This window comes from Bombina bombina, chromosome 1, assembly GCF_027579735.1.
Source record: "Bombina bombina isolate aBomBom1 chromosome 1, aBomBom1.pri, whole genome shotgun sequence".
Classification (NCBI taxonomy): Eukaryota; Metazoa; Chordata; class Amphibia; order Anura; family Bombinatoridae; genus Bombina; species Bombina bombina.
In genome coordinates, this window is record NC_069499.1 from 1,495,381,850 (window position 1) to 1,495,526,028 (window position 144,179).

The 144,179-nt window shown below is 40.1% G+C and overlaps 1 protein-coding gene across 1 annotated transcript; it reads right to left on the minus strand.

The window, feature by feature from the left end:
• Positions 1 to 6,427: 6,427 nt before the first annotated feature.
• PRKAR1A (protein kinase cAMP-dependent type I regulatory subunit alpha) lies at positions 6,428 to 112,258 on the minus strand. The gene is made up of 11 exons (XM_053707650.1): positions 112,120 to 112,258; positions 92,276 to 92,458; positions 89,631 to 89,804; positions 88,847 to 88,938; positions 85,533 to 85,594; positions 68,414 to 68,460; positions 62,375 to 62,533; positions 61,947 to 62,007; positions 35,133 to 35,254; positions 34,747 to 34,828; positions 6,428 to 9,873 (listed from the first exon to the last, which is right to left on the minus strand). Exons 2-11 carry the CDS (start codon positions 92,447 to 92,449, stop codon positions 9,701 to 9,703), a joined length of 1,146 nt encoding a protein of 381 aa, XP_053563625.1. The 5' UTR covers positions 92,450 to 92,458; positions 112,120 to 112,258; the 3' UTR covers positions 6,428 to 9,700.
• Positions 112,259 to 144,179: the final 31,921 nt, after the last annotated feature.

Sequence of the window (144,179 nt, forward strand, 5' to 3'; positions counted from 1 at the left end):
TGATGTAAGCCACAGTCGTGATGTTGTCCGACTGAAATCTGATGAACCTCATTGTCGTTAGCTGAGGCCAAGCTTGAAGAGCATTAATATCGCTCTTAGTTCCAGAATGTTTATTGGGAGGAGGGTCTCCTCCTGAGTCCACGATCCCTGAGCCTTCAGGGAGTTCCAGACTGCCCCCCAGCCCAGAAGGCTGGCATCTGTCATTACTATTGTCCAATCTGGCCTGCGAAAGGTCATACCTTTGGACAGATGGACCCGAGATAGCCACCAGAAAAGAGAATCCCTGGTCTCTTGATCCAGATTTAGTAGAGGGGACAAATCTGTGTAATCCCCATTCCACTGACTGAGCATGCAGAGTTGCAGCGGTCTGAGATGTAGACGGGCAAACGGCACTATGTCCATTGCCGCTACCATTAAGCCGATTACTTCCATACACTGAGCTACCAAAGGGCGAGAAGTGGAATAAAGAACGCGGCAGGAATTTAGAAGTTTTGATAACCTGGTCTCTGTCAGGTAAATCCTCATTTCTACAGAATCTATTAGAGTTCCCAGAAAGGAGACTCTTGTGAGAGGGGATAGAGAACTCTTTTCTTCGTTCACTTTCCACCCATGCGACCTCAGAAATGCCAGAACTATGTCCGTATGAGACTTGGCAATTTGGAAATTTGATGCCTGTATCAGAATGTCGTCTAAATAAGGGGCTACTGCTATGCCCCGAGGCCTTAGGACCGCCAGAAGTGACCCCAGAACCTTCGTAAAAATTATTGGGGCTGTAGCTAACCCAAAGGGAAGAGCTACAAACTGGTAATGCCTGTCTAGAAAGGCAAACCTAAGAAACCGATGATGATCTTTGTGTATCGGAATGTGAAGATAAGCATCCTTTAAATCCACTGTAGTCATGTATTGACCCTCCTGGATCATAGGTAGGATGGTACGAATAGTCTCCATCTTGAATGATGGGACCCTGAGAAATTTGTTTAAGATCTTGAGATCTAAGATTGGTCTGAAGGTTCCCTCTTTTTTGGGAACCACAAACAGATTTGAATAGAATCCTTGTCCCTGTTCCTCCTTTGGAACTGGGTGGATCACTCCCATAACTAGGAGGTCTTGAACACAGTGTAAAAATGCCTCTCTCTTTATCTGGTTTGCAGATAATTGTGAAAGGTCAAATCTCCCTTTTGGAGGAGAAGCTCTGAAGTCCAGAAGATATCCCTGGGATACAATTTCCAACGCCCAGGGATCCTGGACATCTCTTGCCCAAGCCTGGGCGAAGAGCGTAATTCTGCCCCCTACTAGATCCATTACTGGATCAGGGGCCAATCCTTCATGCTGTCTTAGAGGCAGCAGCAGGCTTTTTGGCCTGCTTACCTTTGTTCCAAGTCTGGTTAGGTCTCCAGACCGACTTGGACTGGGCAAAAGTTCCCTCTTGCTTTGTATTAGAGGAAGTTGATGCCGCACTTGCCTTGAATATTCGAAAGGCACGAAAATTAGACTGTTTGGCCCTTGATTTGGACCTATCCTGAGGAAGGGCATGACCTTTTCCTCCAGTGATATCAGAAATGATCTCCTTCAAACCAGGCCCGAATAGGGTCTGCCCCTTGAAGGGAATATTAAGCAGCTTAGACTTTGAAGTAACGTCAGCTGACCATGATTTAAGCCATAGCGCCCTACGCGCCTGAATAGCAAAACCAGAATTCTTAGACGTTAGTTGAGTCAAATGAACAATGGCATCAGAAACAAAAGAATTGGCTAGCTTAAGTGCTCTAAGCTTGTCAAGTATATCATCCAATGGGGTCTCTACCTGTAAAGCCTCTTCCAGAGACTCAAACCAGAAGGCCGCAGCAGCAGTGACTGGGGCAATGCATGCAAGGGGCTGTAGAATAAAACCTTGTTGAATAAACATTTTCTTAAGGTAACCCTCTAACTTTTTATCCATTGGATCTAATAAAGCACAACTGTCCTCGACAGGGATAGTAGTACGCTTAGCTAGTGTAGAAACTGCTCCCTCCACCTTAGGGAACGTTTGCCATAAGTCCCGTGTGGCGGCATCTATTGGAAACATTTTCCTAAAAATAGGAGGGGGAGAGAACGGCAAACCTGGTCTATCCCATTCCTTAGTAATAATTTATGTAAACCTTTTAGGTATTGGAAAAACATCAGTGTAAACAGGTACTGCATAGTATTTATCCAATCTACACAATTTCTCTGGCACTGCAATTGTATCACAGTCATTCAGAGCAGCTAAAACCTCCCTGAGCAACACGCGGAGGTGTTCAAGCTTAAATTTAAATGTTGATACTTCAGAATCAGGTTGAATCCTCTTCCCTGAGTCAGAAAAATCACCCACAGAAAGAAGCTCTCCTTCCTCAGCTTCTGCATATTGTGAGGGGGTATCAGACATAGCTAGTAAAGCGTCAGTATGCTCTGTATTTCTTTTAACTCCAGAGCTGTCTCGCTTTCCTCAAAACCCAGGTAGTCTGGATAATACCGCTGACAGTGTATTATCCATGACTGCCGCCATGTCTTGTAAAGTAAACGCCATGGGCGCGCTAGATGTACTTGGCGCCTCTTGAGCGTGAGTCCCTTGAGCGGGATTTAAAGGTTCTGACACGTGGGGCGAGTTAGTCGGCATAACTTCCCCCTCGTCAGATTCCTCTGGTGATAAATTTTTTAAAGACAGAATATGGTCTTTATTACTTAAAGTGAAATCAGTACATTTGGTACACATTCTAAGAGGGGGTTCCACCATGGCTTCTAAACATAATGAACAAGGAGTTTCCTCTATGTCAGACATGTTTAAACAGACTAGCAATGAGACCAGCAAGCTTGGAAAACACTTTAAAGCAAGTTAAACAAAAAATAAACGGTACTGTGCCTTTAAGAAAAATAAAAAAGGTCAGAATTTGAAAAACAGTGAAAAAAAGCAGTAAATCAAACGAAATTTTTAGTGTGTATAATAAGCTAACAGAGCATTGCACCCACTTGCAAATGGATGATTAACCCCTTAGTTTAAAAAACGGATCAAAAAAACGATAGACTTTTTTTTAACAGTCACAACAAACTGCCACAGCTCTGCTGTGGCCCTACCTTTCCATACAAACGACTTTGGAAAGCCTAAAAGCCCTTTTGAGAGGTCCTATAACATTCAGGATACTCCTTAAGGAAAGCTGGATGTCTCAGTCTGCAAAAGTTACTGCGCAATTAAGCGCTAAATTAGGCCCCTCCCACCCATGTCTACACAGTGGGAGGCCTAAGAAAACTGTTTCTAGGCAAATTTAAGCCAGCCATGTGGAAAAAAACTAGGCCCCAATAAAGTTTTATCACCAAAACATATATAAAAACGTTTAAACACTCCCAGCAAACGTTTTATATGACAGGAATTGAAAAAGAATAAGAGTATTACCTCTGACAGTAAGCATGATACCAGTCGCTATTAAATCACTGTAATCAGGCTTACCTTAAATAAATCTGGTATCAGCAGCATTTTCTAGCATTTACATTCCTCTAGAAAAAATGTAATCTGCACATACCTCATGGCAGGATAACCTGCACGCCATTCCCCAGCTGAAGTTACCTCTCTATTCAGTTCTTCTTCTATTTTCTGCCTGGGACAAAAATAGTACAACTCCGGTACCATTTAAAAATAACAAACTTTTGAATTGAAGAAAAAAACAACTACATTTCACCACATCTCTCTTACTGCTTCCATGCTTGTCGAGAGTTGCAAGAGAATGACTGGAAGTGGCAGTTAGGGGAGGAGCTATATAGACAGCTCTGCTGTGGGTGATCCTCTTGCAACTTCTTGTTGGGAAGGAGAATATCCCACAAGTAATGGATGATCCGTGGACTGGATACACCTTACAAGAGAAATTATGTTTTATGTCTCATTGGCAGACTTTCACAGACAATAGCAAGTTTTGATTTCTGCCATTTTTAGTTTTAAGATCTGATTCACCCAATGTTTTATTTATTTATGTTTTATTTGGCAAGCCTGCATTCATGGTTAGAAACAGCATCCATTACTCCAAATATATCCCTCCAACAATCGCTGTGCTCTGAGGGGAAATGGCCTCAACTCGGTCTGAGAACCTCTCACTGAGGACTGGAGTTGAGAAACACTGATATAACAAAGTGTGAGGATAATTACCTATGCAAGCAAGGTGGTGGTGGTGGTGGGGGGGGGGTTGAGGATGGACATCAGGTACTGCTGTTTGTTGCCAAGAGGCTTGGTCATTTTCATGGGGATAATCTCACAATGCTTCAGCATTAAACTGTGCACTGATCTAGTCAGGTGTCGTGTGACTCTGCTCCCTACCGAGCATGTGCACGAGTGCATTCTGCAGAAGCTATGGCCTGTATAGCACCTTCCATACATGGAAATGCCCAGGGGGAGGCTTGCTGCAAACAAAACTATGCCTGAATTAAAGAGGTTAATGGGGGTTAAAACACAAACTATTTTGCAGGTAAGCCTTGGCTGCATTATATATTAAGAAAATTGTTAGTTAATTCTGTTTTATGTCCCTTTAAACATTTTCATTCCATTGCTTTCAATGTTACTGTGCCCTCATGCTTCCTCTGCCAGTGTTTCTTGCTTCACATTTACTTGGTATACATGTTAATGGTAAAAGAAAATGACACTCAAACACCTTGTGACCATAGTTTTACATGAAATCACATTATCATTGTAGCATTTAGCACTCCGAAAATTAACTAGAGGTCAGACCTCTGGTTCATTTTCTAATTGTCACCCAACTTTTAGTGTATTAATCTTTATTAAAAAATAAAAATATCTGCATAAGGCGGTTATAAGGGGTTAAAGTTGGCGGGAGTGGAGTGTTTAAAAACAAAACAAAAACAACACACTGAAAAGTGCATTTGGAGCCTATGGAAGCGTGCTCTTGTGAGCGCAATGCATACCTGAGGTCACGTTCGCATTGCACCTAATTTGTAATACCAGTGCACATTTGCGTGCGCTGGTATTAAAGTAGAGTGCAAATATCGCTGGCCCTTAAAAGGTACAGTCTACACTTTAGTAATCTTAAAGTCTTACCTTAGATTAAGCTCCAAATAGCCTCCTGCACCTTGTCTATATCATGCAGCAGGAACAGTAAAAAAAAGTTATTTTAAAATGAGTATTGTTTCTGGCCACTTTGAAATGGTTGCCAAGCTCAGCCCACTGATGATATCACAATCTGGGCTACATATGGTGTCCGATCACAAAAGGTTCACTAGTTGGATTCAACAGAATGTCAATGCTATTCACCAGATTGCCTAGATGCAGCCCAGATTGTGATGTCATCAGTGGGTGGAGCTTGGCAGACATTTTAAAATATTTTTTTTTTACCATTCCTGCTGCATGATATAGACATGGTGCAGGAGGCTATTTGCAGCTTAATCTATGGTAAGACTTTAAGATGACTAAGGTGTAGACAGTCCCTTTTAATGGGTGCAACAACCGGCTGATTTGACTGCCCACCCGGCTAAATTTATAGCCAAAAATAAGCTAAATTCAGCTAATATTAAAGTTCTTCTAAGTTTATTGCTTAAATTATCATTAAATAAATGTATGTTAAATTATGCAATTTGTGCTTTGGATAGCATAAATACACTGCTCCCACCCTGCTATTTTATAATGTCACCCAGCTATGTTGAAAAGCATTCCTAGGCAGTGCACTTCTTGGAGCTAGCTACTGATTGGTGGCATGTGTATACATGCCTCTTGTCATTTGCTCACTTGATGTTTTCAGCTAGCTCTCAGTACTGCATTGCTGTTCCTTCAACAAAGGATACTAAGAGAATGAAGCAAATTTGAAATTAGAAGGTCAATTTGAAAGTTGCTGTTCTTTTTTAATCATTTGGGGTTTCATGTTCCTTTAAGGTTGACATTTTAACTTATATTCTTGTGGCTAAGGGAAGCCAGCAGTGAGATGAGTTTGGCAGAGGCATTTTATGATGGTTAACAGTGAGGACTGGTAGTAAGCTTGGGAGAACAGAGTAAATAGAGTTCCAGGAGTCGAGGTCTGAAATTAAGTGAATTACAACATTAATTGTGTCTTTAAGGTGGAAGCACTAGAAGTCCACTAATAACTTAAAGGGATATTAAACTATTTTTTTCTTACATGCATCAAATAGAGCATGCAATTTTAAGCAACTTTCTAATGAACTCTTGTTAAAAGTTGTTCTTCGTTCTCTTTGAATCTTTATTTGAAAAGCAGGAATGTAAGCTTAGGAGCCGAGCCATTTTTGGTTCAGCACCTGGGTAGTGCTTGCTGATTGGTGTCTAAACATTAGGCCTTGAGATCTTGGAAATAGAAATCAACAGGAAAAAAAGGTTTAACCCCCAGCGTAAGTTTAACCCCCAGCATATTTAAAGAGAAACACGAGTTGTAGTTTTCTAATAGAATCAAATGAAAAAACAGACAAAACGTAAGAATTAAAATCATTTTATTGCTCGACCTGCTTTTAGGATAATCTATAACAAAAGGAATATATATTTATATATATATATTTTAGCACATACAGGAAATGATAATTATATAGTCGGTAACGATACAAAAATGGTCCTCTTTTTGACTATACTTTAATCCTCTAGGACACAAACTTGAAATATCTGATAAGGGTGGTCTAGCAAATAATTACTTCTACCGCCCTGAATATGTCAGCTAAGGCAAAAAACTATACAAATTGTGGTTTCAAACATATGTAGATTGCACACAAAAATGTGGAGCTGTATGTGTGATTATATTGAATTTTAAAGTGGCTTCAGCACAATTAAAATGTTTTTCAAAGCTTTAAAAAAAAAAAAAAAATAGGAAAAAAAAAAAAAGTTGAGAAAAAAATAAATTGTAGGCAGGTTATTTAAAAAACAAAATTGGACCATCCAGCAGGAAAGCCGTTATACAACAGCATGTTATATACTGCATTATTGACAGTATAAACAGTTCCTATGGTTTGAAAATATTTAGGGAAGAAAATAAATCTTTATTTATTTGGTTAATAGCATTTAAAAAAAGAAATATTTTCAGTAGGGGAGAAATAAAAATCTCAGGTTTTTGCCTTCCAAAAAAACAGGGCTCGACAAACGCAGGAGCCACCGGCTCCTAAAAATTTGCCCCTGGCTCCTAACTTTGTGGGTTATTCTTCATTTATCTATATACAAATATCCCTATCTGGCTCCTAAAAGTATGTATAACTTAAATATTCTTACTCGCTCCTAAATTTTGAAACAGATTTGTCGACCCCTGTGAATAAAATCTGAAAAAATTCTCAATGTGAAATAAAGTTTAGATTTTCAATCAATTTGAGTTGACAAAGGCTGCTGCAATAGCTAAAGCACAAACCTATGTTTACATATATTTTTTGCTATAAGCAGTGCTACGTACAAACTTTAAAAATACAACCTGCACAATAATGTAAAAGTATTTTTGGATTCTGTGGTTTATCCAACCATAAACTCCATATAAAGTAAAACTGTGCTATAAGAACATTTTCCCTTTACTTGGGAGAGTTATGTCCTTCTAGGGATATAAAACTCTTTTTTAAATTGAATTTCTCCGATAGACATTAGAAATCACAAATGGCAACATGTCTTACGTACACAATCATAGGTGCAGTGATTTCTACACATATTAAATGTGAGAGGAATATTTTCAACAAATACACTGAATTTTATTGTTTAATCTCACAATAGTGTAGCTTACAAAACAAAAGAAAAATTAGTTTTATGTCCCTGTTAAAGTACATTTGGTGACCATGTGGGTCCCCTTTGCCAGCTGCTCTCATTTTATTCATGGCAAATCTAACACACAAAGGGAAACAGACAAAGAATGATTACAGTGTCTGTAAAATTTAAAGAGAAAAAAAAAATGCTGCCTACTATAATGAAATCCTATTGTACCGCATGATTTCACATGGATGAAGCGACAGACAGCTGAAAAATAGAGTTAAATTTAAACTGTGTCTTCACTATATGCATTGTACAATATTCTATCATTTATACCATGAAAACAAACTGTCAGTGTATTTGAAAGCTCCTGAGAAATAAAACACTAAGGAGAAAGACTAAGAGTTGGATAATTTAAAGGGATACTAAACCCAATTTTTTTCTTTCATGATTTGGATAAAGCATGCAGTTTAATCAACTTTCTAATTTACTACTACTATCAATGTTTCTTCGTTCTCTTGGTATCTTTATTTGGAAAAGCAGGCATAAAAAGCTTTGGAGCTGGCCCATTTTAGATTTATCACCTGGGTTGTGCTTGCTGATTGAATGGCTAAATGTAGCCACCAATCAGGCAAGCGCTATCCAGGGTGCTGAACCAAAAATGGACAGGCTCCAAAGCTTTCATTCCTGCTTTTTCAAATAAAGATACAAAGAGAATGAGAAAAATGGATAATAGGAGTAGATGAGAAAGTTTATCAAAATTGCATGCTCTATACGAATCATGAAAGAAAAAAATTGGGTTTAGTATCCCTTTAAGAGGTTGCTTTAACTTGATCTTTTGAAAATGTAAAAAAAAAAACCAAAAAAAAAAAAACCCACACATTTATATATATTATATATAAAAACTGGTTCAGATACATTTAGTTACTCAATTTGGCTAAATTTTATAAATGAAAATAGTTAAAATATCTAAAAACCTGATTGAAAGATGTTGATCAGAACAGAGTCTCAAATCATTAACAAGCACTCATAGAATTTTATACTTATATATATATAAAAAAAGCCACAAAATCAAAAAAAGCTCATTAACAACCAGCTATAAGAACCAGCCATTTTAAAACATCTTGGTGCTGCACTGGAGATAATATATTCATAGTACCTGTGAAATATTACAAAAAAAAATAAAATAAAATTGGAATACAGCAGTGTGAATGAAGGCTTAAATAATTGGAGAGAAGAAAAAAAAAAAAAAAAAAGAAAAAAAAAAAAAAAAAACAAACAATTTCTAAATCTCGACAACTCATTTTGGTGCCAGAAAACAAGCAATGCCAACTCCCTTGAGAAAAATAGAAATGCACTTACATTCACGGAAAGAAGCAGCTATAGCTATAAATGTTTCATAAACCTAAAGTGAACTAAAGACATTGTGGTGATCGAACTTAAACTAATTTATCTTCAGCTCAAAGGTCTCATACCATATACAGTAGATCTGTGCCATAGTTACTATTCTAGCTGTTTTTCCCCCGTCAGATAGCATTTATTGATTTGTTGATTTTCTTTTTATTTTTTATTAATATAAACTAACCCCATTCAAGGGGTTAATATCAAAAAACGTATTCATACAGAAATATTTATCAAACCAAGTTAAATCTGTTTTTATTTGAATGAAATGATCCAACAATATTTCACCCTAAATTATTTATAAATCAAATAAATACTCCCTGCGTCTAAAATGAACTACAAAATTTGTGAAAATATGTTAATAATCACCATAAGGTAACCTATTTACACCACTGTATTAGCTCAGTTTGGGTCTACGGGTGAACATGTATTTCTGCGGTCAGAAAGGACTCTGGCAGCAAAATAGTTTATAGGAAACGGTATATAGCTCTTAAACACAAAAAAGGATGGGGAGGCTTCATTTGTCATTTTTAAATCAGACAGGAGCTGTGATGACGTGGAAAAGCTATTTGCAGAGGTGATATGGTGTGGCAGAGGGTGAGAGGGTTCCAAAAGATTTTGGGAGGGAGAGGTTATTCAGACAGACAGTGAAACAAAACTGTTGTACTGCTGGATGTTTCTTTTCAGGATGTCTGAGCAAGGCCCTAGGACCCGTTCAAAGCGTGGGCGGTCGAGTTTCACACACTTCAGGGGGCCACGGGCTACCACTGTGGCTGCACGAGGTCGGTTCATTAAAAGAGCTATTTCACCTGTGGAAAAAATCAAAAACGAGGTTTTATACAAAGGGTATATTATACAAAGAATATATATCTGATGATGTTAATTAATTCAAGGGAACCAACTACTCTTCACAATATGCATAAAGTTACTCTGAGAGCCGTTTTATCTACTGATATACCCCCTTATCAGTATACGTTACATTTTATACACATGATAGAAAGCCGGAAATAAACAGCATTTCAAATCCACTGATTCTCATATTATGTTTGAAAATAGATCTTTACCAGCTCCATTCGATATGCTTATGACCTGCTGCTTGTTCTTTCCCAGAAGTCAGACAATATATATGCTCCTTTTAAAAGTATGCATTATATGGCAATATGTCACATTAAAGGGACACTACACACTAAATACATTATAAAAGCATAGTACTAAAGTTACTCCTTGCCTTCCTCTAATCATGGGTGCCGCCATGTTGAAATCTATCTTTCACTACATTCCAGTGCTGACGTGTTTGCACATGTGCAGTAACTCTCTTTCAGATACTTGCAGTGTAACCTAGGTTCCATAATGGCAGCACCCATGATTAGAGGGATGTGCATGAAATGTATTTAGTGTCCTTTATATAGGACACAAGTCAAAATTAAACTTTTATGCAGACAGAACATGCAATTTTATACAACTTTCCAATATACTTCCATTAAAAAAATGTGACTTTTTATATTTACATTTTGATTTACCAGCTTCTACCAAGCATGAGCAAGAAACCACAGAATATACATATATGCATTTGCGATTGGCTGATGGCTGTCACATGAGACATAACTGAAATGTGTCAGAAAAAATACACTCATTTTTTATCATGCATTTGCCAATTAGGCAAATATATTGTATTTACTGGTCCTTTAAAGTATATGTACTTCATTAAAGTCCCTTTTATTTTTTATGGTAATATAGGTTATGGAAAACGATTCATTGACAGTAGTTTACATTTTGCTTTTAATGGAGAAGAGGAGCTCACTAGAAGCAACCTGCCTTTCAAAAAAGCCCCATATCTTAGTCAGGGGTGTTTTAAATGCACTCTGAAACCAAAGGTTTATTTTATAGCAGATATCAGGATCCTCATTTATATATAATAAAAATAGCTTTACATGCCTAACATGACACCTCATACACCTTGCCCACGTAGCCCTCTAAACCTCATTAACTGCACCTCTGTTAGTACACTCCAATTCTCTTGTGCCCTTTGGAATGCACGCTCTGTCTGCAATAAGCTTATATCTATTCACTTAACCTGTTAGCCCTCACTGAAACTTGGCTTTCCTCCTCAAACACAACTGCTGTAGCCTCTCTGTCCTATGGCGGCCTGCACACTCCCAGACCAGGAGACAACCAAGGAGGGGGGGGAATAGGAATTCTGTCTCCACACAGTACCTTTCACTGCATTCCTTCACCCCCCTCATCTTTTGAAGTTCATGCTATTAGCATCTTCTCCCCTGTAGCTCTTCGTGTTGCCGTTATCGGCTCCCTGGCCAAGCATCACAATTTCTGGACCACTTTGAAGCCTGGCTTCCACATTTTCTCTCTTGTAATGTACCTTCTCTCATCTTAGGGGACTTCAACATACCCGTTGATAATCGTAACATGCCTGCTGCCTCTAAACTTCTATCCCTTACCACCTCTTTTGGCCTGTTCCAGTGGACAACATCTCCAACCCACTGTGAAGGCAACTCCATAGACATAGTCTTCACTAATCTCTGTGCCATTTCCAAATTCCTTAACTTCTCCATTCCTCTCTGACCACCATCTACTAACTCTCTCTTACGCTAGCTACTACATTTTTGCAAGCCCTTAAAAAACTGCTACCTTGCAGGAATTTAAATGACTTGGATCTCACAGATGTTTCCACTCAACTGAATCCACTCTTCTCCAACATTTCATCCCTCTCTTGCCCAAAACTTGTGGCTTTACAGTATAATTCAGCACTAAAATCAACACTTGAAAAAGCTGCACCCTCCATTCTGCGACGTACATCAATCACTCAACGGCAACCGTGGCACACCAAACAGACCAGATATCTTCAGCGATGTTCATGGGCTGCTGAACGGTAGTTGAGGAAATCATGCACCTGTGCTGATTTCCGGCATTATAAATTCATCCTTAAGTCCTACAACTCTGCGCTCCGCCTGGCCAAACAAGTCTATTTCTCCTCCCTTGTATCGGCTCATGCATCCAACCGCAGAAAGCTGTTCTCAACCTTTAACTCCCTTCTACGTCCACCTGCACCCCGCCCACTACCAACCTCACTGCTCAGATCATTGCTGATCACTTCAAAAATAAAATTGACACCATTAGAAAAGATATCTGCACTTTACACCCTTCACATCCAGCAATCCTACCCACCCCTTCTATTAACCAAACTTTATGCTACTTCCCTCCTGTAACAGAGGAAGAAGTCTCTGTAATCCTATCTTTGGCTCATCTCACAACCTGCCCATTTGACCCTATTCCTTCACAACTTCTTCCCTCTCTCTCTGCTTCACTAACCCCTACCTTAACTCATCTCTTTAACCAATCTCTCACTGCTGGAACATTCCCTGATACATTCAAGCATGTGTAAATCATACCAATCCTAAAAAAGCCCTCGCTTTGACCCCTCCACCCCTTCTAACTATCGACCTGTCTCCTTACTTCCCTTTGCTTCAAAATTATTGGAACGACTGGTCTATAATCGGCTAACTCAATTTAATAGCCTCCTTTGGTTTCCAGGACCACTTATATGCTGATGATACCCAAATCTCTTTTTCCTCTCCTGATATCTCTCCCTCTTTACTCAACCAGATTTCCAACTGCCTCTCTGCAATTTCCTCTTGGATTTCTTCACACTACCTCCAACTGAATTTGTCCAAAACTGAGCTGCTTCTTATTCCCTCCTCTTCGAGACATACAACACTTGACATTTCTCTGATGGTTGGAGACTATTCTCAACACCTCACCCCAGGTCCGCTGTCTTGGGGTCACACTTGACTCAGAACTAACATTCAACCCAAATATACAAGCACTTACCAAATCCTGCCTTTTGCACCTACGAAACATTTCCATAATTTGTCCCTTCCTTACAAAAAAAAAATACAAAAAAACTAAAATGTATGCTTGCCTGATAAATTTATTTTTTTCTTGACACGGTGAGTACACGGAATCGTCAATTACTGTTGGGAATATCACTCCTGGCCAGCAGGAGGCGGCAACGAGCACCACAGAAAAGCTGTTAAGTATCACTTCCCTTCCCACAACCCCCAGTCATTCAACCAAAGGAAAAGGAGAGAAAAGAAATAACACAAGGTGCAGAGGTGCCTGAAGTTTATATAAAAAAAAAAACTGTCTGAGAAAACAGGGAGGGCCGTGGACTCACCATGTCAAGAAATAAATAAATTTATCAGGTAAGCATAAATTTAGTTTTCTTTAAGACACGGTGAGTCCATGGAATTATTAATTACTGTTGGAATCAATACCCCAGCTAAAGGACACAGATGATTAGGGTGGGACAATACAGGAAAGCTAAACAGAAGGCACCACTGCTTGCAGAACCTTTATCCCAAAAGAAGCCTCAGCCGAGGCAAAGTATCAATTTTATAGAATTTATAAAAAGTGTTCAAACAAGACCAAGTCGCAGCCTTACAAATCTGATCTACAGAGGCCTCACTCTTGAAGGCCCAAGAAGAAGACACCGCCCTAGTGGAGTGGGCTGTAATACTCTCAGGAGGCTGCTGTCCAGCAGTCTCATAAGTCATACGAAAAACACTTCTCATCCCGAGAGAAAGAGAAGTGTCAGTAGCTTTCTAGCACTTATGTTTACCAGAAAAGCAAACAATGCAGAGGACTGACGAAAGTCCTTTGTAGTCTGCAGATAGAATTTAAAAGCCTGCACAAGGTGTAAGTTGTGCAACAAAACGTTCTTTATGAGAAGAAGTATTAAGACAGAGAAAAGGAACAACTATTCCCTGATTAATATTTCTGTCCAAAACCAACTGAGGAAAAAAAACAAAAACATGGTACGGAGCACTGCCTTATCTGCATGAAAAATGAGATAAGGAGAATCACACTGCAATGCTGATAGTTCAGAGACCCTCTGAAGAGAAGAAATAGCAGGAAGAAACAAAACCTTCCAAGATACAACTTAATATCTATGGAATGCATAGGCTCAAATGGAGCCTGCTGTAAAACTTTAAGAACAAGGTTAATACTCCAAGGAGCGTATGTGGTTGTATAGAACTGTGCATATATATATATGCTACACTATAAAAGTCCCCCTAACTGGATCTTGGATTCAAAGCGCCGAAAAAAGGGAATAGGGATGCCAAAGTTGGCTAAAGTATATATAAAACAGGATAAATCAGGAACAAAAGCTGACTGAAAAGGAGGGTGATATTGTCAATGGTATATCTAATAATGTATCATATATAACACCTACAGTTGGTCTTTCTATATAGATAAATAAGTAAATAAACTGGTAGTTTCAAAATGCTTAAAACAATTTATTTATATTAAAAACTTATATAAAAAAAGAGTGACTCAGGATTGGTCGCTCTCACATACAGTGGATATAAAGTCTACACACCCCTGTTAAAATGTCAGGTTTCTGTGATGTAAAAATATGAGACAAAGATAAATCATTTCAGAACTTTTTCCACCTTTAATATGACCTATAAACTGTACAACTCAATTGAAAAACAAACTGAAATCTTTTAGGTGGAGGGAAGAAAACAAAAAAAACTAAAATAATGTGGTTGCATAAGTGTGCACACCCTCATATAACTGGGGATGTAGCTGTGTTCAGAATTAAGAAATTGCATTCAAAATCATGTTAAATAGGAGTCAGCATACACCTGCCATTATTTAAAGTGCCTCTGATTAACCCTAAATAAAGTTCAGCTGCTCTAATTGGTCTTTCCTGAAATTTTCTTAGTCGCAACCCACAGCAAAAGCCATGGTCCACAGAGAGCTTCCAAAGCATCAGAGGGATCTCATTGTTAAAAGGTATCAGTCAGGAGAAGGGTGCAAAATAATTTTCAAGGCATTAGATATACCATGGAACACAGTGAAGACAGTCATCATCAAGTGGAGAAAATGTGGCACAACAGTGACATTACCAAGAACTGGACGTCCCTCCAAAATTGATGAAAAGACTAGAAGAACTCTGGTCTGGGAGGCTACCAAGAGGCCTACAGCAAAATTAAAGGAGCTGCAGAAATATCTGGCAAGTACTGGCTGTGTAGTACATGTGACAACAATCTCACGTATTCTTCAAATGTCTGGGCTATGGGGTAGAGTGGCAAGACGAAAGCCTTTTCTTAAGAAGAAAAACATCCAAGCCAGGCTACATTTTGCAAACACACATCTGAAGTCTTCCAAAAGCATGTGGGAAAAGGTGTTATGGTCTGATGAAACCAAGGTTGAACTTTTTGGCCATAATTCCAAAAGATATGTTTGGCGCAAAAACACTGCACATCACCAAAAGAACACCATACCCACAGTGAAGCATGGTGGTTATAGTTCACTTTAAAGGTGGGAAAAGTTCTGAAATGATTTATCTTTGTCTCATTTTTTTACATCACAGAAGCCTGACATTTTAACAGGGGTGTGTAGACTTTTTATATCCACTGTATATATTACGTCAGGTCAAAAACTGTTCAGATAAAAATACATTCTGATTCAATATTATAGATACATATAATACAATTGGTATACAATTGGTATACAATGTAATAGATATAAAGTGCAAATAATGAATACACTAATCGAAGAGACAATCTCAGAAGATCAAAATAGTGCAATGTCTAGATAGATCTCCGGTAAGGATACCGGTTGGATACCCATGCAAACGTGTACATGTGCAATAAAAAGTGGTAAACTGTGGAAAATACAGTAAAAAACAAAATGGCCAAAATGCAAAAATATATAAAAATCAAAAATAAAAAATCATAATGTTATGATTTTTAAATTTTTAATTTTTGATTTTTCACAATTTTTGGCCATTTTTTTTTACTGTATTTTCCACAGTTTACCACTTTTTATTGCATGTGTACACGTTTGCATAGGTATCCAACCATCAGACCAATTCCTTTCATTCATTGAGACAGTGAAAAGAGAAGGTAAAAACAACTGCAGTTGAATTCAAACTCCCCACCTTCTGGTTGTCAAAAGGCTAGACTATTTACCAGACCATAAATAGCTGTTGGCTGGACAGTAGACTGCAGTGAAAAGAAAAAGGAATAATCTTTAATTATTTGACCTCTGTTAGAATCTTCTCTTAATAGAGAATCTATTAAGATCCCTAAATAAATCACCCTTGTAGAAGGGGCAAAGGAACTCTTCTCCAGATTCATTTCTCATCTGTGGGAAAGAAGAATGGACAAGATCTCTTGAAGAGAGAGAGAAAGAAAGAGCTATATGATAAGAGCACCCCATACCTCAAGACCTAAAAATCTTTCTAGGATGACAAGACTCAGAGAACTTGAGAAGATCCCGAATAATGGGAACAGTAAATACACATCCTGCAGGTCTATGTTCGTTCTGAACAGGTCCTCTTGAAAGAAAGGAGAATGGTACTACTTTGAAGGACAAAAACCTGAGAAACTTGAGGTAAATACCTATATTCCGTTCCCAGACTGGGACTGGAACTATCACTCCTGGAGAGGAAGGTTCTGAACTCAGTTAAAAAAAAACCTCTCATCATACCTGAATTGCAGATGCTCTAGAATGAAAATTCTGCCCCTGGGAGGAAATCTTAGACAGGACTCCAAAAAACAAGACTGACCTTGCTGAAGTAGGAAATGAAAAAACTTCCTTTAGTCTTATACTCTCCTGATGAGTTGAAGAAAAAATAAATTTCTCTTGTTAAGTGTGTTCAGTCCACGGGTCATCCATTACTTATGGGATATATTCTCCTTCCCAACAGGAAGTTGCAAGAGGATCACCCAAGCAGAGCTGCTATATAGCTCCTCCCCTCACATGTCATACCCAGTCATTCTCTTGCAACCCTCAACAAAGAAGGAGGTCGCGAGAGGAGCTGGAGTTTTTACTTAACTATTCTTCAATCAAAAGTTTGTTATTTTAAATGGCACTGGAGTGCGCTGTTTTTCTATCTCAGGCAGTATTTGGAAGAAGAAACTGCCTGCGTTTTTTTTCTATGATCTTAGCAGGCGTAACTAAGATCCACTGGCTGTTCTCGACATTCTGAGGAGTGGGGTAACTTCAGAAACTGGGAATAGCATGCGGGGTCCTTCGCAAATGAGGTATGTGCAGTACATTATTTTCTGGGAATGGAATTGACTAAGAAAATACTGCTGTTACCGTATGATGTAAGTACAGCCTTAAATGCAGTAGTGGCAACTGGTATCAGGCTGATAAATGTATGCGCAGTCAAGTTATTTTCTAGGGACTAGAATTTGACTGAGAAAATACTGTTAAAACTGAAATAATACTTAAGCCTTATCTGCAGTGGTAGCGACTGGTAGCAGGCTTAGTGATAACTTTGCATGACATTGGAAAATGTTATTTTTTAATAAAACGTTTACTGGCATGTTATTAGTTTTTGTGAGGTACTTTGGTGATAAATCTCTTTGGGCATGATTTTTTTCCAAATGGCTGACATATATTTTCTGCATGGAAACCGTTATATCAGGGCTCCCACTGTTGTGATAGGAGTGGGAGGGACCTTGTTTTAGCGCCTTGTTGCGCAGTTATAATTCTAGCACAGTCTTCCTGCTTCTTCCTCCTTGATCCAGGACGTCTCTAGAGAGCTCAGGGGTCTGCAAAATTCATTTTTGAGGGAGGTAATCAGTCACAGCAGATCTGTGACAGTGTGCTTGACTGTGATTAAAAGCGTTAAATCTTAATTGATATCCGTTTTATCCGTTTTGGGTATTGAGGGGTTAATCATCCTTTTGCTAATGGGTGCAATCCTCTGCTAATATTACACTTCTTGTTAAGAATTGTTTAGTTATATCTGTATTTTTGAAGCGCTGCAGCGTTTTTTATATTGCTTGTAAACTTATTGAAAGTGATTTCCAAGCTTGCTAGTTTCATTGCTACGTCTGTTTAAACATGTCTGATTCAGAGGAAACTGTTTGTTCATCATGTTCAAAAGCCAATGTGGAGCCCAATAGAACGATGTGTACCAATTGTATTGATATTGCTTTGAATAAAAGTCAATCTGTACCGATAGAGAAACTATCACCAGACAACGAGGGGGAAGTTATGCCGCCTAACTCTCCTCACGTGTCAGTACCTGCGTCTCCCGCTCGGGAGATGCGTAGGATTGAGACGCCAAGTACATCTAGGCCCTTACAAATCACTTTACATTATATGGCTAATGTTATGAAAGAAGTATTATATAATATGCCCGAATTAAGGGGCAAGCGCGATAGCTCTGGGTTAAGGACAGAGCGCGCTGATGACACGAGAGCCATGTCTGATACTGCGTCACAATTTGCAGAACATGAGGACGGTGAGCTTCATTCTGTCGGTGACGGTTCTGATCCGGGGAGACCGGATTCAGAAATTTCAAATTTTAAATTTAAGCTTGAGAACCTCCGTGTGTTACTAGGGGAGGTATTAGTGGCTCTGAATGATTGCGACACGGTGGCAATCCCAGAGAAATTGTGTAGGTTGGATAGATACTATGTGGTACCGGTGTGTACTGACGTCTTTCCTATACCAAAAAGACAAACAGAAATTATTAGTAAGGAGTGGGATAGACCCGGTGTGCCTTTTTCCCCTCCCCCGATATTCAGAAAAATGTTTCCTATAGACGCCACCACACGAGACTTATGGCAGACGGTCCCTAAGGTGGAGGGAGCAGTTTCTACTTTAGCCAAGCGTACCACTATCCCGGTGGAGGATAGCTGTGCTTTCTCAGATCCAATGGATAAAAAATTAGAGGGTTATCTTAAGAAAATGTTTGTTCAACAGGGTTTTATTTTGCAGCCTCTTGCATGCATTGCGCCTGTCACGGCTGCAGCGGCATTCTGGTTTGAGTCTCTGGAAGAGGCGATTCGCACAGAGCCATTGGATGAGGCTTTGAGCAAAGTTAGAACCCTTAAGCAAGCTAATGCGTTTGTTTCAGATGCCGTAGTACATCTAACCAAACATACGGCTAAAAATTCCGGATTCGCCATACAGGCGCGCAGAGCGCTCTGGCTCAAATCCTGGTCAGCGGATGTAACTTCCAAGTCTAAGCTACTTAACATTCCTTTCAAAGGGCAGACCTTATTCGGGCCCGGCTTGAAGGAAATTATTGCTGACATTACGGGAGGTAAGGGCCGCGCCCTTCCTCAGGACAGGGCCAAACCAAAGGCCAAACAGTCTAATTTTCGTGCCTTTCGTAACTTCAAGGCAGGAGCAGCATCAACTTCCTCCGCTCCAAAACAGGAAGGAACTACTGCTCGTTACAGACAGGGTTGGAAAGGCAACTAGTCATGGAACAAGGGCAAGCAGGCCAGAAAGCCTACTTCCGCCCCTAAGACAGCATGAAGACAGGGCCCCCTATCCGGAGACGGATTTAGTGGGGGGCAGACTTTCTCTCTTCGCCCAGGCTTGGGCAAGAGATGTGCAGGATCCCTGGACGTTGAAGATTATATCTCAGGGATACCTTCTGGATTTCAAAACCTCTCCTCCACAAGGGAGGTTCCATCTTTCGAGGTTATCAACAAACCTAGTAAAGAGAGAGGCATTTCTACAATGTGTACAAGACCTCTTAATCATGGGAGTGATCCACTCAGTTCCGCGATCGGAACAGGGACAAGGATTTTACTCAAATCTATTTGTGGTTCCCAAAAAAGAGGGAACCTTCAGACCAATCTTGGACTTAAAGATCTTAAACAAATTCCTAAGGGTACCATCGTTCAAGATGGAAACCATTCGAACCATCCTACCCATGATCCAAGAGGGTCAATATATGACCACAGTGGACTTAAAGGATGCTTACCTTCACATACCGATTCACAAAGATCATTATCGGTACCTAAGGTTTGCCTTTCTAGACAGGCATTACCAGTTTGTGGCTCTTCCCTTCGGGTTAGCCACGGCCCCGAGAATTTTTACGAAGGTTCTGGGCTCACTTCTGGCGGTACTAAGACCACGAGGCATAGCGGTGGCTCCGTACCTAGACGATATTCTGATACAAGCGTCAAGTTTTCAGAATGCAAAGTCTCATACAGAGATAGTTCTTGCATTTCTGAGGTTGCATGGGTGGAAAGTGAACGTGGAAAAGAGTTCTCTGTTACCACTCACAAGGGTTCCTTTTCTAGGGACTCTTATAGATTCTGTAGAGATGAAGATTTACCTGTCGGAGTCCAGGTTATCAAAGATTCTCAATGCTTGCCGTGTCCTTCATTCCATTCCAAGCCCATCAGTAGCTCAGTGCATGGAGGTAATCGGCTTAATGGTCGCGGCAATGGACATAGTGCCATTTGCGCGCCTGCATCTCAGACCGCTGCAACTATGCATGCTCAGTCAATGGAACGGGGATTACTCAGATCTGTCCCCTTTGCTAAATCTGGACCAGGAGACCAGAGATTCTCTTCTCTGGTGGTTGTCACCGGTTCATCTGTCCAAAGGAATGACCTTTCGCAGACCAGATTGGACGATTGTAACAACGGATGCCAGCCTTCTAGGCTGGGGAGCAGTCTGGAATTCCCTGAAGGCTCAGGGTTCGTGGACTCAGGAGGAGAAACTCCTTCCAATAAACATTCTAGAATTAAGAGCAATATTCAATGCTCTTCTAGCTTGGCCTCAGCTAGCAAGACTGAGGTTCATCAGATTTCAGTCGGACAATATCACGACTGTGGCTTACATCAATCATCAAGGGGGAACCAGGAGTTCCCTAGCGATGTTGGAAGTCTCGAAGATAATTCGCTGGGCAGAGTCTCACTCTTGCCACCTGTCAGCGATTTACATCCCAGGCGTAGAGAACTGGGAGGCGGATTTCCTAAGTCGCCAGACTTTTCATCCGGGAGAGTGGGAACTTCACCCGGAGGTATTTGCTCAACTGATTCGTCGTTGGGGCAAACCGGATCTGGATCTCATGGCATCTCGCCAGAACGCGAAGCTTCCTTGTTACGGATCCAGGTCCAGGGACCCGGGAGCGGTGCTGGTAGATGCATTAGCAGCCCCTTGGGTTTTCAACATAGCTTATGTGTTTCCACCATTTCCGTTGCTACCTCGACTGATTGCCAGGATCAAACAGGAGAGGGCATCGGTAATTCTGATAGCGCCTGCGTGGCCACGCAGGACCTGGTATGCAGACCTAGTGGACATGTCGTCCTGTCCACCATGGTCTCTTCCTCTGAGGCAGGACCTTCTAATTCAGGGTCCTTTCAACCATCCAAACCTAATTTCTCTGAGACTGACTGCCTGGAAATTGAACGCTTGATTCTATCTAAGTGGGGGTTTTCGGATTCGGTTATTGATACCTTAATACAGGCTCGGAAATCTGTGACCAGAAAAAATTACCATAAGATATGGCGTAAATATTTATATTGGTGCGAATCCAAGAGTTACTCATGGAGTAAGGTTAGGATTCCTAGGATATTGGCTTTTCTACAAGAGGGTTTAGAAAAAGGTTTGTCCGCTAGTTCGCTAAAGGGACAGATTTCAGCTCTGTCTATTCTTTTACACAAACGTCTGGCAGAGAATCCAGACGTCCAGGCCTTTTGTCAGGCTTTGGCTAGAATTAAGCCTGTGTTTAAAGCTGTTGCTCCTCCATGGAGCTTAAACTTGGTTCTTAAAGTTCTTCAGGGTGTTCCGTTTGAACCCCTTCATTCCATTGATATTAAACTTTTATCTTGGAAAGTTTTGTTTTTGATGGCTATTTCCTCGGCTCGAAGAGTCTGAGTTATCTGCCTTACATTGTGATTCTCCTTATCTGATCTTTCATTCAGACAAGGTAGTACTGCGTACTAAACCTGGGTTTTTACCTAAGGTTGTTTCTAACAGGAATATCAATCAAGAGATTGTTGTTCCATCATTATGTCCTAATCCTTCTTCAAAGAAGGAACGTCTTTTGCATAATCTGGACGTGGTCCGTGCTCTGAAGTTCTACTTACAATCAACTAAAGATTTTAGACAAACTTCTTCTCTGTTTGTCGTTTACTCTGGACAGAGGAGAGGTCAAAAGGCTTCGGCTACCTCTCTCTCTTTTTGGCTTCGTAGCATAATACGTTTAGACTATGAGACTGCTGGACAGCAGCCTCCTGAAAGAATTACAGCTCATTCCACTAGAGCTGTGGCTTCCACCTGGGCCTTTAAGAATGAGGCCTCTGTTGAACAGATTTGCAAGGCTGCAACTTGGTCTTCACTTCATACTTTTTCCAAATTTTCCAAATTTAACACTTTCGCTTCTTCGGAGGCTGGTTTTGGGAGAAAGGTTCTACAGGCAGTGGTTCCTTCTGTTTAATGTTCCTGCCTTGTCCCTCACTTCATCCGTGTACTTAGCTTTGGTATGGGTATCCCATAAGTAATGGATGACCCGTGGACTGAACACACTTAACAAGAGAAAACATAATTTATGCTTACCTGATAAATGTATTTCTCTTGTAGTGTGTTCAGTCCACGGCCCGCCCTGTCTTTTTAAGGCAGGTTCTAAATTTTAAAATTATAACTCCAGTCACCACTGCAGCTTATAGTTTCTCCTTTCTCGTCTTGTTTCGGTCGAATGACTGGATATGACATGTGAGGGGAGGAGCTATATAGCAGCTCTGCTTGGGTGATCCTCTTGCAACTTCCTGTTGGGAAGGAGAATATATCCCATAAGTAATGGATGACCTGTGGACTGAACACACTACAAGAGAAATAAATTTATCAGGTAAGCATAAATTATGTTTTTTCACCCAAAACGTCAGGAGACAATTCTGTCTAAACAAGGTCTCACCCCTGAAAGGAAACGCCCGAAGTGTGGAATTTGGAGGAAACCTAAAATATTGAACCAGCAAACTGCAGATCTATAAAGCCTAAACTGCACTGCTAAACCATAGGTAGGCTTCTTGTCTGAACAAGATTTCAGCTACCAGCACAGCAAGTCTAATGTCTAATAAGACAAGGCATTGTTCAAATGATCAGTTAAACCTCCAGCTTTTCATCCAAAGATCTGAAACGGAGCACCATAAGGATCGAAGTACTCTGAGCCGTAGTAGAAAAATACCTACTTAAGGCACCATGCATTTACTGGAGTCAGCTACAGGGAGACTCTTTGAGGGACGGAAGACAGGGAGAAAAGTATCCCTAACTTCTCCTAATCCTGAGAAAATTTAGCACTAACCAGGCTCGACCCTGCTTAGCTTCCAAGGTCAGATGAGATTGGGCGCATTCAGGGTGGAGTGACCGTAGGCCAAGGCACGCCTAGAAACACATCCTCATGGGAAAGAAACATTGTTGAAATTATAAAGTTCACAAAACTTCCAAAGGTTGACAACGAAAAGGGAATCAATGTCGTCCAAGTAGCCAAAACCTCCTTTAACATTACACAAGGTGATCAAGCATACATCTGAAGGATATGCCTTCAGCATCAGATGAAGGAATTAAACTGTCCAATCTGAGATTTCACCCTCAGAAACCTACCTGTGAAGTCTCCTCCCCAACTCGGAAGAGAGAGCAACCTGCGTAGTAGATGAGGCGCAGAAACCTTACAATCCGAAATAAAACAAATCCTCTTGCATATTTCCTGAAGGTAAGGAAAAACAGGCAAAGCCGCAGATATTGCAGAAGACACCTGAGCTGCAAAACCTGTAAGCAAAACATACTCCTCCTGGAGATTTAAAGGAACTGCAGGGCACTGCATGTGACACCAAAGAGGCTTGGGACATAAAGTGAGAAAGCTGTGGCATTGCCTGAACAGCATCATCCTGGGAGACATAAGGCTCAGATTGATCTGTACAATAATAGCTTAAACAACAAGGTAGACAGTGTAAGATGTCTCTTTTTCTGTACTAAGTCTATTCTTAGAGGGGATTTAAAAAATACATTCTAATTAAAAGGAACAGATAAGCTTATATAAAAAGAAATATGTTCCTCATCTAACAAGTATTAGTTTGTAGCAACAGAGCACTGTTCAGAACATAAGCCCCTTATTTACATAAATTAGGCTCTTTTATATGTCAAAGAAATTAACAATTTTATTTGTCAAAATGTTGTATACTGCAAACAAAAAACTCATGCTGCTAAGGTAAGGGGGAGAAAAATCCAATCTGACTAAAATCACTAAGTGTAAGCATACTGCTTTCACTGCCTGCTTTTCTATCACAGACTTCTAGACATTGGAACCTTACAATCCGTTCCAAGAGACATAGAAAAAACAACCTACCTAAGCATTAGTAATAAGAGGCAGACAAAACAACAACTCCATTCCGTTCTCATGCCGGAGAACGAGGCAGAGTTAGAAATAAGCACTTAGCCACCTCTAAAAATGGCACCACTCCGATAATGGAGGTGTGGCCAAAAATCGGCACGGAATGGGGCATCATTCCGTCGACTAATCTCCCTCTATTATGAGGGATTCCTGTAGGACCAAAGTTGTATGCATACAATTCCCATACAGTACACTGGCACCCTCGCACAGCTTCCTGAAGTGCTTCTAAAAGCAGAGCTGGGGAATTCAAAGGCTTAACCACACTGTGTACAAGTACATCTATGCAGCCCCTTAGAAATGGCGCCAATTGCGCTCTCCTAACAGTCCCTATGTCAATCTTCAGACGAACCCAGGAACTTAACAGGGTTGCCACTTTCACAAGCAGAAAGACAATAATAAAAAGTATTAAAATACTGCAAATTTAGATCTGAGTCATATAGTTAGCTAACCCCTTCCTTGTTGTGAAGGATGTTAACCTCTAAATCTTCAAGTCTCATTGCAAAAATGTGCCTGCCCACTTCCGCAATCATCCATAAAGGATTTGTCACATTTGAAAGCAGAGGGTCCTTAACCCCTTCAGTGGCAGCCTTCTAGCCCCAGAAGAACAAAGGGCACTTACCTGCATTCTAGTTGTCCTGCAGTCAGACGACTCACAAAGTATGAGAGGATGCCACTCCTCACAGAGACCTGTGTAAAAAGAAAGAGTAAACCTACTCAGGCTTTCTATACCAGGGCAGCAACATGTTAGGAAAGCACAGTTTACAAGTTCCTAACTGCTTAAAAGCTACCACAGCCCTACTGAAGAGACTAACGTGGAGTACAGCTAAACCCAGCTTGTGATGGAAGATCAGAGCATGCCTGCTCTGGCTTCAAAATAAAAAAAAATATTGATAGAAGAATCTTATACAGACACCTATAACTTCACCTCCTCCTTGCACTGAAAGCAAAGAGAATGACTGGGGTTGTGGGAAGGGAAGTGATACTTAACAGTTTTGCTGTGGTGCTCTTTGCCTCCTCCTGCTGGCCAGGAGTGATATTACCAATAGCAATTGATTATTCCGTGGACTCACTGTGTCTTAAAGGGACATGAAACCCACATTTTTTTCGTTCAGGATTAAGATAGAGCAGTGTTTTTCAACCAGTGTGCCGTGGCACACTAGTGTGCCGTGAGAGATCCTCAGGTGTGCCGCGGCAGACTGACAACAGTGCGGGGGTGTTTGTGAATGAATGTCAATATGTCATGTATAGTTTGTAGGAGGCATGGCATGAAAGCACAGTACAGTGTGTATATATATATATATATATATATATATATATATATATATATATATATATATATATATATATATATATATACTGTATATATATTCTGTATTAGGCTAGAATGTGTGATTTTGTAAAATTTTGGGATGGTGGTGTGCCACAGGATTTTTTAATGTAAAAAAAGTGTGCCACGGCAAAAAAAGGTTGCAAATCACTGAGATAGAGAATACAATTTTAAACAACTTTCTAATTTACTTCTATTATCTAATTTGTTCAATTCTCTTGGTATCATTTGTTAATAAAGCAGCAATGCACTACTAGTTTCTAACTGAACACATGGGTGAGCCAATGACAATCTGTATATAAATGCATCCACCAATTGGCAGCTAGAACCTAGGTACTGTGCTGCTCCTGAGCTTTCCAAGATAAACCTTTCAGCAAAGGATAACAAGAGAAGGAAACAAATTGAATAATGTAATTAAATTGAAAAGTTTTTTAAAATTATATTCTCTCTCTGAATCATGAAAGAAAAATTTTGGGGTTTCATGTCCCTTTAAGAAAGAAATACTAATTAATTTCCTTATTTTGTCACGCATTGATTATTGCAATCTACTTCTAAATGGCCTTCCAAAACACTGTCTCTCCTCCCTCCAATCTATTATGAATGCTTCTGCTAGACTCATCCACCTAAGTCGCCGATCTACATCAGCTGCTCAGCTCTGCCAGTCTCTACACTGGGTCCCCATACACTCTAGAATACAATTTTAAGTATTAACCCTAACTTACAAAGCACTCAGTCTAACTCTCAACTATATTTCCTCTCTCATCGTGAAATATTCCCCATCCCGTCCTCTTCGATCAACCTCTGACCTACGCATCTCTACTCTGTTATCTCTACGTCCCACTCCTGTCTCCAAGACTTCGCACATGCTGCGCCTGTCCTCTGGAACTCTCTACCCCGCTCCATAAGACTGTCTCCAACCTTGTATAGCTTCAGACGCTCCTCGAATACCCACCTATTCAGAGAGGCTTACCATCTCTCCTCCATCTCTTATCCTAACCAAACTAATACATGAACTGCCTGACTCACTGATGCAACTACAACCGATGTGACAAGCTACCCCAACCTTATGTCTCTGCAACCTAAACCTGTAGTCTGTGAGCTCTCTGGAGCAGGGCCCTCTTCCTCCTGTACTAGATTTATTTAATTTTGTTATGTTTTGTATTTTATCACAAATCCTTGTCCTTGTATACCCCCATCACTGTACCCAGCGCTACAGAATTTTGCGGCGCTAAACAAATAAATGATGATGATAATAATAATAAAATATTTTACTATTTGGGGGGGCGGAGCCGGCAGCTGCAGAGATGGCAGCATAACTCCGGAGCTCCGCTGTAAAGGCCCTTATATCATTATGAATCCTCATCATCCTTGCCCCTAAACTCTCTTACAACATTCCCCAGCACCTCTAAAACATGTGGCAACAACTCTGAGGGATAATCCTTTCATCTCCCCCTGGACCAGAGACACCCAGCACTCCGGGCCGAATTCAGGCCACATCTGACATCAGGCAACAAATATACCCCTTTGCTGGTCATCAGGGGCCACAACCAAGCTCCTAGGAAGGCCCACAATCTAAAACGAAGGGCCCCAAGACTGAAAAACAGCACCCGATTTTCGAGTCGGACCGGAAAATAAATTTAGCCCGGGGATTGGGCCTACTCCGGAACTCCGTTTTCTCCAGGGTAAGAACTTTTTATAAACCCTACTAAATCAGCCTACCCACACTGAGAGAAGCGCATTCCCTAACTGTAATCTGGCCACAATATATAATTAACAACTGCATGACCTCTGCAGGCCTCTGCAACACACTGAGCCTGGGGATTAGGCCTACTACAGGAACAGCTACAGACACAGACTAGCTGCGCACTCTAACCTAACTTTCATGCCTAATTACTGAAACAGGATCTGCAACTCAAATACTCCAAATACCCCTTTGTGCAAAAGAGGAAATAAATAACAGTTTTGCTGCTTTTAACCACTGACTCTGTTGACTCTGCAGCTCTTTTGAAACATAAATCCTCAGCAACATTCAATACCTGGCTTTCAAACTTAGCCTAGAGATAAAACCACTCTTTCCATGTTTTGTTGCCGTGATTCTAGTACAGACTTTAACCCTTCCAGCCGCAATACACCACCGCTGTGCATCTTTTATTTATTGGCAGTAATTATAAGATCATTTTGCCTGTTTTGAGGACTTGTTCTAACACCTCCATATACCTCTTAAGTGTTTCTTGACATAAGACAATCTTGGCGCAGGAGAACCACGAGTCACGCCACGTGTATCTCTGGCCCAACATGACGGCTAAACGCAATATCAAACATGACAAAATGTCAAAATCTCTTACAGGGAAATCAAGCCTTATGTCCTCTTTTTTACATAGTTCAGACACAATGAATACCTCTCCTGCTTCCCAAAAAACTGGCGACAAAACCCCTCAAACCCTGTCACAGGAATCTCAACCAAACAGAACTTTACCAGCTGAATGCCAACTCTCTCCTTCATTTTTGCAAAATTTACCATCGAAAAAGGACATTGCGGACATAGTCCGTTCCTGTATTAGAGAAGAGCTGGCCGAATTAAAGCAGGACATTCACACCTTAGGTTTCCAAGTTGAATCTCTTGAAAGTAACCAAGAAACCATTAAAGAGGATGTACAGCAACTAACTGACCAAGTAACCTCTCAACAGGAGACCATACTTTCTCTTCAAGATAAGCTCGACGACCTCGAGAATCGAAGCAGGCGCAAAAATATGCGTATCAGAGGAGTGCCAGAATCAGTCTTGCCCAGGGATTTCCCAGTTTATTTGCAAGATCTATTTCGACATCTGAAAGAATCTTCCTATACTGAGGATATCCTATGGGTCAGAGCTCATAGAACTTTGAGACCAAAACCTCCTGACTCAGCTCCGCCACGAGATATCTAAAGAACTTTCAAGAAAAAGAAATGCTCTTACGACAATCCCGCAAAACTCAGCCTGTAAGATTTAGAGGCAATGTCTTACAATTCTTCCAGGACTTATCAACCCGCACCTTACAACGCAGGAAAGAATTTTCACCTCTTACTACCATGTTAAGAAATAAGAGAATCCCCTACAGATGGGGCTTTCCAACACATCTTTGGACCATCAGCAATAACACCCGTGTCATCTGCAAAACTCCAGAGGACACTCAAACTTTTTGTACAGCACTTGGCCTTGAACCACCTATGGAATCACTACCTGAACCACAGAACTCACAAATCTCTAAGGGACGAATCAATCCAAATGAGTCCTGGCATACAGCCCTTCCTAAGAAAGCCAAAGCAAAAGAAGCCACCACAAGAAGGCAACCCACTACCGGCTTGACCTCCTCTGAAGACTCACCTTTGTGAACTCTTTTACACCTATCTCAGTAATACTAAAGAAATAGATGGACATTTTGGCGAATGTTGCCCCTTCGGGAAAGGCAAGTACAGGTCATCATCATTTAGTCTAGTCTTTTTGCAACTCAGCAATTTAGAACCTTCTGCTATTATCAGAATGAGAGCAAAGATAGATTCTGACAACTCCTTTCCCATCATGCCTACCTCATCCTCTCCCCCCTTCCCACCTATCCTTTCTCCTTCCTACCCACCCCTCCGACTTATCTACCTCACCTTCCCCACTCTAGGATTCCTATTCAATATAATTTAAAAAAAATGTCAACTTCTCAGGGCACTTTATGGTACAGCCCCCAACTTACTCTCAGTTATGACCTATGATAGGCAGAGAGATTTTTTGTTTTTGGTTAATATGTCAATGTTTTTTATGGTTAATAATGTTATTATGTTATGAGAAACTGTTTAAGTTATCACCTGTCAAATGAATGTTTTTCTCCTGCAGAGATGTGCCCACACATTTGTAAGATACATATACGTAAAGTGCTCTATGTGACCTCATCCACACAATTAAACAACATACCCCAACACACACACTATGTTGCCCAAAAATAAGAACGATGAAACTCGTAAACTAACCCTTCTCACACAAAATGCTAAGGGACTCAACTCACCCCACAAACGATCTAAAGCCCTTTCAGACCTTTCAAAAAGACAGGTAGACATCTTATTCCTACAAGAGACTCATTTTAAAAAAAACAAAGAGCCCAAATATTTTGGGAAAACATTCACCACTCACTATCACAGCTCCAACACCTCAAAAAGAGGTGGAGTCAGTATTCTACTGCATAAGTCTCTCCCCTTCACCCATACCCAAACCTCTAGAGACACTGAGGGCCGTTTTCTCGGCCTAGTAGGTCTACTTTATGGTAGACCTATTACCCTGGTAAATATTTACGCCCCAAATGTAAAACAAACCCCTTTCTTTAAACAAATATTTAACCGCATTATAGACATCGCAAAAGGACCCATCTTTGTTGCAGGGGATTTTAATGTTCCCATTCACCCTACTAAGGATAGCTCCAATCCTACAATAGCGATATCAAAAAAAGTCACTAATGTATTATGGACAGGTTTGAGAAACCTTAACCTCCACGACACTTGGCGTTTTATCCACCAGGACACCCGAGACTATACCTTTTTCTCCCATCCTAACAGAACATATAGTCGCATAGATTACATTTTCACCAATCAACCTGCCCTAGCCTTAGTCAACAGATGCGTTATTTCCCCCACATCATGGTCAGACCATTCAGCGGTAAAACTAACCATATCATGGACAAACCCCACTAACATCATATACGTGGAAACTAGACAACTCCCTTCTTAACAATACAGACACAATTAAGAAACTTACTAGTACCATTGAAGAATATTTTAGATTAAATATCCCCTCAACGGCCAACAAATACACAATATGGGAAGCACATAAGTGCGTGCTCAGGGGCGAATTAATTAAATTAAAGGCTCATTTCCAAAAATTACATCGACAGCAATATAATGAGCTATCAAACACCTTTGCCCGACTGGATCTGGCCCATAAACAATCCCCTACAAACCCTGATATACTGACTGACTTACAAAACTCTAAACAAGCATTAGACGGTTTCCTACAAATAGAATACCAGACACTTCGCGCAAAAACTAACAGCATGTTTTATTATGAAAGCAATAGGTCAGGCAAGTTATTAGCAAGAGCCTTGAAAAAAAAAAAAGATTGAAATCCTATATTAACGAATTACAAACACCTAATTGTCCCCACACCCTAAAAACTACTAAAGAAATTCTACAATCATTTCATGACTATTATTCCACCTTATATAATATTCAAAGAAATGCACCCTCTCAAGGCCCTACCCCAGCTCTGATCTCTTATATTTCCAGCGCACATCTACCCACTATAACAACTGATCAACTTAACACCCTTAACAAACCCATTACCCAAATTGAACTCACCACGGCCATAAAATCACTTAACAATGGGAAAAGCCCAGGGCCAGACGGTTTCACTGGAAAGTACTATCACACCTTCTCTTCTCAACTATCCCCTTATCTCACTCAATTATTCAACGAGGTAACGGACACTAACCCGTTCCCCCAATCCATGCTAGAAGCGCAAGTAGTAGTGATCCCAAAACCAGGTAAACCCCCTACAACGCCCGCTAACTTTCGCCCAATCTCCCTCCTTAACATAGACATCAAACTTTACGCTAAAATATTAGCCACCCGCATCAACTTAATACTCCCAACAATTGTACATATTAATCAGGCAGGTTTCACTCCTCTTAGAGAAGCTAAAGATAATACGACCAAAATTCTATTATTAATGGAACATGCAGTTCACAACCATATCCCCTCCGCGTTCATTTCTATGGACGCGGAGAAAGCCTTTGATAGGCTAAACTGGCAATTTCTGAAGGAGACACTTACCCAATTTGGCTTCGACTCTACCTTCACTGGAAAAATATTCTCCCTTTATAACAGTCCACAAGCCAAAATAAAGTTGAACAATACCTTGTCCCAACCATTTTCAATCACAAACGGAACGAGACAGGGATGCCCCCTCTCCCCTATATTATTTATCCTTGCAATGGAGGTCCTAGCATCACATATTAGACACAACACGGACATACAGGGGTTCAAAATTGCTCACCAGGAATATAAAGCTACCTTATACGCTGATGACCTCTTTCTCACACCAACACGACCTCAAAACTCACTTCCCCCCCTCATTCAAACAATACACCAATACGGCAATTTTTCAAACTTCAAAATAAATATTACCAAATCAGAATTGCTCCCACTTGGACTACAGACGGAGGAAATCACTGCAATACAAGCACTCGCTCACTTTCGCATACAAACGCGCGCTATAAAATACCTCGGTGTATATATCTCCCACCACACACAAGTCACACTGGACACCAATTATAAAGCCATAGCCGATTCAATCCAAAATATACTGCGCTCCTGGAACAATAAACCACTCTCATGGTTAGGCAGAATTAATTCAGTCAAAATGATTCTTCTCCCCAAATTACTATACCTCTTCCAAACACTACCGATCCCAATCCCCAAATCTGTGATACACAACCTTCAAAAATCCTTCATCTCCTATATATGGCAACACAAAAGACCTCGGATAGCTACTGCCACCCTTTATCGCTCCAAAGAACTGTGCGGCCTTGGGATCCCAAACCTTACCCAATATAGACTGGCTAGCTTCTACACCAGAATAATACATTGGTGCAGACATTCAGTTCAGAAAGAATGGGTTCTTCTAGAGCACTCGTTATCGAATACTTCACATCTTGGCAGCAAGTGCTGGCTACATCCCTCCAAAAGAAACTTACCTACATATCTACCAATAATCACTAGAGAAACTTTAAAACTATGGGATACATCCATAAAACAACATAACCATATCTCAACTGTACCCTCCCCACTAACACCCCTTTGTGAAAATCCAGATTCTCCAATACCATTCCCCACACAAACAACTCAAACACCTCACATTATAAACTCCTCTCCTTGCCTTACAGTCATTCAAAACGGGAAAATCAAACCCTTAACCGAACTGGCCCCCATCCTGGACAAAATACATATAGAATGTTTTAAATACCAGCAACTAACAGACTTCCTTGTCAAACATCCACATAAACTATTACTTTTTCGCCCCCATACGGGTTACGAAAGCAGCTGCATCTATGACACCCTACACAGGGGCTTTCTATCTTTTACATACCAATTACTTACGCAACCAAGCAGCACATCTCTCCCCTCGTACACGCAAAAGTGGGAAACAGAGATAGGCATTACACAAACCCCTAAGGAATGGCAAAAAATCTTCTCTTGCATGACAAAATCCTCCTCATCCATTTATGTAATGGAAATGAATGTTAAGTTACTATATAGATGGTACTATACACCTCACCGACTTCACACCATTTTCCCTACACACTCACCGGAGTGTTGGAGAGGTTGCCACAACATTGGCACTCCCACACACATCTGGTGGACGTGCCCAACAGCCCAAACATATTGGGAAGCTATCAGAGTTGAATTCGAAAAAGTTCTATCTCTAAGTCTCAGGCTCGACATCTGGTTTTTCATCTTTAATAAATTTACCAAAATAACTTGCAAAATCCGACTAGCCCTACTGACCATCATGACAAACTCAGCAAAACGACCAATTCCCAAAAACTGGAAATGCAATACACTTCCATCTATCCAGGTCTGGAGAGAAACAACCACCCAATCTCTTCAACTAGAAAAATATAGCTTTACTCGTAACAAACAAGTAGCCGACTATGACTCGATATATTTTTTGTGGGAGGAATATCTTAATAAGACAACCCCCACACCCAAAACCACCACCCGAACATCCACTTCTTAAATGCATATTCACTGACTACCCTTAGCTGACAAGCCAGATGCCTTCTCCTATTACTTTGACTTGAACAGAAGGTCATTTCAAGAGCCCGATAATCACTGACACAACAATTTACGTTTCTGCAGGAATCATGTACATATGAATATACATTTATACATCCATTTGAATAGTTCATTGTATTTTCTCATTCACTTAATTGAATTGTTTCCTTTTTTCTTACCTAGTTTAAATAACTTACCTATGCAATCTAAATTTGCCTATTGAACGATAAATATATCTACAACTCATATGTCGAAACACTGTGTCATGTATATGGAATCATTGTAACCACATTGTTGCATATGTAACTGTTTTAATTCTGCGTTGTACGCAGTAATTTTATGTTCAATAAAGCTTTTGAAAAAAAAAAAAAATATTTTACTATTTAAACTGTAATCACCTACATTAGATGGTTACATTGAATCTATTTGATGCTGTCTGCTCAATGCATACAACACAAAACTATTTACATATAAAAATAAAAGAAAAGTGAACAATATTTTAACCTTTTAACGTCGTTAGGACGTTTCATGCCGTCCTAACTGCGCTGTTAGGGCGGCATGGAACGTCCTAGTGTTTAGCTGTACTGAAGCCAACAATGCTTCCAGGATGCGACCGGGTCATGGTCGGAATGCCTAACATCATAGGGATACCCCCCCCTGACATGATCTCATCATTAAAATCTTGTGATCAAGTGCACGATTGCGGGATTTGAATTTGTTTAAATTAGAACGTTGTTCTGATGTAGACAAATTAAGCCTGTCATCAAAGGGTTAACAAGGCACGCCACATATACCCAAAGAATGAAAACAAAACATTGGAGTTATTCTAATAGAAAAAGATTTAAGGCCTAAAAGAAAGATTTTCCCCAACTTCATCTATCCACTTTAATCTGTATGTATTAGAGTGGGGTCATAGTCAGACAATGTACGGTAACATCAGTTAACATACTGCAAATTAATCAACATTCTATCACATTGAAAATTACTGCAAACCAGACAGGGACACACAAGCTCAGCAATGAGACCCATGCTCTGGGGTTGGACAACCCTGTTCTGTTTTCCTAAATGTCTCATTCACCCATCTGTTAAATCCTGCACCTTATGACAGGCACATACAGCAGTCTATACTCTCTCCATTGCACCACAATCCCCCCCCCCCCCCAAACCACCACCAATCTCAGCTTGTTCCCTTGCCGTTGCCCAATTCCTCCTCACCCACTTGCATTTTGTCTCCCCCCATCAAAAATGGCAAGTAATTGCAAAAGAGTACCTGCCTAAGAAAATCAGCAGATACAAAGGAGAATCAAAGTCAACAACTCACCAAAATAATCAGAAGGTCCCAGTCGCCCGACTTCCACAAACTCCTCGTTTTCTGAGCGACGCTGCAGAACAGCAGCAATACCCTGAGAAGAAAAGACATTTGTTTCTAACAGACCCTGGAAAGGAGATTTCACAAGCTCAGAAGACATTATGTTGCTATGTGGCACAAAGTAGCAAATGCTTGAGAAAATTTGTGATTTAAAAAAAAAAAAAAATATATCAGTATTTTTTTTTAATATATTTCCTGCAATTAAGTTAATAACCTTCTTTAAGTACACTATGTAGATACATTAGAAATCTTTTGGAGCAATAAGTCTCAAAATAGACTAACGGTGATAATGAAATTGTATATTTAAAAAAAATAATAATAATGTAGTGGATCTTGACCTCTAAAATAATGAAGAATTCATCTCCAGGTTCTCCTTGCACCACAATCTTCTGTCCATCCTCAAACTGCACTGGTTCAAGGGCATCCGCTACTGTGAAACGCTCCCACTTGTCAAGGGATTCTGGCAAGAAAACAAAAGATCTTTGGTCTTGGAGACTACGTAATGGTGATTATAAAAGGCATTCAAAACAAGTAAAAGCAATGCATTAGGACATCAGCAAACCTACTGCATAGTCTTCCCTTTGACAACCTATGAGATAGTATTAACAAATACCAAGATTGGAATAAAATCTAAAATATTTAAACCGTTTACTTAAAATTCTTCCTTCCCTCATAGGATTGTGTATAAAGATATTGGTGCCCCCAGTGACAAGTATAAAGGGCTGCAATGCCATGGAGTCTTTCCAGAACAATACTAAAGGTAACTATGTCCTGGAACAGAGGTACTGCTTACTTAAACCATTTTCTTAACCAGTAAAACTGCATGATAAGTTTTAACAAATGCTTTTAATACATTTTCTGAAGCCTCAAAAAAAAGCTTCTCTGTTCACACTTTTTTTTTCTCTTCGGAGGGCAATACAGTCAGTCATTCAAGTACATGCTCTTGTTATTGATTTGAATAGATGTGAACTAGTGTTATGGATGTAGTAGTGAAGTCTCTTTTGCGTACGTGATGGTTCACTACTTCATCCTGCTCAGCAAGAAGCAGCTATGCTGGAATTGGACTGCACCTTCGTTAAAGAAAAGTGCGCAAGCAATATGTCCAGTAATTTTATGTATCATCTTGTACAGAACAGAATAAATGAATGAATAAATGATGGAACAAATAGAGAGACTCACTTGGAAGCTTCAGAACAGATATGTAGAGTATTAGATTTTGCAAAAACATTCATGCAACTTTATCATTATATATAGTGCATTTGGAAAGTATTCAGGCCACTTCATTTTCACATTTTGTTATGTTGCAGCCTTATGCTAAAATTATTCCACCCCACCCATCAATCTACACTCCATACCACATAATGACATAATGAGAAAGCAAAAAGCAAATTTATTAAAAATATAAAACTTAAATATCCCATTGACCTACATATTTAAACCCTATGCTATAAAACTTGACATTTAGCTTAGGTGCGTTGAAGGTTTCCAAGAGCACAGTTGCCTCCATAATTCTTAAATGAAAGAAGTTTGGAACAACCAGGACTCCTAGAGCTGGCCGCATGGCCAAACTGTGCAATCTGGAGAAAGGCGTTGGTAAAAGGGGTGACCAAGAACCTGCTGACCACTCTGTTTGAGCTCCAGAGATGATGTGTGTAGATGGGAGAAACTTGCAGAATGACAACCAACACTGCAACACTCCATTAATCTAGGCTTTATGGCAGAGTGGCTAGACAGAAGCCTCTCCTCAGTGCAAGACATATGAAAGCCTGCTTGGGGGGAAAAAAAGCATCTAAAGGACTCTCGGACTGTGAGAAAACATAATTTATGCTTACCTGATAAATTTATTTCTCTTGTAGTGTATCCAGTCCACTAATCATCCATTACTTATGGGATATTAACTCCTCCCCAACAGGAAGTGCAAGAGGATTCACCCAGCAGAGCTGCTATATAGCTCCTCCCCTAACTGCCATTACCAGTCATTCGACCGAAAACATGCAGAGAAAGGAAAACCATAGGGTACAGTGGTGACTGTAGTTTAATGGAAAAATTACCTGCCTTAAAGTGACAGGGCGGGCCGTGGACTGGATACACTACAAGAGAAATAAATTTATCAGGTAAGCATAAATTATGTTTTCTCTTGTTAAGTGTATCCAGTCCACGGATCATCCATTACTTATGGGATACCAATACCAAAGCTAAAGTACACGGATGACGGGAGGGACAGGCAGGCTCTTTATACGGAAGGAACCACTGCCTGAAGAACCTTTCTCCCAAAAACAGCCTCCGAAGAAGCAAAAGTGTCAAATTTGTAAAATTTGGAAAAAGTATGAAGAGAAGACCAAGTTGCAGCCTTGCAAATCTGTTCAACAGAAGCCTCATTCTTAAAGGCCCAAGTGGAAGCCACAGCTCTAGTAGAATGTGCTGTAATTCTTTCAGGAGGCTGCTGTCCAGCAGTCTCATAGGCTAACCGTATTATGCTACGAAGCCAAAAGGAGAGAGAGGTAGCCGAAGCTTTTTGACCTCTCCTCTGACCAGAATAAACGACAAACAGGGAAGACGTTTGTCGAAAATCCTTAGTTGCCTGTAGATAAAATTTCAGGGCACGGACTACATCTAGATTGTGTAGCAGACGTTCCTTTTTCGAAGAAGGATTAGGACACAAAGATGTAACCACAATCTCTTGATTGATATTCCTGTTAGTGACCACCTTAGGTAGGAACCCAGGTTTAGTACGCAGAACTACCTTGTCTGAATGAAAAATCAGATAAGGAGAATCACAATGTAAGGCAGATAACTCAGAGACTCTTCGAGCCGAGGAAATCGCCATTAAAAACAGAACTTTCCAAGATAACAACTTGATATCAATGGAATGAAGGGGTTCAAACGGAACCCCCTGTAAAACATTAAGAACTAAGTTCAAACTCCATGGTGGAGCAACAGTTTTAAACACAGGCTTGATCCTAGCTAAAGCCTGACAAAAAGCTTGAACGTCCGGAACTTCTGACAGACGTTTGTGTAAAAGAATGGACAGAGCTGAAATCTGTCCCTTTAAGGAACTAGCGGATAAACCCTTTTCTAAACCTTCTTGTAGAAAAGACAATATCCTCGGAATCCTAACCTTACTCCATGAGTAACTCTTGGATTCGCACCAATATAAGTATTTGCGCCATATCTTATGGTAAATCTTTCTGGTAACAGGCTTCCTAGCCTGTATTAAGGTATCAATAACTGACTCAGAAAAACCACGTTTTGATAAAATCAAGCGTTCAATTTCCAAGCAGTCAGCTTCAGAGAAATTAGATTTTGATGTTTGAAGGGACCCTGGATCAGAAGGTCCTGTTTCAGAGGTAGCGACCAAGGTGGACAGGATGACATGTCCACTAGATCTGCATACCAAGTCCTGCGTGGCCATGCAGGCGCTATTAGAATCACTGATGCTCTCTCCTGTTTGATTCTGGCAATCAATCGAGGAAGCATCGGGAAGGGTGGAAACACATAAGCCATCCCGAAGGTCCAAGGTGCTGTCAAAGCATCTATCAGAACCGCTCCCGGATCCCTGGATCTGGACATGTAACGAGGAAGCTTGGCGTTCTGTCGAGACGCCATGAGATCTATCTCTGGTTTGCCCCAACGTCGAAGTATTTGGGCAAAGACCTCCGGATGAAGTTCCCACTCCCCCGGATGAAAAGTCTGACGACTTAAGAAATCCGCCTCCCAGTTCTCCACTCCCGGGATGTGGATTGCTGACAGGTGGCAAGAGTGAGACTCTGCCCAGCGAATTATCTTTGATACTTCCATCATTGCTAGGGAGCTTCTTGTCCCTCCCTGATGGTTGATGTAAGCTACAGTCGTGATGTTGTCCGACTGAAACCTGATGAACCCCGAGTTGTTAACTGGGGCCAAGCCAGAAGGGCATTGAGAACTGCTCTCAATTCCAGAATGTTTATTGGTAGGAGACTCTCCTCCTGATTCCATTGTCCCTGAGCCTTCAGAGAATTCCAGACAGCGCCCCAACCTAGTAGGCTGGCGTCTGTTGTTACAATTGTCCAGTCCGGCCTGCTGAATGGCATCCCCTGGACAGATGTGGCCGAGAAAGCCACCATAGAAGAGAATTTCTGGTCTCTTGATCCAGATTCAGAGTAGGGGACAAGTCTGAGTAATCCCCATTCCACTGACTTAGCATGCACAATTGCAGCGGTCTGAGATGTAGACGTGCAAAGGGTACTATGTCCATTGCTGCTACCATTAAGCCGATCACCTCCATGCATTGAGCTACTGACGGGTGTTGAATGGAATGAAGGACACGGCATGCATTTTGAAGCTTTGTTAACCTGTCTTCTGTCAGGTAAATCTTCATTTCTACAGAATCTATAAGAGTCCCCAAGAAGGGAACTCTTGTGAGTGGAAAGAGAGAACTCTTCTTTTCGTTCACCTTCCATCCATGCGACCTTAGAAATGCCAGTACTAACTCTGTATGAGACTTGGCAGTTTGAAAGCTTGAAGCTTGTATCAGAATGTCGTCTAGGTACGGAGCTACCGCAATTCCTCGCGGTCTTAGTACCGCCAGAAGAGCACCCAGAACCTTTGTGAAGATTCTCGGAGCCGTAGCCAATCCGAATGGAAGAGCTACAAACTGGTAATGCCTGTCTAGAAAGGCAAACCTTAGATACCGGTAATGATCTTTGTGAATCGGTATGTGAAGGTAAGCATCCTTTAAATCCACTGTGGTCATGTACTGACCCTTTTGGATCATGGGTAAAATTGTCCGAATAGTTTCCATTTTGAACGATGGAACTCTTAGGAATTTGTTTAGGATCTTTAAATCCAAGATTGGCCTGAAAGTTCCCTCTTTTTTGGGAACCACAAACAGATTTGAGTAAAACCCTTGTCCTTGTTCCGACCGCGGAACCGGATGGATCAATCCCATTAATAAAAGATCTTGTACGCAGCGTAGAAACGCCTCTTTCTTTATTTGGTTTGTTGACAACCTTGACAGATGAAATCTCCCTCTTGGGGGAGAGAATTTGAAGTCTAGAAGGTATCCCTGAGATATGATCTCTAACGCCCAGGGATCCTGGACATCTCTTGCCCAAGCCTGGGCGAAGAGAGAAAGTCTGCCCCCCACTAGATCCGTTCCCGGATCGGGGGCCCTCGATTCATGCTGTCTTAGGGGCAGCAGCAGGTTTCCTGGCCTGCTTGCCCTTGTTCCAGGACTGGTTAGGTCTCCAGCCTTGTCTGTAGCGAGCAACAGCTCCTTCCTGTTTTGGTGCAGAGGAAGTTGATGCTGCTCCTGCTTTGAAATTACGAAAGGAACGAAAATTAGACTGTCTAGCCTTAGGTTTGGCTCTGTCTTGAGGCAGGGCATGGCCTTTACCTCCTGTAATGTCAGCGATAATTTCTTTCAACCCGGGCCCGAATAAGGTCTGCCCTTTGAAAGGTATATTAAGCAATTTAGATTTAGAAGTAACGTCAGCTGACCAGGATTTTAGCCACAGTGCTCTGCGTGCCTGAATGGCGAATCCGGAATTCTTAGCCGTAAGTTTAGTTAAATGTACTACGGCATCTGAAATAAATGAGTTAGCTAACTTAAGGGCTTTAAGCTTGTGTGTAATCTCATCTAATGGAGCTGATTCAAGTGTCTCTTCCAGAGACTCAAACCAAAATGCTGCTGCAGCCGTGACAGGCGCAATGCATGCAAGAGGTTGCAATATAAAACCTTGTTGAACAAACATTTTCTTAAGGTAACCTCTAACTTTTTATCCATTGGATCTGAAAAGGCACAGCTATCCTCCACCGGGATAGTGGTACGCTTAGCTAAAGTAGAAACTGCTCCCTCCACCTTAGGGACCGTTTGCCATAAGTCCCGTGTGGTGGCGTCTATTGGAAACATCTTTCTAAATATCGGAGGGGGTGAGAACGGCACACCGGGTCTATCCCACTCCTTAGTAACAATTTCAGTAAGTCTCTTAGGTATAGGAAAAACGTCAGTACTTGCCGGTACCGCAAAATATTTATCCAACCTAAACATTTTCTCTGGTATTGCAACTGTGTTACAATCATTCAGAGCCGCTAACACCTCCCCTAGTAATACACGGAGGTTTTCCAGCTTAAATTTAAAATTTGAAATATCTGAATCCAGTTTGTTTGGATCAGAACCGTCACCCGCAGAATGAAGCTCTCCGTCCTCATGTTCTGCAAATTGTGACGCAGTGTCTGACATGGCCCTAATATTATCAGCGCACTCTGTTCTCACCCCAGAGTGATCACGCTTACCTCTTAGTTCTGGTAATTTAGCTAAAACTTCAGTCATAACAGTAGCCATATCCTGTAATGTGATTTGTAATGGCCGCCTAGATGTACTCGGCGCTACAATATCACGCACCTCCCGAGCGGGAGATGCAGGTACTGACACGTGAGGCGAGTTAGTCGGCATAACTCTCCCCTCGTTGTTTGGTGAAATATGTTCAATTTGTACAGATTGACTTTTATTTAAAGTAGCATCAATACAGTTAGTACATAAATTTCTATTGGGCTCCACTTTGGCTTTAGCACATATAGCACAGATATCTTCCTCTGAATCAGACATGTTTAACACACTAGCAAATAAACTAGCAACTTGGAAATACTTTTCAAGTAATTTACTATAATATGAAAACGTACTGTGCCTATAAGAAGCACAGAAAAAGTTATGACAGTTGAAAATTAATAAACTGAAAAGTTATAGCATCAAATATTTGTAAAAAACACAATTTTAGCAAAGGATTGCTCCCATTAGCAAAGGATAACTAACCCTGATAGCAGAAAAAAAAAAAAAAAAATACAGAAATAAACGTTTTTTTATCACAGTCAACTACAATCTCACAGCTCTGCTGTGAGCGATTACCTCCCTCAAAACAAGTTTTGAAGACCCCTGAGTTCTGTAGAGATGAACCGGATCATGCAGGGAAGACAATAAACTTCTGACTGAATTTTTTGATGCGTAGCAAAAGCACCAAAAAAGGCCCCTCCCCCTCACACATAACAGTGAGAGAGATCAGTAAACTGTCATAAATTAAATAAAACGACTGCCAAGTGGAAAAAATAGTGCCCAAAACATTTTTTCACCCAGTACCTCAGAAAATTAAACTATTTTACATGCCAGCAAAAAACGTTTAACATTAATAAATTGAGTGTTATTAAAAAGCCTGTTGCTAGTCCCTGCAAATTAGGCTAAAGTTTTATGCATACAGTATAATTCCAGTGAAGTGCCATTCCCCAGAATACTGAAGTGTAAAATATACATACATGACAGCCTGATACCAGTTGCTGCTACTGCATTTAAGGCTGAGCTTACATTATATCGGTATGGCAGAATTTTCTCATCAATTCCATTGTCAGAAAATAATAAGCTGCTGCATACCTCTTTGCAGATTAATCTGCCCGCTGTCCCCTGATCTGAAGTTTACCTCTCCTCAGATGGCCGAGAAACAGCAATATGATCTTAACTACTCCGGCTAAAATCATAGAAAAACTCAGGTAGATTCTTCTTCAAATTCTACCAGAGAAGGAATAACACACTCCGGTGCTATTATAAAATAACAAACTTTTGATTGAAGGTATGAAACTAAGTATAATCACCACAGTCCTCTCACACATCCTATCTATTCGTTGGGTGCAAGAGAATGACTGGTAATGGCAGTTAGGGGAGGAGCTATATAGCAGCTCTGCTGGGTGAATCCTCTTGCACTTCCTGTTGGGGAGGAGTTAATATCCCATAAGTAATGGATGATCCGTGGACTGGATACACTTAACAAGAGAAAGAGAATTCTCTGGTCTGATGATATAATGTGAGAAACAAGATTCTCTGGTCTGATGATACAATGTGAGAAACAAGATTCTCTGGTCTGATACGACAATTGAACTGTTCGGTCTCAATTCCCAGTGTCATGTCTGAAGGAAACCAGACACCGCTCATCACCTGTGCAATATCATCCCAACGATTTAACATGGTGGTGGTAGCATCCTGCTGTGGTGGTGTTATTCAGCAGCAGGGAGTGGGGGGCTGGTCAGGGCTGAGGGAAAGCTGAACACAGCAAATTACAGAGATACCCTTAATAAAAACCTAGTACAGAGTACTCAGTACCTTAGACTGGTCCGAAGGTTCACCTTCCAACCGGACAATGACCCTAAGCACACAGCCAAGATAACACAGGAGTGGCTTAGATTTTTTACTTTACTGTCCCTTTAATGCTACAGGATTGAAAGACATTTTGACTGTTGGGTGGCTGTTCCAGCATGACTGTGCCCTGGCCTGTACAGGGTAGAGATAGAGATCTTTCAAGTCTGTAGCAAATGTCTTTCAAGTCTGTAGCATTAAAGGGACAGTAAAGTCATAAATGTAACGTTCATGATACAGATAGAGCATGCAATTATACACAAACTTTTGAATTTACATCTTATCAAATTTGCTTAATTTTCTTGGTATCCTTTGTTGAAAAGTATAAGTAGATAGGCTCAGGATTAGCAATGCACTACTGGGAGCTAGCTGCTGATTGGAGGCTGCAGATATATGCCTCATGATTGGTTCACCCAGTGTGTTCAGTTAGGTCAAAATAGTGTATTGCTGGTCCTTCAACAAAAAATAGCTTGACAATAAAGCAAATTTAATAACCAAAATAAAATTAGAAAGCTGTTGCATGCTCTCCCTTAATCCGGAAAAAAAAAATGTTGGGGTTCATGTCCCTTAAAGATGACACTTCAGTGGAACTAAAGGGCCTACCTGAAAAATACCACCAGATGATTATCCCTCCTCCATCAAAATTTACAGTAGGCCTTATACATTCTAGTAGGATGCATTCTCCTGGCATCTGCACAGCTAGATTCTTCCATCAGACTGCTAGATAGTGACACGTGAATAATCACTCAAGAGAACAAGATTCCACTGCTCCAGAGTTCAGTGGATGTGTTCTTTTAACCATTCCAGCTGATGCTTGGCATTATACATACTGACGTGAGGCTTGTGCAAAGCTGTTCAGCCATGGAAACCCATTTCAAGTGCTGATGTTGCTCCCAGAGGCAGGATCTGAACGCAGAAGAAGGTGACCGCTCGTGGGATTCGGCTATTTGCAGAGCCGCATTTATTCTTATGAAAATTCAACACACTACCATCTGGATTTGCACAGACCCTAGTGTGTTGAACTTGCACAGGAATAAGTGTGGCAAATTGTTAACTTTTTCACAAACTTTAGGTTTCTTACTGAAATGATTTTAAAAGCTTTTTTTTTTCTTTTTAAGATCCTCTTTTTCAGCCACGTTATGGCAATGAGGTCCAGGGCCAATTTTGTATAGCATATTGGTATGATAATCTTAAAATTGACCCCTAAACCTATGTATATATATATTTTAATAGTAGACAAGCCAAGGCACCGATGTAGGCTCTTTTTTGTATATTTAATGCCACCATTTGGCAATCAGATGTATGCCAATTTCCATCATATAAAAAAAATGTACTTCCTCACAAACGTTGGGTTTCTCACTGAAATTATTTTACACACATCATGTTCAGTGATAAAAAAACTTTTAAAATCATTTGTATTATCATCCGCTTTGTTCAAAACAAGCAGACCTGTATGGGCTTGTCATTGGTTTTGGTAATTGGAAGGCCACAAATTGCAGCTTTTAGACATGTTCAAGCAAATGGTTAATAGTGACGTAGCACATACTTCCTATAGGCGTATGTGGTTAAAGTAAGATGACTTGGTCATTGAAGAATATTCTACTTCTTTGCCGTACAAAAGCTCTTTGGTTAAGTTTTCAGTAGGTTTTGGGTCATTGTACATATGTGCTGTAGAGCAGTTTTGCAACACTTGATTCAGATCAGACAGTATAGCCATGCTGATGCTTCTGTCAGCAGTCATATTGTGAATAAATATTAGCGACCCAGTTACATTGGCAGTCATACATGCCCATACCCTAACACTGCCTCCACCATGTTTCACAGATTATGTGGTATGCTTCGAATCATGAGCTGTTCCTTCGCTTCTCCATACTATTCTAATCATTCTGGTACATGTTATCTTCATTTCTTCTCCCCAGAGAATACAGTTCCAGGACTGGGCAGGCTTTTTTACATGTTTTCTGACAAAGTCACAATGGCCTTAATATTCTTGAGGCTTAATGGTGGTTTGTATCTTTAATTTCATGAAGTTTTCTCTTGATTGTAGACTTTGATAATGATATGCCTACCTCCTGGAGAATGTTCTTTATTTGGCTAGAAATTGTGAAGCGGTATTTCCTCACCAAGGAAAAAAATGTTGCAATCATCCACCACAGCTATCTTACGTGGTTGGCCAGGACTTTTGATGTAGCTGAGCACACCAGTGTGTTCTTTCTTCTTATGGATGAATCAAATTGCTGGGCATTCTAAAATGTTTCTGCTACCTGGCTGATGTTTTTTTTCTTTTCTGCCTAATAATCAACTGCTTTACTTGCATTGAGAGTCCTGTGGACCTCACATTGAGAAATCACAACAGTAGCTTCCAAATGCATTTTCCATATTTTATCAAGTCCAGATTTTCCAGAAGCCGATTTTAATGGCCATATTTGGACTGTTCCAGTGTTATTTCATTAAACAGTTAATTGTCAAATTTACTTTGGCCCCTTCAAAAGGATGGAACCACTAGTCATGGGATAAACTTCATATTCAGCATTCCTTTGCTAAACAATGCCAAATATGGATGCAGTAAACGGCATTTGACTATTTTCGGAAAAGGATAGATCAGTGTCAAAGTGCAACACACAAAGAGCTGTATAAAGTGCTGTAATTCCTAAATCATTCACCCAATATAGATGTAAATTCAACTCCTATACCTCCAATATTATTGTTTCTAAACAGCTTAAATAACTAACTTTGAACTTCCGGTTGGTGGGGCGTCTGGACTAGCGCGTTAAAGAGCAGCTCTGTAAAGCTTCTCTGCACAAACTATGATTTTCAGCAGATCCAGACCTCCACAAGCTTTCTCCTTGCTGGGTTGATATTCTGTGCGCCTCTCACAGCACGGCTCCAGCCGGACAAGCAGTGTGAAGTTAACTGGACTTACCCGTTAAGGTTTGGAGACATCGGCCACACTCATGCAGCAGTTGGATTGCACTTCACAGGGATATCACAGTGCAAAAATTTTAAATTGGCCATCAAACACCGGATAGCGCTCTGAACCAAGCACATCTAGAGGCCCACATATGTTATCTGGCTTCTGCAATACAGTCTTCCTTCTTTTTGCCAGTGAGGTTTATGACTCATAGCGGGAAGTGTTTGAGGCACTGAAGAACCGCTATACTCCGCCTAATCTGGTTTCTCTGTATGTTGTCCGGGAGTGGAGCGAAAGAAACAGACACCATTTTTTGTAGTCTGCACAAGTTCTGATTGTGTATATGTAACCTTGCAGCCCTGATTTGCTTACCGTTCTTTGAGGTACTCCTTTAAAAGCCCTAGTAATAATATATGTGGGACAATTACATTCCACTGTAACTTTCCAGGCTTGCTGGACATTTGATCTGTAAAGTGTTTGCGCACACTCCTGTACAATTTCCCTCAACAGCAAAGAGACAATCATAATACCCTCTGTAAATAAATTGTACACAACTTGAGACTCACCTGTCTGAATGTATTGCACTTTACTTTTTATATGATTCTACTATGTGTACAACAGCAGTGTTCTGTGACTGTGTCATCGGCTTCAGTAATATTGTGTATGACCTACACTGAGGATAAATTCCATTTATAATCATTTCTGCCGATCTCACAATAACCTGCACTTACTTTGATATTGTTCTTTCTTTCTGTTCCAAGGCTATTGAAGAGTCTTCATTGCGGAATACACAGTGTACTCTCTCACTACTTTATATTGTCTCATTGTGCCATCTTGTGGCCAACTACCGGAATTGCATCTGCTGTTTTGTTTCTGGCATAATCTTTACATTCCGTAAAGAGATGTTGCTATGTTGCGGGGTTTGTGATCTGAAGTATTTGGTTTTTATTTATTCATTACTCTGCACTGCAAGAGCACATGAAAGTAGATAAGTACTTAAAGAACCTCACTACCCCAGTGAATACTACCATGAGCTATAAATCAAAAGCAGCGGACAAAAGACAACACAACACTGCAGAAATATATGTGAAAAATCAACCGCAAGAGGATTCTAGTGTTGGAAATGCTATAGATCCAACTAGCCTGATGCAAGAACTTAAGATCAGTACACCATCTATTATTTCAAGATTTCTTGGCAGAGGTCACAAAGAGAAGGAAATAGTTTGCCCCTAATGTTCACTATTACATGAACAGGGCAGTCAATTTGCATTGATGTATGTGGCTAAACTCCTTTTGCAAACCCAATCAGGGACAAAGTTCTTCCAGTCACCTCAGGGTTTGCAGGCTTACCTAGACACGTAAAAGTGAGAGGAACTGGATAGACTCACTTACCCAAGTATCCAGAGCATGTTGCTTAAAGGGCAAATCAACCCAAAAAAAAAAGAAATCTAAATAGTGCAAACTGTAGCCCAATTTTGGAAAATAAATAGTGTGCAAGTAAAAAGACGTAACTAGTTGTCCCACGGCCATTTTGAAATGGCCGCCTGCCCCATCTCTTTATTTCGTCATCCCCATCTTGCAGTTATCTTCAAGTGAATGTAACTTTGCGATCCTACGCGTTCCTGTGCTTCGCGCATGCGCAGAATTTATTGAAGGGGGCCTTTTCAAGAAGGGACTAAAAACAAAACGCTCAGTATCAGCAGTAGGAACTGCTCTGGGACCGGTAGGCTGTCTGAGCGATGAAGAGAACGCACACTGGTCCGCCGCATATAGGAACCGCTATGATACAGAGCGGTTGTTTTTAGTTCCTTCTTGAAAAGGCCCCCTTCAGTAAAATTGGCGTATGTGCGAAGCACGGGAACGCTTAGGATCGCAAAGTTACATTCACTGGAAGAGGACTGCAAAAACATAAATTATGCTTACCAGATAATTTCATTTCCTTCTGTATCAGGAGAGTCCACGGCTTCATTCCTTACTTGTGGGAAATACTGAACCTGGCCACCAGGAGGAGGCAAAGACACCCCAGCCAAAGGCTTAAATACCTCCCCCACTTCCCTCATCCCCAAGTCATTCTGCTGAGGGAACGAGGAGCAGTAGGAGAAATATCAGGGTATAAATGGTGCCAGAACAACAAAACAAAAATTTTGATCCACCCAACGGAGAATACGGGCTGGAGCCATGGACTCTCCTCATACAGAAGGAAATTAAATTATCTGGTAAGCATAATTTATGTTTTCCTTCTTAATATGAGTCCACGGCTTCATTCCTTACTTGTGGGAAACACATACCCAAGCTCTAGAGGACACTGAATGAAACGGGAGGGTAAAAGTAAAGGCGGACCCTATTCTGAGGGTCTGCAAAACATTTCTCCCAAAAGCTGCTTCACCCGAAGCAAAAACATCAAACTTGTAAAAATTTTAAAAGGTATGCAAGGAAGACCAGGTAGCCGCCCTACAAATCTGATCCCTAGAGGCCTCATTCTTGAAGGCCCAAGAGGAAGCCACAGCTCTAGTAGAATGAGCCTTAATTATCTGAGGCAGCTTATGTCCCGCTGTCTCATAAGCTAAGCGAATAATGCTCCTCAGCCAAAAGGACAAGGAAGTGGACAAGGCTTTCTGCCCCCTGCACTTCCCAGAATAGACAACAAACAAGAAAGAAGTTTGTCTAAACTCCTTCATAGCCTGAAGATAGAACTTCAAGGCCCGAACCACATCCAAATTATGAAGTAACCGCTCCTTCGAAGGAGGATTTGGACACAAAGAAGGAACCACATCCTGATTGACGTTGCAATCTGAAACAACCTTAGGAAGAAAACCTAACCCAGTACGAAGAACAGCCTTATCAGCATGGAATACTAGGTAAGGAAGCTCACATTGCAAGGCAGCCATCTCAGATACTCTGCGCGCCGAGGCAATAGCCAATAGAAAAAGAACCTTCCAAGACAGTAATTTAAATGTCAACTCCATGCATAGGTTCAAACGGAGCCTTCTGCCAAACTTTAAGAACAAGATTTAAACTCCAAGGAGGAGCACTAGATCTAAACACAGGCCTGATTCTAGACAGAGCCTAAACAAAGGACTGGACATCAGGAAGCTCAGCGAGCCTCTTGTGCAGTAAAACAGATAGGGCCGAAATCTGTCCCTTAAGGGAACTAGCAGAAAGACCCTTCTCCTGACCATCCTGGAGAGAGTAAAGAATCCTAGAAACCCTAACTTTATGCCAGGGGAAACCCCTATCTTCACACCAGAATAAGTAGGTCCTCCACACCTTATGATAGATGCGACAAGTAACCAGCTTACAAGCTTGAATGAGAGTATCAATAACTCTTTCAGAGAAAACTCTCTTGGCTAGGACTAAGCGTTTAATCTCCACGCAGTCAGCCTCAGAGAATCTAGATTTTGATGAACAAAAGGACCCTGCTCCAGCAGATCCCTGCGACAAGGAAACCTCCATGGAGTAGATGAGGACATCCCTACCAGGTCTGCGTACCATATCCTCCGCGGCCACGATGAAGCTATTAGAATCACCGATGTTTGCTCCTGCTTGATGCAGGCCACTACACGAGGGAGGAGTGGTAACGGTGGAAAAATGTAGATCAGACTAAACTTCCAAGGCACTGCTAATGCATCTATTAGCTCCGCCTGAGGATATCTGGACCGCGACCCATATCTGGGTAGCTTGGAATTGAGCCGGGACGCCATGAGGTCTATTTCCGGCGTCCTCCATTTGTTGCAAATCTCTGCAAACACCTCGGGATGGAGAGACCATTTCCCCGGATGAAAGGATTGTCTGCTGAGGAAATCCATTTCCCAGTTGTCCGCACCCGGAATGTGGATCGCTGACAGCGAGCAGTTGTGGGCCTCCGCCCATTCCAGAATTTGAGATACTTCCCTCATTGCTAGGGAGCTCCTCGTTCCCCCCCTGATGGTTGATGTAAGCCACTGAAGTTATGTTGTCTGATTGGAATCTGATAAATTGGGCCGAACTCAGAAGAGGCCAAACCGTCAGAGCATTGAAGATTGCTCGAAGTTCCAAGATGTTGATCAGGAGGATGGATTCCTCTTGAGTCCACAGGCCCTGTGCCTTTCTTGCACCCCAAACAGCTTTCCATCCAGTGAGACTAGCATCAGTAGTCACAATCTCCCAGGATGGTCTCAAGAAGGATGTCCCTTGGAACAGGTGATCTGGACAGAGCCACCGGTTGTCCCGAGAAATCTGTTGAGACAGATATGAATGATTGCCGTTCCACTGTCTCAGCATGCATATTTGAAGAGGCCCGAGATGGAATCTGGCAAAAGGAACAATGTCCATGCAGAACACCATGACACCAATTACCTCCATACACCGAGCCACAGAGGGCCTCAAGGAGTTCTGGAGGGCAAGAAAATTGGAAGTTAGCTTGCAACGTCTCTTGTCTGTAAGAAATATCCTCATGGTAATGGAGTTTATTATCGTACCCAGGAATTCCACCCTGGTACTGGGAATAAGAGAACTCTTTTCTAAGTTTATCTTCCATCCATGAGATTGAAGAAGAGAAAGAAGGGCTTTCGAATGGTCTTCTGCTAGATGACAGGATGGTGCCTGAACCAAAATATCGTCCAAGTATGGCACCACTGCTATCTCTCTGGTTCTGGCTATTGCGAGCAGAGCCCCTAGAACCTTCGTAAAAATTCTTGGAGCAGTAGCTAGACCAAACGGAAGTGTAATAAACTGGAAGTGCTGGTCCAGGAACGCAAATCTTAGGAACTTGAAGTGTTCCTTGTGTATAGGGACATGGAGGTAGGCATCCTTCAGGTCTATCGTGGTCATGAATTGTCCTTCCTGGACTAAAGGAAGAATGGACCTTATTGTCTCCATCTTGAACGAGGGGACAGACAGAAATTTGTTTAAACACTTTAGGTCCAGAATCGGATGAAAAGTACCCTAATTCTTTGGGACCACAAACAAGTTTGAGTAGTATCCCAGACCTCTCTCTGCTGGCGGTACCAGTACAATGACCCCCAGGGCGGAGAGATCCCTCACACACCGTAGAAAAGCCTCTCTCTCTTTTCTGGCCTTGATAAGAGAAATCTGCCCTTGGGAGGATGAGGCTTGAAACCTATCCAGTATCCCTGAGCGATGACCTCCAGTATCCACGGGTCTTGCACGTCTCCAAACCAAGCTTCTGAAAAGAGCAACAGTCTGCCCCCTATCAGATCCAAGGCCGCATCGGGGGCTGCCCCTTCATGCCGACTGACTTCTTATTCTGCATGGATTTATTCCAGGACTAAGGAGGTTTCCAAGTTCCCTAGGACTGCTCCGGCTTTGCTGAGGGCTGCTGACGTTGGGATTTGTCAGAACGAAAGGAACGAAAATTAGGACCTTGTCCCTTAGGTTTGTTCTTCTTATCCTGCAGCAAAAAGGCACCTTTGCCTCCAGTAACCGTGGATATGATCGAGTCCAGACCTGGACCAAAAAGAATCTTTCCCTTAAATGGGAGGGAAAGAAGTCTAGACTTCGAAGTCATAACCGCAGACCAAGACTTCAGCCAGAGTGCCCTGCGGGCTAGCACAGAAAGACCTGAAGCCTTGGCTACCCTTAAGGCCTTAATTCTTTCCTGGATCGTTTCGAGGGGACTCTCCACCTCAATCAACTCAGATAAGGAGTTGCACCAATAGGTAGCCGCTCCCGCAACCGCAGCAACAGCCGCTGCTGGTTAAAATAAACATCCTGTACGCTGAAACTTCTTTCTTATTAGAGCTTCCAGTTCTTATACATGGGCTCCTTAACTGACAAACCTATCCTCAAGTGGGATAGTAGTGCGCTTAGCAAGTGTGGAGATAGCACCATTTACTTTATGGACAGAACCCCACAACTCCAAATGAGTGTCCAAAACCGGGAATCATTTCTTAAAGGAAGAAGAATGTTCTCCATCTTTACAGGAAAGTCTGTGGTACAACCCTGTCCTCGTAGACCTTATCTAATTTAGAAATACAAAGTTCCTCAGGTAATTTAGGTTCTGGAACCTCTAAAGTGGCCAAAACTTCCTTTAGCAGAAAGCGCAAGTGTTCAATCCTAAATCTAAAATCTGGTTCCTCCGCAACTGGAGGCTTAGAGGCCGCAGATTCCGACCCAGAAAGAGCATCCTCTGAAGTATCAGAGGCGTCTTCATCATCGGATAATCTTTTGTATTGGATAAATCCAATAAGCTAGTAGATGACCTCTGGGAAGAAAAGCAATATTTAAACCTTTCGCTTGCGCTTAGCAGGGCAAGGTAAAGCACTAAAGGTTGCAGACACTGCCGTCTGTAACTGTTCAGTAAAGTCTGGCGGTAAAAGGGCCCCTCCAGATGGAGGATTAGGAGTGCTACCGGAAGCTGCATGTGTATTAAGAGATGACTGTAGGGTGCGCACCTCACGGGACGGAGACTCCTCAGAGGCAGAATGCTCAGTAGTACTAAACATATTAGCTTTCTTTGATATAATTATTTTATCAAGGCATATGGAACATAATTGAGCAGGCGGGTATACCGTGGCCTCCTCACAATATAGACAGGCATTTGAGTTAGGTAAAGAGGGAGTACCCTCTAGCGTATCAGTAGTCCTCCATAGCTTGCGCTTATAAATAGGACAATAGACAAAGAAAAATGGCACCTATATATCCCCAATGGCTGGGGCACTCACCACCTCCTATGACCCAGGCCCAAGAGAGAAACTGCTTCGTCTCCAGACAACCGCACAGTCAAGAAGAAGAGAATCAATGTGACCACACCCGGTCACGTGGTGCACCATGCAGGACCGCCCCTGACTCACTAAAAGCGCGCTAAGCCTAACAGGCTGCGCAGCTCTCCAAAGTGAAAGAAAAAGCTGTACGTTCCAATGTCTAAACCTCATCTCACACATGTCACAGCATAAACACAATATTTAGAATATGTGATTAAACCCCCCTGTTCAATAACCCCCTTCCGGAAAGATTAACCCTTGATTCTATTCAGATAAACGGAGTCACACTGTGACCCTGTCTTCATGCATTATCATAAGTGTATAAAAAATGAAATGATCTTACCGGAATCTATGCCGTGGAACAGAAACACGGCCTCTCAAGTATGACAGTCTTGTAGCAGAGCTCCTGACATGGACTTGAGTGATAGAAGCAGGCAGTGAAACTCGTCAACACTGATTGCTTAGGAGCTGTTAATACAAGTCTGGATGGGTTCGCAGAAAGACTCTCCCTGCATCTCCAGACTCTAGCATTCGTCAATGCTCTCACTGAGAGGCTGACAGGACTACTTAAAACTCCAGTCCCATTCCGATGGATACTACCCTCCATAAGGAACTACTCCGTATCTTCTGACACTTCTCTGCCAACCTCCTGTGACGAAAGGCAAAGAATGACTGGGGGATGAGGGGAGTGGGGGAGGTATTTAAGACTTTGGCTGGGGTGTCTTTGCCTCCTCCTGGTGGCCAGGTTCAGTATTTCCCACAAGTAAGGAATGAAGCCGTGGACTCTCCTCATATTAAGAGGGAAATGAGGATGACTAAATCGAGAAGAGGGTGCAGGCGGCCATTTCAAAATAGCCGAGGGACAACTAGTAAGTCTTTTTACTTGCACACTATTTATTTCCCAAAATTGGGCTAGTTTGCACTATTAATCCTTAGAAAACTTTATCTAAATGAGTAAGAACATTTTTTTGGGTTGACTTGCCGTTTAAAGGAACATAACTGTACTGCAAGTTATATTTTTTATCAGTTATTATGGTTATTAAAAATACACCTGTTTAGATTAGAATTTTTGAAAAGTCCTTTTTTTTAGCCATTTCAGTCCTTATAGTCCTCCTACTATTGAAATGTCCACACAATTTTAACAATATCCACTATAAACAGTCTTACAGGACTGATTATTTAGTTAGATTCTTTTTGAGAGTTAATTTTGCTAAGTTTTTGGAGGATAGCCTCCCCCAGTTAAATACCAATCACCCTCAGTATTGTGGGTTGTTGTTATGGTGTTGCTTAATATTTGTTAACTACAGCACCATCCTCATCTATAAAATTACAGCGTGCTTAGAGGAACAGAAGCATAGTTTAGGTTTTACTACAAGTTTTAGTTTTTCTCAGTTATTACTGTTATTAAACTTACAACTTAATTAAAATTAGAATTTCATGGAAAGTCCTTTCGTTTAGCCATTTTAGTCCTTATGGTCCACATGCTATTGAAATGTCCACACTTTGTCATTTTTAGAAAATTCTTGGAGTGCCTGCAGACTCAATGGCGACTTATCGCCAGCCAAATTTTGGTATCCACACCATGTGCAACAGTGAGCTTTTATCAACTCACATTTGTACACCTCACTTACCTAATGCACTTAACATATTTGTTTGTTTGCTGGCAATTACCATTCATTATCTACTCTGATGTTTTGCATTATGACCTTTATGGCTTCAGTGTATAGTTTGATCTCCTGATATATTGGGGGGGGGAAATACTTCCGGAGCAAAATGGAGTATGATACTTTAACATCTCAACATACGTTGTGTAAACATTGCTTTACTCCAGGAAACTAGACTGACTGCAGAGGAACATGAGAAACTGAAGGTTTGCTGGGTAGGACATATTCTTTACACACCTACAGAGGATAGAAAGAGAGGGGTTGCTATTTTAATTAGGAAGGGCCTATCAGTGTATTTCTCAAATATAGAAGCAGACAAACTAGGTAGATACATCATTGCACACATGTACAATGAGTCTACTAATAAAAATGATATTTTTATTAACAGTCCTCCTTTTGGCAAGACATTTGATTTTACGATGTTGGGCATACCAGAGAAATATATATTTACAAATGCTGATTGAACAAGTTGATGTCTGAGGAGACTTTGAAAGACAAATCAAGTAATTTATTAGAAAGTGGGAGGTGTATCTGCTATACTCAGAAAATGTGAGTAATCTTCCCATTTAGAAATAATATACTTATTCTGGAGAAAAACTTGCAAGGTAGATGGTGTATCACAGAATAAGCTCCATAGATAAATTACCCTCCTCTTCTTCATGCTGTTCACCTACTCATTACATTAAGCATTTAAGAGTGAAGTTGGATAGGTGTTGGACCTTTATTGTGTTTACTTATTTATTTAGTTACAATGTAATGTTTTGTTATACTTAGTTATTTTATTTATTTTACTATGAATCTTAAACTGAACTTGGGTGCACAACACACTACTTGATGGGCACTTGAAGACCTTCCTTATGAGTAACACCTGCTACGACTACACTTAAAGGGATACTAAACCCAATTTTTTTTCTTTCATGATTCAGATAGAGCATGCGATTTTAAGCACCTTTGTACTTTACTCCTATTATCAATTTTTCTTTGTTCTCATGTTATCTTGATTTGAAAAAGCAGTACTGTAAGCTTTAGAGCAGGACCATTTTTTGTTCAGCACCTGGGTAGCACTTGCTGATTTGTGGCTAAATGTAGCAAACTAATCAGCAAGCGCTACCGAGGTGCTAACCTTTTATTACTGCTTTTTCAAATCACGATAACATGAGAACAAAGAAAAATTGATAATAGGAGTAAATTAGAAAGTTGCTTGAAATAGCATGCTCTGTCTGAATCATGAAAGAAAAGAATGTGGGGTTAGTATCCCTTTAAAGAGAAGGTCAATTTGGATGAATTAGTGCCCGGTTTTTAATAAACCTATTAAACACAAGGGCACTTTAATTCATCAAAATTGACATTTCACTCCTTTTCTTCAAAAACTTACCTTTTAATCCTGAATGACGCTCCAGCGATTCCCCCGGCCGCCGGAAGCCTCTTCTGACATCCGAAATGACTAATCCAGCTTCCTCCAATCACGGCTTTCCCCCCGGGAGGGGGGATCATGGCCTGATGCAACGTTGTGATTGGAGGAAGCCGGATTCATCATTTTGGACCCACAAAGAGGACTTGTGACGGGCGGAGGAAGCGCTGCAGTGGCTGACAGGATTAAAAAACAGAATTTATGCTTACCTGATAAATTACTTTCTCCAACGGTGTGTCCAGTCCACGGCGTCATCCTTACTTGTGGGAATATCTCTTCCCCAACAGGAAATGGCAAAGAGTCCCAGCAAAGCTGGCCATATAGTCCCTCCTAGGCTCCGCCCACCCCAGTCATTCGACCGACTGACAGGAGGAAAAATATAGGAGAAACCATATGGTACCGTGGTGACTGTAGTTAGAGAAAATAATTCATCAGACCTGATTAAAAAACCAGGGCGGGCCGTGGACCGGACACACCGTTGGAGAAAGTAATTTATCAGGTAAGCATAAATTCTGTTTTCTCCAACATTGGTGTGTCCGGTCCACGACGTCATCCTTACTTGTGGGAACCAATACCAAAGCTTTAGGACACGGATGAAGGGAGGGAGCAAATCAGGTCACCTAAACGGAAGGCACCACAGCTTGCAAAACCTTTCTCCCAAAAATAGCCTCCGAAGAAGCAAAAGTATCAAATTTGTAAAATTTGGCAAAAGTGTGCAGTGAAGACCAAGTCGCTGCCTTACATATCTGATCAACAGAAGCCTCGTTCTTGAAGGCCCATGTGGAAGCCACAGCCCTAGTGGAGTGAGCTGTGATTCTTTCAGGAGGCTGCCGTCCGGCAGTCTCGTAAGCCAATCGGATGATGCTTTTAAGCCAAAAGGAAAGAGAGGTAGAAGTCACTTTTTGACCTCTCCTTTTACCAGAATAGACGACAAACAGAGATGTTCGTCTGAAATCTTTTGTAGCTTCTAAATAGAATTTTAGAGCACGGACTACGTCCAAATTGTGTAATAAACGTTCCTTCTTTGAAACTGGATTCGGACACAAAGAAGGTACAACTATCTCCTGGTTAATATTTTTGTTAGAAACAACCTTTGGAAGAAAACCAGGCTTAGTACGCAAAACCACCTTATCTGCATGGAACACCAGATAGGGCGGAGAACACTGCAGAGCAGATAACTCTGAAACTCTTCTAGCAGAAGAAATAGCAACCAAAAAAAAAAAACTTTCCAAGATAACAACTTAATATCTATGGAATGTAGAGGTTCAAACGGAACCCCTTGAAGAACTGAAAGAACTAGATTTAAACTCCAGGGAAGAGTCAAAGGTCTGTAAACAGGCTTGATCCTAACCAGAGCCTGAACAAATGCTTGAACATCTGGCATAGCTGCCAGTCGTTTGTGTAGTAAGACAGATAAAGCAGAAATCTGTCCCTTTAGAGAACTAGCAGATAATCCTTTATCCAAACCTTCTTGCAGAAAGGAAAGAATCTTAGGAATTTTTACCTTATTCCAAGGAAATCCCTTGGATTCACACCAGCAGATATATCTTTTCCATATTTTATGGTAAATCTTTCTAGTTACCGGTTTTCTGGCCTGAACCAGAGTATCTATCACAGAATCTCAAAACCCACGCTTTGATAGAATCAAGCGTTCAATCTCCAAGCCGTCAGCTGGAGGGAGACCAGATTTGGATGTTCGAATGGACCCTGAACAAGAAGGTCCTGTCTCAAAGGTAGCTTCCATGGTGGAACCGATGACATATTCACCAGGTCTGCATACCAAGTCCTACGTGGCCACGCAGGAGCTATCAAGATCACAGAGACCCTCTCCTGTTTGATCCTGGCTACCAGCCTGGGAATGAGAGGAAACAGTGGGAACACATAAGCTAGGTTGAAGGTCCAAGGCGCTACTAGTGCATCCACTAGAGTCGCTTTGGGATCCCTGGATCTGGACCTGTAGCAAGGAACCTTGAAGTTCTGACGAGACGCCATCAGATCCATGTCTGGAATGCCCCATAATTGAGTCAACTGGGCAAAAATCTCCGGGTGGAGTTCCCACTCCCCCGGATGGAATGTCTGACGACTCAGATAATCCGCTTCCCAGTTTTCCACACCTGGGATGTGGATCGCAGATAGATGGCAGGAGTGATTCTCCGCCCATTGTATTATTTTGGTTACTTCTTTCATCGCCAGGGAACTCCTTGTTCCCCCCTGATGATTGATATACGCAACAGTCGTCATGTTGTCTGATTGGAATCTTATGAATCTGGCCTTTGCAAGCTGAGGCCAAGCCCTGAGAGCATTGAATATCGCTCTTAGTTCCAGAATGTTTATCGGGAGAAGAGACTCTTCCCGAGACCATAGTCCCTGAGCTTTCAGGGATTCCCAGACCACACCCCAGCCCACTAGACTGGCGTCGGTCGTGACCCACTCTGGTCTGCGGAAGCCCATTCCCTGGGATAGGTGGTCCAGGGATATCCACCAACGGAGTGAATCTCTGGTCTTCTGATCTACTTGAATCACTGGAGACAAGTCTGTATAGTCCCCATTCCACTGTTTCAGCATGCACAGTTGTAATGGTCTTAGATGAATTCGCGCAAAAGGAACTATGTCCATTGCTGCAACCATCAACCCTACTACTTCCATGCACTGATCTATGGAAGGACGTGGAACAGAATGAAGAACTTGACAAGCGCTTAGAAGTTTTGACTTTCTGACATCTGTCAGAAAGATCCTCATTTTTAAGGAATCTATTATTGTTCCCAGGAAGGGAACTCTTGTTGACGGAGACAGAGAACTTTTTTCTATGTTCACCTTCCATCCGTGAGATCTGAGAAAGGCCAGAACGATGTCTGTATGAGCCTTTGCTTTTGAAAGGGACGATGCTTGTATTAGAATGTCGTCCAAGTATGGTACTACTGCAATGCCCCTCGGTCTTAGAACCGCTAGAAGGGACCCGAGTACCTTTGTGAAAATCCGTGGAGCAGTGGCTAATCCGAATGGGAGGGCCACAAACTGGTAATGTTTGTCCAGAAAGGCGAACCTTAGGAACTGATGATGTTCTTTGTGGATAGGAATATGTAGGTACGCATCCTTTAGATCCACGGTAGTCATAAATTGATGGATAGTGGGTAGAATCGTTCGAATGGTTTCCATTTTGAACGATGGTATTTTGAGAAATTTGTTTAGGATCTTTAAATCCAGAATTGGTCTGAAGGTTCCCTCTTTTTTGGGAACTACGAACAGATTTGAGTAAAATCCCATTCCTTGTTCCGTCATTGGAACTGGGTGTATCACTCCCATCTTTAGCAGGTCTTCTACACAATGTAAGAACGCCTGTCTCTTTATTTGGTTTGAGGATAAGTGAGACATGTGGAACCTTCCCCTTGGGGGTAGTTCCTTGAATTCCAGAAGATAACCCTGAGAAACTATTTCTAGCGTCCAGGGATCCTGAACATCTCTTGCCCAAGCCTGAGCAAAGAGAGAGAGTCTGCCCCCCACTAGATCCGGTCCCGGATCAGGGGCTACTCCTTCATGCTGTTTTGTTAGCGGTAGCAGGCTTCTTGGTCTGCTTACCCTTGTTCCAGCCTTGCATCGGTTTCCAGGCTGGTTTGGACTGTGAGGCATTACCCTCTTGCTTAGAGGATGCAGAATTAGAGGCCGGTCCGTTCCTGAAATTACGAAAGGAACGAAAATTAGACTTATTCTTGGCCTTGAAAGGCCTATCTTGTGGGAGGGCGTGGCCCTTTCCCCCAGTGATGTCTGAGATAATCTCTTTCAATTCTGGTCCAAAGAGAGTTTTACCCTTGAAGGGGATGTTAAGCAATTTTGTCTTGGATGATACATCCGCTGACCAAGACTTTAGCCAAAGCGCTCTGCGCGCTACAATTGCAAACCCTGAATTTTTCACCGCTAATCTAGCTAATTGCAAAGCGGCATCTAAAATAAAAGAGTTAGCCAACTTAAGTGCGTGAACTCTGTCCATAACCTCCTCATATGGAGTCTCTCTACTGAGCGACTTTTCTAGTTCCTCGAACCAGAACCACGCTGCTGTAGTGACAGGAACAATGCACGAAATGGGTTGTAGAAGGTAACCTTGCTGTACAAAAATCTTTTTAAGCAAACCTTCCAATTTTTTATCCATAGGATCTTTGAAAACACAACTATCTTCGATAGGAATAGTAGTGCGCTTGTTTAGAGTAGAAACTGCCCCCTCGACCTTAGGAACTGTCTGCCATAAGTCCTTTCTGGGGTCGACCATAGGAAATAATTTCTTAAATATAGGAGGGGGAACAAAAAGGTATGCCGGGCTTCTCCCACTCCTTATTCACTATGTCCGCCACCCGCATGGGTATAGGAAAAGCGTCGGGGTGCACCGAAACCTCTAGGAACTTGTCCATCTTGCATAATTTTTCTGGAATGACCAAGTTGTCACAATCATCCAGAGTAGATAACACCTCCTTAAGCAGTGCGCAGAGATGTTCTAATTTAAATTTAAATGTCACAACATCAGGTTCAGCCTGTTGAGAAATTTTTCCTGAATCTGAAGTTTCCCCATCTGACAAAACCTCCCTCATGGCCCCTTCAGATTGGTGTGAGGGTATGACAGAACAATTATCATCAGCGACCTCCTGCTCTTCAGTGTTTAAAACAGAGCAATCGCGCTTTCTCTGATATGCAGGCATTTTGGATAAAATATTTGCTATGGAGTTATCCATCACAGCCGTCAATTGTTGCATGGTAATAAGCATTGGCGCGCTAGAAGTACTAGGGGCCTCCTGCGTGGGCAAAACTGGCGTAGACACAGAAGGAGATGATGTAGAACCATGTCTACTCCCTTCATCTGAGGAATCATCTTGTGCAATTTCATTATTTGTGGCAGTACTGTCCTTGCTTTGTTTGGACGCTATCGCACAATTATCACACAATTTTGAAGGGGGAGACACATTGGCTTTCATACATATAGAACATAGCTTATCTGAAGGCACAGACATGTTAAACAGGCTTAAACTTGTCAATAAAATACAAAAACCGTTTTAAAACAAAACCGTTACGGTCTCTTTAAATTTTAAACAGAGCACACTTTATTACTGAATATGTGAAAAAATATGAAGGAATTGTTCAAAATTTACCAAAATTTCACCACAGTGTCTTAAAGCATTAAAAGTATTGCACACCAATTTTCAGAGCTTTAACCCTTAAAATAACAAAACCGGAGCCTGTTACAGATTTAACCCCTATACAGTCCCAGCTACAGCCTTTGCTGTGACTTTACCAAGCCCAGAGGGGAATACGATACCAAATGACGCCTTCTAGGAACTTTTCCAACTACTTTCAGGTCCTCACACATGCATCTGCATGTCTTGCACTCAAAAACAACTGCGCAGTAATGGCGCGAAAATGAGGCTCAGCCTACAACTGGGAAGGCCCTTCCTGACTGGAAAAGGTGTCTAACATAGTGCCTGACGTTAAAAAACGTTCCCCAAGTTTATAAGTGTGAATTATCAGCATAAACATGTATAAAATGTCCAAATAAAGCAATCGATTTAGCCCATGAAAGTGTCTACCAGTTTTATAGCCCATATTAAGCCCTTTATTCTGTTTGAGACTAAGAAAATGGCTTACCGGTCCCCATGAGGGGAAATGACAGCCTTCCAGCATTACACAGTCTTGTTCGAAATATGGCTAGTCATACCTTAAGCAGAAAAGTCTGCTAACTGTTTCCCCCAACTGAAGTTACTTCATCTCAACAGTCCTATGTGGAAACAGCAATCGATTTTAGTTACTGTCTGCTAAAATCATCTTCCTCTCACAAACAGAAATCTTCATCTTTTTCTGTTTCAGAGTAAATAGTACATACCAGCACTATTTTAAAATAAACTCTTGATAGTAGAATGAAAAAACTACAACTAAACACCACATACTCTTAACCATCTCCGTGGAGATGTTGCCTGTGCAACGGCAAAGAGAATGACTGGGGTGGGCGGAGCCTAGGAGGGACTATATGGCCAGCTTTGCTGGGACTCTTTGCCATTTCCTGTTGGGGAAGAGATATTCCCACAAGTAAGGATGACGCTGTGGACCGGACACACCAATGTTGGAGAAAGGTAAGTTTTTGAAGAAAAGGAGTGAAATGCTAGATTCTGCTTTGTGTATATATATATATACACACATACACAGTGCCCACTTATGGGAATAAGTTTATGTGGATGTACATGCGTATAAATATGTATGTCTTCCTAACAGATTTCACTATGAAAATGTGTGTAAATATGTATATATTAGATAGAGATTAAATATGCATTAATACCTAAAATAGAAACTTTGCTCAGGAATTCTTCATACATCTTCCTCTTTCTTAATGTGCTTCCCTAAAAGAATAAAAAAATGAATATGTTATATACAGATAGTATTTATTTCTAAATCACCAAATTGATAGAAGTTTGTGAAACATTATACCCCCAGTGGCTATATCGCACAAATGAGAGATGTATAAACAATGTGTTACTATAAAACTTAGAACTTCATTAATATATTTGGAGAATAATAACTAAATATATCCAAATGTCATATCAAAAAGCTTAGCACAATAGCAAAATTGTGTATTTAAAGAGTATTGTATTAAATATATTAAAAGATCAATTAAATATATTTAAAGATCAATTAGAAAAAAACTGTTTAGGTAACTTTCTAAAAGACATTAAAACATAATAAATTGATAAGCTTAACCAATCATACCATAAGGATTCTCCTGTAGCTGTCTCTGTCGATTCCCCACAACTTAACGTTGGTTTTTGCTTTCACAGTTGCTGCTCTAGGGGTGCCATATATTAAAGCAAGCTCGCCAAAACTGCCTCCCTCACCAATACTGGTCATCCATTCGTTGCTCACATAAACCTGGAAAAAAGTTAAAAGGTTTAAAGGCCCAAACTGCTTTTGGAAATTCCAAAGCTCTTCTCTATATATAATCTCTGTCTTGCATGGTTAGAGAGACGCTTAGTATAAAGTGCAATTTTAATTTCCAAAACACGGTACAGGTGAATCTATGTATTTATAATTTTGTGTGCAAGGTTATTGGTGACTGTGTATACACCAATATCAGTATCTAACAATAAGTGTCTGAATGTCTACACACCTGGGAGTTTGAACGTGTTCTCTTGTGTCGACACCTATTTCTGCAAATAAGAATGCCAACAAATGGCAAAAAATTGTTCATCTTCTATATGTGTTTCAAACATGGTTATGTATTGGTTATTGTGCATGAATGCTTGTCTATTTGCCTAAAGCCATATATAGGACTGCTGCCTATATACCAGCTGTATGTGGGATCACAATCCATATATCTAACCACGGTCTAGCTAACTCAATTCTTTATAATAGATGACATCCTTTTGAGGATACCGATGTAACAGCTGTCAGTATCTGGGGATATGGACTACATATTGGTCATCTGTACTTGGGTTTGCTAACTCCTTACCAGTCCACTCCAAAGTGGAGTAGTTAGTCATTATTTCAGTCGGCAGCTTTTAAAGGGAATTTGTACACTAGATTTTTCTTTGCATAAATGTTTTGTAGATGATCAATTTATATAGCCCATCTGAGAGTGTGTTTGTAACAATGTATAGTTTTGCTCATTTAAAAAAAGGCCTGACAGAATGATTGCACAACGCCAGACGTTTGTGTATCAAAATAGATAAGGCCGAGATTTGCCTCCTTAGTGAACTCGTCGATAAACCTTTCTCCAAACCCGCTTGGAGAAAGGACAAAATTCTAGGAATCCTAACTCTACTCCATAAGTAGCCCTTAGATTCACACCAATAGAGATATTTACGCCAAATCTTATGGTAAATCCTTCTAGTAACAGGCTTACAAGCCTGAATCATGGTCTCTATGACAGAGTCAGAAAAACCCCAGCTTCAGAGAAACTAGATTTGGGTGAAGGAAGGGCCCCTGAATCAGAAGGTCTTTCCTTAACGGAAGTCTCCAAGGTGGTAGAGATGTCATCTCCACCAGATATGCATACCAAACCCTGCGAGGCCAGGCCGGTGCTATGAGGATCACCAAAGCCCTCTTCTGTTTGATTCAAGCAATTACCCGAGGAAGAAGAGCAAACTGAGGAAATAGGTATGCTAGACTGAAGGTCCAAGGGACTGCCAGAGCATCTATCAGTTCCGTCTGGGGGTCCCTGGACCTCGACACGTATCTCGGGAGCTTGGCATTCTGTCGGGATGCCATGAGATCTAATTCCGGCTGACCCCAGCGGAGAATCAGGCTGGAGAACGCTTCCGGATGGAGTTCCCACTTCCCCGGATGAAAGGTCTGCCTACTCAGAAAGTCCACCTCCCAGTTATCCACCCCTGGGATGTGGATCGCCGACAGGCAACAAGAATGGGCCTCCGCCCACTGAATTAACTTGGTTACCTCTGTCATCTCTAAGGAACTCCTTGTTCCTCCCTGATGATTGATGTAAGCCACTGAAGTTATGTTGTCTGACTGGAACCTGATAAATTGAACCAAGGCTAACTGAGGCCAGGCCAGAAGAGCATTGAAGAAGATCGCTCTCAGCTCCAGGATGTTTATAGGAAGAACAGACTCCGACTGAGTCCACACTCCGAGTCATTAGAGAACCCCAGACTGCTCCCCCCTCTAGAAGGCTGGCGTCTGTTGTCACAATTACCCAAGATGGTCTGCGAAAGAAGGTTCCCTGGGAAAGATAATCCAGAGACAACCACCATTGAAGAGAATCCCTCGTCTCCTGCTCCAGTAGTATTCGATGAGCCAAATCCGCATAATCTCCGTTCCATTGCCTGAGCATGCAGAGATCTGAGATGGAACCGAGCAAACGGGATGATGTCCATTGCCGCTACCATCATCCCGAATAACTCCATGCACTGAGCCACTGATGGCCGCGGAGTGGACTGAAGGGCTAAACAAAAATCGAAAATCTTTGATTTCCTGACTTCTGTCAGAAAAATCTTCATTGATAGGGAATCTATTATGGTTTCCAAGAAGTAACCCTTGTCTTTGGGACTAAGGAACTCTTTCCCAAATTTACCTTCCACTCGTGAAACCACAGGAAGGATAACACCGTGTCCATGTGGGATCTTACTTGTTGTAAGGATGGCGTCTGGACTAGGATGTCGTCCAGATAGGGCACTAATGCAATGCCCCTTAAACGAAGCACCGTCAACAGTGATCACAGAACCCTTGATAAAATTCTGGGAGCTGTGGCAAGACCGAAGGGAAGAGCCACAAATTGGCAGTGTTTGTCTAGGAAGGCAAACCTTAAGAACTTGTGATGATCCCTGTGAATAGAAACATGCAGATATGCGTCCTTTAAATCCACGGTTGTTATAAATTGACCCTCTTGGATCAAAAGGGAGAAATGAACGAATAGTTTCCATCTGAGGACGGTACTCTGAGAAATTTGTTTAGACCTTTGAGATCTAAAATAGGTCTGAAGGTTCCCTCTTAGTTGGGAACCACAAACAGGTTGGAATAAAGTCCCAGACGATGGTCCTGAAACTGAACAGGAACTATCACTCCCATGTCAGAGGTCTCCTACGCAGAGTAAGAACGCCTCTCTTCTACTGCAGAAAATCTTGAAAACAAAGACCTGCCCCATGGAGAAAAAGTCCTGAACTCTATATTGTATCCCTGGGATACCGAATCCTCCCGGATTGGGAACAGGCCTGTCATGCTGACTTTGATTCACCAGCAGGATTCTTGGATTGCTTTTCCAAGATTGACTGAGTCAACAGTAAAGTTTGGACGGCTCCTGCTTGGAAGAAAGAGTTGAACGACTTCCTTTGAAAGATCGAAAGGAACTAAACTATAAAGACAACTGCTTTCTTATCCTGAGGGAAGGAATGACCCTTACCTCTTGTAATATCAGAGAGAATTTCCGCTAAAACTGAACCAAACAAGGTCTTCCCCATGTAGGGAATCACCAAAAATTTATACTCAGATGAGGCATTTGCAGTGTTAACGTTCTGCGGGCCTTTTGGCAAAGCCTGAAACCCTAGCTCCCAGTTTAAAAACCTTGAAGTGGAGCATTGGCTAACTTAATTGCCTCAACCTTATCCTGGATTCCTTCCAAAGGAGTGTCTGTCCTAATAGAACAGTATGCCACCGCACTGTTGACAAAGCAATACAAACCGCAGGTAGTTGTAACTCTGATGTACACCCAATCCCTGGGTACCCTTGGTAAAACTCCTTGATAGAGTCTGCTAAATCTGGAGAAAAGGGGATACCCAGTTTCTCCCTATCCTTCCAACCATCCTTGTAAAGATTGCTGGACTTAAAAGAATTGACTACGCCGGTGAAGTCGTCGTCCAGGGTAGTTCAAACCTCCTAAAATAACAAACGGAGGTGTTCAAGCTTAAACTGAAAGAAAACACTTCAGTATCAGACAAAGGCATTACACAGACATAGTCTGAGCTTTCCCTCTTAAATACTACTTCATGCTTCAGGGAGGCAAATTCGGAATAGCTACTACTGTATTAGCAACATTTCCTCAAGCGTTTTGCCTACAGCATGGGAAAAACAGATAATACATCAGATATCGCTTAAATGATCCTATGGAAGTGATGTCTTGACAAATAACTCCAGGTGAAGTTTGTGAGGAAGCGCAGGGCACTGCATGTGTGTGCTATAAAAAAAATTGTACATTTGAGAGAAAATATTTTATTCCTCTGGAAAAAAAAAAATCTCAGAACATAGGGAAAACATGATTAATCAAATAAAAGTTTTTAACCATTTTAATAAAATTAACATTTAAAAAAACGTTACTGTCTCTTTAAATTTTAAAGAGTAACTCCTTTATTTAAGTGGCGGTTCTCTCACAACATAGGGAACAGAGACAAAATGATTAAACCAATAAAAATCTTAACTTTTAATAAAAATGAACACATAAAGACCGTTACTGTGTCTTTAAATGTTAGAGAGTAACTTTCTTATCTGGGTGGGCAGAAATGACTTAATAGGTACATGTGGCATATGAATCTTTGCAAAACCCCCTCTACACTTCAGCTGAATTCAGCTGAGGTGCCTGTCAGTCTTTCTGCACAAATGACTATAGCGCTCTAAATGTAACCACCCTCAACTAAAGGTCTTCCTTTCTTCCGAAAAACGGAAATACTAGGAAAAAAAAGTCGCTGTCTCCCAAGCGCAAGTATTCTGACCACAACTCCTCATTTCAGATAATCGGAAGCGCTAGAGAAGAGGTGCGCAACGAACTTGGCGCCACACAAGCTCCGCCCATTGTGGGCGTATCATTATTGATCTCCCGGTCGCCGTTATTTTCAACCAAAATAAGCCCCAGGGAACAATTAGCAGACTGATCAGCTCCTTTTACTATAAAGCTGCTTAATCCGACTGCCCAGTCTTTACAGTGAAGCACCCTCACTCTGTCATTGTTGACAATATGTAATCTCCCGGTCGGTTATTGTAAGTCATGAAACCGCCGGGAGATGAGTCACCTGACCCATTTAGGCCTGCGTCCAAGCTGTCTTATTGTGTCCCTATATACTAGGACAATCTATACTGTAACTTCAAAGAGCTCACTTACAATGAGGTCTGTATAACAATAAAGTGCCCCAACTTTTTCTGAGTTTTTCTTACTACCCCCAGAATAAAGTCAGCACTTACCTCATTTTCTGCCTGACAGCAAGGCAGTTCTCAGGCTTGAGAGGTCCTCTACCTCACAGACCTGCAATTAAACGAAAGTCCTGAGTAAATATCCCTCAGGTTTTCAGTGTAAGGGCAGCATAAGAATATGGGAGGCACAGTGAGAATTATGTCCCACAAGTTCCCATTGCTCTAAAGCCACCAATGCTCTACTGAAGAGACTGATATTGACTACGTCTACACCCTAAAACAAAGCAGCACAATCTTGTACTACTTTAAAAATAATAAACTTTTGATTGAAGAATCTTTTCTAATACCTAAACTTTACCACCTCCTAGCACTAACATAGGCAAAGAGAATGACTGGAGTGGGAGGGAAGGGAGGAGCTATTTAACAACTCTGCTGTGGTCCTCTTTGCCTCCTCCTGCTGACCAGGAGGTGAATATCCCATTAGTAATTAAGATGATCCGTGGACTCATTGTGTCTTAAAAAAGAAACTTTAATATTGAACACTCATGAAAGTTTAAAATTAAACATGTCCTTGTCCTATTAAAAAATAACATAAAATACCTGCCCCCCAACTGCATGTCAATAATAATGATTGTTCAGATATTTATTAATGTCTATAACAATAGGTCTATCCACACTTTTTACAGATGTTCCATCCTTTTAACAGATGTGCTTGAAAATTAAACTTACCAGAAAAGATTCAATTATCTGAATATGTATAAAATTAGACTAAAAAAAAAAAAAAGAGAAGCAGGTGATATGATGGTAACTTTCATTCAAGTAAAAAGGTGCTTAGCAAAGCGGAGGCTGAAAAGATTTTTCATAAAAAGAACAATTCCAGAACAAGAGGTCACAGAAAGGGTGGTTAATTCATGGTATAAACATCAATTTGAGGCTGTAAAGAAACACTGTGGGGTACTTTAAGAATTCCTTCGATAAGCATAAGGCTATCCAACAATCTAAGTTTACACATTTAGGATATGTTGGGCTTTTGGTTCTTACCTGCAGTCAAAATCAATGTTAGGTATTTATGAAATTATTATATTTTACAAAAAAGATGAATTCTCACATTTTGGGAATCAATCAAAAAATTATTATTTTTATTGTTTATAGGTGAATAGAAAAAGGAAGGAAACTTACATCCATTTCACCCTGGTCAACAACATAGAAGTTATCTCCTTCATCACCTACAATTAAAATAAAGGGATTGTTAGTGAAAAGTTAACAGAGCCATTACCGTTAAACTGACTGCACTGTACACTACTGTAAAATAATCACTCTAGCTTGGAAAAAAGAAATTTATGCTTACCTGATAAATTTATTTTCTTTTACGATATGACGAGTCCACGGATTTCATCCTTACTTGTGGGATATCGCCTCCTGGTTAGCAGGAAGTGGCAAAGAGCTCCACAGCAGATATATATATATATATCCCTTCCCTTCCCTCCCCCTCCAGTCATTCGACCGAAGTTAGGAAGAGAAAGGAAAAGCCAAGGAGCAGAGGTGACTGAAGTTTAACAAAAAATAAAAACCTGATAACAGGGTGGATAACAGGGTGGGCAGTGGACTTGTCATATCGTAAAAGAAATACATTTATCAGGTAAGCATAAATTTTCTTTTCTTTTACAAGATATGACGAGTCCACGGATTTCATCCTTACTTGTGGGATACAAAACCAAAGCTATAGGACACAGATGAAAGGGAGGGACAAGACAGGGACCTAAATGGAAGGCACCACTGCTTGAAGAACCTCTCTCCCAAAAACAGCCTCAGAAGAAGCAAAAAGTATCAAATTTGGAAAATTTGGAAAAAGTATGAAGAGAAGACCAAGTTGCAGCCTTGCAAATCTATTCAACAGAAGAATCATTTTTAAATGCCCATGAGGAAGCCACAGCCCTAGTGGAATGAGCCGTAAGTCTTTCAGGAGGCTGCTGTCCAGCAGTCTCATATGCCAAACGGATGATACTCTTCAGACAAAAAGAAAGAGAGGTAACATACGCTCCTTCTTAGAAGAAGGGTTAGGACATAAAGAAGCAACAACAATTTCCTGATTAATATTCTTTTTAGAAACAACCTTAGGAAGAAACCCAGGTTTGGTACGTAACACCACCTTATCAGCATGGAAAATAAGGTAAGGTGTATCACATTGTAAAGCCGAAAACTCAGAAACTCTGCGAGCAGAAGAAATAGCAACCAAAAATAAAACTTTCCAAGATAATAACTTAATATCTATAGAATGCATGGGTCCAAACAGAACCCCTTGAAGAACTTTAAGAAATAAATTCAAACTCCAAGGAGGAGCAATTGGTCTAAAAAACAGAATTTATGTTTACCTGATAAATTTCTTTCTCCAACGGTGTGTCCGGTCCACGGCGTCATCCTTACTTGTGGGATATTCTCTTCCCCAACAGGAAATGGCAAAGAGCCCAGCAAAGCTGGTCACATGATCCCTCCTAGGCTCCGCCTACCCCAGTCATTCGACCGACGTTAAGGAGGAATATTTGCATAGGAGAAACCATATGGTACCGTGGTGACTGTAGTTAAAGAAAATAAAATATCAGACCTGATTAAAAAAAACCAGGGCGGGCCGTGGACCGGACACACCGTTGGAGAAAGAAATTTATCAGGTAAACATAAATTCTGTTTTCTCCAACATAGGTGTGTCCGGTCCACGGCGTCATCCTTACTTGTGGGAACCAATACCAAAGCTTTAGGACACGGATGAAGGGAGGGAGCAAATCAGGTCACCTAAATGGAAGGCACCACGGCTTGCAAAAACCTTTCTCCCAAAAATAGCCTCAGAAGAAGCAAAAGTATCAAACTTGTAAAATTTGGTAAAAGTGTGCAGTGAAGACCAAGTCGCTGCCCTACATATCTGATCAACAGAAGCCTCGTTCTTGAAGGCCCATGTGGAAGCCACAGCCCTAGTGGAATGAGCTGTGATTCTTTCGGGAGGCTTGCCGTCCGGCAGTCTCGTAAGCCAATCTGATGATGCTTTTAATCCAAAAAGAGAGAGAGGTAGAAGTTGCTTTTTGACCTCTCCTTTTACCTGAATAAACAACAAACAAGGAAGATGTTTGTCTAAAATCCTTTGTAGCATCTAAATAGAATTTTAGAGCGCGAACAACATCCAAATTGTGCAACAAACGTTCCTTCTTTGAAACTGGTTTTGGACACAGAGAAGGTACGATAATCTCCTGGTTAATGTTTTTGTTAGAAACAACTTTTGGAAGAAAACCAGGTTTAGTACGTAAAACCACCTTATCTGCATGGAACACCAGATAAGGAGGAGAACACTGCAGAGCAGATAATTCCTGAGACTCTTCTAGCAGAAGAAATCGCAACTAAAAACAAAACTTTCCAAGATAATAACTTAATATCAACGGAATGTAAGGGTTCAAACGGAACCCCCTGAAGAACTGAAAGAACTAAATTGAGACTCCAAGGAGGAGTCAAAGGTTTGTAAACAGGCTTGATTCTAACCAGAGCCTGAACAAAGGCTTGAACATCTGGCACAGCTGCCAGCTTTTTGTGAAGTAATACCGACAAGGCAGAAATCTGTCCCTTCAGGGAACTTGCAGATAATCCTTTTTCCAATCCTTCTTGAAGGAAGGATAGAATCCTAGGAATCTTAACCTTGTCCCAAGGGAATCCTTTAGATTCACACCAACAGATATATTTTTTCCAAATTTTGTGGTAAATCTTTCTAGTCACAGGCTTTCTGGCCTGAACAAGAGTATCGATAACAGAATCTGAGAATCCTCGCTTCGATAAAATCAAGCGTTCAATCTCCAAGCAGTCAGCTGGAGTGAAACCAGATTCGGATGTTCGAACGGACCCTGAACAAGAAGGTCTCGTCTCAAAGGTAGCTTCCAAGGTGGAGCCGATGACATATTCACCAGATCTGCATACCAAGTCCTGCGTGGCCACGCAGGAGCTATCAAGATCACCGACGCCCTCTCCTGCTTGATCCTGGCTATCAGCCTGGGGATGAGAGGAAATGGCGGGAACACATAAGCTAGTTTGAAGGTCCAAGGTGCTACTAGTGCATCCACTAGAGCCGCCTTGGGATCCCTGGATCTGGCCCCGTAGCAAGGAACTTTGAAGTTCTGACGAGAGGCCATCAGATCCATGTCTGGAATGCCCCACAGGTGAGTGACTTGGGCAAAGATTTCCGGATGGAGTTCCCACTCCCCCGGATGCAATGTCTGCCGACTCAGAAAATCCGCTTCCCAATTTTCCACTCCTGGGATGTGGATAGCAGACAGGTGGCAGGAGTGAGACTCCGCCCAAAGAATAATTTTGGTTACTTCTTCCATCGCTAGGGAACTCCTTGTTCCCCCCTGATGGTTGATGTACGCAACAGTCGTCATGTTGTCTGATTGAAACCGTATGAACCTGGTCCTCGCAAGCTGGGCCAGGCCTGGAGAGCATTGAATATCGCTCTCAGTTCCAGAATATTTATCGGTAGAAGAGATTCTTCCCGAGACCAAAGACCCTGAGCTTTCAGGGATCCCCAGACCGCGCCCCAGCCTATCAGACTGGCGTCGGTCGTGACAATGACCCACTCTGGTCTGTGGAACATCATCCCTTGAGACAGATTGTCCAGGGACAGCCACCAACGGAGTGAGTCTCTGGTTCTCTGATTTACTTGTATCTTCGGAGACAAGTCTGTATAGTCCCCATTCCACTGACTGAGCATGCACAGTTGTAATGGTCTTAGATGAATTTGCGCAAAAGGAACTATGTCCATCGCCGCCACCATCAACCCGATCACTTCCATGCACTGAGCTATGGAAGGAAGAGGAACGGAATGAAGTATCCGACGAGAGTCCAGAAGCTTTGTTTTTCTGGCCTCTGTTAGAAAGATCCTCATTTCTAAGGAGTCTATAATTGTTCCCAAGAAGGGAACCCTTGTTGACGGGGATAGAGAACTCTTTTCCACGTTCACTTTCCAGCCGTGAGATCTGAGAAAGGCCAGGACAATGTCCGTGTGAGCCTTTGCTTGAGGAAGGGACGACGCTTGAATCAGAATGTCGTCCAGGTAAGGTACTACTGCAATGCCCCTTGGTCTTAGCACCGCTAGAAGGGACCCTAGTACCTTTGTGAAAATCCTTGGAGCAGTGGCTAATCCGAAAGGAAGCGCCACGAACTGGTAATGTTTGTCCAGGAATGCAAACCTTAGGAACCGATGATGTTCCTTGTGGATAGGAATATGTAGATACGCATCCTTTAAATCCACCGTGGTCATGAATTGACCTTCCTGGATGGAAGGGAGGATAGTTCGAATGGTTTCCATCTTGAACGATGGGACCTTGAGAAATTTGTTTAAGATCTTGAGATCTAGGATTGGTCTGAACGTTCCCTCTTTTTTGGGAACTATGAACAGATTGGAGTAGAACCCCATCCCTTGTTCTCTTAATGGAACAGGATGAATCACTCCCATTTTTAACAGGTCTTCTACACAATGCAAGAACGCCTGTCTTTTTATGTGGTCTGAAGACAACTGCGACCTGTGGAACCTCCCCCTTGGGGGAAGTCCCTTGAATTCCAGAAGATAACCCTGGGAGACTATTTCTAGCGCCCAAGGATCCAGAACATCTCTTGCCCAAGCCTGAGCGAAGAGAGAGAGTCTGCCCCCCCACCAGATCCGGTCCCGGATCGGGGGCCAATATTTCATGCTGTCTTGGTAGCAGTGGCAGGTTTCTTGGCCTGCTTTCCCTTGTTCCAGCCTTGCATTGGTCTCCAAGCTGGCTTGGCCTGAGAAGTATTACCCTCTTGCTTAGAGGACGTAGCACCTTGGGCTGGTCCGTTTTTACGAAAGGGACGAAAATTAGGTCTATTTTTTGCCTTGAAAGGCCGATCCTGAGGAAGGGCGTGGCCCTTACCCCCCAGTGATATCAGAGATAATCTCCTTCAAGTCAGGACCAAACAACGTTTTCCCCTTGAAAGGAATGTTTAGTAGCTTGTTCTTGGAAGACGCATCAGCCGACCAAGATTTCAACCAAAGCGCTCTGCGCGCCACAATAGCAAACCCAGAGTTCTTAGCCGCTAACTTAGCCAATTGCAAAGAGGCGTCTAGAGTGAAAGAATTAGCCAATTTGAGAGCATTGATTCTGTCCATAATCTCCTCATAAGGAGGAGAGTCACTATCGAGCACCTTAAGCAGTTCATCAAACCAGAAATATGCGGCAGTAGTGACAGGGACAATGCATGAAATGGGTTGTAGAAGGTAACCCTGCTGAACAAACATCTTTTTAAGCAAACCTTCTAATTTTTTATCCATAGGATCTTTGAAAGCACAACTATCCTCTATGGGAATAGTGGTGCGTTTGTTTAAAGTAGAAACCGCCCCTCGACCTTGGGGACTGACTGCCATAAGTCCTTTCTGGGGTCGACCATAGGAAACAATTTTTTAAATATGGGGGGAGGGACGAAAGGAATACCGGGCCTTTCCCATTCTTTATTAACAATGTCCGCCACCCGCTTGGGTATAGGAAAAGCTTCTGGGAGCCCCGGCACCTCTAGGAACTTGTCCATTTTACATAGTTTCTCTGGGATGACTAAATTTTCACAATCATCCAGAGTGGATAATACCTCCTTAAGCAAAATGCGGAGATGTTCCAATTTAAATTTAAATGTAATCACATCAGATTCAGCCTGCTGAGAAATGTTCCCTAAATCAGTAATTTCTCCCTCAGACAAAACCTCCCTGGCCCCCTCAGATTGGGTTAGGGGCCCTTCAGAGATATTAATATCAGCGTCGTCATGCTCTTCAGTAACTAAAACAGAGCAGCCACGCTTACGCTGACAAGGGTTCATTTTGGCTAAAATGTTTTTGACAGAATTATCCATTACAGCCGTTAATTGTTGCATAGTAAGGAGTATTGGCGCGCTAGATGTACTAGGGGCCTCCTGAGTGGGCAAGACTCGTGTAGACGAAGGAGGGAATGATGCAGTACCATGCTTACTCCCCTCACTTGAGGAATCATCTTGGGCATCATTGTCATTATCACATAAATCACATTTATTTAAATGAATAGGAATTCTGGCTTCCCCACATTCAGAACACAGTCTATCTGGTAGTTCAGACATGTTAAACAGGCATAAACTTGATCAGAAAGTACAAAAAAACGTTTTAAAATAAAACCGTTACTGTCACTTTAAATTTTAAACTGAACACACTTTATTACTGCAATTGCGAAAAAACATGAAGGAATTGTTCAAAATTCACCAAATTTTCACCACAGCGTCTTAAAGCCTTGAAAATATTGCACACCAATTTTGGAAGCTTTAACCCTTAAAATAACGGAACCGGAGCCGTTTTAAGCTTTAAACCCCTTTACAGTCCCTGGTATCTGCTTTGCTGAGACCCAACCAAACCCAAAGGGGAATACGATACCAAATGACGCCTTCAGAAGTCTTTTATAAGTATCAGAGCTCCTCTCACATGCGACTGCATGCCATGCCTCTCAAAAACAAGTGCGCAACACCGGCGCGAAAATGAGACTCTGCCTATGCTTTGGGAAAGCCCCTAAAGAATAAGGTGTCTAAAACAGTGCCTGCCGATATTATTATATCAAAATACCCAGATAAAATGATTCCTCAAGGCTAAATATGTGTTAATAATCAATCGATTTAGCCCAGAAAAAGTCTACAGTTTAAATAAGCCCTCGTGAAGCCCTTATTTACAATCGTAATAAACATGGCTTACCGGATCCCATAGGGAAAATGACAGCTTCCAGCATTACATCGTCTTGTTAGAATGTGTCATACCTCAAGCAGCAAGGGACTGCAAACTGTTCCCCCAACTGAAGTTAATTGCTCTCAACAGTCCTGTGTGGAACAGCCATGGATTTTAGTTACGGTTGCTAAAATCATTTTCCTCATACAAACAGAATTCTTCATCTCTTTTCTGTTTCTGAGTAAATAGTACGTACCAGCACTATTTGAAAATAACAAACTCTTGATTGAATAATGAAAAACTACAGTTAAACACTAAAAAACTCTAAGCCATCTCCGTGGAGATGTTGCCTGTACAACGGCAAAGAGAATGACTGGGGTAGGCGGAGCCTAGGAGGGATCATGTGACCAGCTTTGCTGGGCTCTTTGCCATTTCCTGTTGGGGAAGAGAATATCCCACAAGTAAGGATGACGCCGTGGACCGGACACACCTATGTTGGAGAAACAGAATTTATGTTTACCTGATAAATTTCTTTCTCCAACGGTGTGTCCGGTCCACGGCTTCATCCTTACTTGTGGGATATTCTCTTCCCCTACAGGAAATGGCAAAGAGAGCACACAGCAAGAGCTGTCCATATAGCTCCCCCTCTGGCTCCGCCCCCCAGTCATTCGACCGACGGTTAGGAGAAAAAGGAGAAACTATAGGGTGCCGTGGTGACTGTAGTGTATAAAGAAAGAAATTTTTCAAACCTGATTAAAAACCAGGGCAGGCTGTGGACCGGACACACCGTTGGAGAAAGAAATTTATCAGGTAAACATAAAATCTGTTTTCTCCAACATTGGTGTGTCCGGTCCACGGCTTCATCCTTACATGTGGGAACCAATACCAAAGCTTTAGGACACGGATGAAGGGAGGTAGCAAATCAGGTTACCTAAACAGAAGGCACCACGGCTTGCAAAACCTTTCTCCCAAAAACAGCCTCCGAAGAAGCATAAGTATCGAATTTGTAAAATTTGGCAAAAGTATGCAGAGAAGACCAAGTTGCTGCCTTACAGATCTGATCAACAGAAGCCTCGTTCTTGAAGGCCCATGTGGAAGCCACAGCTCTAGTAGAATGAGCTGTAATTCGTTCAGGAGGCTGCCGTCCGGCAGTCTCATAAGCCAATCGGATGATGCTTTTCAGCCAAAAAGAAAGAGAGGTAGCAGTAGCTTTCTGCCCTCTCCTCATACCAGAATACACAACAAACAAGGATGAAGTTTGTCTGAAATCCTTTGTTGCTTCTAAATAGAATTTCAAAGCAGGGACCACATCTAGGTTGTGTAACAAACGTTCCTTCTTCGAAACTGGATTCGGACACAGAGAAGGAACAACTTTTTCCTGGTTAATATTCCTGTTGGAAACTACTTTTGGAAGAAAACCAGGTTTGGTACGTAAAACTACCTTATCTGCATGAAATACCAGATAGGGAGGAGTAAACTGTAAAGCAGATAATTCAGAAACTCTTCTAGCAGAAGAAATAGCAACTAAAAACAGAACTTTCCAAGATTGAACCTTTGCATTCCATAGATATTAAGTTACTAACGGAACCCCTTGAAGAACTGAAAGAACTAAATTTAGACTCCATGGAGGAGTCAAAGGTCTGTAGACAGGCTTGATTCTGACTAAAGCCTGTACAAACACCTGTATATCTGGCACTGCTGCCAGACATTTGTGCAACAAAACAGACAGAGCAGATATCTGTCCTTTTAGAGAACTAGCTGACAAACCTTTATCCAAACCCTCTTGGAGAAAGGAAAGTATCCTCAGAATTTTAATTTTACTCCAAGAGTATCCCTTGGAGTCGCACCAACAGATATATTTTTTCCATATCTTATGGTAAATTTTCCTAGTCACAAGCTTCCTGGCCTGAATCAGATAACCAGATCTATAACCGAATCTGAAAACCCACGCTTAGATAGAATCAAGCGTTCAATTTCCAAGCAGTCAGTTGCAGAGAGACTAGATTTGGATGTTCGAATGGACCTTGTACTAGAAGATCCTGTCTCAAAGGTAGCTTCCATGGTGGAGCCGATGACATATTCACCAGGTCTGCATACCAAGTCCTGCATGGCCACGCAGGAGCTATCAGAATCACCGAGGCCTTCTCCTGTTTGATCCTGGCTACAAGCCTGGGAAGGAGAGGGAACGGTGGAAACACATAAGCTAGATTGAACGACCAAGGCGCCACCAATGCATCCACTAGTATCGCCTTGGGATCCCTGGATCTGGACCCGTATCGAGGAACCTTGTAGTTCTGACGAGACGCCATCAGATCCATATCTGGAGTGCCCCATAGTTGAGTTAACTGGGCAAAGACCTCCAGGTGGAGTTCCCACTCCCCCGGATGGAAAGTCTGACGACTCAAATAATCCGCCTCCCAGTTGTCTACTCCAGGGATGTGAATTGCAGATAGATGGCAAGAGTGATCCTCCACCCATTTGATGATCTTGGATACCTCTCTCATCGCCAAGGAACTCTTTGTTCCCCCCTGATGATTGATGTACGCTACAGTCGTCATGTTGTCCGACTGAAATCTTATGAATCCGGCTTCCGCTAGTTGAGGCCAAGCCAGGAGCGCATTGAATATCTCTCTTAGTTCCAAAATGTTTATCGGGAGAAGAGACTCTTCCCGAGACCATAGACCCTGAGCTTTCAGGGAGTCCCAGACCGCGCCCCAGCCTAAGAGACTGGCGTCGGTCGAGACGATGACCCACTCTGGTCTGCGGAAACTCATTCCCCGAGACAGGTGATCCTGAGTCAACCACCAGCGGAGTGAGTCTCTGGTTACCTGGTCTACTTGAATCTGGGGAGACAAGTCTGCATAATCCCCATTCCACTGTTTGAGCATGCACGGTTGCAATGGTCTTAGATGAATTCGAGCAAAAGGAACCACGTCCATTGCTGCAACCATTAACCCTATTACCTCCATGCACTGAGCTATGGAAGGCTGAGGAATAGATTGAAGAACTTGACAAGCGTTTAGAAGCTTTAACTTTCTGACCTCTGTCAGAAATATTTTCATTTTTACAAAATCTATTATTGTTCCCAGAAAAGGAACCCTTGTGGACGGGGACAGGGAACTCTTTTCTATGTTCACCTTCCACCCGTGAGATCTGAGAAAGGCTAATAAAATGTCTGTATGAGCCCTTGCTTTGGAAAGAGACGACGCTTGGATTAGAATGTCGTCTAGGTAAGGTGCTACAGCAATGCCCCTCGGCCTTAGCACCGCTAGAAGGGACCCTAGCACCTTTGTGAAAATTCTGGGAGCAGTGGCTAAACCGAATGGAAGAGCCACGAACTGATAATGTTTGTCCAGAAAGGCGAACCTCAGGAACTGATGATGATCTTTGTCGATAGGAATATGCAGGTACGAATCCTTTAAGTCCATGGTAGTCATATATTGATCCTCCTGGATTGTTGGTAAAATCGTCCGAATGGTTTCCATTTTGAAAGATGAAACTCTGAGGAATTTGTTTAGAATTTTTAAATCCAGAATTGGTCTGAAGGTTCCCTCTTTTTTGGGAACTACGAACAGGTTTGAGTAAAAACCCAGGCCTTGTTCCGCTGTTGGAACTGGGTGTATCACTCCCATCTTTAATAGGTCTCCTACGCAATGTAAGAATGCCTGTCTCTTTATCTGGTCTGAAGATAAGCGAGACATGTGGAACCTTCCCCTTGGAGGAAGTTCCTTGAACTCTAGAAGATACCCCTGAGAGACTATTTCTAGTGCCCAGGGATCCGGAACATCTCTTGCCCAAGCCTGAGCGAAGAGAGAAAGTCTGCCCCCTACTAGATCCGGTCCCGGATCGGGGGCTACCCCTTCATGCTGTCTTGGTAGCAGCAGCAGGCTTCTTGGCCCGTTTACCCTTGTTCCAGCCTTGCAATGGTTTCCATGCTGGTTTAGGCTGGGAAGCGTTGCCTTCTTGTCTAGAGGCTGCAGAGTTAGGATTTGGTCCGTTCCTGAAATTGCGAAAGGAACGTAAATTAGGTTTGTTCTTAGCCTTGAAAGGCTTATCCTGTGGGAGGGCATGGCCCTTACCACCAGTAATATCAGAAATAATCTCTTTCAATTCCGGCCCAAAAAGGGTCTTACCCTTGAAAGGAATATTAAGCAATTTAGTTTTGGACGACACATCCGCCGACCAAGATTTTAGCCAAAGCGCTCTGTGCGCCACTATAGTAAAACCTGAATTTTTCGCTGCTAACTTAGCCAATTGGAAAGCGGCATCAAAGATAAAGGAATTAGCCAACTTCAGTGCGTGAATTCTGTCCATGACTTCATCATATGGAGTCTCCTTTTGGAGCAAATTTTCTAGTTCCTCGAACCAAAAAGACGCTGCCGTGGTGACAGGAATAATGCACGAAATTGGTTGAAGAAGGAAACCTTGCTGGACAAATATCTTTTTTAGCAATCCTTCCAATTTTTTATCCATAGGATCTTTGAAAGCGCAACTGTCCTCAATAGGAATAGTTGTGCGCTTGGCTAGTGTTGAAACTGCCCCCTCAACCTTAGGAACCGTTTGCCATGCGTCCCTTCTGGGGTCGACAATGGGGAACATTTTCTTGAATATAGGAGGTGGAACAAAAAGGTATACCTGGCCTTTCCCACTCCTTAGTCACCATGTCCGCCACCCTCTTGGGTATCGGAAAGGCATCAGCGTGCACTGGGACCTCTAAGAATGTGTCCATTTTGCACAGCTTCTCTGGAATTACCAAAGAATCACAATCATCGAGCGTAGTTAGCACCTCCTTAAGCAGGGCGCGGAGATGTTCTAACTTAAATACCACGATATCAGGTTCTGCCTGCTGAGAAACTTTTCCTGAATCAGAAACTTCCCCTTCAGACAGACCCTCCCTCACTGCCAATTCAAATTGATGTGAGGGTACAACAGATAAGTTATCGTTAGCGCCAACTTGCTCATCCTCTGTGTTTAAAACTGAGCAATTACGCTTTCTAGGAAACGATGGCAGCTTGGATAAAAAATTTGCTATAGAATTATCCATTACTGCAGTTAATTGCTGCATAGTAACAAGCATTGGCGCGCTAGATGTACTAGGTATCGCCTGCGCGGGCAAAACTGGTGTTGACACAGGAGAGGATGAGGAACTATCCCCACTATCTTCATCTTGGGCAATTCTATTAAATGTGACATCACTGTCCTGACTTTGTTTGGACGCCCTGGCACATTTTGCACAAATAGTTAAAGGGGGAACCACCTTGGCCTCTATACACACAGAACATATGCTATCTGAAGGTACAGACATGTTAGACAGAATTTGGCAGGCTAAAAATGCAATAAAAACGTTTTTAAACAAAACCGTTACTGTCCCTTTAAATAATAAAAAGGCACCCTTTATTTCTGCAAGTTTGAAAAACTATGAAGGCAATATCCGATTTTTACAAAATTTGCATCCCAGTGTCCTAATGCCTTGAAAGTATTGCACACCAAGTTTCAAGACTTTAACCCTTAAAATGAGCAAACCGGAGCTATTTGTTCAAATTAACAATCTTAACACACTACAATCACTGCCACAGCCTTGCTGCGGCTTTTTACCTTCCCCGAGAGTTATTTACCACTGAAGTAAACCTTCCTGAGTCCGTTTTTTGAGCCACAGGACCCCTCACATGAAGCTGCATGCACTGCCTTGGAAGAAAACTGCGCAATTGAGGTGCGAAAATGGGGCCTCCTTCCTCTGAGTGAAGGGGCCTTCCTGACTGGAATAGTAGTCTAACGAACTGCCAGGCAAATAAAACGTTCCCAAAGTGTTTTTAATTACACAAACACATTCTAAATGCCATATAAATATGATATAAACCAATCGATTTAGCCCACAATAGTGTCAACCAGTATAGAGCCCATTTATAAGCCTTAATCTGTTATGAGTCTAAGAAAATGGCTTACTTATCCCTTAAGGGAAAAACTGACAGTCTTCTAGCATTAACATGTCTTGTTAGAAATATGACTGATCATACCTGAAGCAGATAAGCCTGCAAACTGTTCCCCCCCAACTGAAGTTCTCTGGTTTCAACAGCCCTGCGTGGGAACAGTAATGGATTTTAGTTACTAGTGCTAAAATCATACTCCTCTTTAACAGAAATCTTCTTCATTTTCTGTTGTAGAGTAAATAGTACAAACCGGCACTATTTTAAAATAACAAACTCTTGATAGAAGAATAAAAAACTACAACTAACACCACATACTCTTTACCATCCCCGTGGAGATGCTACTTGTTCAGAGCGGCAAAGAGAATGACTGGGGGGCGGAGCCAGAGGGGGAGCTATATGGACAGCTCTTGCTGTGTGCTCTCTTTGCCATTTCCTGTAGGGGGAAGAGAATATCCCACAAGTAAGGATGAAGCCGTGGACCGGACACACCAATGTTGGAGAAAACAGGCCTGATTCTAGTTAAAGCCTGACAAAAGGATTGAACGTCTGGAACATCTGACAGACGTCTGTGTAACAGAATAGACAAAGCAGAAATCTGTCCCTTTAAGGAACTTGCTGACAACCCTTTCTCCAATCCTTCTTGGAGAAAAGCCAAAATCCTGGGAATCCTAACCCTACTCCATGAGTAGCCCTTGGATTCGCACCAATAAAGATATTTACGCCATATCTTATGGTAAATCTTTCTAGTAACAGGCTTCCATGCCTGAATCAAAGTATCAATGACCGAATCAGAGAACCCTCGCTTGGATAAAATCAAGCGTTAAATCTCCAAGCAGTTAGCTGCAGAGAACCCAGATTCAGGTGATGGAAGGGTCCCTGAATGAGAAGGTCCTGCCTCAATGGAAGCTTCCACGGCGGCAGAGAGGACATGTCCACCAGATCCGCATACCAAGTCCTAGGTGGCCATGCAGGAGCGATTAGAATTACTGAAACCCTCTCCTGTTTGATCCGAGCAATTACCCGGGGAAGGAGAGAAAACGGTGGAAACACATAAGCTAGGTTGAACAACCAAGGCACTGCCAAGGCATCAGTTCGGCCTGAGGATCCCTTGATCTGGATCCGTATCTTGGGAGCTTGGCATTCTGACGAGACGCCATCAGATCCAATTCCGGTCTGCCCCACCTGAGAATCAGAGCGGCAAAGACCTACGGATGAAGTTCCTATTCCCCTGGATGAAACTACTGTCTGCTCAGAAAGTCCCAGGAAAGGAACCCTTGTCTGTGGAATTAGTGAACTCTTTTCTACATTCACCTTCCACCCGTGAGTCTATATGATAGAACCATATCGGTATGCGACTTTGTCAGTTGGTAAGACGACGCCTGGATTAGAATATCGTCCAGATAAGGCGCCACTGCAATGCCGCGCGGTCTGAGAACCGCCAGCAGAGACCCTAGAACCTTCGTGAAGATCCTGGGTGTCGTGGCCAGCTCGTAGGGTAGAGCCACGAACTGAAAATGTTTGTCTAGAAAGGCAAATCTTAGGAACTGGTGATGATCCTTGTGGATAGGAATGTGAAGGTACGCATCCCTTTAAGTCCACGGTAGTCATATTGACCCTCCTGGATCAATGGAAGAATTGTCCGAATAGTCTCCATCTTTAAGGATGGTACTCTTGAGAAACTGGTTTAGACTTGAGGTCTAAAATGGGTCGGAACGTTCCCTCTTTTGGGAACCACAAAAAGATTTGAGTAAAACCCCTGCCCCTGTTCCAGAATTGGAATGGGACAAATCACTCCCATAGTGGAGAGGTCTCTTACACAACTTAAGAACGCCTCTCTTTTTATCGGGTCTACAGACAATCGTGAAAGAAGGAACCTTCCCCTTGAGAAGGAATTTTTGAACTCCAGTTGATACCCTTGAGACACGATTTCCAGTGTCCAAGCATCCTGAACATCTCTTATCCAAGCCTGGACAAAGAGAGAAAGTCTGCCCCCTACTAGATCCGGTCCCGGATCGGGGGCCGCCCCTTCATGCTGTCTTGGGAGCAGCAGCGGGCTTCTTGGGTCTCCAGACGGACTTAGCTTGTGCAAAGTTCCCTTCCTGTTTAGCGGAAGAGGAGGAGGGGACTCCCTTAAAATTTTGAAAGGAACGAAAATGACTGTCTACCTTTCTGCTTAGATGTCTTATCCTGAGGTAAGAGATAGCCCTTACCTCCCGTAATGTCAGAAATAATCTCTTTCAAGTCAGGACCAAATAGGGTCTTCCCCTTGAAAGGAATAGACAAAAGCTTGGATTTAGAGGACACATCCGCAGACCAAGACTTTAACCACAAGGCTCTGCGCGCTAGAATGGCAAAACCTGCAATCTTAGCCGCTAACTTAGCGATCTGAAAAGCAGTGTCAGTGACAAAGGAATTAGCCAATTTTAGGGCCTTAATCCTATCCATTATTTCCTCTAAGGAAGTCTCAGTCTTCAGAGATTCTTCCAAAGCATCAAACCAAAAGGCAGCCTCAGTTGTAACTGGTACAATACAGGCCGTCATTGTAAGAGGAAACCTTGATGAACAAATAGCTTTTTTTAGCAGACCCTCAAATTTTTTTATCCATAGGGTCTTTGAAAGCACAACTGTCCTCAATAGGAATAGTTGTACGCTTAGCTAGAGTAGAAATAGCACCCTCCACCTTAGGGACTGTTTGCCAAGAATCCCGCACGGTGTCAACTATAGGGTACATCTTCTTGAACATAGAGGAAGGGGAGAACGGGATACCCGGTCTTTCCCATTCATTAGTGACAATCTCTGAAATTCTCTTAGGAACCGGAAAGGTATCTGAGTAAGTAGGGACTTCCAGATATCTGTCCATCTTACACAATTTTTCTTGAGGGACCACAATAGAGTCACAATCATCCAGAGTCACTAAAACCTCCCGAAGTAACAGGTGGAGGTGTTCCAATTTAAATCTAAAAGGACATGACGTCCGAATCTGTTTGGGGCAAAGCACAACCTGAGTCAGACAGCTCCCCCTCAGATAAAATCCCCTTACCCTCCAATTCAGAGGACTGGGAGGGTACATCAGAGATAGCCATCAAAGCATGAGAAGCTGCTACGTTTGCCATGTAACCCTGGTAACTTAGACAAAACCTCTGTAAGGGTAGATGACATAACTGCAGCCATATCCTGCAAAGTGAAAGAAGCAGATGCAGATGGCGCAGCTTGTGCGGGTGTTAAAGGCTGTGACGCTTGGGGAGAAGATTGCGGCAAATCCTGAATCTCATTAGATAGAGAATCATCTTTAAAAAAATAATTTCTCTTTACCTTGTAATGCTCTCTCCACACAATTGTCACATAGTGTGACAGGTGGTTCCACAATGGCATCTAAACACATGAGACATGTACTCTGTTCCATGTCTTCCATTATAACAGATGTAAGTTACAATCTTAGTCAGATCTCTTCTATTAAACAATAGCTTACTGTTCGTTTAAATAGCAAAAAGTTTTAATGATGTAAATGTGTACTGTGTCTTTAATAAAATGTATGTTAGATCCCAAATGAATTTGATAATTTAAATAACAGTAATCATAAAATGTTCCTTTAACAGTAAAACGTTTACTTTGCTTTAACCAAAAAAATGAAGATAAACAATATGGGGAATCTTACAGAAGCTTTTTTTTAAACTTCACATAGAGAAAAAAGGAGTTAACACTTCAGTCACCCTGCCACAGCTCCGCTGCGGCTCCTACCTGGCTCCGGATGAGAACCGGACTGCATGACCCCCTGATACTTGCAGCGCTCTTGTACGTAGTTAGAAGCTGCACCGGACCAGAATAACTGCAACCGGCCTAAACTGCTACGCAATAGCGCTTCAGAAAGCGTGCAAATGCAGTCCCACCCATCTGGGCGTCACCAAAAAACGGAACTCACCGGTCTAAGAAACGTCCTATACAAAATCTGCCCTAAAGTGATTTTAACACATCCCCAGCGTCAGCCACAATAAATAAAGTCTGCCCCATTATGAAATAAAGGCAACCCGCCATCTTAAAGTATAAAATAGATGTCCCAGTGCTCTAGGCTAAAACCTGACTGTCTGGGGAAAAATAACGCCTGTAAGGCTTTCTACTGTAAAACAGCACAGTTAGTTCAGAGTTCTGCTGCAAGCCCCTGAAATAAAACTGCACCTACCTCCATGCTGAGTAACAGCATATCATCACTCACAGTATCCAGAGACCCACTATCTCCTCCAGAGGTCCTGTGGAAAAGAAAAAAGGCCTTAGGCAAAATCACTAAGTCCATCTCCAGGCAACAAAAATAGGGGAGGCATAGTGATAGTAAAACTCCACCAGTTCCCCACAATTGGTCCTCAGAAGCTGCCCAGAATAAAAATAGTACACACAAGTACCATTTAAAATAAAAAAAACTTGATTGAAGAATCTAAACTAACACCTCACTTTACCTCTTTCTATCACTAACACAGGCAAAGAGAATGACTGAAGGGAAGGGCTATATATACAGCTCTGCTGTGGAGCTCTTTGCCACTTCCTGCTAACCAGGAGGCGATATCCCACAAGAATGAAATCCGTGGACTCGTCATATCTTGTAAAAGAAATAGACGCAAGTTTAACCAATTCTGTAAAGATGAAAATAATTTCTTACCTTGCTGTATGACAGTCTCTCCTGCAATGTATGTGACCGAAAACATTGCATCAAAGATGTCACTGTGAAAAAAAAGGAACACATTACTTAAGAAATCAGAAACATGGTTGTATGCCATCAAGTCAGTATTAGTTGCATTTGATACTCTGAGAAAAAAAAAAAAATTTACAGAGAGGGGAAAAGAGTATTATCAGCAGGGGTATTGCCAGCTTTTAATACTCAATATGCTATCTAGTAGAAAATGGTCCTTTACGCTCTATTTTCTTTAATGTTACAATCATACATGCTGCTGTAGGTCTTTGTTAATGATCCGCATTGTTTTGTTTTATTTTGTATTGAATGTCTATAAAAAATTGTAAAAGGTCATTAACCTTACTGCTTTTATTTGTAATTTGTACAATCTTGGCTTTCAATAAAAAGATTTGAAGAAAAAAAACAAAAACGACTCTTTGTAGGTGGGTAAATGTCCACTCCCTAAACTCATGTTCAATCTGTACACACAGTGCAGCTTCAAAAACTCAGACACATTACAAAAAAAAAAAAATCACAGTATCAGATACACATGCCCAGATACATAACCTCACAATACACTTGAGACACACCCAACCTCACAATAAATTTGAGACACACCAACACACATATAACCTCACAATACACTTGAGACAGACCCAGACACATATAGCCTCAGAATATACTTGAGACACACCAATACACTTGAGACAGACCCAGACACATATAGCCTCAGAATATACTTGAGACACACCAACACACACATAACCTCACAATACACTTGAGACAGACCCAGACACATATAGCCTCAGAATATACTTGAGACACACCAACACACACATAACCTCACAATACACTTGAGACACACACACTGTTTAATTGGCTCTGAGGCAGAGAGAGATGAGTGCAGATCCTGCTATAAATTCAGAAACTCTAGCTGTGATTGCATATCCTGACTGAAGAGCAATTTGATTTTCTAACCCTTTAGGTGGAACCCAGTGACCGCTCTATAAAAGAGACTCTGTTTTTAATGTTCATCACATAAATGTATGCTCTGGGCTTTACTGCCCCAGACTCAGGACTGTAGTCCCCATGCCACTGAGTAACCAAATCATGACCTACTGTCACATTTAGCTAGTAATCAATGTATTTATTATATATTGCTTCTCTTTCTCTTTTCTATTACTGGATGCAAAGTATAAATCTTTTCACTGCTAAAAGATGGTAACCAGTAAAGATTTTCTGAAGTTCAAGATTACAATTTATTAGGACAGTAAACAGTTGGAGATTGTAATTTAACCCCTTCCTGGTGGGACTCAATTGTCTACATCAGAACAAAATGATCAAGTGATTTCAATTATGGGAGGCCTATGAAGTCAGCCATCCCCCCCAGCCCAATATCCTATATAGGCAGCAGCTATGGTTTCAGGACAGCCAAACGGTTAGGATATTCAATGCCATCCTAACGGAGCTAAAGTCCAGCATAGTTAGCAAGACATAGAATGTCCTAACGACAGGGAAGGGGTTAACATGCTTAATTATGCAAAGTAAAACAACTTTACAATATACTTTAAAGGGATAGTCTACACCAGAATTTTTATTGTTTTAAAAGATAGATAATCCCTTTATTACCCATTTCCCAGTTTTGCATAACTAACACAGTTATAATAATATACTTTTAACCTCTGTGATTATCTTGTATCTAAGCCTCTGCAAACTGCCCCTTTTTTCAGTTCTTTTGACAGATTTGCAGTCTAGCCAATCAGTGCCTGCTCCCAGATAACTTCTCGTGCACGAGCACAGTGTTATCTATATGAAATACGTGAACTAACACCCTCTAGTGGTGAAAAACTGTTAAAATGCAATCTGAAAGAGGTGGGCTTCAAGGTCTAAGAAATTAGCATATGAACCTCCTAGGTTAAGCTTTCAACTAAGAATACCAAGAGAACAAAGCAAAATTGGTGATAAAAGTAAATTGGAAAATTGTTTAAAATTACATGCTCTATCTGAATCATGAAAATTTATTTTGGCCTAGACTGTCCCTTTAATCATTTATTTTAACCCCTTTTCCTCTAATTTAAGTAAAAAAATATGGATTTTCCATTCCTGAAAACTGAAAGAACATATGGCATTTTCACAAGCCCAACCTTGCCACATATCCACCTAATTCAGTTTAATGTCTTATATTTTCTGATGACGCCAAACAATGGAGATTTTGATAATACCATGAAAGTGCCATCTCCGGACTCAAGTCCAGATAAAGAAAGTGGTGGGTGGAGTTTAAGCTGCAGCAAACAAGATATTCTAATACCATTCGTACTCTGTTGATACGTTAATCTACTGGAAGATTGCAGAAAAATGTAAATTACAAGGTGTTTACTGACCCTTTAATGCTTTAAAATTCACTTCTATTTTCAAATATGTTTTGCTCTCTTGGTATCCCTTGAAAAAACAAGAATACGTACATATCCTACACTACTAGGAGATAGCTGCTAATTGGTGCCTGCACACACACACGTGTCTCTTGTGATTGGCTAACTAGATGTGTTCAGCTAGCTTCTAGTAGTGAAATGCTGTTCCTTCAGCAAAGGATAACAAGAGAATGAAATTTAGAAAATTGGAACGTTATTTAAAATTGTACGTTTTAGACAAATTATGAAAGAAAATTTTGGGGGATTCCGGTCTCTTTAAAGGGACACTGAACCCACATTTTTTCTTTTGTTATTCAGATAGAGCATGACAATTTAAGCAACTTTCTAATTTACTCCTATTATCAAATTTTCTTCATTCTCTTGGTATCTATATTTGAAATGCAAGAAAGTAAGTTTAGATGGCGGCCCATTTTTGGTGAACAACCTGGGTTGTTCTTGCAGATTGGTGGATAAATTCATCCACCAATAAAAAAAGTGCTGTCCAAAGGTCTGAACCAAAAAAGAAGCTTAGATGCCTTCTTTGTCAAAGATAGCAAGTGAACGAAGAAAAATTGATAAAAGGAGTAAATTAGAAAGATTTGGGTTCAGTGTACCTTTAAGTAGAACCAGATCAGTACTAGTGAGTAGATGATGCCCTCCAACCACTGGAGTAGGCAGTTTTCTTGGAGGTGTATCCACCACCAATACTGACAAATTAATATTATTAACAATAATTTATTTCATAATATATTAAGTTTGTCCAATAAAATATTTGGTAGAAAATAAAGCTAAAAGTACACAAAAGCTATCAAAAGTCTGTAAATTAATTAAAAAGTTTACTGATAAGTTAAAATCTATTACATTCTCTAATTTTATCTAGGATTGTTTAGTTACCTTCTTTCATTATCGTCCAGATGAGCAAAGAGAACGTTCTTCTCAATCGCTTTAGCCAAAGCAGCCATGGTCTTATAATCTTTAGGAATCACCTAAGCAGAATTAAAACGTTATTTGTAGAATGAAGCTGTGTAAGAAACGGACGAAAATAAATTACTTTACAGACACAAGTCATGTTGTTGCCTGTACAGGGACTAGAAAACCAGGAGACATGACAAAAAATAAATACATAAACAAATGGGAGGAGAGGACTGAAGTTAAAGGGACATTAAACACAATTTTTTTCTGTTCATGATTCAGACAGCATAACATTTTTAAACAACTTTCCAATTTACTTCTATTATCAATTTTGCTTCATTCTCTTGGTATTCTTTATTGAAGGAGCAGCAATGCACTACTGGTAGCTTGGTTAACACATCGCTAAGCCAATGAAAAGAGGCATACATGTGCAGCCACCAATCAGCAGCTAGCTACCGGCTCCTGAGCCTACATAGGTATGCTTTTCAACAAAGGATACAAGGCAAACTAAGCAAATCAGACCACAGAAGTAAATTGGAAAGTTGTGAAAAATTTGGATGTTCTTTCTGAAACATGAAAGAAACACTTTGGGTTTTATGTCCCTTTAAGACAGAGATTCAACAGACGTCTTTCAGAAGATAAGAACATTTGGGAATGAAAATTATTTGTTAAATTCCATGGAAACAATCTGGTTGGATTTTAAAAAGGAGGTGGATAAAAAGAATCATTAGATCCAAGTCAGCCGCCTCTAGGTTTCAGAATTTACCTTCCGGACATAAGAAGCAGCATCTTCCTCTGTGTAGACCTCGGCACTGATCGCCCCACGACGCCTCCTGCCCTTAACCACAGGGTTCATAGGAGGAGGGGGGGAAATCTCATCCTCACGCGAGTCCGAGCGAGAGCCTGACTTCTGTTGGTTTAATGTCTGTTTTGCTTCCTCCTATTATGAAAAATAAACCGATTATTTTTGGTGATTAGCACGTATGGTTTTACTCCATTAGAATATTAAGAATATAAAGAATCCTAATAAAATATCCTGAAAAGAAAACACATTGACACTTTATGAAATCAATTATATGTAATTTAAAAGGGACAGTAAAGTGAAAATGAAACATTCATGATTCAATTTACTTCTTTAATCAAATGTGCTTTGCTCTCTTGGTATCTTTTGTTGAAGATTAAATCTAGGTATGCTGATAGGAGCTCAGGAGCATGCTCGTGTTAGCATTCTATGGCTGCAGTGTTTGCAACAATGTATAACATGGCTATAAATGATGTAGCAAACACTGCTACTAGATTGCTATAGACATCTAGGATTACTCTTTAACAAATGATACCAAGAGAACTAGGCAAAATTCATAATAGAAGTAAAATGGAAAATTAGTTTAAATATCATGTTATATCAACATAAAACATGTTAATTAATGCAAGTTTCATTTTGACTTTGTCTCTTTAAAATGTCCCAGTTCTGTGCACCCCTTAAAGCCTAGCTTGGGACTATAACACCCCAAGGAGTACCGACATCTAGGCTGAGAATGACGTACTGCACTATAATGAAAATGACGAAATACGAAACAAATGCTATTTTTTCTTGTTGAGAAATGAAACACTATTCTTCTAAACCAACACTACGTGGGAGAGAAAAAAAAAAAAAATAGAAAATCATGATCTTTTCGAACATGTTTTTTTGTGTTTTTAAAAAAAAAAACTACATTATCCCACGCTAACATCAAATTGTAAATAAAGTTTATTTTACATAAATAAGGAAATACACTCTTATTATAATAATCTATATTTTAGATCTTTTAAAACATGGATGACTTAAAATTAAACATTTTATTTGTGGGTAAAAAAGTAATGTCCTCTTATTATATAGGACTACTTTGCCTGTAATTTAACTCCACTATTGTGGTTTTATCTTTGCTCCCCAAGAAACTGACATGTATCCTGCAGGACCAAATGCTGATCCTACTACATGATAAACAGTTACTGCTTGATCAGTGCAGGATCTCATTTACGTCTGGCCCTTATTAGCACAGCAAAGAAGATGGGATAACCATGCTCAAGCAGCTTTTCAAGGGATGTGTCTGGACTGCAAACATTTTGAAAATCAAATCATGAAATAAAATGAAAATTTTCACTAACGTTTATTTTGCATTCTGACCTTTAGCAGTGCAGTGCTTAATTGCTCGTATATAATATGCATTAGAGATGAGCATTTGGATCTTTCGTGCAAATCCGAATGTGGAAGTAGGCGGCCGCTGCTTCCGTTGGGCTCTTTTCGGAGCCAGATTTATTCTTATGAAAGATCAACACACTAAGATCTGTGCAAATCCAGATCTTAGAGTGGGGGTCTGTACAAATCCAGATCTTAGTGTGGTGATTTTTTTGTGCAGATCTGAATGCAAAAGTAGGTGACTGCTGGTTCCGTTGGGCTCTTTTCGGAGCCGGATTTATTTTTATGAAAGATCACCACCATAAGATCTGTGCAAATCCAGATCTTAGTGTGGCGATATTTCACAAGAATCAAACCAGCTATGAAAAGATCAGATTGGCACGAGCAGATACCTTCTTCCGCATTAGGATCCTCACGAAGGAAACAAATTGCACATCTCTACTATACATGTGTATAAATTATTTGAATTCTGTCATTTGAATCTGAAAAAGTATTTTGAAACTTTAATTAAAAATATATTGACATTTAAAATTGACAGAATATATCTTGAATAAGTAAGATTAATATTTAGTAATCTAATAAAAAGTACTTAATCACTGAATATATATATTAGGACAAAGGTAGGTTTCTCTCATAGTAAATCTTTTAAGCTTCAATGAAAACAGAAGAAACACAAAATATGGAATTCTTACACTGAAATACTTTTTTGAAAGATAGAAGAGATTGCTTGCATTGTGCATGGTTTATAAAGTGAAGTCCAAACTGTATCTGTATTTGAACAATGGATGTTCATGAACTGCATGAACCAACTTTTAATCAGGCATATGGAGGCTTGTACCCTTTGTCTGATTTATAGCTGTAGATGCCTTGGTTAGCCAGTAATCATTTAAAGGATCTGAACGCGAATAGTATGCTGCACAGCCCCAGTATACCAATGCAAGGTGATTTAAATAGAACGGGTGTTTAAAATAAAGCTGCATTGGTCTTTAACATTAGATCAGTAGTAATCTTAGAGCACACTCACCTGCTGATTGGCAAACCAGTGCAAGGGTGGCACCAGTGTAACTGAAACGGGTGCCTAATAAGATAGGGTATACAGCAGTTATAAGCTAACAAGAAGTACACAACTGATTATTAACCCTATGCAAGCAAAACATACTTTAAACATATCTAAATGTGTTCCCCTCATATGCGTAATGGAACCGAATGGGACGTTTAGTGGAACACAACAATACCTTCTCCAGCCTCTCAAAGTATTCCTTGAGGAAGGCCATGGGTCTGTCAGGTCTGGCCGTGCACAGCTGTACTATGCAGTCCTTCAGGAGTTGCTGGATATTGTGCTTCTGCACATAGTGTTCACACTCCCTGAGGCTGCGGTCCTCCTCGCTGTTAGTGAAGCAAGATGCCATGGCTGTTATCTGAAACAAAAAGAAAGGCAGCTATTTATAGGCAACAGGCTCGAGCTGTCCCCTGCACCAACACACACCAAGTTTACTTCATGAAACACTGATAGTAGCACATTAACCGCTTCAGTGACTAAAAGGCCAGCAAGGTGCTGCCAAGAACCTCATAGAATCTATTGCCACAGAAGCAGTTAATGGCTTTTTTTTTTACAAAAACAATATTTCTCATTTTACCTACAATCCCAGGAGCCACTGGCTCCTAACTTTTTTGGTTATTCTCCATAGATCTATATACAGATACCACTGTCTGGCTCCTAAATATTCTTACTAGCTTCAAGATTTTAAACAGATTTGTCGACCCCTGCTCTAAAGTATATAATTCAGTGGAATCCTTGTGCAGTCATAACTCAAATGGTTGTAAAAGCTTCTCTGGGGTCCCCTTTGTTCAGAAATAGTAGACATGCATGGCTTTGCCATTGCTTTTTGGCAATTAGAAGTCCAGTAACTGCAGCTGCGCACCACACTTCTAATATTCCCGGTAGTGAAGGGGTCAATTAGTTAGCTAGCAGGGGTAATATTATTGTAGTGTAACTATTAACCTCCCTCTAGTTATTTACGCTAGAATCATTACTGCGACTTCAGATCTCTGGTTATCTGTTTCTCGAAACATAAAAGTTGCACAAAACACATAAAAAAAAAAAATACATTACAAAGAACACTTACACACTCATAATAACAACACCATCTAATAAAAATTATAAAAATATTTAATATTGCACACAAAAGTTATTAAAGGCACACTGAACTCAAATTTTTTCTTTTGCGATTCAGATAGAGCATGCAATTTTAAGAATTTTTTTTAATTTACTTCTATTATCAAATTTTCTTCATTCTCTTGGTATCTTTTTATCTATTTGAAAAGCAAGAATGTAAGTTTAGATGCCGGCCCATTTTTAGTGAACAACCTGGGTTGTTCTTGCCGATTGGTGGATAAATTCACCCACCAATAAACAAGTGACTCCACTGTCTGAACCAAAAATTGGCTGGCCTGGCTCCTTAGCTTTTTCAAATAAAGATAGCAAGAGAATGAAGAAAAATTGATAATAGGAGTAAATTAGAAAGTTGCATGCTCTATCTGAATCACAAAAGAAAAAATGTGGGTTCAGTGTCCTTTTAAGGCTCAAAGATAAAAGATTTTAGATGTTAGAAGAAGACAAAAAGGCAGGCATATACATGTCTAAAGATCTTTCCATTTTCAGACATATATACACATACAAGACAAATACATATGTATATATATTTAGACATACATTGGAGCCCTTTGCCGTTAAGTAGATAAAAATCATGTAAAAAGTAAATTTATGCTTACCTGATAAATTAATTTCTTCTATGGTAAGACGAGTCCACGGATTCATCCTTTACTTGTGGGATATTATCCTTCCTAACAGGAAGTGGCAAAGAGCACCACAGCAGAGCCGTCTATATAGCTCCTCCATTAGCTCCACCCCCCAGTCATTCGACCAAAGGTAAGGAAGAAAAAGGAGAAACTAGAAGGTGCAGAGGTGACGGAGTTTAAATTAAAAAAAATTAATCTGTCTTAAAATGACAGGGCGGGCTGTGGACTCGTCTTACCATAGAAGAAATTAATTTATCAGGTAAGCATAAATTTACTTTTCTTCTATAAAGGTAAGACGAGTCCACGGATTCATCCTTTACTTGTGGGATACAATACCGAAGCTACAGGACACGGATGAACGGGAGGGATAAGACAGATGGTTAAACAGAAGGCACCACTGCTCGAAGAACTTTTCTCCCAAAAATAGCCTCCGAAGAAGCAAAGGTATCAAATTTGGAAAATTTGGAAAAGGTATAAAGCGAAGACCAAGTCGCAGCCTTACAAATCTGTTCAACAGAAGCATCATTTTTAAAAGCCCATGTGGAAGCCACCGCTCTAGTAGAGTGAGATGTAATTCTTTCAGAAGGCTGCTGTCCAGCAGTCTCGTTTGCCAAACGGATGATGCTTTTCAGCCAAAAGGCAAGAGAGGTAGCCGTAGCTTTTTTACCTCTACGTTTTCCAGAATAGACAACAAAGAAGATGTTTGACGGAAATCTTTGGTCGCTTGCAAGTAAAACTTCAAAGCACGAACCACATCCAAGTTGTGCAACAGACGCTCCTTCTGAGAAGAAGGATTAGGACACAGAGAAGGAACAACAATTTCCTGATTGATATTCCTATTAGTAACAACCTTAGGAAGGAATCCAGGTTTGGTACGCAAAACCACCTTATCAGCATGGAAAACAAGATAAGGTGAGTCGCATTGCAATGCAGATAGTTCAGAAACTCTTCGAGCCGAAAAGATAGCAACTAAAAACAGAACTTTCCAAGATAGAAGCTTAATATTTATGGAATGCATAGGTTCAAAGGAACCCCTTGAAGAACTTTAAGAACTAAATTCAAACTCCATGGCGGAGCAACAGGTCTAAACACAGTCTTGATTCTAACTAAAGCCTGACAGAACGACTGAACGTCTGGAATGTCTGCCAGACGTTTGTGCAGTGATAAAGTAGATATCTGTCCCTTTAAGGAACTAGCTGATAGCCCCTTCTCCAATCCTTCTTGGAGAAAGGACAAAAGGACAAAATCCTAGGAATCATGATCTTACTCCATGAGTAGCCTTTGGATTCACACCAATAAAGATATTTACGCCATATCTTATCTTATAAATTTTCCTGGTAACAGGCTTTCGAGCCTGAATCAAGGTTTCTATGACCGACTCCGAGAAACCCCGATTGGATAAGATCAAGCGTTCAATCTCCAAGCAGTCAGCCGCAGAGAAACTAGATTTGGATACTGGAACGGACCTTGAGTCAGAAGGTCCTGTCTCAGTGGCCATGGTGGAAGAGATGACATGTCCACCAGGTCTGCATACCAAATCCTGCGTGGCCACGCAGGTGCTATCAAAATCACCTCTTTCACTTTACCCTTCCTAGTACTTAGAGTAGGCAAAGAGAATGACTGGGGGGGATGGAGCTAAGGGAGGAGCTATATAGACAGCTCTGCTGTGGTGCTCTTTTCCACTTCCTGTTAGGAAGGATAATATCCCACAAGTAAAGGATGAATCCGTGGACTCTTCTTACCTTTATAGAAGAAAAGCATATTTCTTTCATGTAAGTGGCAAGATCAATGAGCTAGAGACGTATGGGATATACATTCCTACCAGGAGGGGTCAAAGTTTGCCAAACCCCAAAATGCATACAAAATACACCTCCCACCTCACTCACACCTTAGTTTAACAAATTTTGGCTTCGGTGAAGGATGGTGAAGCAAGTCGTGCTTGATTTCTTCTGTGAAAGGCGCTTCTAAGCATTTTGAATGTTGATTTTTTTTCAGATCAACGTTATACTTCTATACCATTACCTCTGCTGATATTTTTCAGTACTGGTTTGGCTGTCTGCTATATGTGGATGGGTGTCTTCAGGTAAGTATATATCTTTTTTTAAGACACTGTCAGCTATGTTTGGCACTTTATATTTTAAAATTTTTAAATATATATTGCATATATTTGCCATGAGTCAGGTCTATGTTTATTTCCCTTTGCAGTCTAACAGTTTCAGCATGGAAAATTATGTTTGGGAGAAATTTTGTATAATTTTTTTTCTTACCTGAGGTTTCAGCTAGTTGTAACTTCGGTCTTGTTTTTTTCCTTACCTTATTGGCACGAAGGTTGCGCTTGTTGTGATGCGAGTCACGTCATTTCTTGCGTCTTTGTTGACGCAAAACTTTTTGGCCCAAAGTCGCGCATGTTATGTCACAAATTGTGTCATTTCCTGTTAATCTTGGCACCAAAAGTTTTTTTCTTTAGCATTTGCATCATCTTTGTTTGCATCATTTTTGGCGCCAAATTTTTTTGTTATATTAAGCCTCTCCCCTCTTTTTGCTCTCCGTTTTCATTTGTTACAGAGGGCTATGTTATTTGCTTTTGTTTTACATATAAACATTTTCTTCCCATTCCTGAAACTGCTATTTTGAGGAAATTGAATGTTTTGTTTAAATGTTATTTTTTTCTTTGCAAGATGTCTCAAACTGATCCTGCCTCTGATGTTACTGTAGAAACAATACTGCCTGTGCACAATTTCTACCAAAGTTAAGTGTGTATATTGCTTAATTAGCCGACTATTTCTTCAGCTTCAATATGTGGCACTTGTTATGTTTTATTATTCATACTGATAATGTTTCTATAGTACATATACATCTACTGTTTTACCTTCACAGTCTAATGTACATGATATTAATGTTGATATATACTGTTGATATATATATCATTACTGTTGCAAATGATATAGTGAAGGCTATGGCTGCTATTCCGCCTTCAAATTAATATAAAAGATCTCTCCTAACGTCTCATATACCTATAAACTTTGTATTAATCGACAGCATACTGTAGTATTTCTGCTGATGTAGTTTCTTCCGACTTAGGAGGATCCTATTTCAGAGATTAAGTTTGAAAAATCATACTTTTCAATTGAATGTATTCATTCTTTATAAAGAAGGAATTGTATATTTTTATAATTTATAAATGTTTTTTTATTGGATTTTATTATCTCCTCTATTTCTGGGGGAAAGGGAGTCTTTTCAGCCCCAAGTTTTGAAATCTAAGGATATTTTTTTTATTTGTTTTTTCATTTCCCTAAGGCCTCTGGCTCTGGTTTTAGATTTTTTTTCTGAATTTAAATAATTACAAGCCTAATAAATAAACTAATTTCAGCCCCTAAGACTGCATGAAGGTGCAGTCTTTTATCCAGTTCTTCTGGTGTGTGTGGGGGGGGGGGCAGATTGTATTTATTTCAACACTTTTGGACAGTTTCTAATCAAATCAGTGGATTCAGAATATTATTTTTGTCAGGATAAAAACCTTACATGGGAAGATTCTTTTCCATGTTATAACAAACTCTGTGAAAGCTCAGATTTTTCTTTAATGTGTTTCAGATTTAAGTTTTCAGGGGTGATGGTTCCAGTTCCTCTGCAGGAACAGAGTTTTGGTTTTCTATTCAAATCTATTCTTTGTCCTAAAGAAAAAAAAAATTGTTCAAACCAATTCTGGTTCTGAAATTTTTATATCATTTTGTAAGAGTCCCAGCTTTCCAGATGGTGACTATAGGGACTATTCATGTCCACAATAGACTTACAGGACACTTATTTTTTGTTCTTTCAGACCACTATTGTTTTCTGAGATTCTTTTTTCTAGATAAGCATTTCCAATTTGTCGACAGACCTTTTGTGCTAGCAGCAGCTCAGAGATTCTTTTCAAAGATTCTTGGTGCCCATCTATCTGTATTCAGAGAGCAGGGTATTGCAGTGTTTCTTTATTTGTATGATATTTGGTACTAGCTTTAATCTTTTCATTCAGCAGAATCTCACTTGAAACAACTAGTGTGGTTTATTCAAGACATGGTTGGAGGATCAATTTACAATAATGTTTTTTGATTCTTTAGACAACGGTCACCTTTTTAGGTAGCCAGACAGATTTTAGTATCTATGGTTCTTTCTCTAATAGACTGGAGACAAATAGTTAATTTTAGTTTGTTAAAAACCTTTAGTTGTTATGTGCATGGAAGTTTTAGGTCTCATGACTGCAGCATCAGGTGCGATCCTCTTTGCTTGTTTTCGTTTGAGGTCTCTATCACTTTGCATGCTGCACCATATGTGCATGGATTATTTTCAGATATCACAACTGATATACTTAAATCCCAACACTCTTTTCCTTCTGATTTGGTGGTTGGACTATCACCTTATTGTTCAGAGGGCCTCATTTGTTCATCCTACCTGGTCTGTATTCTGAGACAGCACTAGGGGTTTGGAAACCTCAGGAGGTGAGTTTACCAATGCCAATCAATATTTTAGAACTCCATGCTATTTTTAGGGCTCTTCAGACGTGGTCTCTATGTAACTTTTACATTTGTTTTTAAACAGACAATATCACAACAGTGGTATATGTCAATCATTAAGGAGGGACTCACAGTCCTTCAGTTATGGAGGAAGTATCTTGGATACTTTGACGGAATTCAACTCGTCTAAATACTGCGATTCATATCCCAGGTGTAGACAATTGGGAAGGGGATTATCTCAGCCGTCCGACTTTATATCCGGGGGAATGCTCTCCATCCAGATGTGTTTTTTTCATCTTGTACAGATGTGGGGTCTTCCAGCAATAGATCTGATGGTCTCTCGTCTAAACGAGAAGCTTTCCAGATACATTTCCAGGTCTAGGGATCCTCAGGCAGAGATGGTGGATGCTCTAGCAGTTCCTTGGTTTTTATCAACCTGCTTACATTTTTCCGTCTCTGGTTATTTTTCCCAAGGGTAATCTCCAAGATAGGAAATGGTACAATCTTATGTGTTTCTGAGTAGCACCAGCTTGGCCTCTCAAGTTTCGGTATGAGGACCATGTCAGAATGTCCAGTTGCCAGCCTTGGCCACTTTCTTTAAGGCCAGTCCTTCTGTTTCAGGGGCCGTTTTTTTCCATCAGGATCTAAAATCTCTAGATTTGAAGGCATGGAAATTGAACGCTTAAGTGCTTAGTCATAGAGGTTTATCTGACTCAGTTTTTAGCACTATGATACAGGCTCGTAAGTCTGTTTCAAGGAGAATTTATTTTCGGGTTTGGAAAATCTATATTTCATGATGTTCAACTCGTGGTTATTCTTGGCATTCTTTTAGAATTCCTTAGTTTCTTCAGGATGGTTTGGATAAAGGTTTTTGTCTGGAAATACTTTGAAAGTTTCTGCTCTGTTCTATTTCATAGAAAGATTCCTAAACTTCCTGATATTCACTGTTTTGTTCAGGCTTTGATTTATATTAAACCTGTTATTTTTAATCTATTTCTCCTGCTTGGAGTCTTAATTTTGGTTTTAAGATTGATTTTACAGGCTCCTCCTTTTGAGCCTATGCATTATCTGGACATTAAATTACTTTCTTGGAAAGTGTTATTTCTTTTGGCTATCTCTTCTGCTTGAAGAGTTTCTGTGTTGTCTGCTTTCTCTTGTGAGTTTATTTATCTGATTTAAAGTTGTTTTTCAGTCTTCATTTATATTTTTGCCTAAAGTTGTGAATTCTATCAACATCAATAGGGAAATTGTTGTTTCTTTTTTGTGTCCTAATCCTAAGAATACTTTTGAAGGGTCTTTACATTCTTTGGATGTGGTAAGATCAATGAAATATTATGTTGAGGCTACTTAAGATTTCAGAAAGATTTTTTGTCTATTTGTTATTTCTCTGTTTTTAAGGTTAAGACTTTAGAATCACAAAGCTTATCTGGGGGCGGGGCAGTCTCCGCCTCAGAGAATTACAGATCATTCTATTAAATCAGTTGCCACTTCTTGGGCTTTCAATAATGAAGCTTCAGTTAACCAAATTTGCAAAGCAGCAACTTGGTCTTCTTTGCATACTTTTTTCTAATTTTACCATTTTTTTGTGTTTGCTTCTTCGGGAAGCAGCCTTTGGTAGAATGGTTCCTCTGGCAGTTGTCTCAGCTTGATTCTAATGCCTTTGATTTGAGTGTTTTTTGCTTTTTTTAAATTTCTAAGAAAACAATTATTTTTTGGGATTTAATTTCTCAGCGGAAATAGCTGTTTTTATATATCCCTCCCTCTCTAGTGACTCTGTGGATTTCCACATCTTTGGTATTATATCCCATACTCACTAGCTCATGGACTCTTGCCACTTACATGAAAAAAAAAACATAATTTATGTAAGAACTTAACGGATAAATTAATTTCTTTCATAGTAGCAAGAGTCCATGAGACCCACCCTATTTTTTGTGGTTATGATTTTTTTTGTATAAAGCACATTATTTTTTCCAGTTCCTCTTTTTCTATGCTTTTTACTCCTTTTTATACACCTCACTTCTTGGCTATTCGTTAAACTAAGATGTGAGTGAGGTGGGAGGTATATTTATGGGTATTTTGGCGTTTGGGAAACTTTGCCCCCTCCTGGTAGGAATGTATATCCCATATGTCACTAGCTCATGGACTCTTGCCACTATGAAAGAAATCAGGTAAGTTCTTACATAAATTATGTTTCATGCAATATTCATATTTAATAAAGGTTTTAACTATTATATATATATATATATATTTGAACAAATGGCTTGCACTTACTGGGCTTTTTAAATTACATGCCTTTATTGGTGACGTTTCGGGGACCGTATCCCCTTCCTCAGACGGTCTGAGGAAGGGGATACGGTCCCCGAAACGTCACCAATAAAAGGCACGTCATTTAAAAAGCCCAGTGAGTGCAAGCCATTTGTTCAATTATATTCATTTTTTTGCATGCACCCAGGCAAGTTGACCATGTAGTGCGAGTGCTCTTCAGTTGCTAAATTTATATATGTTGGCGCTCTACAAATACATACAAAAATATATATATATATATATATATATATATATACACACACATACATACACACACACACATACATACATATACATACACACATAACGCCCCTTGTTATGACCAAATAATCTTTGTTTCATCAGGCCACAGCACCTTCTTCCAAAATGAAGCTGGCTGGTCCAAATATGCATTTGCATACCTCAAGAGCAGGGCCGGCGCTAGGATTTTTGGCCACACAGGAGAGGATAAATTTTGCGCCCCCCCCATTTACATACCATTGCTGGTTTTTACAAAATGTTACAAAGATGTAGTAAAAAAATAAAATATAATTTCCCATTACCCCATAAAATGATATAGAAATATTACATATACATACATATACAGGTGGCCCTCGTTTTACAACGGTTCAATTTACACCGTTTCAGAATAACAACCTTTTTTTCCAGTCATGTGACTGCTATTGAAAAGCATTGAGAAGCAGTGCATTTATTAAAATAGCCAGTGGTGGAACTGTCCGCTTGTGTTGCAGCAAAGCCAAGCAAGCTGAAATTAATCAGTTTAACCAGACCTGAGCTATTGAGCAGATTTCAAAGGAACAAGATCTTCCTGTCTATAAATCAGTCCAGATTGGAATGCATAGAAAGAACTGTTTGCAGAAAAATGCAAGTAAAGTCTGTGTTGTGTGATTATTTTATTAGGTTTATAATGCTGTTTAACATTTAAAGTCTTCATTTCAAAGCTTTAAAAATAATGTATTAGATGTTATTTATGACAATTTTGAGAGGGGCCTGGAACCTCTCTCTCTCACTTCCCATTGACTTACATTATAAACTGGGTTTCAATTTACAACGGTTTCGATTTACAACCATTCCTTCTGGAACCTAACCCCGGCGTAAACTGAAGGCTACATATACACACACACATTATATATATATATATATATATATATATATATATATATATATATATATATATATATACACACACACATACATACACATATATACATACAGTGGATATAAAAAGTCTACACACCCCTGTTAAAATGTCAGGTTTCTGTGATGTAAAATAATGAGACAAAGATAAATAATTTCAGAACTTTTTCCACCTTTAATGTGACCTATAAACTGTACAACTCAATTGAAAAACAAACTGAAATCTTTTAGGTAAAGGAAAATAAAAAAATAAAATATAAACTAATACCTTTATTACAGCACTCAGTCTTTTTGGGTATGAGTTTTTCAGCATGGCACTTCTTGACTTGGCAAGATTTGCCCACTCCTCTTTGCAAAAACACTCTAAATCTGTCAGAATACGAAGGCATCTCCTGTGCACAGCCCTCTTCAGATCACCCCACAGATTTTGAATTGGATTCAGGTCTGGGCTCTGGCTGGGCCATCCCAAAACTTTAATCTTCTTCTGGTGAAGCCATTCCTTTGTTGATTTGGATGTATGCTTTGGGTCGTTGTCATGCTGAAAGATGAAGTTCCTCTTCATGTTCAGCTTTCTAGCAGAAGCCTGAAGGTTTTGTGCCAATATTGTCTGGTATTTAGAACTGTTCATTATTCCCTCTACCTTGATTAAGGCCCCAGTTCCAGCTGAAGAAAAACAGCCCCAAAGCATGAAGCTGCCACCACCATGCTTCACTGTGGGTATGGTGTTCTTTTGGTGATTTGCAGTGTTTTTGCACCAAACATATCTTTTGGAATTATGGCCAAAAAGTTGAACTTTGGTTTCATTAGACCAGAGCACCTTTTGCAACATGCTTTTGGGAAACTTCAGATGTGTTTTTGAAAAATGTAGCCGGGCTTGGATGTTTTTTTTGTAAGAAAAGGCTTCCGTTTTGTCACTCTACCCCATAGCCCAGACATATGAAGAATACGGGCGATTGTTGTCACATGTACCACACAGTCAGTACTTGCCAGGTATTCCTGCAGCTCCTTTAATGTTGCTGTAGGCCTCTTGGTAGCCTCCCAGACCAGTTTTCTTCTCGTCTTTTCACCAATTTTGGAGGGACGGCCAGTTCTTGGTAATGTCACTGTTGCACCATATTTTCTTCACTTGATGATGACTGTCTTCACTGTGTTCCATGGTATATCTAATGCCTTGGAAATTCGTTTGTACCCTTCTTCTGACTGATACCTTTTAACAATGAGATCCCTCTGATGCTTTAGAAGCTCTCTGCGGACCATGGATTTTGCTGTAGGATGCGACTAACAAAATGTCAGGAAAGACCAACTAGAACAGATTAACTTTATTTGGGGTTAATCAGAGGCACTTTAAATGATGGCAGGTGTGTACTGACTCCTATTTAACATGATTTTCAATGTGATTGCTTAATTCTGAACACAGCTACATCCCCAGTTATAAAAGGGTGTTCACACTTATGCAACCATATTTTATTTTTACTTCCCTCCACTTAGAAGGTTTCAGTTTGTTTTTCAATTAAGATATATATATATTTTTATAGGTACTGGTAGACAGCTGCCAGTACCAAAGATGGCAGACAGTTAGTGGGGGGAGGGTTAGAGAGCTGTTTGGGAGGGATCAGGGAGGTAGGAGGGTAATGGGGGCTCCTATGCTGCAGAAAAAAAAATGCCTTAAATGTTCATATTGGCAAATTGTTTGCCAGTACCTAAAATGGGGGTGACCAGTGGGGGGGTGAGGGAGGGAAGAGAGCTGTTTGGGAGGGATCAGATAGGGATCAGGGGGTGGGAGTGTCATTTCTACACTAAAGCTAAAATTAACCTTACGAGTTTCCAGATTAACCCCTTCCCTGCTGGGAATATTATAAGTGTGGTGCACAGCTGCAATTAACAGCCTTCTAATTACCAAAAAGCAATGGCAAAGCCATATATGTCTGCTATTTCTGAACAAAGGGGATCACAGAGAAGCATTTACAATCATTTGTGCCATGATTGCACAAGAAGTATGTAAATAATTTCAGTAATGAAAGGGTTAAAACTTAATATTGCACATTCTTGAAGCCCTAGCTAACAAAAGTGTTTTGTTTTTTTTTCTAATCTGAACTAAATAACCTAATGGTTACCCTAGCAATCTTCTTTTCACTAATAATAATCTCCGGCCCTAATGGAAGATTATGACATGACCTTTCCTGTAAAGTTGTACATCCTCACATTTCCAATGAATGCATGTAAATAAACAGGACAAAAGTCATTCTTCCCTTTTATGGGTAGAGAATTCATTTTTAGGAAGTTGTTTGTACAATCAGCAATATGGGAAGTAAGGTCTGACGGCCGGGCGCACACTACAGCTTCAAATTCTATTGTTTGTCTCTTCACTCCCAAAGACTTTAGGACGCTCTGTTTTGACAGTTTGACGTCAACAGGAAGAGACACAGTATTTTGCTTGTCTTGTTTAAGCAAATGTAAGAGGGGTGGAGAAGTGGAGGTCAGACTTGCCGAACCAGGAGAATGACAATCCTGACACATTGGCACAATTTTGTAATCCCAGAGAGCACTGGATTTGTGCCAGAGCGAGGCAACGTGGAACCAAGAGTTACAAAACCCAGCTATGCTTCGTGAATGCCTACATTGATTTCATGTTGCTGAACTTTCTGGGACATAAATACAAAGCAGACCTGTGTGCCACAACAAACTTACACATAATGCAATCCCTCTCTGCTTCCTTCCAACAAACAAATGTTAAAAACTTTTGTGTGACTCAAATTTAAAAATTTAAATCTGCATAATCTACTGGAACTGAAATAACCATGAACATGCACAAAAACCAGACTACCAATCAATACAAACTATAAAAATTATTCTTATGTTGAAGGTTGATGAGCTGAGTTATGAAAAGTTAGTGAAGGGATCAATATCCCCATACTTTGCTGATAGTACATAACTAATATACACTATACTGACTATATCATATTATCACATATACTGTATATTATCACTAAATTTAAACAATAAATTATTCTAGCCGTCTGCAATTTCATATTTTTTTCAGTCTTTATAGGAGCCACGGAAGGGTTTTATACACTATACAGAGAGAAGAATAAAAAAAAAAAAAAGTTTGTAGCCAGGAATTTTAGGTTGCTTGGTTACTGTTAGTTATCTGGCCCTACCTCAAGTAGGGGTTATATGTAAATCAGTGGTCAACAAATCTGTTTAAAACGTAAGAGCCAGGAAGAATATTTAGGAGACAGACAGTGGTATTTGTAAATAGATTTATGTGGAATAACACAAAATAATAGGAGCCCTGGCTCCTGGATTTGTCAAGCTCTGATGTAAATTATAGCTTTTATGAACCCATGTAAAGGGAAGTGTGATGTAAAATAGCATATCAAATAATATAATTATAATCATGGAGGTGTCACTACTGTCATGTAGGTTTTAATGCAGTCTTCACAAAATAGTACATCTATGTTCAAATCTAACATCACTAAGAGAAACAAACTTTATTACACATTTGATGTCACTAATCCAAAATGCTTATCACTATGAAATGCAATTATCACTGCAAAGTGTGTGATAAATTCAAACAGTATAACACACAAATGATCAGACATCTCAGTACTAATCCGTCTGTTACTTTAAAGCCTAAATCTGGGTGGATTATTGAACATTGCTAATAGGTGAGAATGTATGGGGAACATGGGCTGTTATAATTACCACCGTGATCACAATAACATTGAAACAATACACAAAATATCTTCCAAATTATAATCAACATACATTTTTTTGATTGTCCCTTGGTCTGCTGGCCATTAGCAATAGATCATGTAAGAATACTAACATAAAATAAAAGCAAATTTGATGCACTACCACTGAGGGCATTATGCAGTTAAAGGGACACTGAACCCAAATGTTTTCTTTTGTGATTCAGATAGAGCATGAAATTGTAAGCAAGTTTCTAATTTACTCCTATTATCACATTTTCTTCATTCTCTTGGTATCTTTATTTGAAATGCAAGAATGTAAGTTTAGATGCCGGCCCATTTTTGGTGAACAACCTGGGTTGTTCTTGTTGATTGGTGAAAAATTAATCAACCAATAAAAAAAAAAGCTTAGATGCATTCTTTTTCAAATAAAGATAGCAAGAGAACGATGAAAAAAAATTATAATAGCTAGGAGTAAATTAGAAAGTTGCTTAAAATCGCATGCTCTATCTGAATCAAGAAAGAAAAATTTTGGGTTCAATGTCACATTAAGAGAAAGGGCCAAATCAAACACCTAACAATGCGTGTATATATATATATATATATATATATATATATATATATATATATATATATATATATATATATATATATATATATATATATATATATATATATATATATATATATATATATATATATATATATATATATATATATATATATATATATATATATATTTTTTTTTTTTTTTTTTTAACGATCAACCCCAAAGTAAGGAAGAAACAGACGCTTCAGTCTCCGGTCTTTTTCACAATAGCTTTAATCTTCATAGGTTAAATCAAAACATTCCCAAACGTTTCGACACCAGTTGGTGTCTTTTTCAATGGGTGTTTGTCAAAATTCTTTGTCCCAAGAAAGCTTTCTTGGGACAAAGAATTTTGACAAACACATGTGAAGATTAAAGCTATTGTGAAAAAGACCGGAGAGTGAAGCGTCTGTTTCTTCCTTACTTTGGGGTTGATCGTTAAAACTACATGCCTTTCACGCAGCACCACCGCGTATGTCTTAAAGTCACAGTGAGTGCACTAGAACTGATTATATATATATATATATATACATACACACACATATATATATATACACATACACACACACATATATATATATACACACACATATATATATATACACACACATATATATACACACACACATATATATACACACACACATATATATACACACACACATATATATACACACACACACACACACACATATATATATATATACACACACACACACAGGTAGCCCTCAGTTTACGCCGGGGTTAGGTTCCAGAAGGAATGGTTGTAAATCGAAACCATTGTAAATTGAAACTCAGTTTATAAGGCAAGTCAAAGGGAAGTGAGGGAGTTAGGTTCCAGGCCCCTCTCAAAATTGGCATAAGTAACACCTAATACATTATTTTTAAAGCTTTGAAGTGAAGACTTTAAATGCTAAACAGCATTATAAACCTAATAAAATAATCACACAACAGAATATATAATTAAACTAAGTTAAAGGGCCACTGTAAGTAAATATTTTCTATGCCTGTTACTAACTAACTACCCCAAATACGCTTCTTATCAATAGCATTTCATTAACATATCTCTACCGTATATCAGAAATCTTGTCTGCAAATTTAATTGTTTTCCAAACCCACTCCGTGGGTATCCTTTGCTCTGTACCAATCCGTTTACAATACCTAGGTTTCAAAATGGCGCTTTAAACACAAAGTTATTGGTTTAAGTATTTTGAACACTCAGTGCTGAAAATAGTGGGCAGGATAACGTGACATCATCGGCGAATAAAAGATATAACTTTTAGAACGTTATGAAACTTAGTTTTGGAGAAAATATAGGTCAGTAGGTTTTAATTAATGTTTATTAACTTTAATATGTTAGTTGTTTAGCTTAAAAATTATAACAGAAAGTAATCCTTTAAATGAACAAAAACATTTGCTAAATTATGCATTATAAACCTAATAAAATAATATAATCACACAACAGACTTTACTTGCATTTTTCTGCAAACAGTTATTTCTATGCATTCCAATCTGGACTGATTTATAGACAGGAAGATCTTGTTCCTTTGCAAGCTGCTCGATAGCTCAGGTCTGGTTAAACTGATCAATTTCAGCTTGCTTGGCTTGCATATCTTTGCTGCAACACAAGCGGACAGCTCCACCTACTGGCTATTTTAATCAATGCACTGCTTCTAAAAGCTTTTCAATAGCAGTCACAGGACTGAAAAAAAGGTTGTTATTCTGAAATGGTGCAAATTGAACCGTTGTAAACTGAGGGCCACCTGTATATGTATATATATATAAATAAATTATTGAATAGTGGGTGTGGTCTGTGGAAGAAAAAAAAATGTAGTTTATACTTGCTGTGTTTTCAGTGTTTGGAAGGTTACAGCACATTTTACAGGGACATTGTACACTAGATTTCTCTTTGCATAAATGTTTTGTAGATGATCCATTTACATAGCCCATCTGGGGGTGTTTTTGTAACAATGTATAGTTTTGCTTATTTTTAAATAACATTGCGCTGATTTTCAGACTCTTAACCAAGCCCCAAAGTACCAGATGTAGACAAGTCTAGAGATTACAGCTTACTCGTGTATTTTCATATGCAGGGGAGGGAAAGTCTGCTTTCTCAGACCTTTTCAAAGGGTGTCCCAGCCTAAACTAATCAACAGTGCTAAATTGGGAGTTTCTAATAAATTTAAAAAAAGGTTTTACATGCAGTTATATGGAAATTGGTGTATACTGTCCCTTTAAGAGGATACCGCTAGATGCCATATTGCCCAAGTCATTAGAGAGAAAAGGGACAGTAAAATCAAAATTAACATTAATGCAACAACTTTCTAATTTACTTATATTAAATAATTTGCATTTTTCTCTTAGTATCCTTTGTTGAAAAGCATAACTAGGTAGGCTCAGGAGCAGCAACACACTACTGGGAGCTAGCTGTTGACTGCACATATATGCCTCTTTTCACCTGATGTGTTCCACTAGCTCCTAGTAGTGCATTACTGCAAAATTCATCAAAAGATATCAAGAATGAAGCAAATTTGATAACAGAAGAAATTTGAAAAGTTGTTTAAGTGTACACATTTTCATATAACTGCATGTAATAGACACTACTATGTTTAAGTGTACACATTTTCATATAACTGCATGTAATAGACACTACTATGTTTAAGTGTACACATTTTCATATAACTGCATGTAATAGACACTACTATGTTTAAGTGTACACATTTTCATATAACTGCATGTAATAGACACTACTATGTTTAAGTGTACACATTTTCATATAACTGCGTGTAATAGACACTACTATGTTTAAGTGTACACATTTTCATATAACTGCGTGTAATAGACACTACTATGTTTAAGTGTACACATTTTCATATAACTGCGTGTAATAGACACTACTATGTTTAAGTGTACACATTTTCATATAACTGCATGTAATAGACACTACTATAAAGAATAATTTGCACAGATACTGATATAAACATCCATTTTAAAACCTTTTAGAAACTTACTTAAAAGTTCCCAATTTAGCACTGTTGATGAAGTTAGGCTAGGACACCCACTGAAAGGGGCTGAAAGCAGACCCCCCCCCCCCCCCCCGCATATGAAAAGACCTATTATACAAACAGAAGCAATCTGAAGTCTGTATACATCTAAAACTTTGGAGCTTGTTAGAAGTCTAAATATGTTATTTAAAAAGAAGCAAAACTATACATTTTTACAAAAACACCCCCAGATGGGCTATATAAATGGATCATCTACAAAACATTTATGCAAAAAAAAATCTAATGTACAATGTCCCTTTAAATAAAACATGCAGGCCAGTGAGCAAGCTAAACACTTCAAATATTGGTTGGCTCAAAAGTAATTGCTACCAAAAAAAAAAAAAAAAAAGCCTTATTATTATTATTTAATATGCAGGAAGTGTTTGACCAAGTTAAAAGGACTGAAAGTCTTGCATTGTACTTAAAGGGAGAGCAAACTTTTTGGTTTTTATGTCCAGTTAATTCTGTAAATGTTTCTTTCATGATGCAGATAGAACATACAAATTTAAACAATTTTCCAATTTACTATTATTTTCAAATTTTCTTTGTTTTCCTGTTATCCTTTGTTTAAAAGCAGGAAGGCAAGTTCAGGAGTGTGCATGTGTTTACAACACTATATGGCAGCAGTTTTGCAACAATGTAGCAAGAGCACTAGATGTCAGCACTATTTCATGTTATGTAGTGCTGCAGATATGTGCAAGCTACCTATCTAGATATCTCTTCAACAAAGAATAACGTCAGAACGATGCAAATTTGATAAAAGAAATAAAATTGGGTTTCATGTCTCTTTGACATTTACATACTGAATCAGACAAGACATAGTTTTGCTTTGTCAAGGGAATTCTGGTTGACTCCATAAATGCACAGTTAGTGACAATTAAATCATTTACAAGGTCACTGTAATTTACATGCAAGGGGACCTAAACCAGTATACAGTACATTCTCACAATGCAAAGTGCGTTTATGCTTGACCTGGTATATGGATGACTCATGTTATTTATTTATGAATACAAGTAAAAAAAAAAATGCATATTTTAATGCAGGGGTTGAGAAGGGGGGAAAAAAAAGTTATATAATACTTGAAAACCAATAAGACATTTTTAAGAGCCAGGGAATTAATTCATATATAGATATTTGTAAAATAATCTGAAAATTGAGAAGTCAGAAGTAAAATTTTAGCAGCCTCCACTGCCAAAATTCGTCAAGTCCTGTTTTAGGAATGTTTACCAATAGCATCACACTAGCAAGTGCATTTATTTTAATAGATCTATCCATAACTGAATATTTAACTTTCTAAAAAAAACGTAAATGACTTACAATATTCCTGTGAGTCCAAAGAGAACCATGCTGACAAAGATAATATTTCCACTAAGCTCTGATGTCTTTTACACACAATTCATAAAGAAGCTAAAAGTTGTGTGTGTGTGTGGGGGGGGGTGCTGTTATATGTCAGAACATTTTATTATTGCACTAATGCTTAAATAAAATAGTGTTTGACCACAACAAAAGGGATTAAATTTATAGTTTAAATCAGCTCCAAAGCAACAATGCACATTTGGGAGCTAGCTGAACACAACTAGTGAAAGAATTATTAATTTTCAACAAAGAATACCAAAAGAACAAAGTACATTTGAAAATAGAAGTGAATTTCAAAGTGTCTTAAAATAACATTGGACTCATGGCCATTTAATTTTTACTTTCCTATCCCTTTAAATTGTGTTACAAAACTAATCATACTACTGAGGAGATAAAAACATGAATTATAGTCTGAAACTCAACTCCTCAAACTGTTCTAGATAAGCAAGGCAGAAAACCAAGATGCTAAATAATGATAACACAAACTAATACAAAACAATCAGACCAATAATTCATTTAATAATAATTAAACAAAAAGGCAAAACAACACTCAAGCTAAGGTCATAGGCAGTCATCAATATAACAGAAGTTTTATATTCTAGTTCCAAACAATAATTTATGGTTACTGATAGACATTACTGCCATATAAACTATTATAAAAAAAAGCAGATTTTCAGAAGCTCAATATATCTGATTTATGAAGTTATTTTTGGCAGATTGTTCTTTAGAAAAGGAACTGTCTATCTTTTAGATTAGGCATTCTAATAACAGAGCGGGCCTGCAACACAAACACCCTTTCTACACAGTAGAGTGGCAGAAGTAAAAAATCTTCCATAATATCAAAATCAGGCTTATTTTTGCACAAATCCAGATGAATAATTTTACTGAAAGGCACATCAAAATAATCTGTCATGTGCACATACACAATGCACGTCCGAATGTGATGCAATTTAGCAAATGTACAATACAAACAGAAGTCAATTTGGAAATAGTTACACACTCTACACAAAGAGTTTGCAGTTGTTTATATATATTTTTTAGGGATTGTATTTATTGATGTGGTCTTTATGTTTGTGATCCAGAATTCTTGCAAATGTAAAATCTACTTTAAAGTACAGATACAATCTATACAGTGCTTTAATTTTCATGCATCAGTTAAGACTATGTACACAGTCACACACATAATATATATATATATATATATATATATATATATATATATATATATATATATATATATATATTTTACACATGCATGTGTTACACTGATACAATTGTGCATATTAATTTTAAAGTTCTATCTATTTCATGGGTTCATTACTGCAAGATGTAATATATAGTATGGAAAGCCTGACATACTGATTCCGATAAGACTATATACAATCTATGTAAAAAAAACACTATTACTCACACAATATGTTTAGAAGGCTGAAAGTAAATGTACAATTACTGTAAGGCATATTAGAGATGCGGTGCTACATACTACACGTTGTCACTATACTAATATGTTTACAGTTTAGACTGCTGTATAGCCCTGTGCATATTTATAGCACACACATACATTAGATGTCACATAAACAAGCGCGGCCGCCGCCTGTCACTCTACCCTACCCCAGTAGCACTCCTACCCGAGCACGGAGTGATAACACCACTGGCTGCGGCTGTTACCTGGAAGTGGTGTCAGTATGTTAGGCCGCTGATTTTGGTATCCGGGCCACTCTCTCCGGTATCGCCCGGTTCTTTGGGCCTGTGTGCTTCTCCCCCCGGGTCTCTGTTGCTCGCACTCACCGGAAACCGCCGCGTCAACCAATCGCCGGCCACCAATGACGTCAATGGGCCTCGCTCTGGCAGGAAACAGTTACCCTGGTAACCGTAACCCTTGCAAGTCCGGAAAACTCTATACTGTGGGCTTCCCCGCAGTGTAGTCTAGTAACTATAAAGGGCAATGTGTAATAGTTATACCGCACACAGCCTGTGCACAAAGTATATAGCTAGGTGTACTATATCCAGAGCAGTGCATTATATAGGGAGAAAAGTAATGTTTATTAATAAAAGGCAATGCATGATATAAGGAGAAAAGTAATGTTTATTAATAAAAGGCAATGCATGATATAAGGAGAAAAGTAATGTTTATTAATAAAAGGCAATGCATGCTATAAGGAGAAAAGTAATGTTTATTAATAAAAGGCAATGCATGCTATAAGGAGAAAAGTAATGTTTATTAATAAAAGGCAATGCATGCTATAAGGAGAAAAGTAATGTTTATTAATAAAAGGCAATGCATGCTATAAGGAGAAAAGTAATGTTTATTAATAAAAGGCAATGCATGCTATAAGGAGAAAAGTAATGTTTATTAATAAAAGGCAATGCATGATATAAGGAGAAAAGTAATGTTTATTGATAAAAGGTAATGTATGATGTAAGGAGAAAAGTAATGTTTATTTATAAAAGGCAATGCATGATATAGTTTTATTTTATTATTTATATGATTTTAATGTATTGCTATTACTAACCTTACAACACATTTTCCTATATTGGAAATATAAAAATATTTATTTAAACATCCTTTAAAAAATATCCTTAAAAGAAACAGCTCTTTAATATATTTTGAAACATTCTGTTTTAGAAAGAACATAGGTTTTTTTAGTATTATGTTTCTTTTAAGTAATTGCAAAAATATATAAAAGACATTTTAAAAGTATGTAATGCAACAAATTGCCACATGTTTATTATAGAACTATAATTGTAAAAGGAAAAAAACCACACAATTCTGTCTCTTACTCAGTTTTATACCCTTGTCTAATCCTATTTATCAGCATACAGATACACAAGGTTCTCAACTAGGAAAACTGACTGCACATTTGGGATGAGTGCGGTAGCATCAGCTGCCTGCATTTAAAGGAACACTGAAGTCAAAATGTAACTGTGATTCAGATAAGATCATGCAATTAATTATTTTTTTCCATTATCAAATTGTGCTCAGTCTTTTTATATTCACACTTTATGAGTTGACAGTATATACAATATACTACATGCATTCTGTGATTGGCTGATGGCTGTCACATGATACAGGGATAGTGGATATAAACACATTTTGAAATTTCTCAGAAAAAAATCGTTTGCTCAATTGACATTCATTGTAAGTGTTGTTGTATAGTCTAGTTTGTTGATAAGGCAATTATATTGTATTTAAAGGGACATGAAACCCAATTTTTTTCTTTCATGATTTAGAAAGAGCATACAATTATAAACAACTTTCTAATTTACTTCTATTATCTATTTTGCTTCAATTTCTTGATATTCTTTGCTGAAAAGCATATCTAGATATGCTTAGTAGCTGCTGATTGGTAGCTGCACATAGATGCCTCCTGTGATTGGTTCACTGTGTGCATCGCTATTTCTTCATTAACGTATATCTTAAGAATGAAGCAAATTAGGTAATAGAAGTAAATTGGAATGTTGTTAAAAATTATATTCTCTACCTTAATCATGAAAGAAAATATTTGGGTATAGTGTCCCTTTAATGTCCCTTTAAGATTAGAGGCCTTTTTTCTAACACAATTTCTCACAATACTTTAAAAATGTAATAGAAAGTTGCAAAGGTTTCTAAAAATTAAAATATATTGCAACTAAGGTGTCTTTAGGTGTGAAAAATACATGTTGATACATTGATCCATCTATTTTGTATTTTAAAGTTATATGATTTGAGAAATTATACCAATTGTTTATTTAGAAACTAAGTAAAGTTTATGAAATCTAGATTTTCTAAGGTTAAAGGCACATCAAAGAGTAAAAACAAAATGCTCTGATGTGTTTATTAAAGCACTATTGCTTGCATATAACTATGTACATAACACTTGAAAATGGGTTAAACACACAGTTAAAATTAGCTCCAGAGCAGCAAAGCATGACTTTGATCTAGTGTCACAAGTCAATGACAAGAGGCATATGTGTGGAGCTATCAATCACCTTTTAGTTACAAGTAATGCATCGCTGCTCCTGAGCCTACCTAGGTATGCTTTTTAACAAAGGATATCAAGAGAACAAAGTACATTTAGTAATAGAAGTCAATTGAAAAGTCAGTTAAAATTGCATGCTCTATCTGAAACATAAACGTTTAATTTGGACTTCCATGACCATTTTAATAGTTAAAAAACATTTTAGTGTTATTATTGTGGAAGTACCACATTAAGGGCCAGATAACAAGTGGAGCAGTATTTAACGCTCCCTTTCGAGTACTAACTGCGCGAGAAGTAAGCTTTTTGCGCAAGTTGGGTAGCGATTGTATTACAAGTTTTTGCTAACCTGACGCGCGTAAAAAGCCAAACTTAGAATATCGGGCATGCAATCTTATTCCCCCATAGAAGTCAATGGAGCAAAAAAAAAAAAAACTAACACCCTACTCGCGCAAACACGATCGCATATTCTTAAGTGGGCTAACCCGACATGAAAATATGAATATTTCACATTCCAATGTTCTTCACATAGCAGAAAAAGTTCTATGTATTCATACATACATATTTCTACATATATTGGTGTTTTGGTACAATATATATTTATACCTATATATATTTATACCTATATATATATATATATATATATATATACATACATGATTATATATAGGTATAGATATATACAATATATATATAGGAATGTATATTTAAAAATACTTTGAATATATTCAGCTTTGTGCAGAACATAGAAATGTGAAATATTTACAGCAAATGCACAGTATAACATGTTAATAAATATGAATATTGCATAAATATGCTTTTACATGTTTTCATCTACTTGACTGAAAATTGTTTATATGCACACCTTCTGAGGCACCGGTTCCTAGTGAGCATGTGTAAGAGTTCACAGTATATATGTACATTCGTTTTGTTATTGGCTGATGGCTGTCAAATGATACTGATACAAGGGTCAGGGAAAATGGAAGTACACAAGCAGACAAGATCCACAGGGTGCGGCAGCATCAGACCCGGAACCGGGAAATCAAGGTAAGGGTCATCCAATCATAGGCAAGCAAAACAGAGTGCTGTAGCTGCGGTCGATTACACTGCCAATAATGCCACAGATACAGAAAAGTGCAGCCTATGATTAAGCGCCACCAGGGGGCGCAAAACGCATCAGGCCATTACCTTCATGTCTGTTAGTCTGCCTATATGATGGACTGTTTTTTATGGAAGTCTTAATAAAGGATTGTTTTTATTTACATCACACTTCTGTATTTGTGAAAATGGAAGTATCTTTGGAATTTGACAGAAATTCTGACTATGGGCCTGATGATTTCAGAGGTGTAACCAGGTCATGACATAAGACCTTTTTCTGTGCCCCCCAACCATAGTTACATAACCCTAACAAATTGCAGGCCCTTGAATAGGAAAATAGGTATAACGTTATTTAAAATTATTTTCCAAATATGCTTTGTTTTTGTTTGTTTTTAAGATATACTGTATATTACAGAAATGTTACGCTCCAGGCGTAAAGTATGACTGCAGATCTGAGCTTACATCTGTATTAAAATATTTCCTGCATACATGACTAGCAGAAAACACACACAAAGCCTGTGTGAGAGGCAGAAAGGGTTAAGAAAGGTAAAGTAAGGGAGAGGCAAAGAGGGATACAGATGGAGAGGCAGAGGGGGAAACAGATATGGGGAACATGGGGAGGAGAGAGGGAGAGACACATGGGGAAAAAGAGAGAGACAGTGGGGGGGGGAATGAGAGGTAGAGGGAGGAAAAGAGGGAGAAACCAGGGGAAAGAGGGAGAGACAAAGGGGCAATGCGAAGGGAGACAGTGGAGAGGGGGAGAAAGGGAGATAAAGAGGGGGAAGGAGGGAGAGAGGAGAGACATAAATGTGTAAGAGAGGGAGAGAAAAAGATCGGGAAAAGAAGGAGAGACAGAGGGAGAAGAGAAATAGAGGGGGAAGAAGGGAGAGACAGGGGGACAATGTGAGGGAGAGAGGTGCAAGAGGAAGCAGGAGAAATACAAAGAGATCAGAGAAGGAAGGAGAGACAGAGGAAGGGAGAGAGAAAGAGGGAAGATAGGGGGAGACAGAGACGGGGAGAGAAGGAGATGGGGAGAGAAGGAGAGTTAGAGAGGGAGAGACATAGGGGAAAGAAAGGGAGAGAGATGGGAAAGAGATGGAGAAGAAATGAGACAGAGATGGGGAAGAGAAGGCGAGACAGAGAGGGAGGAGAGAGGGACAACAGAGGGATAGACAGATGGGGAAGAGAGGGATAGACAGAGATGAGGAACACAGGGTGAGACATCGAAGAGCAGGAGAAGGAATAACAGAGATGGTAAAAGAAGAAGAAAAAAGAGAGAGGGAGACAATTAGGGGAAATAGAGAGAGACAGAGGGAGGGAGAGACATAGATGGGGAAGAGAGCGAGAAAGAGAGGGTAAAAATAGGGAGGAGAAAGACAGGGGCATGAGAGAGGGAGAGAAAAAGATGCGGATAAGAGGGATGATAGAGGAAGAGATAGATGGGGAAGAGAGGGATAGACATAGATAGAGAAGGATACAAAAAGAGGGTGAAGAGAAAGCGAGACAGAAGGTGAGGAAGAGAGATGAAGAGACAGGGATGGGGAAGAGTGAAAGGAGGGATTAAAAAGGGATAGACAGAGAGGGTGAAGGGAGAGGGAGAGGAAGAGAGGGGAAGAGACACAGAGGAAGAGAGAGACACACACACATACATAAATAAACTCATAAATACACACATGCATATATATATATACACACACTTATACATACACAAACTCACACAGACACACACTCATACATCCACACACTAATACATACACACACACTCATACACATACACTCATCATACACAAACTCACACACACACACTCATACATACATATACTTATACACACACATTCACTCATTCATACATATACTTATACACACACACACTCACTCATACATTTACACACACACTCATACATACATATACTTATACACACACATTCACTCATTCATACATATACTTATACACACACACTCACTCATTCATACACATACACACACACTCATACATTTACACACACACTCATACATACACACACACACTCATGCTTACACACACATATACATACATACACTCACACATACACACACATATTTATACATACACACATACATAAATACACTCACACATACACATATATACACTCACACATACACAAAACACACTCATACATACACACACACAAACATACATAAATACAAAATAATAGGAGTGTAAGGCAGCTCACTAAACCGCTTGTCGATACAAGGACTTTGATGCTAAAAGATTACAGAAAGAGCCGTTGTTCTATAAGGATACAAGACCGAATCAAGTGGTGTTTGTTCTCCCGTCCGCACGAGTGGATAAATGTCGGGAGTATCTCCATTTGATCGAAAGGACATGGAATCGCAAGTATTATAAAAGCTAATTAACATGCATGTTCTAACTGGCCAGCTTCTATACTAAATCAGACGCAATACAGATGATTGGTGATACACATGCTGACTTAACTCACGGCTTCCACCACATTAGAGACGCTCTAATTCACTAACATACTAGTGCTGGGAAGTGATAGAAACTTTATGCATATGTTACAACATGAACTGTTAGAATATTTATGCACTGATACCCGGGCTGAATATTACCCGACCGCAAGTGTGGTTTAAAGAGGGGAACTTTGAAAGAGCCTTGGAATATACCGAGAGTTAACACAAGATTGACTTTAATACATATGCTTGATGAACTAACGGCTTTTTGCTTTATTTTGCACTAACCTATAGATGTGCTTATACCTATCATGAAAAGGTGTATGCTGAACAAGGGAATGATTACATCTTTCAAAATGTCATTTAAACCTCATGCTTAAGAGGATACATTTGTAATCAAAAGAAAAAATTCTCACAGCAACTTTATCTGATAGATTGCATCAAAGATTATACATTTGGATATAACTGTGAAAGTTCTGTATGTCTAAGGGACTGTCCATTTTTTCATCTAAATGAACTTTCTAGGATATAATAGCGGTTTCTGAGAGCCTTTGTTGATTCTTCCAGGGACGCCTGTGTTGAATCTGATTGTTTTATGAATGAAAGTGTTTTGCATGTGTGGATGGACTGAAAGTTGTGGATTCATACTATAGAATTGTATTTAGATACTTTATAATAAAATTCATTTAAAATTTTCTTTAATTTGAGGTGTGCTGAGTTCTTTTTTGTTATTTGTATATGGTAGAATTGGAGGTTTTACTAGACTCTTGCACCCTATATATCAACATAATTTTTCATTGGAATTTTTGACCGTTGATAGTACGCTTTAGTGGTGCTGTGACTAACCTAATATTTTTTGAATACATAAATACACTCACACATCCACACACGCATTCATACATACACACAAATATATATATATATATATAAAACATAATTTATGTAAGAACTTACCTGATAAACTACTTTAATTCATGGTGGCGAGAGTCCACAAGCTGTTACGTATGGGGATATACATTCCTACCAGGAGGAGGCAAGGTTTCCCAAACCCCAAAGCCTACAAATACCTCTACCACCTCACACATACCTTAGTTTTAAGAATAACCAAGTAGTGAGGTGTTGAAGGAGTAAAAGCCAATAAAAAGAAAAAAATGTTTTGTGCTCTAAAAATAATAATATCCCCAAATGGGTGGGGCCTCATGGACTCTCACCACCATGAAATAAATGAATTTATCAGGTAAGTTCTTACATAAATTATGTTTTCTTTCATATAGGTGGCGAGAGTCCATGAGCTGTTACATATGGGATATAATACCCAAGATGGGGAAATCCACAAGTAACAGGAAAGGGATGCAAATAAAAACAGCTTTTTTTTTCGCTGAGAAATTAAATCCAAAACCCAAAATAATTTCTTTTATGACAAAAAAAAACTAAAAATATACGCACAATTATCAAACTAAGAAAACTGCCTGAAGGACCTTTCTACCAAAAGCTGCTTCTGATGATGCAAAAACATAAAAATGGTAAAATTTAGTAAAGGTATGCAAAGAAGACCAAGTGGCTGCTTTGCAAATCTGATCAACTGAAACCTCATTCTTGAAAGCCCAAGATGTGGCAACCAATCTAGTAGAATGAGCTGTAATTCTCTGAGGCAGGGACTGGCCCGCCTCCAAATAAGCTGTAATGCTTGTGGGATATTCCACTATCAGACCAAACTTGGCCAGTAGTCTTCTAATCCTGGCGTCAAGCTGGAATGATAGGGAATATCCCAGATCAGAGAAAGTTCACAAAATGAGGTAAGCAGTACTCACAATAGGCAGGGTAGACTTTTTGGCGGCAACAGGTAGGGAGTTCAAGCTCAAGGGTAAACCAATAGAAGGACCGGAAACAGGCAGGAATCGGCAACAAAGGGAATCCAATAATTACAGTTCAGGAATAAACCAATAGAATGGTCAGACAGGCAGAGTTCGGTAACAGTATAGAAATCCAATGGTTCAAGGGTTAAACAGGCAGAGTGGTTAGACAGACAGAGTTCAACAACTGTATGGCAATCCAGTATTTTAGAGTTAAGCAAGCAGAGTAGCCAGACAGGCAGAGTTCAATAACAGTATGGCAATCCAGTACTTTAGGGGTTAAGCAAGCAGAGTAGTCAGAAAGACAGATTTCAATAACGTTATGGCAATCCAGTAGTTTAGGGGTTAGGCAAGCAGAGTAGTCAGACAGGCAGAGTTCAATAACGTTATGGCAATCCAGTAGTTTAGGGGTTAGGCAAGCAGAGTAGTCAGACAGGCAGAGTTCAATAACGTTATGGCAATCCAGTAGTTTACGGGTTAAGCAAGCAGAGTAGTCAGACAGACAGAGTTCAAAAATGTTATGGCAATCCAGAATACAGTAACAATCACACCCAGGAGCACACTAAGTAACACCTATACTTGGGCAGTGATAGGTAAAAAGTAAGCAACTTACATAGGTGCAGGATTTGCACCACAGGAGATCCTGACCGGCTTCAGAATGAATGGAGCGCGCAGCGATGACGTCACCGCCGCACATACACAGGAGCCGACTCTCTCCTAGGCAACGAGCAGAACAGCAGGAGCTGTGGCCCTAGCAACAGCTAGAGTGGCGTGGCGTGACATAGCCCCCCACTCAAGGATTCCCTCCGGGAACCAGAGTCGACCTCAAGGAATGAGCAGCATGCAATCTGGAGACTAAAGATAGAGCATACACATCACAGGCAGGAACCCAGGAATGATCCGCCACAGAGTAACCCTTCCAATGTAGCAGATACTGCAGTTGTCTGCGCCTGTATCTGGAGTCCAGGATCTTAGCAACCTCATATTCAGGGTCACCACGGACCAGGAGCGGAGGAGGAGGAGCTCAGAGCCGGGTATATCTATTCTTGATGTAAGGCTTGAGTAGTGAGATGTGGAAGACTGGGTGTATGCACAGGGTTTTGGGCAAGGCCACTTTGTAGGCAACAAGAGACAGTCTTTTCAGGACTTTGTAAGGACCGATAAACCTAGGCCCCAATTTGTGACTGGGTTGACGGAGACAAATATGTCGAGTAGAGACCCAAACACGTTCACCTACCGAGATGGCACGTACAGAAGCTCTATGATGATCAGCAAACCTCTTGTATCTATAGACAGCTGAACGTAACTAAGAGTGAATACGTTGCCAATGAGTGGTGAGATTAGTAACGTGTCGGTCTGCAGCAGGAATCCCTGTGGACTGAGCAGAAAGAGGGAAGACACAAGGTTGATAACCTGCTGTGGCGTGAAATGGAGAACATCGTAGAGAAGAGTGTCAATGAGTGTTCCTTGCCAGCTCAGCTAGGGGTAAAAACTCAGACCAGTTGGTATGGAGAGAATTAACAAAGGTTCTAAGATAGGCCTCGAGATCCTGATTTACTCTCTCAGTTAGCCCATTAGTCGGAGGATGGTAGCCAGAAGACAAGGAAACAGGGGTTCCAATCAACTTGCAAAAGGCTCTCCAAAAGTTAGAGATGAATTGTGAACCTCTGTCAGAAACAATATTCATTGGAATTCCATGAAGTCGTACCACATGCAAAAGAAGAAGAGACGATAATTCTTAGGCAGAAGGCAGTTTCTTTAGGGGTACAAAATGAGCCAGTCTGGAAAATCGATCCACCACAACCCAGATAACCATATGATGGTCAGAAGGAGTGAGGTCCACAATGAAGTCCATTGTTATGTGTGTCCATGGTTGTTTGGGAATGGACAATGGTTGGAGCAAGCCAGGAGGCAAGGATCGGGGAGTTTTGTTGGCAGCGCAAGTCGTGCAGGCTTTCACATAATCCTGAGCATCAGACTTCATAGTAGGCCACCATACATGTCGGGAAAGAAGCTTAAAAGTCCTTATCAAACCTGGATGTCCTGGAAGTTTACTATCATGAGCCCAGGAAAGCACAGGAGTGTGTAGGTTCAGAGGTACAAAAAGGATATCCAGAGCCACGGGGGCTTCAAGAGGCTTTCTAGACTGGGCACGTTGCAGTCTTTGAAGAAGGGTGGTGTTCAGTTGAGCAACCACACAGGAGGGGAGTATGATGTGTTCAATAGGAGCTCCAGAGGAATCACTAGAGTTTTGTTTTTGGTCCCAGGAAGATAAGAGACCACAAAGTTAAAACAGAAGAAGAACATGGCCCACCTGGCCTGTTGAGGATTGAGTCGATGAGCAGTCTTTAGGTAAGTCAGATTCTTGTGGTCAGTGAGAATCTGAATGGGATTGGCAGTGCCCTCTAGCCAATGACGCCCATTCAGTCAAGGCCATCTTAATCGCTAAGAGTTCACAATTACCCACGTCATAATTCCTCTCTGCAGGAGTAAAGCATTTAGAGAAAAAGGCTACAGGGTGCAACTGGGTTAGAACTGCTCCAGCCCCTATCTCAGAGGCATCAACATTTAAAGTGAACTGTATGTCAGGATCAGGATGGTGGAGCACAGGCGCAGAACAAAAGGCTTTTTCAGATGAGATAAGGCATTTATGGCTTCAGGAGGCCAATGTTTACAGTCTTTGTTCCGTTTTTTCAATTCAGTGAGTGGAGTGACTGTTTGGGAAAAGTTCTTTATAAACACTGTATTAATTGGAGAACCCCAAGAATCTCTGTAGTTCATTTAATGAAGTGGGTTGATGCCATTCCATAACTGCGGTGAGCTTAGCAGGATCCATGGCAAAACCCTCCTTCGATATGACATAACCAAGGAACTGGATCTGAACTCGATCAAACTCAGAGAGAATTGTCTCTAAGACGTAGAAGTACCTGTCTCACGTGTTTATGATGCTTCTCCAGGGTGGAGGAGAAAATAAGGATATCAGCCAGGTAGACGATGACAGTGCAATTGAGGAGGTCACGGAAGACATTGTTGACAAATGCCTGGAAGACTACAGGGGCATTACACAGCCCAAAAGGCATTATGAATACCTGATCTTGTGTTGAAGGCGGTCTTTCATTCGTGCCCTGGGAAGATACAAATCAGATTGTATGCCCCACGTAGGTCCAGCTTGGGGAAGTAGCGAGCATTCTGAAGTGAATCATACAGCCCACCATCCTTCTTACTGATGAAAAAGAAACCAGCCCCAGCAGGAGAGGAGGAAGGACGAATGAAACCTTTAGCTAGGTTCTCTTGGATATACTCCTCCATGGACTTGGTTTCAGCTTTGGAGAGAGGATAAGTCCTCCCTTTAGGAAGTGGGGCTCCAGAAAAGAGGTACATTTTGCAGTCGTAAGGACAGTGGGGTGGCAGCACATCGGCTGCTTTCTTTACAAACACATCTGTGACATCCGCATATACTGATGAAAGGCTTGAAGGGGTCTGTAGACTGGCTATGGGGATGTGGAGCAGAGGAGTGACCTTACCAAGGCAGGAGTAGAAGCAGGAGGTACCCCAGGAGGCCAATTGTCCCTCAGCCCAGTCGAACTGTGAATTGTGTATACAAAGCCAAGGAAGACCAAGGATGACAGGCTGTGCTGGGGAATGAATGACCTCAAACTGCATCTGTTCGGTATGAAGGACTCCCACAGTCAGGGTCAGGGGCGCTGACTGGAAATGGATTAACCCTGAACCAAGGGGAGTGCCATCCAGAGTAGTTATTTTCAGACAATGTCTTTTCTGTAGAAGAGGCAACCAAGCCTGAATCATAAAACGGTGATCCAGAAAGTTTCCAGCTGCCCCTGAATCAATGACGGCTTGAGTGTGGACAGAATTCTGAAGGAAGGTAAGGGTAACAGGTACCAGGATCCCCGAGAGGAGTGAGGGGATTTAGTAGTGATCATGCTTAAAGGTACCCCAGTGTTATCCTCTAAGCATTGTCTTTTCCCAGCCGAATGTCACAATTCTTTAGTTGCTGGGAGTTAGAACCACAATAAAAGCATAGTCTCAATCTCCTTGTTTTCTGTCTTTCAGACTCTGTGGGTTTGAAGGAGGAGAGATCCATGGGTTCCTCTACTGGGGTAACTGGAGGTGTTGAAGGGGTAGAGGATAGTGCAGAGACCGGATGAATAGAAGGACGGGAGGGAAGGATTCTTCAAGTTCTGTCTCTCTCAGCTTGTCTCTCCTGGACGCGAGAGTCTAGACTGATACAAAGTGTTATAAAGTAATCCAAGGAAGAAGGAACATCATGAAAAGTAAGTTAATCTTTGATGCGTTCATGCAGACCTCTCCTAAAGGCTGCCTTGAAAGCACTGCCATCCCAACTGGTCTCAAGTGCCAAGGTGCAAAACTCAATAGCATATTGTGCCACAGTTCTATTGCTCTGGCGGAGATCCAGGAGAGAGTATTCTGCAGCAGAAGTATGGCCAGAAGTCCCAAACACAGAAGATAATGCAGAAATGAAAACATCAGCATTGTTCAGGGGTGGAGCGTTCTGTTCCAAAAGGGGGAAGACCCAGCTAGGGCCTTGTCTTTCAGTAAGGAAATGATAAAGGTGACCCTTGACTGGTGAGACTGGAAGGTGTGAGGATCATTGGAAAAGTGCAGCCTGCACTGGTTAAGAAAACCCCTACAATCAGTAACACCTTCATATTTGTCAGGTAATGGTATCCGGGGTATACTTCCAGAAGCAGGGCAAGAAGTTGCAGTACTAGGAGCAGAGATTGGCGGTACAACGGGAGAGCTATCCTTCGCTGCAACTAGTAAGGAGAGTTGAGCGGTTATAGACTCTATTTTGGAATCCACACTCTGCAATTGTACAATATGGGTTACCAACATCTGTCCTTGAAGATAAACTGCTCTTGCTACCTCATTTGGGTCCATGGCCCAATTATAATGTTATTCTTGTGGGATATTCCACTATCAGACCAAACTTGGCTAGTAGTCTTCTTATCCCGGCGTCAAGCTGGAATGATAGTTAATATCCCAGAGCAGAGAAAGTTTGCAAAATGAGGTAAGCGGTACTCACAATAGGCAGGGTAGTCTTTGGCAGCAACAGGTAGGGAATACAGCGGTATGGCAGTTCAAGGTTAAACCAATAGAAGGACCAGAAACAGGCAGGAATCAGCAACAAAGGGAATCCAATAATTACAGTTCAGGAATAAACCAATAGAATGGTCAGGCAGGCAGACTTCGGTAACAGTATAGCAATCTAATGGTTCAAGGGTTAAACAGGCAGAGTGGTCAGACAGGCAGAGTTCAGAAACTGTATGACAATCCAGTATTTTAGGGTTAAGCAAGCAGAGTATTCAGACAGGCAGAGTTCAATAACGTTAGGGCAATCTAGTAGTTTAGGGGTTAAGCAAGCAGAGTAGTCAGAAAGACAGAGTTCAATAACGAATTATGGCAATCCAGTAGTTTAGGGGTTAAGCATGCAGAGTAGTCTAGTCAGACAGACAGAGTTCAATAACGTTATGGCAATCCAGTAGTTTAGGGGTTAAGCAAGCAGAGTAGTCAGACAGGCAGAGTTAAATAACGTTATGGCAATCCAGAATACAGTAACAATCACACCCAGGAGCACACTAAGTAACACCTATACTTGGGCAGTGAAAGGTAGAAAGTGAGCAACTTACATAGGCGCAGGATTCGCCCCACAGGAGATCCTGACCGGCTTCAGAATTAAAGGAGCGTGCGGCGATGACGTCACCACCACACGCACACAGGAGCCGACTCTCCCTTAGGCAACGAGCAGAACAGCAGGCGCTGCGTCCCTAGCAACAGCTAGATCGGCGCGGCGTGACATAAACTTTGGGAATAACATTTTTCAATGAAGAAATAGCAGAGGCTTTCTGGCCTTTCATAGGACCAGAAAACAAAAAAAATTGACTAGAAGGCTTTCTGAAATCTTTAGTAGCATCAACATAATATTTCAATGCTCTAACAACATCCAAAGAATGCAAGTTTTTTTCAGTAACATTTTTAGGATTAGGGCACAAGAAGGGGACAATAATTTCCCTATTAATGTTGTAAGAGTTAACAACCTTAGGTAAGAATTGAAAAGTAGTCCCCTAAACAGCTTTATCTTGATGGAAAATCAGATAAGAAGACTCACAAGAGAGAGCAGATAATTCAGAAACTCTTCTAGCAGAAGAGATAGCCAAAAGAAATAACACTTTCCAAGAAAGTAGTTTAATGTCCAATGTATGCATAGGCTCAAAGGGAGGAGCCTGTAACATCTTTCATAATAGGTTGAATCCAAGGAGGGGAAATAGGCCTAATAATTCGGCTTAAGGCCTGAAAAAACAATGAATATCAGGAAGATTAGCAATTTTCCTGTGAAACATTACAGAAAGAGCAGAGATTTGTCCTTTCAAAGTACTAGCAGATAAACCTTTATCTAAACCATCCTGAAGAAACTAAAGAATCTTAGCAATTCTAAAATTTTTATGCTCGTGGGATATTTCTCTATCAGACCAAACTTGGCCAGTAGTCTTCTTATCCCGGTGTCAAGGCATATAAGGAAATATCCCAGAACAAGAGAATAAAGTAAATGAGGTAACAGTACTCACAGTAGAGGGACAATCCTTCTCAGCAATACATAGAATAACTGGAGAGTAGTCAGGCAAGCAGAGTTCGGCAAGAATGAGACAATCCAAAGTAGCAGCAGTTCAGGTGTTAATCAGAAGAGTGGTCAGAGGCAAGCAAAGTTCAGCAGCAGTAAGGCAATCCGGCAGTTCAGGGGTTAAACAACAGAGAGTGGTCAGACAGGCAGAGTTCAGTAGCAATTTCTAAAAAAAAGGCTCCATATCTATGTGCTCTATGCTGTTAATATTCCAGTTATGTGTATTTACTTCTTAAATAACAGTTGACACTCTAAAGAAATGTTGAACCCATATCAGGTTCATCTAGTTGTTATATTGTTTTTTTCGTATAGTATATATTTGTGCTCTTACTAGAATCTATTCTCTGTAAGATCTGTTATCCTCTGCAACCTGTTAGAAGATAATGAGCATTAACCCCTACTGTCTTTTTTTTTTTTAAAAGCAATTCTAGAAGCAATGTCAGGCTCATAGAACAACGCCCCTGTCACTAAACCGTCCAATTCAATTAGGTATGAATACATTCCTGATAGTCTGTATGTGCATAATTATACTACAGATTTTGCTTTGCAGATGTTAAATTGTTCCCATTTTATGTAGTATATCTTCGGGCTCCCCCTAGCATTAATAATTTTTAAGGTCTGTTCTCCTTTTTAATTTATTTAATGCTTAGGAGCATTAACCCCCAGTAATTACCCTAACAAGTGACCAAATAGTAATCATTATCAGTTTCGATTGTTTGTACTCTTTAACTCATAAGTGGTTACGATAGTAATTGCATAATATATTAAGCTGAATATACCCACTAATATATATCATTTCATATTATCTATTATATCTATTTACGCTAAGGCCCAAAAGTGGCCACTTCCATTACTATAATTCCTCTTTCCTGCATCATTAGCCTTGACAGGTCCAAAAATGACCCTTTAAGCACTTGCGGATCATTGCTAGAAAACTTATATGGATTAAACTCTCCCAGGTTATTATCTGGGCTCCTTAACTAGCGGCTTTTTGCCCGCTATAAATTAAGTATATAGTCATAAGATTACATTGCGGCTGCTCATATATCTTCTGATATCTAACATCGGTCTGGAAACTAATTTACTCTACATGTCCCATGTAGTATATTTAATAAGCTACAAGACATACCTACATTTGTTTGGAGGGGTGAGTAGTTGCATACATCTTGACATGAACCTTATGTCCTAATTTATATTCCATCACACCATAGAAAGAGATTGGGAATTGATCACCCCATTCTTTTGGATAACTTGCAACCACTTTCACAGCTTCTTTTCTCACCCCTAGCCACTACACTGAATAGTTTCCAGTCACTAGATTCTTAAAATATGCCGCTGCCATTCCCCTTATTCCCTTTTAAAGGGACAATAAAGTCATAATTAGACATTCATGATTTAGACAGAACATACAATTTTAAACAACTTTCCAATTTACTTATATAATTTAATTTGCTACCTTCTCTTGTTATTCTTTGCTGAAAGGTTTATCTAGAAAAGCGCAGGAGCTGCAAAGAACCTTGGTTCTAGCTGCTGATTGGTGGCTGCATATATATACTGATTGTCATTGGCTCACCTATGTCTTCAGTTTGAAACCAGTAGTGCATTGCTGCTCCTTCAACAAATGATACCAAGAGATTAAAGCATATTTGATAATAGAAGTAAACGTGAAAGTTGTTTAAAATTGTATGTTCTACCTAAATCATGAAAGAAAAATTTTGGGTTTCATGTCCCTTTAATATTGCTTTGAAATTGTTCCTCCTCATTTACGGTAGTATGTCATAGCTTTGAGTTGATCAGTCTAAAGTATCATCCTATTAGGCAGCACAATCTGATAAAGAGGTTATTTTGTAATATTAATACATAAAATAAAAAAACTAAGGTATCAATAAAAGATTTACAATATAAACATGTGAACTAATGAATAATATGATTGTTCTAGGAATTTATCTATAACTCAACATTGTGAAATATTGACATCCTATGCTATAACCCATATACCAATCTTGCAACTGTCTGATATATGTTAACTCTTGGGGAATCCTATTTTTGTAAACAGGAATGTATATTACAAAGATATTCCTCGTTATGTCATCTTCTAAAGCATGTCGTTGTGTAATGGAGATAATATTCATAGCGCCATGATTTGAGTGTTGTAATGCTAAATACCTTAATAAAAATAAACATTGTTTAAAAAAAAAAAAAACTAAAAAAAAATAATATTACTTAAAAGGATATTCCAGCCAAAATTGAAATCCACATGGATTCATTTCAGTTTTAAATAGAAGCATTTTTGTAATTTACATGTATTAACGAAAATGCTTTTAATAACAGTTATAGCTGTTTCAAAAGTGTATTTAAGTATGCACCGTACACCAGCATTTTAAATACAGCAGCTGCTCAGAGCTTGTACCATCTGGTAATGAGTCTGTTTATTAATTTCTTACATGATACAAGCCCCACTGACACTCTGCACAGCTGCAGTATTTAAAATGCTGGTGCAATGTGAATATTTAACTATACTTCACATGCACGTGCACAAAAAATGCTAACACTAAAACAGTGATAACTTTTACTAGAAGCGTTTTTTGCCAATACATGTATATTGCAAATATGTTTCTATTCAAAGATGTAAGTCATCAATCTGCTTTTAAATTTTGACCGGAATGTCCCTTTAAGTGAAATGGATTTCATCTTCTTTTAATAAAACTTAGCTCCTTTCCATGAGAGCATACTGACATAGGCTCAGCAGTGTGCACCTGTCTACAGCCCTATATATTTGCAAAAATTATTCTGTCATATTATATATATACTAGTCCTAAAGCCTGTGTACACGGGCCAATTTTTTAGGTACCGCGGTTCCAACCCTTGCTCCCTCTCTCTCCCCCCTCTCTTTTGCGCTCTCTCTCTCTCCCCCCATCTCTTTTGAGTTCTCTCTCTCCCCCTTATTTTGCACTCTCCCCCCTCTTTTGCTCTCTCTCTCTCCTCTTGTGCTCTCTCTCCCCCCTCTTTTGCTCTCTCTCTCCCACCTCTTTTGCTTTCTCTCCCCTCTTTTGCTCGCTCTCTCTCTTCCCCCCTCATCTGCTCTCTCCCCCTTCTTGCTCTCTCTCGCCCTCTTTTGCTCTCTCTCTCCCCTATTTTGCTCTCTCCCCCCTCTTTTGCTCTCTCTCTCCCCCCTCTTTTGCGCTCTCTCTCTCTCCCCCCCCCCTCTCTTTTGCTCTCTCTCCCCCCTCTTTTGCGCTCTCTCTCTCCCCCCTCTCTTTTGCTCTCTCTCCCCCTCTCTTTTGCTCTCTCTCCCCCTCTTTTGCACTCTCTCTTCCCCTCTTTTGCGCTCTCTCCCCCTTCTCTTTTGTGCTCTCTCCCCCTCTCTTTTGCACTCTCTCTCCCCCTCTTTTGTGCACTCTCTCTCCCCCTCTCTTTTAAACTCTCTCTCCCCCCTCTCTTTTGAGCTCTCTCTCCCCCCCTCTCTTTTGAGCTCTCTCTCCCCCCCTCTCTTTTGAGCTCTCTCTCTCCCCCCTCTTTTTTGTGCTCTCTCCCCCCTCTTTTTTGCGCTCTCTCCCCCTCTTTTTTGTGCTCTCTCCCCCTCTCTTTTATGCTTTCTCCCCCTTGCGCTCTCTCCCCCTCTTTTTTGCGCTCTCTCTCCCCCTCTTTTTTGCTCTCTCCCCCTCTCTTTTGCGCTCTCTCTCTCCCTCTTTTGCTCTCTCTCTCCCTCTTTTGCACTCTGTCTCCCCCTTCTCTTTTGCGCTCTCTTTTAAACTCTCCCCCCTCTCTTTTGCGCTCTCGCTCCCCCCTCTCTTTTGCGCTCTCTCTCCCCCCTCTTTTGTGCGCTCTCTCTCCCCCTCTCTTGCGCTCTCTCCCCCTCTCTTGCGCTCTCTCCCCCTCTCTTTTGCACTCTCTCTCTCTCCCTCTTTTGCGCTCTCTCTCCCACCTCTCTTTTAAGCTCTCTCTCCCCCCCTCTTTTGAGCTCTCTCTCTCCCCCCTCTCTTTTGAGCTCTCTCTCTCTCCCCTCTCTCTCCTCCTCTTTCTCTCCCACTCTCTTGCGCTCTCTCTCCCTCTTTTGCTCTTCCCCCCTCTCTCTGCTCGCTTTCTTTCCTTCCTTCCTCTGTTTTGTTCTCTCCCGCCGGCCACGCCCCTCCCGCGCGCTCCCGCGAGGCCACGCCCCTCGTCACACCCACCAGCCACATCCCCTCGACACGCCCGCCACGCCCACCAGCCACGCCCCCATCACGGCACGCCCGACGCCGGTCACGCCCCGACCAGACAGCTTCCGCAGTGCGCACTACTCTGCAGCTGAAGGCCAGGTGTGTTTGTCCGTGCGCAGTCTCTACTGCGCATGACGGCTTCAGACAAACACACTTGGCCTTTTATAATATAGGATAGAGTGCTCAAGAATCACGCACACTCATGAGTTTACCTCAGTATGCTCTCATGTAAAGGAGCTAAGTTTTATTAAAAGAAGATCTAAAAATGTTTTTTTAATGATTAACCCTTTGAGTGCTAAGCACTTTCCCACCTGAGTGCTTAGGTGATTTATTGGGTTTTTTTTTAGTTTTTTTTTCTTTATTTTAGTTTTTTAACTTTTGTATTTTTTTTTCCAGATCCCCAAGACTCAGAGTCGTCTTTAGCACTCAAGGGGTTTTAGACAACTTTCCAATTTACTTCTATTATCACATTGGCTTTATTCTCTTGGTATCCTTTGTTGAAGGAGCAGCAATGCACCACATGAGCGAATGGCAAAAAGGTATATATGTGCAGCCTCCAATAAACAGACACACAGACAAGACATCTGTAATACAAGACACACAGACAATTGTTCTTTCTGCCTCAACAAACAGCAACAAGGATTGTGATTAAAGGACTAAGTAGGCTGTACCAACCGCAATTGCAGATAAAAATAAATAAATAACAAAAACCGGTTTGGTGAAGCTGGATCCAGGCCAGACTGTGGAATTGTTTGTCTTTTAACATAAACATACAAACAATATAAAGAAAATGAACTATATGCAATGGGAGAAATATATTAAAGCAAAGCATCACTTCCATATCACTTTAATGGAAACAGCTTATATATTAATAATATATAGATTCATATAAACAGAAGAAAATCAAAATATGATAGAGAGAAATATCAGCTGCTGGCCAGGAATTGTAATTTTGTTTTTTAAAGGGAAATAAAACCCAAAATTTTACAACATTTTCTTAGTTTTCTTGTTAAAAGGGACAGTCTAGTCAAAATTAAACTTTCGTGATTCAGATAGAACATGCAATTTTAAGCAAGTTTCTAATTTACTCCTATTATCAATTTTCTTTGTTCTCGTTGTATCTTTATTTATCTCGCTGCTCTTCGGCTTTTTTACAGCTTTATTGCTAGCCTATCACTAAGCACCCACACTAAACTACACTGTTCTACCCCCTATACCGGCGCCCCCGGAGCTCCCCGCAACTCAATAAAGTTACTAACCCCTAAATCACCACTACTAGACCCCGCCGCAACTCTTATAAATGTATTAACCCCTAAACCACCGCTCCCGGACACCGCCGCAACCTACATTATACCTAGTAACCCCTATCCTGCCCCCCCTATACCGCCGCCCCCTCTATAATAAAGTTATTAACCCCTCTCCTGCTGATCCCGCACCTCGCCGCAACGAAATAAATAGTTTAACCCCTAAACCGCCGCTCCCAGACCCCGCCGCAACCTATATTAAATTTATTAACCCCTAATCTGCCCCCCCTACACTGTCGCCACCTATAATACATTTATTAACCCCTATCCTGCCCCGCACTACACCACCGCCACTGTAATAAATTTATTAACCCCTAAACCTAAGTCTAACACTAACCCTAACACCCCCCCCTAACTTAAATATTAATTAAATAAATCTAAATAATATTTCTATTATTAACTAAATTAATCCTATTTAAAACTAAATACTTACCTTTAAAATAAACCCTAATATAGCTACAATATAAATAATAATTATATTGTAGCTATCTTAGGATTAATTTTTATTTTATAGGTAACTTTCAATTTATTTTAACTAGGTACAATAGCTATTAAATAGTTATTAACTATTTAATAGCTACCTAGCTAAAATAAAGAGAAATTTACCTGTAAAATAAAAACTAACGTAAGTTACAATTACACCTAACACTACACTATCATTAAATAAATTATTCCTATTTAAAACTAAATACTTACCTGTAAAATAAACCCTAAGATAGCTACAATATAATTAATAATTACATTGTACCTATTTTAGGATTTATATTTATTTTACAGGTAACTTTGTATTTATTTTAGCTAGTTAGAATAGTTATTAAATAGTTATTAACTATTTAATAACAAACCTAGCTAAAAGAAATACAAAATTACCTGTAAAATAAATCCTAACCTAAGTTACAATTAAACCTAACACTACACTATCATTACATTAATTAAATAAATTAACTACAAATAACTACAATTAAATACAATTACATAAACTAACTAAAGTACAAAAAATAAAAAAAGCTAAGTTACAAAAAAATTTTTTTTAAAAATATTACAACAATTTTAAGCTAATTACACCTAATCTAAGCCCCCTAATAAAATAACAAAGCCAAGCCCCCCAAAATAAAAAAATTCCCTACCCTATTCTACATTAAAAAAGTTCAAAGCTCTTTTACCTTACCAGCCCTTAAAAGGGCCTTTTGTGGGGCATGCCCCAAAGAAAACTGCTCTTTTGCCTGTAAAAGAAAAATACAACCCCCTCCAACATTAAAACCCACCACCCACATACCCCTAATCTAACCTAAACCCCCCTTAAAATAACCTAACACTAATCCCCTGAAGATCATCCTACCTTGAGTCATGTTCACTCAGCCGAGCCACCAATGGAACTGAAGAGAAGATCCGGAGCGGCAGAAGTGATCCTCCAAGGGGCGCTGAAGAAGTCTTCCATCTGATGAAGTGATCCTCCAGGCGGCGCTGAAGAAGTCTTCCATCCGGGCGATGTCATCTTCCAAGCGGCGCTGAAGAAGTCTTCTATCCGGGCGATGTCATCTTCCAAGCGGGGTCTTCAATCTTCTTTCTTCAGGATCCATCTTCATTCCGCAGACGCGGAACATCCTTCAATTCCGATTGGCTGATAGGATTCTATCAGCCAATCGGAATTAAGGTAGGACAAATCTGATTGGCTGATTGGAAGATGACATCGCCCGGATGGAAGACTTCTTCAGCGCCGCCTGGAGGATCACTTCATCAGATGGAAGACTTCTTCAGCGCCCCTTGGAGGATCACTTCTGCCGCTCTGGATCTCCTCTTCAGTTCCATCGGTGGCTCGGCTGAGTGAAGACGACTCAAGGTAGGATGATCTTCAGGGGATTAGTGTTAGGTTATTTTAATGGGGGTTTGGGTTAGATTAGGGGTATGTGGGTGGTGGGTTTTAATGTTGGGGGGGGGTTGTATTTTTCTTTTACAGGCAAAAGAGCAGTTTTCTTTGGGGCATGCCCCACAAAAGGCCCTTTTAAGGGCTGGTAAGGTAAAAGAGCTTTGAACTTTTTTAATGTAGAATAGGGTAGGGAATTTTTTTTATTTTGGGGGGCTTTGTTATTTTATTAGGGGGCTTAGATTAGGTGTAATTAGCTTAAAATTGTTGTAATGTTTTTTAAATGTTTGTAACTTTTTTTTGTAACTTAGCTTTTTTTATTTTTTATACTTTAGTTAGTTTATGTAATTGTATTTAATTGTAGTTATTTGTAGTTAATTTATTTAATTAATGTAATGATAGTGTAGTATTAGGTTTAATTGTAACTTCGGTTAGGATTTATTTTACAGGTAATTTTGTATTTCTTTTAGCTAGGTAGTTATTAAATAGTTAATAACTATTTAATAACTATTCTAACTAGCTAAAATAAATACAAAGTTACCTGTAAAATAAATATAAATCCTAAAATAGCTACAATGTAATTATTAATTACATTGTAGCTATCTTAGGGTTTATTTTACAGGTAAGTATTTAGTTTTAAATAGGAATAATTTATTTAATGATAGTGTAGTGTTAGGTGTAATTGTAACTTAGGTTAGTTTTTATTTTACAGGTAAATTTCTCTATATTTTAGCTAGGTAGCTATTAAATAGTTAATAACTATTTAATAGCTATTGTACCTAGTTAAAATAAATTGAAAGTTACCTATAAAATAAAAATAAATCCTAAGATAGCTACAATATAATTATTATTTATATTGTAGCTATATTAGGGTTTATTTTAAAGGTAAGTATTTAGTTTTAAATAGGATTAATTTAGTTAATAATAGAAATATTATTTAGATTTATTTAATTAATATTTAAGTTAGGGGGGGTGTTAGGGTTAGTGTTAGACTTAGGTTTAGGGGTTAATAAATTTATTACAGTGGCGGCGGTGTAGTGGGGGGCAGGATAGGGGTTAATAAATGTATTATAGGTGGTGACGGTGTAGGGGGGGCAGATTAGGGGTTAATAAGTTTAATATAGGTTGCGGCGGGGTCCGGGAGTGGCGGTTTAAGGGTTAAACTATTTATTTAGTTGCGGCGAGGTGCGGGATCAGCAGGATAGGGGTTAATAACTTTATTATAGAGAGCGGCGGTATAGGGGGGGCAGGATAGGGGTTAATAGGTATCATGTAGGTGGCGGCGGGGTCTGGGAGCGGCGGTTTTGGGGTTAATACATATATTATAGTTGCGGCGGGGTTTAGGAACGGCGGTTTAGGGGTTAATACATATATTATAGTTGCGGCGGGGTCAGGGAGCGGCAGTTTAGGGGTTAATATGTACAGAGTAGCTTGCGGTGGGCTCCGGGAGCGGCGGTTTAGGGGGTAATAACTTTATTTAGTTGCGGCGGTGTAGGGGGGACAGATTAGAGGTGTTTAGACTCGGGGTACATGTTAGGGTGTTAGGTGTAGACAGCTCCCATAGAAATCAATGGGATGTCTGGCAGCAGCGAACTTGTACTTTCGCTATGGTCAGACTCCCATTGATTCCTATGGGATCCGCCGCCTCCAGGGCGGCGGATTAAAAACCAGGTACGCTGGGCCGGAAAAGTGCAGGGCGTACCTGCTAGTTTTTTGATAACTAGTAAAAGTAGTCAGATTGTGCCGCACTTGTGTGACGTAAGAATCGGTCTGTGTCGGACTGAGTCCGGCGGATCGAAGCTTACGTCACAAAATTCTACTTTTGACGGTCTCTAGCCTTTGATAACTAAGGCGAATCAGCCTCGCCACAAATACGCTGCGGAATTCCAGCGTATTTGAGGTTGACGGCTTGATAACTACCCCCCTAAGTCTTCATATGAAGTTATAGCGACAACATGGATATATATATATATATATATATATATATATGTATGATATATATGTATTGATCTGAATTATACTATATTGGATAAATGTCAGCTGCATAAATAGATTTATAAATGTTTGACATTTTTTAACAACATTATTTGTTTCATTTCAGACCTACATCTGGTTTTTCATGCATTTAAAATGATTAGAAACGTGAAATATACTGTATTCATTTATACCATACAATGCCAGGATGTTGAATGCTATGATTCTGTGAAGAAGGATGGTTAACAGTGAGCTGCTTATTAATATGATTACTAGAAGTATAATCATATTTAATAATAAAATAATCAGAGAGAATTACACTATATGGTCCCATATATGTTGGCCAGATAAGTTTATTAATACTGAAAATTATAGTAAATAAAATAAAAATTTTATAGGTTAGATCATTGAACTGTAGCAGCGTTGATGGTGAGACTGCATTTCTGGTTGTCTGCTGCCACCTATAGTTCAAAAATGGTATTACAACCAAAAGGCATTTGGCTACTTAGGGAGGCGTTTCCCAAAATAACCTATGAGATATTCAGATCCGAGAGCGAATCAGAGACAAGCACCGGTAAGACCCTATCAAAATCTTGTGGGAATAATTAAAGAAAAGGAGGAGGGATTCTTATTTTTTTTGGATATAGACCCATAAACACAGGAGACAAAGACAGACTAAAAGAAGCATTCACTTTTGGAGAGGAAAATGCATAGGCTTTGGTGCCAAGTATATTCTCTGCCACTTTGGGGACACTTTCTTGAACAAAGAAAGATTAACAATTCTCGAGGTCTATACCTTTGCACATTGTGAATAAACCATCCATAGATGACCCACAAGAAACTCTGGAATCTGAAACATTGATTTGGTTATTTGGGTAAAGTATAGGAAACTGTTAAGTATATATATTTAAATCAAAGGCATTCTAAGGAAATAGATTACAGCTGGTAAATTTAAAGCTCATATTTATAATCCTGTGTAGTTTAAAACTAGTCATATTTAGCTCTAAGTAATTTGTTTGCTAGATAAAGGCCCTTTGTGTTGCATATTTCTAAGGCAGTCTTATTAATATAAGTAAATCCCTCTGGTATGTATTAAGTTATTTGCTATATATATATATATAAGAATCGTATGGCGTCCCTTAGATTCCGATTGGCTGATAGAATTCTATCACCCAATCGGAATTAAGGTAGAAAAAATCCTATTGGCTATTTATAGGCCACATTAAAAAGAGGTGTAAGATTCCGGGTGATTTAATTGATTATATGGATATGCTTGCAATTAATTCACAAAATGTTTCTCCTCTTTATAGAAAAGGAATTGGAAATACAGGGGCTAGAAGATAATATTCGCTCCTCACGCAATGCAAAGAGAATTTACATATAGCCGAAAATAAAATTGATGAGTTTGCCCAAAACATGGCCACCTTACAAAAATATAACCAGAGTTTAGTAGCTCAGATAGAAGATTTGTATAAGTAACTCGCACAAAGCCAAAGAAAGTTAAGTGGTTTAAAAAGGCTGTATCATCATAATGAAAAACCCTCTATTAGCAATGAGGATAATGCAGATAATTCTAAATCCATTGAAAGATACAACATAAATGAACTGCAGAAATTTAGGGAAGAATTTAAACAAAGGACCCCTATTGGGTCAGAAATACACTTCCCGAATAGACAGTCACCTCATGTTATACATTCAGGGAATTGCTATAACTCAGAGGAGGGGGAGCTCTAGTAGTGAGTCAGAGGGAGGCGTCAGCTACCCAAATAGACCACGTAGTACTAATGTACGTAGGGGGTCTCCCCATAGTAAATATAGGGCAGATAGGGGTCACTCCAGTCCCAAAAATAAGGTCCCTAGGAAAGCCCAAGATACGTCTAATAAGGTAAATGACACCCCTAAAATAATTACTTTCTTAAAGGATGCAATACCTAAATTTTCCAAAAACGGAACCACTTCTATAATTGACCACTTAGAGAACCATGAAAATGCTTTATCCATAATGAATGTTACTAGTGAGCAGTAAAAAATTGAATTTCTGCCCTGGGTATTTGAGGGTAAACATCACAAATTCTTTGCTTCATTAAAGGATATGAATATTCATTCCTGGAGTGAAATGCAAATTCAGTGCAAAAAAGAATTTGGGAAATATCGCATTAAAACCGCAGCGAAAATAGCTGTATACGATTTAAAATGCGGCGCGCATCAAAGTCCTATAGAATTCCTTTCTGTACTGAAAAGTACGTACAGTATGGCTGAAGACTACCCCATATTTGAAAGATCCGAATTTGTAAATTTATTTTTCGAAGCATTGCACGGGCACATCAAAATTAATTTAGCTAGAGATTTTGATGAGCACTGTTCATTGGACTGGCTGATCAAAGAAAGTTATACTCTATTCAGCAGTCCGGTGAACAGGGGGTTAAAAGGGAATCAAAACCCAGTCCCACAATTGTGGCAGAAACCAGGGTGTCACCTAGCCCCCTCAATTTGGAGTCTAACAAGAAAACTTATGCGGAAGTGTCCCGAGAAAACAGGCCTTTCCCACAAAGTTTTAACTCTGCCCCTCCCTCATCACGAGCCGAGGTGCAGAGAGAATATACTCAAAATGGGGGGCATCCCCAGGTAAATAATTATCCCCAAAGAGATGAATACTCACAAGGTAATCAGTATCCCCATAAAAATAAATACCAAAGTGGCGAAAATACTCTCAGGATAACCAGACACCCCAAGTAAATAGTGCTCCACAAGATATTAATGCTGAACGAGTTGAACCCCAAAGACAACCACGTCAAAATAGGAACAATAGCTATGATTCTGAGGGATCCCAAGGATCCAGGAATCAATACCCTGGGATATCAAAAAATCGGTCCATGGGTAAAAATGGCTTGTCCGTTCAAGTGGGCCAACTCAGTATGCAAATAAGTCAATTATGTACACTATTTACTAATATGAGTCAAGCTTTGATGGCTCAGAACCATAACAATCCTTATTAAGGGGTACAGCCAGTGGTCAGCAGCGGGCCACAGGCACAGTCATAAATTCTGCAATATTACCTGAAAGAGAGGGGAGAGATATGCCAAATAAAATGATAAATGTCAATAATGGTACTAATCATATTCTCTCCCTACAGACAAGGAACGGACGAATTAGCTGTGATGACGAGCAACCTCAGCCTGGAAGCTCTAACAAAGCTCTTCCTTTGCAGTTTCCTCATAACCTTATTCCTACAGATGCAGTACACAGAAACCTAATCAGCCCTATTGTAGAGGACATGAATGGTGAGCATGAAAATTCTCCTGCATCCGGTAACATGACGAATACAGGTAACACGTGGCGAAGCCCACAATTGTGTAATCATGCTAATTGTATGTGTGAAATGGTAGAAACTGCAGGAAGATAGTATTTATGTATATGCTGAACTCCAGGATTCAGTTGCTAACCCTATCATGGGATTAATTGATACTGGATCTCAGGCAACTATTTTATCCCACAGGTACTACACACAGCTAAATGAGCTAACACCCCACAAACCTAAGATAAAAGAATTTGATGGTTCACTAATAGGTGTTGGGGGTGACTCTCTAAAAGTTTATGGTACTGCATGGTTAAAATTGAAACTGGGGAACAGGGTAATAAGACACCCTGTCATTATAGTAGATCTGCCAACTGATCGTTTAATTATTGGTAGTGATCTCCTGAAATGATTAAGCACCATAATTTATTGCATAAATAATGTAATTTGGTCCCAAGTAAAAAGGCCTATTAATTTTGAGCGGTCCGGTATATCTCTCACCCGACATAACTGTCACGTGGTGGAAGAGAAGCCAGATGCTGTGGAGATTCATTTCAGGAATGACTCTATACCTGAAATCACTATCCTACAAATAGATGATCAGACTCCTTTAAGTGGCTCTGATGGTAATATTTTTAAAATTTCGCCTGGAAAGATAGCAAATATTTCCTTAGACGCCGATGTATTAACCATATCTCTCCACAAGGGGGATCATAAAATCCCTAAAGGGGGAGGCCACACTCAATACCTCACAGGAATTGGGAAAGTTAAAGATGATCTTTTTATCCCTATGCAAATGCATGACCTTGGAAAAACCAAGTATGCCAAATTGAGCTTAAAATAGGAAGCTAGCTACATAAGTGAAGGCTTATTAGCGCAGATAGCTAAACCTAAAGTGACTAAATATCTTTCTCCCCAAGACCACTGTGTCCATGGCCTGGATGATAGGTTTGAAAGCTATAATGTCACTGCTAAATGTTTATTATCTATCTCTATAGGTAATAAATCAGCAAAGCACCTGTTTTTAGTTTTAAATACCCCCCATAATCAAATATATATTGGCAACGATCTCGTATATAGATATGCCATACAAATAGATTTAATTAACCTTTGCCTCTGGAGCAGGTTAAAAAGGGACCCTGAAGTATTTCCTCTTATCCTTACAGGTAAAAAGAGGTCAGAAATTAAAAACTGAAACACTAATTTGCCTCTCCCATAGAATACAAAATCTGGTATAACAATGACCCATACTCCTATAGTAAATATTGGAACTATTCCAATACATGTTATTGTACATAACATGACCCCACAGGATATAACCTTATCCAAGGGAACTACCATAGGATATGCGCTGGAATCAAGTTATTACACTTTTGGATTCCAGAATAATGTAATTGGGCTAATACCTGAAGGATACTTAACTGAAGAACAATTAATAGAACAATCCTTTGTATATATGCCAGAGGGATTGTTTACAATTCAGTCTATTTATCCTTTCAGTTCAGAGGAAGGCATCTGTAAAATTGAAGAAGCCTCCCTGTTATTTGATCAGCCGATCAAAGATCAAGAATACCCCAATACCCAGAGTCATGGGGCAATGTAAATTATAATCAAGGGGATCTCACCTCTAGGTTGGAAGAAGCCTGTGAGATAGGACAGCCTGAAATCCAGGATTTAAGCAAATAGTCGAAGATCAAATCTCCTTAGCTAATGGCTGTTCCAGTGATGATGAACGCCGACAGCTACGAGAACTCCTGATGGAGTACAAGGATATTTTTGCTAGGGATTCTTATGACTGTGGAACTACAGACTTGCATATTGCAAGAATCCAAACAGATCCCAATGCACCACCTGTCTTTGTTAAACAATACAGACTTCCTTTAGCCTCATATGATTCTCTTGCAGAAATCATAAGGAACTTGGAAGAAAGAGGTATTATTAGACAGGTGCATAGCTCTTATAACAATCCTATTCTAGCTGTTCTTAAGCCCAATGGACAATGGGGTTTGTGTGCTGACTTAGGACAGCTAAACAAGCGAGTTTATATGTCTGGCTGGCCTGTGCCATATATTGAGCAGTGCCTACCACAGATGCAGGGATCCAAAATATTCACTGCCATTGATTGTGCACAGGGATATTGGACCATAAAGGTACATGAAGAGGACCAGTATAAGCTTGAATTCACGTTCAAAAAGGTCCAGTATGCATTCCAAAGACTCCCGTTTGGATACATCAATTCAGGACTAGTGATGTCCCAAACTGTTCGCCCGCGAACAGTTCACCGCGAACATAGCTTGTTCGTGTTCGCCGCTGCGGGCGAACATATGCGATGTTCGATCCGCCCCCTATGTGTCATCATTGAGGAAACTTTGACCCTGTATGTCACAGCCTTCTGACACATTAGAGCCAATCAGCAGCAGACACTTCCTCACAGACCCTCCCAGCTCCTTGGCAGCAGCCATTTTAGACTCATTACGACCTTGCTTTCTTAGTGAGAGGAGCTTTTGTGTTGCTGCTGCTGACATTATACGGAAATAGATAGCTAGGCTAGTGTATTTAGTGTCCACTACAGTCCTGAAGGACTCATCTCATCTCTGCTGCAAGGTCAGCACCCCAAAAAGCCCTTTTTAGGGCTATAACTTCAGTCGTTTTTTGTTTTTTTTCTTTGTATTTTTATTTGCATTTGCCTGGCTTTCAGCCTGTGTGTGAGGCTCACAGCATATGCTGTGATTAGTGCCACCACTGATATCTGCTTAACATTAGTTTAAATTTAACCAACAAAAATTTGAAATTATTTTGCTAGTGTAATTTATTTTCATTTTCTATCAGGCCTGTGTATCTCAGGCTCACACATTTTAAACTGTGGTTCATTGCTCTGTGCCAGCCACCACTCATATCCGCTTATAACATTATTTTAAATTTTTAAAAAAAACTTTTAAATCATTTTTCTAGTGTAATCTAATTTCATTTTCTATCAGGCCTGTGTGTTTTCCTGACTTACAGAGCATACTTTGGTTAATTGCTTCCCTACCTTGGCTATCAGCCATGACTCATATGTGCTTAACCTTTTTTTAAATTAAAAAACAAACAAACTTTAAATCATTTTGCTAGTGTAATCTAATTTTATTTTCTATCAGGCCAGTGTGTATCTGACTTACAGAGCCTACTGTGGTTAATTTCTGCCCTACCAAGGCTAGCAGCCACGACTCATATGTGCTTAACCTTTTTCTTTAAATTAAAAAAAAAAAACTTTAAATCATTTTGCTAGTGTAATCTATTTTTATTTTCTATCAGGCCTGTGTGTTTTGCTGACTTACAGAGCATACTGTGTTTAATTGCTGCCCTCCCTAGTCTATCAGCCACGACTCATATGTGCTTAACCTTTTTTTAAATTCCCCCAAAAAATTTTAAATCATTTTTCTAGTGTAATCTAATTTTATTTTCTATCAGGCCTGTGTGTATCTGACTTACAGAGCCTACTGTGGTTAATTTCTGCCCTACCAAGGCTAGCAGCCACGACTCATATGTGCTTAAACTTTTTCTTTAAATAAAAAAAAAAAAAAACCTTTAAATTATTTTGCCAGTGTAATCTAATTTTATTTTCTATCAGGCCTGTGTGTATCTGACTTACAGAGCCTACTGTGGCTAATTTCTGCCCTACCAAGGCTAGCAGCCACGACTCATATGTGCTTAACCTTTTTCTTTAAATTAAAAAAAAAACAACTTTAAATCATTTTGCTAGTGTAATCTATTTTTATTTTCTATCAGGACTGTGTGTTTTGCTGACTTACAGAGCATACTGTGTTTAATTGCTGCCCTCCCTAGTCTATCAGCCACGACTCCTATGTGCTTAACCTTTTTTTAAATTAAAAAAAAAAAACTTTAAATCATATTGCTAGTGTAATCTAATTTTATTTTCTATCAGGCCTGTGTGTATCTGACTTACAGAGCCTACTGTGGTTAATTTCTGCCCTACCAAGGCTAGCAGCAACGACTCATATGTGCTTAACCTTTTTCTTTAAATTAAAAAAAAAACCTTTAAATCATTTTACTAGTGTAATCTAATTTTATTTTCTATCAGGCCTGTGTGTATCTGACTTACAGAGCCTACTGTGGTTAATTGATGCCCTACTAAGGCTAGCAGCCACGACTCATATGTGCTTAACCTTTTTCTTTAAATTAAAAAAAAAACCTTTAAATCATTTTGCTAGTGTAATCTAATTTTATTTTCTATCAGGCCTGTGTGTATCTGACTTACAGAGCATACTGTGGTTAATTGCTGTCCTACGTAGCAGCCAGCCAGTGCCACCACTCATATCTACTTAACATTATTTTAAATTTAAAATAAAAACTTTTAAATTATTTTGCTAGTGTAATCTAATTTCATTTTCTATCAGGCCTGTGTGTTTCTCACTTACACAGCATACTGTGGTAAATTGCTGCCCTATTTACCAGCCACGACTCATATCTGCTTTACATTATTTTAAAGTTAAAAAAAAATTTAAAATCATTTTGCTAGTGTAATCTAATTTCTTTTTCCATCAGGCCTGTGTGTTTCTGGCCCACATCATATAGTGTGACACAGATTAATATTTATTTTTTTTCCACCACTTATATCTGGTGTAACAACATTAGTGTAAATTTTAAGTAAACATTTTTTTTACATCAGTCCTCTTCTAGTGTTATTTAATTTTAGTTGCCAGGCCAGCCAGGCTGCCATTAGTGCCAGCCTGTGTGTCAGGCTGCCAGCATATACTGTGCCCACTTCCATCCTCAGTGTCATTCCACAACTCTTATCTGGTGTAACATAATATAAAATTTTGTAAAAAAAAACTTTTACATCACTCTTCGAGTGTTATTTACTATTAGTTCACAGGCCAGCCTGCCACCACTAGTGCCAGCCTGTCTGTCAGGCTGCCAGCACATACTGTGCCTAGTTCTATCCTGAGTGCCATTACTCCTATCTGTTGTAACATTTTTGTAACTTTTTAAAAACAAACTGTTACATCATTCTGCTATTGTTATGTAATTGCAGTTGCCTGCCTGCCAGCGTGTGTGCCAGGCCCACTTGCCAAC

Coding starts and splice junctions, on each gene's coding strand:
- PRKAR1A (XM_053707650.1), bottom strand. CDS start 92,449: ATGGCATCTTGCTTCACTAACAGCGAGGAGGACCGCAGCCTCAGGGAG. Junction 68,461..85,532: donor AGAGACTGTCATACAGCAAG/GTAAGAAATTAT, acceptor TTTTAATTGTAG/GTGATGAAGGAGATAACTTC. Junction 62,008..62,374: donor GCTACAGGAGAATCCTTATG/GTATGATTGGTT, acceptor TTATTCTTTTAG/GGAAGCACATTAAGAAAGAG.